The sequence below is a fragment of the Urocitellus parryii genome, chromosome 12 (genome assembly GCF_045843805.1).
Source record: "Urocitellus parryii isolate mUroPar1 chromosome 12, mUroPar1.hap1, whole genome shotgun sequence".
NCBI lineage: Eukaryota > Metazoa > Chordata > Mammalia > Rodentia > Sciuridae > Urocitellus > Urocitellus parryii.
In genome coordinates this window covers 6,669,718-6,790,641 of record NC_135542.1, presented here as the reverse complement: position 1 = coordinate 6,790,641, position 120,924 = coordinate 6,669,718, and the positions used below count along the sequence as shown (strand labels likewise).

General features: G+C 41.3%; 1 protein-coding gene across 3 annotated transcripts; it reads right to left on the bottom strand.

The window, feature by feature from the left end:
* Positions 1 to 3,976: 3,976 nt before the first annotated feature.
* On the bottom strand, positions 3,977 to 89,804 carry Slc9a2 (solute carrier family 9 member A2). Of its 3 annotated transcripts, none has more exons than XM_026408614.2 (13): positions 89,209 to 89,804; positions 58,787 to 59,250; positions 51,386 to 51,636; positions 33,907 to 34,124; positions 33,038 to 33,240; positions 21,605 to 21,694; positions 20,989 to 21,059; positions 14,433 to 14,594; positions 11,136 to 11,232; positions 9,234 to 9,365; positions 7,514 to 7,604; positions 6,934 to 6,975; positions 3,977 to 6,207 (listed from the first exon to the last, which is right to left on the bottom strand). In XM_026408614.2, the coding sequence occupies exons 1-13, from the start codon at positions 89,495 to 89,497 to the stop codon at positions 5,837 to 5,839; spliced, it is 2,481 nt and encodes an 826-aa protein (XP_026264399.1). In that variant the 5' UTR covers positions 89,498 to 89,804; the 3' UTR covers positions 3,977 to 5,836. The 3 variants fall into 3 exon arrangements, with proteins under 3 accessions (XP_026264399.1, XP_077647940.1, XP_026264400.1); XM_077791814.1 differs by having other exon boundaries at positions 6,934 to 6,972; XM_026408615.2 differs by lacking the exon at positions 6,934 to 6,975.
* Between the last annotated feature and the right edge of the window lie 31,120 nt (positions 89,805 to 120,924).

Here is a 120,924-nt window from a genome sequence, read left to right as displayed (position 1 = left end):
ACATGCATCTCAAGACCCCAGAAGATGCCTAAAACCATGGTTAGTACTGAACACTATATGTCCTGTTTTTTTTTTCCTAAACATATGTAAGTTTAATATTATTCCATCTAAACTAAGCACTTATCATGCTTGGTGTCCATGATGGAGCTACATCAGCAAAAGTAGCAGGCATTTCTTCTTCCTTCTTCACCATTTCACAGAAGATTTGTTCTTACTGTAGATCTTAGCAATCTGTTTATGACTTTTTTTGTTTTCCAAGTTGAATACTTTCACCCTTTTACCTCAAGGAGGCACTTTACAGGTTCCCTCTGGTGTCTAAGTTGCTAGCCTCACTACTCTTGGGCTTTGGCACCAGAAGTAAGTAAAATAAGAGTTACTTGAACACAAACACTGCAGTACTGTGGCAGTATATCTGATAATCAAGAAGGCAACTAAGTGACCCACAGTTGGGCAGCAGGTATGGTGTGGATTCACATCCCAGGTGGGATAAACTGAGGTAGTGCAGAATTTCATCACACTACTCAAAATGATATGCATTTAAAACTTATTGTTTATTTCTGGAATTTTCCATGTAATAACACTATTCGGAATGGTATATATCTGAAACTTAGGAGTTGTTTGTTTCTAAAATCCTCCCGGTAATATTTCTAGATCTAGGTTGGCCAAGAGTAACTGATGCTATACAAAGTAACACTTCAAAAGGAAAGAGTGCTGCTATATTCCATTTTGTGTAGTTCAATCTCAAACTCTTATCTAAACTGAGAATAACTTTTTGATGTGATAGATTGACTACCTAAACCTGTCTCAAGTTCATTTAATGAAATTGAAGGCACATGAAGTACCTTAGCCCAGTGTCATCAATGTGCTCTGTGGCCTGGTCCCTGTGGGTATGCATGCATGTCACTGGGTACATGTTTTCCTTCAGTAATTCGTTCCATTCGGCTGAGGCACAGGCCTGGGCATCACAGACTGCATCTTCTGGCCATGTTGGTCTAAGATGTCAGAGACAAGTGTGTTTTCTCTGGGTCACCATCAAAGTGTCTTTACCATGCCATCTGTTTGGAATGAATAAAATTTTGACAGTATACCAAGTGGTAACTGCTGCTCAAAATAACATTGTAGCTAAAGGTAAGAACTTATAGATGTCCAACAGTAATGTAAGAGGCAATATAAATATAGCACATTTATTATTCAGATGCTCAAGTCTGTGTGTTACTGAAAATCTAACTTTGGTGGATACATACCTCTGCATAATATGAAAATCAATTTGTAGGACAATGATTGACATTAGATTTGTTTTTTGGGTTTTTTTTTTTTTAGGTTTAGGTTGTCTTGGGAAGGCAGTGTTCAATATCTCAGAGCATATGTTATCTTTAAATTACAAGGGTCTATTTACATGTTGAAAATTAATGGGTCTATTAAATCTGTACTCCTCTAATCAGATTGTTGTTAGCTTCTTGAGATATATGCATTTTTTTAAAAGAGAGAGAGTGAGAGAGAGAATTTTTTAATATTTATTTTTTAGTGTTCGGCAGACACAACATATCTGTTGGTATGTGGTGCTGAGGATCGAACCCAAGCCACACGCATGACAGGCGAGCGCGCTACCACTTGAGCCACATCCCCAGCCTGATATATGCATTTGGAACTAACAGAATTGAAGTTTTTTAATACTCTAAAATTCTTAACTTCCATGAGTTCCACCCATCATGACCCCATTTATTATGAATGAGAGTGATTTGACACATCAATATAAAAATTGGAATTGATGGGACTGCTCTAGTTTCTTATGATACATTATTTTCTCCATGAGGGATTAATTAAATGTTTACATGTAATTTTATATTTAAACTTATGCAAAAATTTTCACAGAAACTGGGGAAGATTTCCTTTATCAGTGTACTTATACAAAAGTTTGGTTTGGCAAGCAGAGCTAAACTATAATTGGATGTAAAGAATCTCATTTAAATTAGAGATTTAGTTACCAGTCATATTTATGACTCAACAGGAGTCAATGAAGGAGAAAAATTTGAATATTTATTTTGTCCCTAAGTTAAAAAATTAAGAAAAGTCACCGCTCCTGTCTCTTTCGCTCCATCTGCCTGGTGTCTCCTGGAGCAGTGTTTCTAGCGTTCTGCAGTATGAGGATGCAGATTCCCAGGAAGCCTCTGTAACATCCTGCACAGACTTGAAGTAGGTTTTGAGCTGCTCAAAATGATCCACGTGCTATGCAGATTTAAAATGTGATTATCCACTTTCTGGGTAGTTAACTCTAGACCCAGAAGAAAAGTAAGAGAACTGAACCAAAATATATCAACTATGCTTAGAGGTAGGTAGAAAAATTTTTAATTGAAAAATGGCAGACAATTAGAAGAAAAAAAAAGATTTTTAAAAAGATACACCTGTGTAAAATTACAGAAACACACACACACACACACACACACAAACACAAACCCCCCCAAAACAAAAACGAGGTTATGTTCCTTGAGCTGGTTTGAGGGCATCAGCTAGATGTAAAGTGGATGACATCAGGAATTTTGAAAGAAAGTGTCCTTTACCAGGAACAAAGAGTCATGGTGACTGCCACACAGCCAAATGGAATTCCTGCTTTCTTTGGAAAGAAATGGAAAAAAGGGCTTGGTTGAAAAGTGGGATAGAAAGTAGCAATGAGCTATCCACACACTTTGTTCTAAAAATGAAGAAAACATAAAATGAAAATGGGGCTCATCAGCCTGGTTCTGGGTCCTAAGCTTTCAGGGAGAAAAGCAAAGCCTGCCCACTTCATGTCTGCCTGCGTGTGCCACATCCCACAGATTCAACCAACTCTGGGTAGAAAATATTTAAAAAAAAAAATCTGTATTGAACCAGTAGATTTTGTCACTATACCTTAAAAACAATACAGTATAACAACAATTGGTGCAGTATTTACATTGTATGAGGTCTGTAAGTAAGCTGGAGATGGCTTAAAGCATACAGGAGAATGCGTGCAGGTTTGTATGCAAACACTCTGCCATTAATTATAAGGTACTTGAACATCGGCAGATTTTGGAATCCTCAGGGTGTCCTGGAACCCACAATTGAAGAGTGTTCTAGCCCCAGCCTGATAATGCGAGCAGCTACTTCATTTGGACAAAATCATCTTTTCAATCACTCTTTAAAGAATAAATTCCAATGCACTCTCAGAATTACCCAAAATATTAGTTCTCGTCATTGATTATGAAAGCCAGTTTTAACATCAACTTGATTCATGGGCAGGCAGTACAAAATCTGCTCAGTAACTGTGTTTCTCTATCCTCTTTGTGTGCACAAACACCCAACGTCTTGGTAAGATGGCAACCCCTCCCTATTAGCAAAAGTTGAAATTTCATCCATCCACAGACACAAGACACATACTTTACAGATTTTGGTGCTGATTCTAGCTTGGTGGCTGGCATAACTATTCTCAACAGTCACCCCTTAGCTTTATATAGAGAGCATTAAGCCCTGACTTTTCACTATCTATAGATGGTTCAAAAATTTTGTTACAACACACAGAGAAAACCTACCCGAATGCTACAGACATGTTGGAACTTTGGATTAGGCATTGTTTGAACTAAGGGAGTCATTTACAAAGGACTGGGGCTCTTTCTACACTCTAGAAGTTAAGTGGTGTGTATTTACAAGGGCTCATGTCCATATTATCTCCTTTCAGAGGGTAAAATTCAAAAACTACCCACCCTAAAAATAAAAAGTTAGAGAAAAAGCTGAAGTCAAATTTATTTTTATTGCCTTTCCCATTCAATGAATAAAAATAATTAAACAGATAATAATTAAGATAAAATTACTCCAGTACTCTTTTCCAGAAATCTCTACAATATCGTTCAAAACTCTTTATTTGACTTTTACTTTTTTCATGTTTTCTCCTTCATTCCAGAAAATTAAACTCAAGTATAATGTTCATGAACATAGAAACCAGGACATTTATTTTTAAAGGTCAATTTTAAATTTCTACCTTCTTTTGCAGATTTCAAAAATTAAGTATTCTGAAAATTCACCCTTGGCATTCTCAAAAATACACATCACATCTCTTGATGAATTACCTTTCTATAATAAAAATTCTGCATCCTTTCAAATTTCTTTTCAGTAGAAGGAATGTATATTTGATATTAATATTTTCATTTAAAATTCAGATTTTTGGCACAGAGTCCTAGGCTTGTGGCTTTCCGATTGCCTTGTCCGTTGCTTTCCACTGACCAGCCTAGGTTAGCTGGGAAAGACTTGTGCTCTTACAAACTTGACCCTTCTGTACCCTCCTCCCTGTCTCATGTAAGCCACCTGCAGTATTCCCAGATTTTAGAACATAAGAAACAAGGAAAGAAGTTTTCTCCATGTTGATAGGGGGCTGCAGAAGGGCTGCTGAGGACTGTCTCTTTCTGTTTAATTTAGTCATGTTCCTCCCCCTGTCATACTTTGGCCACTTGTACCCTTTGCTGGGTGTGGAAAGTTTCTAATATGAAACCAAGAAAGTATATGAATGGCTTCATTTAATATCTAAGCCCAGAAATGTAGAGTCTTGTCGCAGGTAAATTTTAAAGAGGGATTATTCAGGGGAAAAAAAAAGTGACAATTCAATAAAATCTGCAGTTTTAAGAGACAGAGATTTAAATATTCCTTAATGATTACATTCCACTTCCTTCTGCCCTACTTCTAAAAAGTACTCCAACGAGTAGAATCCAATTGTATATGAAGAATTTGAGTCATTGCATTACTGAAAGTGAAGAGGTAAATTATAGATTAGTGCAAAAAAGGAAAAAAAATAGGATTCTCCAAAGTGCTTCCTGAACAAAAGTCAAAGCCTGGAATCTTACCATTCTATTAGAATACTGTTTTTAATAACATTCATCTTTGTCTCCTTGACCTGGGCTCCAAATTCTAGAATGTTCTATAGAAAAATTCTATTAAAGCAGGTGGCCATAGATGGATGTGAAAGGAATCACCTTCATCCTCCTCCCAGTATGGCACAATGTAAAACTCACCACCTAATGATAAGCAGGTGCTACCCTGTCTCCTTACCATTGGCCACAGGGTGGGGCTTCTAAACAGCTGCCACCAAATCCATCCAATACCACAGGCTGATTTTGTCCCTGGCAGGATTTCTCTTTGCACCATCAAAAATATCAAAAAAGAAGGGGAGATGGAACTTATATGCCACCCCCAAACACATGGTACACAGATGAACAATTAAGAACAGTAACTCTGATTGTTTCACAAGAGTGTGGGGTGTCTAGACCACATGCTGGGAGCCAGGTCACTCCCACCTGATTGTGTTCCCAATTCATTAGTCATGAGATGCCTCGGTTTGGGGCTTTGCTCCTCCTTTAGGAACAGGTCCAACAGCTTCGCTCTCAGCACAGGGAGAGGCCTCTACCTGAGCTTAGGATTCACCCTTTAGAAACTGACCACTAACCCTCAGAAAGATGCTCTAGGAACTTTTAGTGCCATTCACTTAAAAACTGACCCACTACGGACATATATATATATTTTTTTCATAAATAAAATTTGAGGCATACATGTAATATATTAAAATTTCCACCAACAAGGGTGTGTTAAAATTTTCAAGTTCTGTTGTTCAAGTTCGATTTTTAAAGGCACACTTTTTTTCCCCCCCCTCTTCGGTCTTGCATCGAGTACAATTTGCAAGCCGCAAGTCACAGAAGAGATCTTTGTGGGACTCAACTTTCTTTGATGTCCCCCTTCTTGGGATAAACATTCTTCCCATCAATCACTCCTGACTCTACCATCCAGAGACAGCGTTCAGATGGAGGATTTTAAAGGGATTCCGCCCGGGCCATTTCCCTTAGGGCTTTTCACTCCCGAATCGGGCTTTCTGGTTTCCAGGTTCGGAGGCCCTGCGCACCAGCCTCGGAGGAGGCCTGGGAGGCACGTCTTCAGTCAAACTGTCTTCCCTGCCGCGGCCGAAGCCGTCCTTGGAGAGGAGCGGCTGGCGCAGTACGCCTGGCGTCTGGGTGCCCCCCTCTTTGCTGCGGGGTGCTGGGGACGGGCCGGGCTGCCCTCGGCCAGAATCTCCGTCCACCTCGTTCTTCCATTCCATCTTATAGGCCTGGGAGGCTTTCTTGGAGAACTGTTCCGGCAAGAAGCGCCTGGATCGGGGCTGCAAATTCAGCGCGGTGGTCCCGGAGTCGACGTCTGAGTCGCTGCTGTTGCCATCTAGCACAGAGCAAAAGGGCAGCGTGAGCCAGCATTTCAGGGGGGTGGGGGGTGTCACAAGTGACCTCAGTACCTCAGTGGGTCGGGCATCTAATGCTCCCTGGGCCCCTGGGAGAAGGGGGGAAGTCAGAAAGCTCCTTTGACTTCAGCTTAAGGTCCTATCTGTGTCACCTGAGAGCCTTCCTGTCCACTAGGCTCATTTTGCCAGGCATGGCATCATAAGCATTTTAATATGCACCACTCTTTTAATCCTCCTGCGCACCCAGTTTACAAATGGAGTAACAGGGTTAACAGAAAGCACTGGAGCTGGAATTCCAGCTAAGGTCCTCTGCCAGTGGTGATGGTGTGCTCCCAGGCACCCTAGGAATGGCCCCTCTGGGCTCAATCCCCCCCGCCTGGCAGTTAGCAGTCTGATCGCCATCTGCTGGTATGAAGATCTTTCCCTCGTTCTAGGATCTCAGGCCCAGTTTTGCTGGTTTCCTTTCCATTTCCATGAAGGACCCAATCATTGATATGCACTTTCTAAACTAATCCCAGGAGGCAGGATTAGGAGGAGATTCCTGTGCTAGAGTTTGGTGGGTAGGATAGTTGAGAGGATGAGCTGCTGGCTCTCAGCTGATTCTTAGGATCCTAGGACATCTTTGCAGGACACAGGGGTACCATAGCCTATGGACACATACAGTCCTGCGGCCTTGTCTTCCCCTACCCTCCCTTCTCATTTCTCACCTCGCCCTCCATTATCACCAGCAATCCTTAGATTTTCCTCTTCTTGGTTAATTAAACAAACAAGCAGGAAAAAAAAAAAAAAAAGCAAAGGGTTTTTAATTATTGTTACATCCCACACTTGAATAACACGGAATCCTAATCTACTTTTGGGATTCAAAGACAATAGCTTGGGGGTCTACATAAAGATTACCATCAAATAAAGAGATATCAGACCTTGTGAGAAAGCTTTAACAACTGCAGTCAGAAGTAAAATATGCGGTTGCCTCTATGAAAATATATTAGAATTATTGTAAAACTAAACACACATTTTCAGACCTGCAGCTTTCTATTGACCTGCTCAATAACTCCATAGTGACAATATTTGATTTTACTATATCAAGGAATCATTATGGAAGATAAGTAATTGAAATATTTATAACTGATGCAAATCAAAAAGGCTAATAAAAGGTCACTGTTATTATTTTATACTTTAAAATGATGGAACTCATCTTTAACGAAGAAAAACAGCAGGAAAATTTCTCTATTTTATAAGCATTAGTAAATGAATCTAAAGTATTTCTGCTCTGGTTATATTCATTACCTGCATTAGAAATATTCTTTTTCTTTTGTAGCTTTTCTGGAAGCTTTGTATTTTTGGGTAAGGATAAATATCTGGATGTTGAAGTGGAAGCCTGTAAGAAAAATAGAAAACTTTATTTGGATTACATACATGGTATTTATTGTAATACTAGAAGTCGAAACTTTTATCGCAAAACTTGGTTTTAAAATAAAATCTGAATTCTTCATTCCAAAGTTACTTTTGAGGAGCTCTAAGTATTGTACTTTTAAGTAACCAGCTTCCTTCCCAAACCATGCAAATAAAATAGAACTAATGGGACCATTTCTCATAGGATGAGAAAACCACTTATTCTTCTTAAAGAAAATCTACAGGAACACTTATTTATTAGGTATTACCAGAAAGACTTAAAACCTATCCGTATGGGGAAGAAGGTATATAAAATGTGTGGCATTATTTAAGTTTTATTTACTTTAACAAATCTTGAAAATGATAGAACAAAAAATGTTCCAAAATCTCATTTATTGAACTTCTGAATGCTACATCTTCAGATTTGCTACAGGTTGTGTCATTAACCTTTAATTGACATTACATTTTATGTGGGAAAAAAAGATAAATCTCCTTATTCACACATAATCATTTTAATCTCTGGTGACCCAATATTGAATATTTATTATTAAAAATAAGATGTAATGCCTGTCATGTTAATAAATGATCAGAACATTTTAAAATGGCTTTCATATCTATTGGCAATGACCCGAACCAGCTGGACTGCTGCACACTGCGCTGTGACCGCTCATGTCCCCAGCCTCTCCAGGCTTCCTGAAGTTCCCCAGTAAACACATGGGCTTGCCCAGCTTCTGCCCCTTGCTTCTAGGCCACCTCCCCCCAGAAAGCTCAAATACAGTCATGTTCCACATAATAACATTTTGGTCAAGTGTCAATCCCATCGGTGACACTGATCCTTAAGATTATATTGCCTAGTGACATTTTAGCCACCTTAGTTTGTGTAAGTACACTCTATGATGTTCTTCTACCAAAACTGCCGAACTACCAATGTCTCAGAAAAAAATGCCCTTTGTTGTTATATGGCTTCAAATCATACCATTTTCCAGTCACAGAAGCCTGGCTTAGCCATTCTGATTAAGACTGAAAACTGACTGTCCAATCCCTGTATCATCTTATCTCTATGTATCTATCTGTCATCACCTTTGAGCATAACAAATAATCTACTTTGATTCTATTCCTGGTATTCTCCTCTAGGATACTAGAAATCTTACAAGAGTAAGAGTCTTTGTAAATTTTGTTCACTAATATATTCCCTGTGCCTATGCCTATAACAGTGTCTTCATGTAACAGGTGTTCAAGAAACATTGGAAGAGACTTTATGATTGTCATTTTCTCTTTCTTTCTTTTCTCTCTCTGTCTCTCTCTGTCTCTCTCTGTCTCTCTGTCTCTCTCTCTCTCTCTCTCTCTCTCTCTCTCTCTCTCTCTCTCTTGAAAGGTCTCAATATGTTGCTCAGACTGGCCTTGAATCCCTGTGGATTCAAGCCATCCTTCTGAGTAGCTGGGACCGCAGGTGCATGGCACTGAACATGGAGAAATATTTTTATAATTAATTTTGCCCCTGAATTCCTGGGAGTCAATCCTCAGCAGTCATCCAATCAAAAGAGTCAAGGACTCTATGGGCTGATTGGCTCCACCCCTGGAAGCCTTCTGCACACAGAGACACCATATCAATTACCCTGCGCTCTCGATTCAAGCTGTTGTCTTTCCTGATGCTTTCTCGCAAACTGTGCCTGCGGCGGATCAGAATCTCTTTGGCTTGTCTCTCGCTGGTGTCTGCTGTCAAATTGTGTCTGTTGTACGACAAAGTCTGAAATGAAAACACACAAGTGACACTTTACCAAAAGACGGATGATTTCCCTCAGAAAATTTCAAAACGTTACCACACTGGTGGGGATTTTACACCTCGGTAACAACTTCCATGCAGACTGAACAAAACAAGATTAAAGTCCTGGAAGAATTCAGTCTTTCATAAAAGTCAGTGAAGAAAGTTTTTCATTGCAAAGTGTGATCTTTCAAAATTAGAAAAATGACTGAATTTGCCAAGAGCCCCTGTCTGTCTTCAATTGCCTTGCATTAGCTCAGCCATCCCCAAAGCTAGGGGGGAGAAAGATCATTTTCACACATTCTCTATTGGACAGGAATTCCTCCTATAAAAACAAACTACTTTGAGCCACTTGGTGGTGCCATGTCCTTTCTATTAACTTCACAACTGACCCTTTATTCAACTAGGTTGTCACACTGAGAAGTTGTTAACACCACCAGGAATTCTCATGTTCCAGTTTGTGGAAGAGTGAAATTTCTAAACTAGGGATGTCCAAGTCATCTGTTTTTTCGTTTCATAGGCTACACAGAAATATGTTTCCTGAAACAAATCATAATTATTAAGGAAGTTCATTTTCTGGTAGAATTGACATGTACTTCATGAGAACATCCCTGTGTCCAGAATAGGGACAGGCCCCGTGGAGACACGCAAAGGTGACATGGAGTAAGACTAGTCTTGTCTGCTGCCTTGAGGTGCTTGCAAACTAGTTGGGCATCTAAGTGTAGCAAAAAAAGAAAAAAATATATAAAATTAAGTGCCCAAATCACTGACACCTAGTTCTACCTCATTGGAGGGCAGGACTGGAAATAATATGGTGTTTTTTCGGGGGGGGGGACTTAATTTGATTCGAGGCTCTGAATCAGGTGACAGGAAACAGGACAGGTCCACATGGGAAGATCAAGAGTGTGGGAACCACACAGGCCAAGAGGAGGACTGAACCTGTCACTCCACACCCTCTGGGGTGCCTGGTAGAGCTTAAAAATAGAGACCCTACGTTCTGAAAAAATATTGTACCCAAGAAGCCACGACTATTGTTTTGTGTCACTTTCAACAGGATAATGCTGCCGTAAAAGAGGGTTTCAAGGATGCACCTAGAACGAAGGCAGCCTTCAAGGAGGCCCTGACTAAGGAGCTGCAGGCATGGCCCCCAGAGGGATGAGGAAGACCCTTGGCAAGCCTGTGTGGCCCAGGTTCAACTCGCTGTGCCTTGGTTTATTTTTTCATTTGTGAAGTAGAGATGTTAGCAACACCTATCGCTTATCATGGGAATAAAGGGATTGACCAAAGCAAGGTGCTGAAGTGGGACTTGGCAAATTGTACCCGCTCTCTAAACATCAGCAACATCATCAGCCCTCGGGTGGAACTGGGTGTCAGCAATGGAAACTCAGTGAGAGAAGCAACTTGAGAGATACAACAAAGGACGGGAACAAGAGCACTTCATGGGTAACAAGGAGGACCCAATACATTTAGAAATCCAAGGGATAAGGCTGTTTCCTTTAAAAAAAAAATCTATCAACTCATTGCTCCACCACTGTTCAGTGGGTATTTCTTATCTCCAAGACCCCAGTAGCAGAAGGCCTGAAAGCTTTAACTACGTGTCCAAGAGGATGGTGGGACCCGGACCAGATGGGGGTGCAGTGAACAGGGATCTGAGATAAGAGGAGATACCCAGCGTGGGACCCATTGAGGCAGACGTAAGAAATTAAGGGACATTTTTAGTCAAAGACAAGTAAATAAATAAATAAATGATCTCACTCTCTGACGGATTTGATACAGATTCCTGGATAATATTTCTCGAATTTCATCCATTTCACCAGGCGTGAGCTTCCTTATTTTTTCTTCACGGAAATCACTGTGAACATTTGGAAAAAGAATATTCCATCTTTCAACAGATATCAGCATCACCCATTTTCTTCCTTAGAGATATAACACCATACTTCAAAAGAAGGATCTTGAAGAATAACACTTGGGAATATTCAACTTTGAAAATAATCTAAAATTCTAAAAGTTTTTAGTGCCCAGAACATTCATGACAAGTTCAAATGTGTGCAAGTTTTCAGTCTATTCATGCAATTATATTTTAAGAAAGAAAATCTATAATGGTTTGTAATGCTGTCATTTTATGATTTCTATCACTCTATAAAGTAATATAGAATTGGTTTTTCCAACAGAAATCTAATAAACTGTATTTTTCTAAGGCTTCATATTTTAAATAGCTCACTATAAATATTTGTGAACATGCTATTTATAGTATATATGTAAATACAATCAATTCTCATTATTTGAGGATTCCATATTTGTGAATTCTCCTAACTCACTAAAGTTTACCTGTAAACTTAATACCAATATTTTGTAGAGTGGCAGAATTTGAGACCCTCCACACATTTTCAGATGATGTTGAACAAGGTAACATTCTGTTTCTTTACTTCTTCTTCTTGTATTGTAAATAATGCTCCCATTACAGTCTGTTTGGCTACGTTTTGCCACTAAGTAACACTTGTATGCTGCTTAATGGTGATTTCACTAATTAAACTGCCCCCCCCCCAGTGTCATATGAAGTGTTACCTAGTGTTCCTAAACATGAAAAGGCAGTGATTACCTTCGGAAAAAATCTTTAAATGAGATTTATTTACATCTGAATTTTACTGCGGTTTCCAAGAGTTAAGTATTAATGAATTAACAATAGATATTAAACAAGGTATCTTTATACGTAAAGGCACACAAAACAAAGTTTTGTATTAATTTTCTGATAACAGTTGTGACTTTTTCTGGTGATGGGTAAAGGACTCTGGAAGTAACACCCTTGAGTGGGACAAGAACTCCTCCTCCTTGTTAGGTCCTGAATTCCAATCTTACTTTCTAAGGCCAACTACTCTTGCAAACCTGTATTTACCTCTGAGACTTTCAGACACCTTCCCTATAATTAAAAGATAACCTCAGAATGAAAATGCCCCCAAATGCCAGTTCCATCTTTTTGGATTTCTCTTGGTCTCTTGACTGAGAGATTGCTCACCACAGTGGTACTCTCCAGCTTCCAAGCAAATTTTAAAAATACATCTTGTCCTTTTTTTTCTAGTTGCTCTTAGATGATTATTTGATCCATCAATACACCATCCATGATTGCCAAAAATGCAATTTCTTTTTACCTCCCTGATTGAGTCTATTTTCCTTTAGAGAAAATATTTTGGGAGAAGTAGAAGGGTCAGTATGGCACCCATTTATCTGTCCCATTATGCAGCAGGCCATACATTTTTCTACCTATTCTCTAATTTTAATCCTCACCATTACCCTACTGATTACCAATTTCAAAATGAACTATTCTCAGAAAGGAAAACTGAGATGCCCCTCATCTGAGATCACAAAAATCATGGCTCTTTTAAAAAGCTGTTTTACTGAGTTCCTTGCTGTAACTGTAAATGGAATAGTGTTTAAGAAAGATCATAAAAGCCAGGCACAGTGGAGCATTGCTGTAATCCCAGCAGCTCCAGAGGCCGAGGCAGGAGGATAACAAGTTCAACGCCAGTCTCAGCAACCTAGCAAGATGCTAAGCAATTCAATGAGACCCTGTCTCTAAATAAAATACAAAAAAAATAGCTGGGGATATGCCTCAGTGGTTAAGTGCCCCTGAGTTCAATCCTCAGTACAAAATAAATTAATAAATAAAAATACCTAAACATGTAAAGCTAGAAGGGTCCTTAAAGATCCAATCTAAACCCAATTCTATTTTTTTTTTTTTGAAGAATCTCAAGCTCAAGAGACCAGCTCAAGGTCACAAAGCAAAATACTCGCAGAGCTGAAGCTCTAAGTTAGGCATTCTACTGTTTGGCACCGGGCTGTTTCGGATGAAATGTAATGCCATACTTCTGAGACCTCATGTTCACTACTTTTTATTCTGAACCATGTAAACTCCCATAATTTATTTTTTGCTTTTTTGCATTCATGGGGGTTAAATATACTACTGCACAACACCCCCAGCCCTTTCTATTTTGATTTCAATACAGGTCTTGCTAATTTGTTGAAGCTGGCCTTAAACTTGTGATCCTCCTGTCTCAGCCTCCCAAGTTGCTGGGATTACAGGAGTGCATCATTGTGCCAGGTGTAAGCTCCCATAATTTTTAAAGGAGGCTTAGAGACCTGGTAAAAATCATAATTTCTGTGGTTGGATATTATGTGGTCTTCTTCCTCTTTCACTTCAACTTCCTCATAGTTAGCTCTTAATTACATGAAATTTAGTTCAAATGAGTTTCAAGCTCATCTACATCAGAAGAAATCAGTGGGAACCTATAATTTCTATCACCTTTGTGATAGAAAAGGAATGATGTTGATAGGATGAAATAACCTCATTTGCCAAGTGTGACTGTATTCATGGTTCTGCTGGTGATGATTGAAAGGAAAGTCTCTTCTCCATGCTGGGTCTGAATTTCCTTGTTTTTAAAATTAGGGAGACAAACTAGATTAGTGGATCTCAACCCCACCTGAATATTAGAAACATCTGGAGAACTTTTAAATATACCTAGACCTGAGCTCAGCACCAGAGATTCTGATATAATTGGTTGGGAGTGGGGCCCAGCCATCTTTATTATTTAAAGACTCCCAAGGTGTCTCCAATGTGTTCTGAACCTCTGCACCAAATGTCCACTATTATTCTTCCCAAACTTTCAACTATGATTGAATAATCTATAATGAAATAGCTATGTTAGTACACGCATATTTATAGTAGTAAATATAGCACAGATTAAAATAATTTCACTTTACAATTTGGGCTAAGGGGACTTTAATTTCCCAAAGCAAATGTAATAAAGGCATAAACATCCTGAACATGACAGCATTTCCTGGCTCATCAACTCTAAAGTAGGATAGCATAAAATATAGCCTAATGTAACTTAAAACATGACACATTTCTAGCTTTTACATTTTAATCAGAGTCTCCTAGGAGATCTTACAGCATCCCAAAGGAATGCAGGCCAGTTTTTAAAAAATAATGATTGGTTTCAAAAAACTATCAAAGCATATTCAGTACTGGTAACCGTTATTCACAAAAACCATACTTACTTTAGAGATGCAAAAGAGGGGACAGTACTTATCATTCCAGTCTCAGCCATCTCAATAGCATGTTTTATTTCCAGCTTTTTATATAAGGACACAATGCTTGACTTGGGTTGGTTTTCCCGAATCAAAAGCTTCCGAAGGTATTTGTCATCAAATTTCTTAAACCTGTAGATAAAGAAAGTCAAATTTTCAATTAGTGAAAACTGCACTGACTGACAAAACAAACAAATGAAAAAACTCCCAGGTAAAAATTATCAGCTGCATTTAGCTAATCTGATCTTAATGTCTATTTTTATATATGTATGCTGGTATATATGTGTGCATAAACCGCATGTACTATACTTATGTGTATGTATGCACACAAATATCTACATCATACCTAAACTTGTACATGGATAGTTTTGTATATGACCAGAACATACAGACATATACCTACTATTCACTAAAGATTAAATATATGTATATGTATATCTCTATATATTTATCCCTTTAACATTTTCCTACTTCCTCTTTCAGCAGATGTGTTATCCAGACTTGCTATTGCCACTTCCTCTGCTGTGATCATGGAGTAGTCACAAGCCAGGCTTTTTGCCTCCAACACTCCATGGAAGCTGCTGTCACAGAAGTCATCAGTGAACCCCACAGTGAAATCCAGTGGCCAGCTGGCAGTCTCAGTCCTGGCCTCACCTGCTCAACACATGGTTTCCATCTGGCTCCCAGTATACTACACCCCAGGTGCCTCCTACCTCCTTCTTGGCTTCTCCTCTTGGTTCCTTGCCTTCTTTCTGACCTCTCAAGGTAGGAATGTCCCCTAGAGTCCATCCTTGGTCTACTTCCCCTGGGCATCTTGCCCAGTTTCATGCCTTTTCACAAAAACATCTCTATATTCAAGACTCCATAATTCATCTCTCCAGCTCCAACCTCTTTCCCTAAACCCAGACATGAACATTCCCCTGTTTACCAGTTAAGTAAGTGTTCAATTATAAAAAGATGGATAGGAAGGCTCTGTAGAGAAAATCACCATTGAGGAGAGACTTGGAGGAGGTGTATGAATGAGTTCTTCAGGTATCTGGGGACAGATATCACTGGTTAAGGGTCTAACAGGCACCTCATACTTGACATGTTGAAACTGAACCCATCTCCCACAGTCCTCCCAATCTTGGATAAGAGTGACTCCACGGGGTCCAGAACTGGTGTCATCTTTAATTCTTCTATGATATTCCATAGTATGGGCTTCATTGTGCCCAACCAAAAAATCATATGTTGAATTCCTAACTCCTAGTTTATCTGAATGTGATTGAATCTGGGGATAGGGTCTTTCCAAACAATTAAGTTAAGATGAAGTTACTAGGGTGGGCTCTAATCCAATATGACAGGTGTCCTTATAAGAAGAGGACATTTGGACATAGTTGCATGCAGAGGGAAGACAAGGTGAAGAGTCAGGGAGAACAACTTCGTCTGCAAGTCAAGGAGATTCCTGGAGCAACCCTGTCCTCACAAGGAACCACCCCAGAACAGTAAGAAAACTCATTTCTGTTGTTGGAGCCACTTAACTATGTAGCAGGTGCAGGGCAATATTATTCCACATCCACTCTAGCAATAATTTCTGTTGATCTGCATCAAAATACTTAGAGAATCCAACGACCTCTCACCACTTCTAACGCCAGTACCACGGTCCAAGTCCTCTTTCACTGAACGCTCACACTGAATTTACCTAATCGGTGTGATCGCCTCCTGGTCCTAGGGCCTATTCTCCACACAGAAGACCGAGTGCTCCTGTTAGAATGTCAGTCAAACAGTATGACTTCTCACTTGAATGAAAGCACCATGGCCTAGGAGGCCTTCCAAAATCTGGGTGTGCACCTCTGAGCACTGTGTGCCTCTTCCTAGGCAGCAACTTCACTAGGGTCCTTTCTGTCTTAGATTCTTCCCACTGGCACTCTGGGCCCTTATACTTATTATGCCTTCTATTAGGGATGTCTGTCCCCAGATACCTGAAGAACTCATTCTTACACCTCCTCCAAGTCTCTCCTCAATGGTAATTTTCTCTATAGAGCCTTCCTATCCATCTTTTTATAACTGAACACCCCTTCTCCACCCTCTGTGTTTTCTATTTCACTTCCCAGGTGTGTCTTTCTACATAGCGTTTATCACTTTCTAACAAGATAAGTAATTTCTTTATCTTATTTTCTATCTCTTGGCACTAGAATATAAGATCTATATACACGGGGACTTTTGTCTTCTCCTGTATCACCTGTTCTTAGAATAGCGTCTGGCACACTATTGATGAGGTATATTAGGTCCTTTGGTCCCAGTGTTTCCTTGTGTTCACATTCTCTGCCATCTTACCTGAAATGTCATCCTGCCATGGCTAGGTGACATGCCCTGCCTGCTTCCAGGTACTGGACTCAATAATATCATTCCTTTTGATGAATGGGCTATTAGCACATGAGGAAGGAAGAGGAGGGAAGAGGAGCCTTCAGAGGGGGCTTACACACTGAAGCCTGCATCCTGTGCTTCCACAGGCCTCACGGGAACATGTGTGCAGAGTGGCACAAAGGTGCGATCACATGAGTGAGCCAGAGTCAACCCACCCCTGTCACATCAGGCAAGGGTAGCCAGGATCAGCTGACCATCAGCCAAACCCCTGCAGCATGAGCAAGACCAGCCCAGATCAGCACAGCCCAAACCCAGACCAGCTGACTCACAGTCTTGTGACTCATGCACTGTAACAATAAATGAAGGCTGTTTTGAGTAGTTGTATTTTGGCATGGTTTGTTGAGCAACATTATTAGGCCAGCATGTAAGTAAAGCAGCGTGCAATAAATGTTCGTTGAGAAAGAGATACATGTGTTACGGTGACCACCATAAACCCGAGGAGGTTTATAGGCACACCTGTGCCATGAAAGGAACAAATGTTAACCCACGTTCTTGGCACTGGTCCTTTCTTCTAAATACTGGAGGGCTCTCAATAGGGAAAGGGGAGCCATCCTGAATGGGCTTTGGTACTGACTGGCCACCACACTAAAGAGAGCGCCTACTGTTTCCCAGTTCATTTTGAATTTCATGTTAGGCCCATGGAGCCAGGATTCCTGACAGCAGCACCGCATCTTGAACTTCTTTTATTGTTATTATTGTTTTAGCTTTTTCGCTGGAGATAAGCAAAAGGAAGGACAAACATTGAGGACAATGGCATTTGACCTATGCTGTGCAGAGATTGTGTATTTTCTCTCTCTCTTCATTTCTGCTTCTTTCATTTATCTGCCAAGTTATACATAGGTGCTCTCTTTCACCATCATGAGAGCCCTTTTGCTAAGTCTTAGTAATGTGTCCACTGGGTAACCCTTTCATTTCATTCCCAAAGGATCAAAGACCTCATGAACTCTCTGCCAGGACCACTAGAAATCTAAAGCATAAGGTCTTTAAGAAAGAAACCCAACATGCCTGGAACAATCACTTATTTGTGTATGTCCTTTTTAGTCAAATAAATAATTATATATTTTTGAGAGATGAACTCTGAGCACAGTATTAAAAATAACCTGTTTTAGCACCCCCTCTCCCGCACCTACCTACTTCTTTGTTCTGCCTGAGACACACAGGTATATACGACAATCCAGAAAATCATTTGAAATTTACCCGGGAATAATTGTGCAAGGAAATCTATAAATGCTTACAAAATTATTAAATGAAGTCTATTCACTGCTGAGAAAAGTGTTAGAGAAGGAGAAACGTTACTTTCCAGACAGGAGCCAGTTGGCTCAGCTGTCCTTGGCACTCACGGTCCATAGCCTGGCTGCCTGGGGAGGTCTGCCTGGGATGACCTTGTGGACCCAGAGACAGTGTCTCTGCCCAAAAACAGGACAGAGGGACTTCCTCTGGCATTCCTTTGCCTGAGTTCCAGCCCAAGCCCTGACCATCACAGTGTCCATCTTTCCAGTGCCCTGCGGGCTGCTGACCTGAATCGGATGCCTACTCATGTCTATTCCTTCCCCATCTGGTAGGCAGGAGTGGTGGGAATGGAGAGCCCAGTCTTCACTTTGGGTGAGATCCTAACTGTTCTGGGTGACACCTCTCACTCACCTCCTCGGGAGGTTACTGATCGGATTCTAGAGAAAGGGACAAGAATGGTGGGGTAGAAAGGGAGACACTAGGTGGAAAAGAGGCAAGAACAATAGAGGAAGGAGGGAGGAAAGTCAGGTTCTCTGGCTGGGCCCAAGCAAGGACCCATGTACGTGAGGATGGTCCCCCAGATGAGAAGCAGGCTTGGGTAGAGAGACGTGGGGCAGATGGGGCAAGTTTTCTGGTTCACCTCTGGCCTCTGAAGTCATGAATGTTTCCCAGGAGAAATGGCTTTTTTCCTGCCTATTTTTACAATGTAGATGGTAGTTTGCTTTATTTTATTACCCTGTGCTCCCATGTGCCCTCACACATAAACTATCTTTAATTTATGAACTAAGGCAAAGCCCAGGGGACTTTTCTACATTAGTAAACAGAACTGAAAACCTTGTAAAGGTTGTTCTGCAGTCTTTACAGTCCATTGTATTACTTAATGATCTCTGTCTCTGACTCTTCTCTGACTCTTCTCTCTCTCTCTCTCTCTCTACACACACACACACACACACACACACACACACACACACCTGTTTACTAAGCGGCTGTTTTATTGTCTCTATTATGTTGCAAACTTTTAGAGGCCCCAGCCAATATCCTGTCATCACAGGTGAGCAAACAAAGTCTCAAAAATTCTCTGACGTGAAATTGTGTACATGGGCAGGTTGACGAACTTTATGTAAATTAGTAGTGGAGAGAAAGTTTTGTTAGCAAATTCAGAAGGAAAAGGCAAGAGAGATCCTCCAAATATAGTTTAGAATCTTGTTCTTCTGTCTTCAGGGTCCAGATTCCATGATACTTCCTTCAAAAGTCTTATCTAGCCAGCGATACGCTTATAAATGCTCCACAAACTGCTCTATGCAGAAAGGTGCCAACTTATAACATCGTCAGATCCATGCTGTGAGCTCTCCAGGCGTGGCTGCTGGAAGCATCCATCCTGGTGGCACCATATGTGCAGAGGGGAGGCCACACACCTGGTGAGCTCCTGCTCGCTGGTGAGGGCTGGCTCCTGGACCCCACTCTCCCCCGCTTGGCTGTCACGACTCCATGTCTCTGCTTTTCAATTCAAGCTACTGCATCAGTCTAATTCTGCCGGGCTAGTCTACCTTTCCACTACAACTATAAGAACTATGAAGACAGGACTATAAATCCACCACAGAACCATTTACAAAAAAGTCAACTCTGTGTGCATGCATGCATGTGGGTATGTGTGTGACAGACAGAAACATATGCAATCTTTCATCTAATTGAAGCCTTTAAAATATTTTAAATATTTCTGATTTCTACTAGTTTATTTACATCCTAGGTGCTCTAAATCTCTGCATTCAACAAAGTCTCACTGTGTGGATGAATGGCAGTAACAGAAACCCTGTTGTTTGGACAGTAAACTGAGGGGCACATTACCACTGAGCTATGTCACCAGATCATGTCATTTTTTATTTTGCAACAAGATCTTACTAAGGCTGGCCTCAAATTCATGATCCTATTTCCTCAACCTCTCCAGTCACTGTTATTATAGGGGTCCACCATCAGACCTGGCAGTAACTCCTATTGTTAACAAATAGGGAAAGGGAGTGAGAAGGGAAATTGCATGGAAATGGAAGGCGATCCTCAGGGTTATACAAAATGTCATATAAGTGGAAAGGAGGGGTAAGACAAGAGAATACAAATGGAAGAAATGATTTACAGTAGAAGGGGTAGAGAGAGAAAAGGGGAGGGGAGGGGAGGGGAGGGGAGGGGGGATAGTAGACAATAGGACAGACAGCAGAATACATCAGACACTAGAAAGGCAATATGTCAATCAATGGAAGGGTAACTGATGTGATACAGCAATTTGTATACGGGGTAAAAGCGGGAGTTCATAATCCACTTGAATCAAACCGTGTAATATGATGTATTAAGAACTATGTAATGTTATGAACAACCAATAAAAAAAAAAAAAAAAACAAATAGCCTGCAAAACTCAGCCTCCTTTACAGAGGAATGGCCATACACCAGGGTCCTAGCCATTTGAGAAAAAGTATAGAAATTGTGACAGCTTCTGATAGCTCTGTTGAGGAGTCAGATAGCAGATGTGCTCTTTCTTTCTTTATGCAGTCTAGAATAGCTGATACCAAAGTACCAATTCTTGTCCAATAAGCAAATGTGGAAATGGAGGCCACTTTTGGTGTCTCAGCTGGTCAAAAGGATCCCGGGATCCTGAGGAAACGACGGAGCGGAACTCATCTATTAATAGCCCACCTCTGGCAACTGATATAAGAGAATTCAGCATCTACTTTGTTTAAGCTCTTATTACCTATTTTTCCACATCTGTTAGAGTTGAGTTTGAAAGGACACACCATGCACAATATAATAAATATCTGCAACCCTGAAAATTGACACAAGTCAAAATATTCTGCTTCCAGAGTGACCCAGAGCCATTTCATAACACAATGACTCATGACCTTACTTGTCTCTCCAAAAGTTGTGACCCCAATGTCCACAAACGTCTTCAATGCCAGTCTTCACATGATCAAAAAACTAAAACAGAAAAAGCAGGCTCATTAATTAGCTATCACCTGAAGTCAGCAATTTTTAATTTATAATCATGACTAAACTGCAATGACCCTAACAGTTGTTGTTTCTTATTGTCGGTTTATGTTTTCTGAAAGCAAGAAAACCAACAATTTGTCTTCCAATTAGAGGAGACGTTGGTTATATCAATATTCAGCAATTACTATCTCAATTATTTTGACCATCATAAGAGTTTGTTCATAAGTTTGAAAAATATGAAAAATGGGAATAATTGTCAAAATGGTAAAAAGTGTGTAGAAACATTTTTAGATTGAAGGAAGTAAAGAGGGAGTTTCTTGCGCCCTCTGTTGATATAGGAGTTTAGCAAGCTGGCTGGGAGATGCCATCGTGGGATTATGATTATTATGATGCTCCCACGCAGACCTGCTCCAGGCCTGGCACCCTCCGCCATTCCTTTCTTCTGCAAATGAGCAATTGGGTGTCAAGTTGTTTTAATAATTCAAATACTTCTTTCTTTGTTCATGTAAGTGTTACACTTCATCAGCACCTACCCGGCAGTGGATCTCTTCACTGACAGCTTGCTGCTTCTTATTAGATCTCTTAACATCAAGAAACTCCACCAGTGGCCGGATGGTTATCCCCTACAAAGAAAAAAAAATTATGTGAGCCTTCTTATAAAATAAAATTAAAAATTCAATAACAACTCCTCCTAAATTTTGATGACCAATAACAAAATGTATTTTGCTGCCACAATTAAAAAAAAACTAAACGGAACATTTTGTTAATTTTTTCTTCCTTTTTGTCAGCTGGATTATTTTTGGAAGACCATTTCCTCACACAAAAGAATAGATTAAAATGGAAGAAATGACAATAATTCTAAGAATACTAGAATATGATCCAGTTTGGAAGAATCACCTACTTCTTGTATGGTCCACAGAAATACTTCAACAATTCTTTCATTTGCTTATTTATCAAGACAATTTTAACTAAGTTCCTACTGCATCCATGCCAGGGGCTTGGGCATTTGGAACACAGTGATTAACACTTCAGTAGCTCAGCTCTGAGACTTTGGAGTCTAATACAAAGTCAGATCTATCCAACAGCAACTAAAGCAGGGACAAGAGGATGGAGAAAGAGAACACAGGCCAGGGGTCAAGGAAAGCTTTATACGGAGAAGCGCTCAACAGGAGTGTTGGAAGTATCTCCAAGCAGTGACCTCAGGGAGGCCAAGGGCCAGCACTGGTGAGGAGCATGAAGTAAATCTGGGCATGTTCATGAATGAATTTGCGAAATGGAAAGAATTATCAGCTCTTCAGTAAACCAAAACAAGAAAAAGAAATTCTCTAATGTGTCCAGAGTTTTCTACCACAGTGTGACAGCGAATATCTCAATTAGTGATAGAACAGTAAAAGCGTTTCCATGGGAGAGCTCCCTGTCTGCCATTCAGCACAGCTCTGCATGTCCCAGTCCATTCAACAAGAACAGGCGAGGAAGGGGTAGGTGGGAAGATTTTTGTCGCTATCGAGGATGCTCTACTTTTCTGTCCAAAAAATGAAGATAAGATTTAAAAAGTGATGAATATAAAATGAACTTGCAAGATCCATTCCATATACTTATTTAAAGATATAAAAGAATATGTGATAGCAATGAAAAAAAAAGTATATGGTATAACCAGGACATATTAGTATACAATAATATGTTTAATATATTAGTATGTTATATAGATAGTAAACACACACACACATTAGATACACATTAGATACATGTGTCTGTGTGCATGTCTGTGAATACAGATTTGGATACACACGAACCCTATAACAAACACATAAAGTCTTATGAAGGATATTTGAAAGATTTGAGTGTAAAAAAAAAAGACATATACAGTTCCTAGATAGGATCACAATATTCTGATGACAAATTGTTTCTCAATTATCATGTTTATGCAATGTAATTCCAATACTATATTGACAAGGATTTTTAACAGAATTTGAGAAATTGATTTTAAATTAACCTGAAAGAGAAAATGAAATCAGAAAATTGTAGAAAAAGGAGGGTGAGGGGGAATTTACAGATATAGAATGAGTCACTAGCCAATAAACCTAAAAGTATGTGACAAGGCACCAAAGTAGGGCAGTTGGGGAGGCAGTGAGAGAGGGGGTACAAGAAGTCTGCTTAGGCTCTTGCTCCATGGGTAGAGGACAGGAAGAAATGTTGAGTTTTCGGGAGAGGAGTGGAAGATACGATAAGGTCTAATCCATAGCATTTTGATTTCTTTCTTAAAATTCCACGTCTTTAAGAATGCATTTGACAATGTAAACACACATACACACAACTTTCTTTTTCTTTTTTTTTTGCGGGGGCTGAGGGATACCAGGGATTGAATCCAGGGGCACTTAACCACTGAGGCACATCCCCAGCTCGTTTTTTAAATTATTATTTGTTTTATTTAGAGACAGGGTCTCAGTAAGTTGCTCAGGGCCTCACTAAGTTGCTGAGGCTGGCTTTGAACAGGCAATCCTCCACTTCAGCCTCGCTCCCAAGATGTCGGATTATAGGTGGGCACCACCACACCCAGCACACACACACACTGTTAAAAGGAGGTCCTAGGTTTTGTTCCATCCATCCAGCTCTGGGCATTTTTCATCTTACTTTCATTTCAACTTTCTGAAAGGCAAAGTGACCTTGGCCAAATTTGGCAATTTGTGTTCTCCTTGTATTCCAGTCCACCACTTTGCAGTAACAGGAAGTAATAACAGCTTCCAATCAATACATGTTCTGTCATTTTTAATTTATGTAAATTAAAATGGGTCTAAATCTGTGGCTTTCAGAGATGGCTGAGATGGCTGAGTTGCATATTCCAAAAGCCCACTCGCGTGATAATAATTCAAGGAAAAGTCAGGAGAATGCAGGCGACTTTGAAACTTGTACAATATCTTCTACACTAACTGCCGCTTCCCATGTTAGTCTCCCTGTCAGTGTTCAGTTAGTAAAGAACAAGTGAGTGTCCAGTGTTTGGAAATACAGAGAATAAAAAAAAAAAAAAGATAGGGTGTGCATATATAAATAGGGAGCAACAAATCCCACCATATGTGCAACTGTAATGCACCCATAAGAAATATGGAAAAATACCATTGGGCACAGTGGCGCACACCTTTCATCCCAGCAGCTGGGGAGGCTGAGTCAGGAGGATCAAGAGTTCAAAGCCAGCTTCAGCAAAAGCAAAGTGCTAAGCAACTCAGTGAGACTCTGTCTCTAATAAAATACAAAATGCCTGGGGTTACGTGTCCCTGAGTTCAATCCATGGTACCCCCCAAAAATATATATATATATATATATATATATATATATATATAGAAAAAAAGACAGGGCCCATGTCCAGTCCCAGTGCTCACATTGCTTCCTTCCACTAGACAGATAATCTGGAAGTCAATGTGCTAATTGAATAAGTCACAGCTCATCAACTCCAAGAAGCAAGTGTGGCTACCACCCAGATCAACTCAGGTTTCTTAAAGGATGACATAGTTAAGTTTATCATTAATAAGCATACAAATGTGAGCTTGTGTAGAGTTCCTTTTGATATCTGCCCCATCTCCTTGAATAATTTACAGTTGTCACGGTATGTTGCTTTCTCTCCCCTCTTCCTTTCCTTCCTCCTTCAGTGCAATGGAGGCGGAAGACATGGCATTTGTGGATGCCACTTTTAGCTAAGCTGACTGTTATAGTCTAGGAACCAGGATCTCTGGTTGGGAGGAAGAGAGAGAAATACAAACACACACAAACAGAAAACATAGGTAACCTTTGACAAAGCACCTTATTTGATCACCGTGGAACATTTTTAGTTAAGTCAACTGGAGAGCAATTTGATCAGGCTTAGAAAGGTAAGTTAAATTTTCTCCTGCTCATTTGGCTTTGGCACAGTCAACCTCATACCTACAGGCAGAATAAACTGTGAGACTCACTGGGCAGCAGTGCAGGGAGACTAATAGGGAGGTGAGATTTGTTTTTCCTCTGGTTCTGTCTCTGCTTTCCTCCTACTCTACATTCCTCTGCTGACATTAATGTGATGGAGAAAGAAAGAAAGGAAAAAAAAACTGTTGTGTGGTTAAAATGAGCATTCATTTGGTGTGCTCTTTGGCGAGGGGATGAATTATTGTTTTGGAAATCAAACAACTAAGGATGAGGAGAAACTGCCTTCTACCTCCTTGCAGACTTAGCAGTCCATTCCCAGAAAAACTTGAAGAAACTATGTTCATTTATTTTAGAACGCCCCTACCATTGCTAACCTATCTTACATAAGGCTTTTCTCACGTTACAGACTTGATCACGAAGATTTCAAAACCAGTTGCCCAATAGCATTGTTTGAGAATGGCATATGTGGAATAAGAATCACAGAGGGTTGGAGCAGGTGTCCCTGGCCCCTGGCTGTTGGTCTTTGAGCACTCACCACCCTGCACAGTGGTGACCTGTAGGACATCCATCTTCTCCTAAACCACTTCTTTTACTGTACCACTGTATTTAAACAGGGCTTATACTTTGAAAAGAAAAAAAAAAAGCTAAAACAAAGCCATCTTTTGACAGACATGCTCCTCTGCTCACTACCCCTTTCTCTGCCAGACTTCCATGAAACTTCCAGTATCATCTCTCTCCAACGTCTCTCTTGTTCGTCTTGAACCCCATCAGTGGAGTTTCACCCTCACCATCCGACCCCTAAGGGTCCTTGTGAAGGGGCTGCTCCTCCCCACATTGCTGTCTCCCACAGTCCACTCTCCATTCACTCTTTGCTTGAACTCATAGCTGCTTTGGTAGAGTTTCTAGAACCTTCTCCTTCTTGAACACTTCCTTCAGTACTGCTGCATCACCCCCTCCTGCGGCTAGTTCTTTACTATTCCCTTTGTTCAATCTCCTCCTGGCAACCTAGCTCACCAAGGTTCTCAGCATCTTCTCAATTCTCCAATATTGCAGGGTTTCAGGGTTCAGCCCCAATGCCTCTTTTGTATACTCCCTCTCCGTCATTTGCTGAATGATTTCTTCCAGACCCAGGCTTTCAAAGCTGCGTATAGACAGATGGATTCCCACTTTACATTTCCCACTCTGGCTTCTCCCATAAATTCCAGGCTTATGCGTCCTTGCCTACTCAACATCTCTTCCAATGGGTACACATCTAAGATTCAACACTTGATATTCCTTCGAACTCAATAGCGCCCTCAGTATTTTCCACCAAATTAAATGTCACATTCTTTATTTGATTGCTCAGTCAAAAACACTAGAAAACTTACTGTTCTTCTCACTTCCTAAATGATTCACCTACATCTTTCCATTTTAAAAATGCCTAATTATTTTGCTTATCTTATTATTGGAGTAGAATGAATTATTCTGAACTCTGTGGAATTCTACCCAGTAGTGGTACGTTCATTAAATAAAGGGACAGTGTCATCATGAAATAATATACATGACATATGAAAAGCACATTTGAAGGTCCTCACAATGTCTATAAACTAGTGGGCATCATCCTTCCAGTTTGAGAGGCTAAATTTAAAAAAAAAAAGTTTATTTAATTGTCAGGATACCACAAGCCCTGAGTCCCCTATGTTTTTGTAGGGGGCACTGAGAATCACTACTTTTTACCTGGGCCATTCCTCAGGGTTGTAAGCAAGGAGCAACACTGAAAGATAAAGTCAATAGATTCCCATGTTCAGGGTCCACCTCCTGTAATGCAGCCTAGTATGAGCAAACATTCATCCTGAACCCTCTGTCACTTGCATGGGGTCAGAGGCTATGGATGACTGACACAAGCCCACACAAAGATTCTGGCTTTCACCAGGAGTAATAAAGTCTTTTGTCTCTGACCCAGGAGACTTGTAACTTTTACCATCATCTATAAAGCAGTAATAGGATAACTTGTTAGCCTGCATGCTTCATGCACAATTATTTATAGTAAATTACATCACAAATCTGCAATGGTGGCCAAAAGAGACTATAATCTCCTGAATCCTAGTAGATTAACTGTGATTTTTTTATTTAGTATATTAACTTGTAGAAAACCATGGATTTATGGAATTCTGTTGCTCTGACATGTGTCTACAGTGATTCCCTATGTAATACATAATCAGTAATACTAAGTAATACTCTATTTTTCCTTCCAAATAAAAGCATATCAAAAGAAGTTAATTTTCCTTTCTTCCAATACTATTTTACTTAATGTTGCATATTAAAACATAGCAAATCATAGCAAATATTAAAATCCTGTGTCCAGTGTTGCACTTGACATGCATATTCTGTATATCTATACACTACCTGAGAGGGAAGTTCCATTAAAGATCTTTCATAGCAAAGTAAACTGAGAGCCACAGGGACTATTAGGACCAACACCAGATTTCAGATCAGATTGGTCTTATTCCAAAATCTGTGCTTTGTATTCTGCACTCTACCTTCCTTAATTTTTAATATAATTTTAAAATGTGAGAAACAGCTTATATTTTATTAAAAAACATCACCAACATTACCAACCATCTAAGGAATCAGAAGTGTTTACTCATGCAACATTCCATCAGCAAAACTGTATCCTGATAACATGATAATGTGTTATTCAAATGAGCAACATGATCCAAGCAATGCTTAAATTCTCATGACAAATTTATGATATAAAATAATAAACCATATATCACACGAAATTCTATTTTTAAAGACGTGCTAACTCAACGACACGAAGGTCAGAGGAGCTTATCCTTTAAGAAATACAACAACAACAACAAAAGGCAGAAAACACATCTTAAAGATGAGTAATAAGTCCATCGGCATAAATACTGTCATTTGAAAAAAAATACAGAATTCTTACTTGAAAGGCAAAATGTTATGTATGGATTTATAATTAGTTATTCTTACCATATCTGTAATCTATTATTTCCCTCCAGCTTCTTTCACTGAGTTCCTTAATTTCTGATGTGTTCTGGAGGGTAAAATGTGTATCTTTGTGTGTGTGCGCGCACATGTCTAGGGCATGCAGAGTACCACAGGAGCCAGAGGTGGGGAACAGAGTGGGACACGGAGGAAGTGATCAGAGTCAAACAACACACACACGTGGGCCTCCAGTCTGTGCATGTAAAATGGTGACACGGAGCTCAGGAAAGGACAGCTTCCAGAGTATGTGGAACTAAGCCATTTCTCTTTTCCCTGGACATCAAAATGAGTTTGGTTGAGCAATCCTTCCACCCAATCAAAGGAAAGACACATGAGCACATATGTCAGCTCCAAACACTGACCTTCAAATTGTTCCACCTCTGGAGGGTCAACCTGACCTGTTCACAATATCGAATCCAGCCAGGACAGCTCAACCGTCCCTTCTGTTTTTCTGTGAGGGCCACCTTTGTCCTTCTCTTCCTTTCTACCTCCTCCTCTCCTCTCTATACTTGGAGAAGGTTCCCACATCACTGGGAGCAGGTGGATCATCTCCCATGAACTCCCTGGCTTCTCACCTCCCACTGTCCCTCCTCCTACATGCTCTTGGCTTTCTGCATGGTATAAGAGTTACAGATTACGTTTCGGGTTATCCTTGATCCTTCCAAGACAAACAGGAATTCATCTACTTCTTTCCATCTCTCTCACGACTACAGAAGGCCAAATCATCATCATTTCTCACCTGGACTACCACCGTGCAAGCCACCCCAGTTAGTCTCACTGCTTCTATTTTTGTCTCCTATAATTAATTCATTCTCTCATCAAACAGCCAGTGGTATCTTTTTAAAACATGTCACTCTCCTGCTTCCAATCTTTCTCATCACTCCTCAAATAAAACCACAATGCCCACCTCATCCTCCAAAGCTCAGTGATGCATGCCTTCCTCTGTCTTCCAGTTGTACTCGCTCACAACTCGGTTGGTTCCTTCTGTCTATGCCATGAGTCTTCCATGCTGGAGCTGTGTGTCAGCTCTTCCTTCTGCCTGGAATGCTCTTGGCTCAGGTCCTAGTTGACTCCACATCTTTCATATCTCAGATTAATCATCACCTCCACAGGAAGGCATTGGCAAACCTGATCTACATGCCCAATACATTTTGTCCTTGACAGCAGAAATTTTGCATGTTTCCTTTGAGTATCAGCAACCAGTCCAGTGCACAGGACATAAAAGTTCAGACCAATCCTACCTGAAGCACGGTCTGCCAATTGATGCTATCCCATGGAGAGCACTGGTCTGCAAACTCTTTGTTATTAGTTGGTGATGATATCGACAAAGGAACATCACCTCTATTAGGTCAGTTATTTTAAAACTAAGCTTATTTATCACATTAAAACTTAAATATAAATAAATATGGCATTCAAAGTGGGTGTACAGGAATGTAATATGGGCAAGCAGTATTTCACCTATATTTCTGTATTAACACCAAAATCCAAATAGGCAAAAAATCAGGAGTATAACAGTGACACCCTACATTAATCACTGTATACACATTTCATAAATAATATCACACATTTTGCAATACTTTTTTCCTTATGCAATATTTTTTTCTGATTTTAAAAACATGACTTATGTCTAAAAAACCTAACTAAAAAATTTAAGCTCCTATGCTTTATTGTCCTGCCTTGAATTCTATCTTTCTCTGAAGTCACATTTGTCATATTTTACATATGTCGAAGGCCACAATGATGGGGATAGGAGGACTAGTTTTGCACTGCAGGCATATGGAAAGCTCTCGTGTAGATGACCATGGCTTGACCTCCCCTTGACTGAGTTCCAGTCTCACTAGACTGACATGATTCTGTTTTTGCATTTGGCACTGGTATTTGACAGTCTTGGTTTGGGGAGGATGGAGAAGAGACCCGAAGCCCTGAATACCTTGCTGGACTCACTGTGCACAGAGGCAGCAGGTCTAGGAAGAGGAGGTGGTCAGTCCGTCCTGAGGGGTCTTTCCCTTCAGGCATGCTATGAAGGAGGATTAAAATATTCAAAGAAACATGGATTCCTTCACAATCCTGCCTCTGGCAAGATGTGAGAGTAGCAAATTGGATGGCCTGTTACAAAGGTCCTCTGAACTTTGAAGATAAAAGCTGAAGACAAGGAGTGCGTCTCCCTTGGATACCCAGAAGGCTCCACGGTATTTCATGAGTTTAGGGAGGGGATTCCAACCACTCTGGGAGATTTGAACAAAAATAATTACACATAACAATAGATGAAACTACAATCAGTGCCACAGAACATCTTGTCCACAACAGGTCAAATATGTAAGAGTTGCTCTATAAGATTACCATGGAGCTGAACTATTCCTGTTCCAGGGACAACACAGCAGTAGTGACATCATAGCTCAGCCATTACTCATGTGTTTGATGGTGGTGTCAACAAACCTACTACGCTGCCAATCCTAGGTAACAGGGCACCTACACCCATGCTCAGTACCACACATGGTACATGATAATAACAAACAACTGCCACTGGTTTACTTATTTTCTACACTATACCTTTTATCATTATTTTAGAATACACCCCTTCTGCTTTTTTGAAAAAAAGTTAACTATAAAAGAGCCTCAGGCAGGTCCTTCAGGGGGGATTGTAGAAGAAGGCCGGCGGTACCACAGAAGGTCACAGCTCCGTGTGGGGTATTACCCCTGAAGACCTTCCACTGGGACAAGATGCACAGGTGGAAGACAATGATACTGATGATCCTGACCTTGTGTAAGCCCAAGCAGATGGGTGTGTCTGTGTTTTAGTTTAACAAAAATGTTTTGAAAGTTAAACAAATTAAAAATATGTCATACCACATGGCCTCGGTGTGTAAGAGTCAGGACCACCTGGGTTTGTGTGAACATCATGGAACTTCATAGATGAGATATCCTAACATTGCCTTTCTCAGGTGTGTTTCCATCATTCCCCGACACATATACCATTCAGCATCACCTGGTGAGTGCTGTCTTCTCTCGGTAATGACATGGTCTAGGCAGCGAATCCCGGGCTCTACTTGAAGCCTGTAAGTCACTTACAATGTGAGTCCTGGGGTCAGTCTGTTTCTGTCTGTCTGGAAGTCAGCTGGCTTAGCAGGAGGTCACACTCGCCTCCACCTCAGAGAATTTCTGAGGATGAACTGAGATGTGCACACAAGAGAATCTTGTCTGAGAGCCTGCCATCCTGTGCTGCGGCCAGTCACTGAAGGACCATGCACCACAAAGGTGTGAACGTCAGGGACAGTAATAGAAAGTGGTTATCTTCTTAACTCAGGCCAGGGTCTCCCCAGGCGTCCTTCCCCAGGACTCATGGGGCTCACTGTGCTTGATCACGGTGGAGAGGTAGGGGTCAATGGAGTATGGACTTGCTTTCGGAGAACTGACTAATGGGAAGGAGGGGAGCCATGGCGTGTTACCATATTGAGCACGTACTACACACCAGACTCTCCAGCAGGCACTTCCTTTAGGGTTAAAAACCAAACTGCTTTTTCTTCTAGTGACTGCTCTGCCTTCTGCTGACTACGTAAAGTTGGCAAGATAACATGACCTCGGTTTCCACGTCCCACTCTACAAACTAGGGACAATGAACTCCCAGAGTGACACACTCTGGAATTGCTACCAAGGTTAAATGGGTTAATAGGCAAGATGCTGAAGTCTGACATAGGCACCTTGGAGGCAGTCTGTGACTATTGATAAAAGTAAAAAGGAAAGTTAACAAAAAAAGTAAAAAAGAAAAAAAAAATGGGCCTTTCCTCCTTCCTCAGAGATGGCTTGGAGTCCGTCTGCTTATCGGCTTCCCTCTGCTCCCCAGTGTCTAAGGTCGGGTCATCTCAGAGACCAATCCTTAGCCTCCTTTTTTGGTTTCTTCAACATACATTTTCACTCTCTTGATAATCACGTCGAGTCTCGTGGCTTCAAATCCCAACTGCCAATGACTGATCTCTTCCCTGAGCTCTGCCCGTGCAGCATGTCCACTGGCAGGACTCTCAGACACCCCTGACCCAGCATGCCCACACCTGAGCCAGAAACCTCCTGCTACTGTCTCTTCCCCTTCTCCCCTGAGCAAGACCATCCTTCTAATTCCTCAGGCCAAACTCCTGAAGTCACCTGTGCCTCCCCCTTCCCTCACACCCACAATAGTCCACGAGGGCACTTGGCAGTGTCCATGTCCAGAACACGTTCTAGGACATCACCACTTCTCACCAGCTCTCCTGCCACCACCAGGGCCCACCTGATGTCCGACTTGGCCTCCACCACGGATCTCCCACGTCCACCCTTTCCTCTTGGTGGACTACTCTCAACACAGGGCCCAGGATGGTCCCTTTACAAAATTAGTCCAAACACACCAACTTCTGCATAATACCACCCAATGGCTTCCAGAGAAGAGCCACGGAAGTCAGAGTGACCCTAGCAGCCCTGCGTGATCCGGGACTCCAGAATCTTCCTCAGCTTATACCAGGGACAGAAGTTCTTCTGGGACAGGGATCCTCTTACGCCTTGCTCATGGGCAGATCCTAAGCTCCCAGAGCCCTGCAGGACACACAGTCAGAAACTAGTAAATACTGACTGAATCAGTAGCTGCAAACTACAATCTCCTGAGAGCTGGCCTATCGGTGAACTCAGAAGGTCAGGCCCAGGACACAGGTCCAGCACACTGGTTGCTCCCGGCGTGAAACTCACATTCACCCAGTCCTCTGTCTTGGGAGAAGCAGTGAGCAGCAATCAACTCCTGTCCAATAGCTGTTGGAAGGTCACCGTGCACAACCAGCATCTGAGGGGTAATTTACTAGGTCAGAAGTAAAGCAAATGACTGGGATCAGGAAGCGCAGTTCCTACGTTTCCAGTAGTAAGCTGAGCTCACTGAGCTGAGTTTCCTTAAATAACCATTCTTCTGTGAAGGCCAAGTGACCAAATTGGACTCTCGTCACTCCCCTGGACCATCCGGTGAATCTGAACCCAGATGGGAAATATCATTTTCACCTGATCGCCAAAGCCTCGACACACTTTGCAAAGGGAGAGATCTCTTTTCTCTTTTTGGAAGAAAGCACTGGACTCACCAGGATGAAGACGGTGAAGAATATGACCACGATGGCAGCTGTGATGAACAGCTTCTTCCGGGGGAACACGGCGGCCGGGAGGAGAAACACCAGGGCGAAGCAGATGGCGCCTCGGAGCCCTCCGTAGGCGATGATGAACTGATCCTTGAAGGTCAGGGGAATGGTCCGGAACCAGTTAATGACCTGAGTGAGGACAAAGACACCTAGGAAGAAAGACAACCCAGAAGGAAGTGGAGTGAGGTCAGGATGTGCCGGTGTGTGGACTTGGCTCGTTTTCTGTGTCTGTGACAGAACCAAGTATTTAAGAGCCAGCCTCAAGGCCTTCCCCTCTTCCTGTCTGAGGAGCACTCCTCGGTTCTCGGCTCTGCTCTTACCACTCCAGGTGAAGTGGGGAGAATGTGGAACCCCAGAAGCCCAGGGAGGCGAACTTGACTTACAGCAAAGCCATGAAGATACTTGGGGAAGAAAAGAATATACAAGGAAGGAGGAGAGGAGAAAGGAGGAGAGGAAGAAGGAGATGAGGAAGGAGATGAGAAAGAAGAAGAAGAAGAAGAAGAAGAAGAAGAAGAAGAAGAAGAAGAAGAAGAAGAAGAAGAAGAAGAAGAAGAAGAAGAAGAAGAAGAAGAAGAAGAAGAAGGAGGAGGAAAAGAAAGAGGAAGGAGGAGAAAGGAGAAGAAGAGAGAGAAGATAATGGAGATGGGAAGGGAGAAGAGGAGGAGGAGAAGAAAGAGGAGTAGATAGCAGTACATAAGGAAGGAGAGGAAACAAAGAAGATGAAGCCACAGCTGTAGCACACAGGGAGGGACCAGAAGAAAGCCCCATTGTGTCAGCGTCCTTGGATGTTTGTAGAGCAAACAAGTGCTCATTACCCAGCGCTCGCCAGATCAGACAGAAGGCCAGGGTGAAGCAGACAAAGGCCCAGTTCCACTCATGGTTCTTCCCCACCGTGGACACGCCCATGAAGATGAAGATCAAGGTCTCGCTGACGCTGCTCAGCATCTTCATGAAGTACTTGATGGTCGTGTAGGACTTTTGAGACACATTTTCTTCCACGTACTTATTCATCGTCATGGCACACGCTGTGATTCTAAATGAGAGGACACGGCTTCTGTTTAGAAATGACAAGGATCCTCATCCACACACCAGAGTGGACACCAGAGAGCTGAATTAGCATTTGACCCTCTACCCACGACCACAGGATGAACTGATTGATTTTTATAAGTGAATGTGATTTGCATATGAACTTTGTAAATACGATGATCCCCGGAAATGTTCATTAATGCCAAGACTGGAACCATCCTGCTCCGTCCAGTTTGTTCATCACCTCAGACTCCTCACCCAAATACACACTTCCAAAAGTCCTTAAGCATCAGCACATCAGCATCTCTCCTTTTAAGCCTCAAATGAAACAAGTTCAAAATAAATCTGAAACCCATTGTCTTCCTATAATACAATTTCTTCTCTTAAACTCGATTCCTCTATTATCCAAAGTCCTAAACTATTGCATAAGATCCCAAACTTGCAGTTGGAGTCTCATTGGCCTTCTCTCCTGCCCACCTCCTCATATGATTGGGTTCCTGTTGTTTTTGATTCTTCACCCTGAATATCTCTTGGTCTCATACTTTTTTTTTTTTAATCCCAACACCATAGTTTTGGGTCTCATTTCTGTGTTATCTATTATATCTACTACTGTGAGACTCAAAATGTCTAATAGGCTCCGGGAATCCCTAAAGGAAAGAAACTATTTTGCTTCCCCCCCACCCCCAGCATTTGGTTCCAAAACTTAGGGACCTTTATTCCACTCTCATCCTGTCTATTTCAATGTAGAGCCTTTGCACACTCTGGGAAAAGACCCAGTCCCCAGTCCTAAGTTGGATACCCCAGGCTCTTCACACACTGTGCTTGGTGGACAACTGCAGTATCACTAGCCCCAAGCCTGATGCTCATCACATGCCTCAGCTGTCTGGAATTTGCCAAATGTGCCCTTGCTCTTGGTTACCTTCTTGCCTTCTTCGCACCTGGCCTCCTCCCTATCCACTATATCACCCTGACCAACTCAGATGCCATCCGCAGAGGGAAACAACCCACACTAGGGTCCATCTAAGACACCTATGGTAGTTACTATAAAGCATCAAAAGGACTTCATTGTCTGAAGGTGCTGTAAAATGGAAGAGGAAGACGGAAGGAAAGTGAGCCACCCCACCTTCCACACAGTGACGACCAGCTGCCAGTTATGGTATCTGAAGGTTCCCACATTCCCACAACTCAAGAGCCACAGTGACCCCACATGCACCTCCCCTCTCTGCCCCGCCTCTTGGTCCCCCGAATCCCAAGAATATATCTGGTACTTTAAGGAGCTCTGCCTACCTTGAGCATCAGAACAGGCAGAAGGAGGCAGGCCTTAGGGTACTCTGAGTTAGGGCAACCACCTATTTGTTTCACTGCAAAAAACAGACCTGTTTCTTGCATGGAAAGCAGGTGTGTTTATTCTTGTGCCCCCTATTAAAATAAACAGATTATTCTACCAATGCAAAGATCATGACTTTAGCCACAATGTCACTGCCTCCAGAACAAGTAGGTGTTTCTTTTAGCCTTATGTGAGTAGAGAAAGCACCATTTATGTGATTTCCCAACAGAAAGAGTGGCCTTATTAAATGTGCTAATAAATTTCAGCAGACACACACACACACACACTCTCTCTCTCTCTCTCTCTCTCTCACACACACACACACACATACACACACATTCTCTCTCTCTCTCTCTCTCTCTCTCTCTAAAGCCTTTGCATATCTGAGGAGTTATCTAATAATAGTCCATGTTCACAGCACCTTTACTATGTGCCAAGGTTCTGTGCAAACACTTTGTGTGGATTATGTCAGTTAAACCTCATAGCAAGTTTACAAGGCAAGTTCTATTATCATGCTCATTTTTATAAATGGGAGAACAAAGGCAGACAGAGGTTCAGTTACTCAAGATTACACAGCTCATAAATGGTGGTGCCAGGGTGTACAGCAGGCAGTCAGCTTGCAAACAAGTGCCCGTGCAGGATTACTTAACTCCCACCCTGCCCATATTCTTGGTGAGCCCAGTGGTCTATGATGGGAGGGGTCTTCCTTTCCCTGACATGCCCTGAATCGTCCATTCTCGGGCACAAGCCTGTGTTCATTTTCTGACTGCTGGAATCATCAACAACCACCAATGTAAGTTGTTTAGAACACACACTTATCACCTTCTACCTCCAGAAGTCAGAAACCAAAAATCATTTTCCCAAGGCGAGGCTGCGTTCCTTCTCGGGAGTCCCAGAGAAATCTCTTCCTCACTTTTTCTAGTTTCTAGAGGCTGCTTAAATTCTTTGATTTGTGGTTTACATCACCCTGCTCCCCTAACCACATCTCCTCTGACTTCAATTCCCCTCCCTCTCTCTCATGAGAATCCTATGATTACTGAAAGCCCCCTGGATAATTCAGTCCAAACTCCCTATCTCAAGATTCTAATTTCATTGGCAATGTCCCTCTTGCCTTGTGAGGGAAGATCTTAGCACACGTTCCAATAATTAAAATATGGACATCTCTGGGGGCTACTAGCTAAGGTGTATTGCTAAAAATTTTCATCATTAATACTTTGGCCTAATTTTTCTTTAACCAGACTATATGGAAGTAAGATTTCCAAATATAAAATAACAAGGGCAAAAGTTAGAATAAATTAAGAATCTGAATGGGAACTGTTTTGTAAAGAAAAGACATATACACATCTCAAGCCAGTGGGCCTTTCTCAAACACTGAAAGTAGAAAATCAGTAACAGGTATTTTTTATACTGGTTATTTTACTCCTGGAAACTCTTTAATTCTATGCAAAAGGTGCTTCAGATGGGGTGTGCTGTGAAGTTAGAATATAGACAGATATGGAGAATAAAGGACACCAAAACACCCTTTACCCAGTTCTACCCTGAAACTTTCATTTTACATAATTAAGCAATGTTAGTTATAGAGTTGAGGCCCTTCTTCCTTCCTTATTTGTATCAGATTACCTGAAATACACCCTGGACCACAGTGATCAGCTGTGTAATCTTGATTAACTAAACCTCTGGCTGCCTTTGTTCTTCCATTTATAAAAGTGGGAATGATAGCAGAACATGCTCCCTTAAACCTGTTGAGAGGTTTAACTGACATGACCATACAATGTGTTTGCACAGTACCCAACACAGCAAAGGTCCTGTTAATGTGCACTATTATTAGATAAGCCCTTGTTTCTTACATCCCTCTTGGATTTTGATTTTTTTTATCATTTGAAAACTGATATTCACAAGTTTGAGAAATAGTGCTTTTTTTGTGAATGTACTAAACACTTCCCTCTCAAATCATGCACACATCATTTATTGGGCAAGAAGTAAACCATTCGGGCAAAATCTCATCTTTAGTTCACTACATGAGCAATTAACAAACATCCCTAATTAGAAATGATTGAAAGCAAAGCTTTGTTGCAGGAATAATAAATGAATGAATTTTACACGAATGTCCACAGGGTCCCTTTCCATTGCTTTTGTATCATTAACATGACACCAGAAGAGAGGCTCATGCTGGCCAGGCACCCTGCTGTAACCTGACACAGTTTCCTACCAGCATCACTTAGTAGGGAAGAACACCCCAGGGAGGTACCGGAGGCCCTGGCACCCAATAGCGCCCTACTCAGGAAGTGTGTGCATGTGTACAGCACTGAAGCATCTTAGGGGGCAAAAGTTTCACAATTCTCATTCTTGTCTGTCATGTAAATCTGACACACATAACCACTCAAGCAAGGGACCTGGAGGTGTTTTCCTGGCAAGAGATTTTTGTTGTTGCAATCTACTATGACCAGAAGTCAAAGCACCTCGCCTTCACTATGTTGTAATTACACTAACTTCAAATGAGCTAATCTCTCTACAGTAGGGAGGTACAGGCAATACATTCTCCCAGGAACAGAGAAGAATAAAACTTTTGTCTCCTCCAACACAGTAAATCAGATTCCCCATCATTTTTCTAGAAGAATCACAAGACAATTAATTAGAGAGTTGGCAAAAGGTGTGGGCTAGGGTGTGCCACTCCTCAGCTTTACCCAGTTTGGAGGATGTGGCCAGGAGTGTCCTTGGGTACTATCTCATGTCATGGCATAGTACAGTAGCATGACGTGGAGAAGTGAGATTTCTTCATTCCTCATCACATGAAGATTTTATACCTGAAACCCACAACTTGTTACACTCATTCTGTAACATCGATGTCATAACATCCACACCAAAATGAAAGCCTAAACTCATTATGTTTTAGAAAATTCTAGTTGAATTTCTTAACCCTGAAGTGTTCTATAGGCCTTTAATATTCCCAGGATAACCTTGATTTTATTAGCTTGTATCCTTGAATTATCCCCTCCCCCTCCACTGCACATCACTCTTTCCACATGAGTTAACACGATTGTGAATAGCAGTTCAATATCAACCCACATTTTCTGAGCATCTTCTGAGCTGGGATCGGGGAAAAGATGAAAGCAAGTTAGAGAGTACTGAACCATCAGGAGCCCTCACTGTAGGGTGAAAAGAGTCCTAAAGAGCCCTCTGTCACACAGAGCTGCATGGTCTAGGGATGAGCAAGGAGAAGGATGCTTTGGAAGTGCAGGGAAGGAAAGGCCCTTTCTGCCACATAGTGGGGACATCTGTGCAAAATCTCCATCAGCAAACGAGGGCTCAGCAAGCAAGGAAAGGAAGAGGGAAGTCAACCGTCCCTCAGTACCTGCAGGGGTTGGGTTGTAGGAGCCCCCATAGAAGACCTGAGGATTCTCAAGTCCTCCTTACAAAATGGCATAATATTGACATATTTCCTACATGCATCCTAGATGTATTTAGATGACTTACCATACCTCATATCATGTAAATATATGTAAGTGGTTATTATCCTGTATGGATAAGGGGACCATGGCAAGGAAAGAAAAGGTTTGCACCTGTCTAGAACACAACAGTCAGGTACAGAATTCACTGGTGGATTCTGCAGGGTTGTTACCTGGGTTCACTGTAATGTAAATGGATGGTGATTATCATCATTTAGGAGATGGAGAATATTTTTGATCTGCACTCTGCAAATATGGAGGACTGACTGTCATTCAAGGAAAAGACGTGGGCATGGACAAAGGTAGGAAGGAAATGAAGCAGTTGGCATCTTCAGGGACCTGCTGACTGATTCTGCTACCTGGAGGAAAGGGAGATGACAATATTCAGAGGTGATGACGGAAGAAGTTAGGGGTGAGATAATGACATGCTAATACTTAAAGTTTAAAGGCTTAAATTTCATTCAAAAGACTGAAGGAGAATATGAAAAATTATATCTTTGATTATATAATTAATATCAAAATTATAAGATTATCTCTAGTCTATATCTCCATCTCTTCAAAGATAACAACCGGAAACTCCAACAAGAAAAAGAAAATTATTTTCATGGTTAGTGCAGTATTTGGCACAAATGCCTTCTGAGTCAGTAACTGCATGGATGGGTTGTTAATAGAAATGGTAGGGTGATGTGAAAAGATCTATATTTTAGGAAGAGAACTCTGAAGGACATGTGGAGGAGAGATTTGGAGGGGCATGGACCTGGAGGATGGAGATAATTTGTTCCCTACAATGATTCCTCATTTTATCTTCAGGATCCATTGTAGCACCTGGTCCATCTGACATTCCAAAACACGCCCATGTTTTGACAGGTGTCAGGTTGCATTTTGTGGGACCACAAGGAGGTCAGTCATGTATAGAATTCACTGGTGGATTCTGCTTTGTTATTATCTTGACTCCCTTTAACATAAATGTATGGTGATTATCACCAATTTAGAGATGGAGAAGTGAAAGCACTGTAATTAGTGGTTTTTGCACTCACCACCAATTGAAGTTTTCTTCATTCCTGTATCACTCAAAATACAGCACAGGGGAAAATCAGGCCAGCTAATACCACCTCCAAAGCCTTCAGGGCAAAGACAGGCTTTCTATTTAGCTATTCCATTATCTGAGTAGAAAATCCCAACCAATACTTTTCTCTATAGTACTCCTTGGCTCCAATAGAGCTCAGTGAAGCCTGCCTTCTATGGAAATTGGTTTTCCTTCCTCAGAATGTGTGCTTTGGGAGAGAATGGGCCCACATTCACCTCTGCTTGGCATGTTTCTGTGTCTGTGGTGGTACCACGTTCAGGTTCAGTGAGTGTTGGCCACGAGTAGTATCAGGAAGGTCCAGAGTGCTTGGTTTAGGTTCTGATCTTCAGAATCAAAGGGATCAGGTTTCAGTGTGGAAGGGGGAGAGTGAAGGCAGATTTCTGGTTGGGAAGTCAATATATAATTACATGTGTGTATACATACTGTTCACAGCAAATGGTAACGAGACTACACAAGTAATTTCTCTCTAAAATACAATTGCCTTTTCTTTTTTTAAAAGTGTGGTCAATTCTCTACTTTCTGTCCTCAGATCAGAACACTCTTCCTGGAATCTGAACTGCTTAGAGTGAGTTAGACCAATAAATTGTTGCAAAATTCATTTGTTCCTCTTCCATATCTGTACATGATCTTTAAAAGTATGAATAAAAGGAAACTATAGTCCAACTAGTACATCCTCAATTAAAACTCTGCAAAATGTGAAGGCATACTCAATGCCAAGAACTAGCAATGATGAAGACAATTAAAAAACTTTTCATGTATTGATTAAAGTCAGGTCTTGTGGTGTCTCAGTGTACACTGAATGGACTCAGAATAAAGTACTCACTCATGTGAAGTAAATTAATTCTTCCAGGGCATGAATTTACTATACAGTGAATTGCCTCTTCCAGGAAACCTGACAACCAAGAGAAAGTGAACTTGACATATGAGAAAATGCAAAGAAAAAAATTTGTTTTTCAAAGAAGGACCCAAGCATAAATACTGAAGAACAAACTTTCTTAAAATACCAAACATGAAATAAGGAAATTTGAAGTATCATAAATGGTGCATCATTCATGTAGCCTAACTGGTTTTGAGGGTTCTCTGGATCATTTTTTTTCTCCTTTATAAATGTTTCCAGTGCAATTCAACTAATGTTTATGTATCACTTATTGGCACCTTAAGGCGATCCTGGCTTCACGGGGAGAGAACATGCAAAGAATCACAACTCGCTGTCAAAAGTGTCAGGCAACATAGGACCCGTGGAGTTTTTTGGGGGGAACTGTTGAGAAAGGCTTTGAAGGGCAGGAGATTTGGAAAGATCTGGATGATGGGGTTAAAGTTCTCCTGGTGGAGAACTCTAGGTGTGTGCTGGAGGGAGGCTGCAGGTGGGTTCTCCATAGGAGGCCACAGTCCTGAAATGGATGTACACACAGAGTACCTCCAGGGCTCCACATGAGCCCTGGGAACATCAGCACAGGCCACTGCTTTCTGAAAGCTCTCACACGTGTCTGAGACCACAGGACGACTGGAAGTGCTCAGGAAAACACAAATGCCTGGTCCCCATCCAAGACCTCAGAGAATTCTCCTGTTTGAGTAGGACTCTGGCTGAGGCCTGGGGTTCCACTTCTAACGATCTTTCCAGGTGATTCCCGACTATGCCAAAGTGTGGGGAAAGCAATTGCGGTTATAGACACAGGGTAGGGGGAAAGAAGGGGAAGGAGGAAAAGGGCTGAAGCTTGGATCATTTTATTTAAAGTTTGATTGAAGGGTGAACATGACGCTAGCGTGGGGGTTGGAGGACTCCTGCGGATCTAATGACACAGCTATCAATTCTTCCTTCCTGGGACTCCACCTGAGCACCTTCACTCTGCTGTATGGGGTCATTTCCTCCCTGCACAGGTGTCTCTGAGCCTTGGGGCAGCTGACCAGCTTAGGGGTCTGACCTCCAGCTTGTACCTCCATGGTATCGTTAAAATATCATCATTATGCCCAGCACGGGGGCACACGTCTGTGATCTCAGGAACTCGGGAGGCAGAGGCAGGAGGATGGTAAACTCAAAGCCAGCCTCAGCAACTTATCATCAGTGGTATGTGTATGTGTAGTGGTCTAAACAGTTCTAGAAGCAGTCTGATCATGTACTCACCATAAAAGAGAAACACAATTATGTCATTTCTTTGCTCAAAGATCTCCCAACTGACTATACAACAAGAGGCCAGGATGGCCCTTCTCACCACCCTAGAGTTCAGCTTCTTAGAAGCAGAAGAGCATTTTTTCCCTTTGATTTCCCTTCTCCCTCTTCCCACAATGTCCTCCTCTTCATCACCGAGGCTTCAACTCTTGGGGGCCAGCTTTCCTTGATAACTTGCAACACGGTCTGCGATGGCCATTTCAAAGTGAGTTGAAGTTCACTGCCTTCTGCTGGTCACAGACCTACTTCTCCAGCCACAAGGGCTGGTCCTATGATACAGTATGATCCAATCAAGAGTCTCCAAAGCCCTGGACCAATCATAGTCTTTCCTTTGAATTTTTTTTCCCCGTAGGTTCTGGCTAGATCTCACTCTACTCTCAGTGACAAGGATTCTGATATATAAATCCCAATCTGTCTGTAACTCTGGTTTTATGCTTTGGAAATGATTGACCTAAAAGATGCCGTCACACAAAGAAAGACAATATTGACGGAGGTACGGTCCAGTGGACTTGGGAGACCCTAGTCCTGTCATCCTAGAACCAGATCCACACCTGTCCACTTCAGGAATTTATTTATTTACATAACTCAGTAAGTCCCCCTTTTTATAGCTTCATCTGGTTCCATTCAGGTTCCCCTCCTTGACGCAGGGCTTCCTTCTCCTGCTGGAGTTGGACTCTGGGCTGCAAGGACACCAGATGACTCAAGTCACCTCAAATAGCTGGGGATAAACTGAGAGGACACGTCACTTGGCCTGGTCTCCCTGGAACACTGAAAGAAGTCAGACCCCATGTGTGACTGAGGTAAGGAGAAAGTGGCCGCAGAAAGAAAGACCACAAGAAACCCCAAGGCATCCAGAGTTTGCTCCCAGCCTCTCCTCTCCAAGGAGACCAACAGAGGAAGTCTCCTGCATCCCACCAGGTCAGCTTCCCCGCTGCGTAGAGGGCGGCTGAGAAGTAAACAGAGGTGGATTAAGACAAGGGGAAGGAGTATCCGTGTCCTCAGAGACCTACTGTGTCGATGGAAGAGCAGTCCTTGACCCTCTGTGTGAGTCAGATTGCTGTCATTGAAATACCCAGAACAAACAACCTAAAAGAAGGAAATGTTGATTTTGGCTCATGGTTTCAGAGGTTTCAGACCATGGTCACTTGGCTCTGTCACTTTAGGCCTGTGTCAGGGGAGCACACGAGAGCCTGTGTGCATGGCAGAGCTGCTGCTCACCTCACAGTGGCCAGGAGCAAAGAGAGAGAGAGAGAAAGGGGCAGAGGGACCAATATCCCCTGCAAGGACACTCACTGCCCCACCTCCCAACTAACAAGGGCACCACAGGCCAGCAACCAACCCTCAACCCAGGGACCCTGAGGGACAACCAAGATGGAAGCCTCATCAGCTGTTGTTCAATTCTCTCCCTTGTTGTTTTTTTTCCCCTTTCCCCTCACCATCTCTTATGTGTAACAATGAGGATGGGGTAGAGAGGGAAGATGGGAGGGGAGGGGAGGGGGGATAGTAGGGGATAGGAAAGGTAGCAGAATACAACAGTCACTAATAGGGCATTATGGAAAAGTGTGGATGTGTAACCGACATGATTCTGCAATCTGCATTTGGGGTAAAAATGGGAGTTCATAACCCAATTGAGTCAAATGTATGAAAGATGATATATCATGAGCTTTGTAATGTTTTGAACAACCAATAAAAAAATTTTTAAAAAAGAAAGTATTTTTAAGCAATACTGCAAAACTTTTCACCTCTCATTTATTATCTAGTTTTACATTATGGCCTACCTAAGGAGAGAAAGTAATATTATTTTGTACGATATTCTTGAAACATAACGCAGCAGTGAAATGATTTTTTTTTTAGGTGACCATAAAGAACAGTCAAGAAAACTGTCTCAGAAGCAACGTGGTGACAGCATTATCCTTTCATGAAAATGCCTCCATTCTTCAAATAGATCTTGGAGAATCAATTCTTAATCCAGCAGCAAATTTTGGAATTTTGGTGTCCCTTAAATTTAACACGAAAACGACTTTTTTCCCCTTACCTGAAGAATTCCCTACTATCCCTGTAATCTACACTAAAGGAGAAAAGTCCTAACAACCTGAAAAACAATATCCAGATGCTACAAGTGTCACCACAGGAATGTGATGCATTGATTTTCACAAGCCAATCATATTCGGAATTTATTGGACTTATGAATTCTATCAATGTATTCTTGAAAATTAACTCTTCTGCTGGTGTGTCACAAAGAGAATCAGAAACACATCAGGAGATAGGGAAAGACTGACCTGCCTTAAAGGCCATCCCTAATAATCTTTAACTGTGGAGTATGCTTCGACTTTTCTTCCCTCCCTCCTTTCTTTCTCTCTCTCCTCTTTCTTTTATTCTTTCTTTCTTTTTTGTTTTTTTTTTTTTTGCTTCCACCAAAAATCAAGGATCTCTTGAGAATAAAAACCTAGTGCCCTTCCTTTACAGCTTCTACTCTTCCTCAATTAAGTGAAAACAAAGATGTAAATATTGTCTTTATGTTGCTGTACCTCTTAGAAGATGAGGCAAGAACATCCATTATTTTGAATGTTGAATACTGAATAAGTTTGCAAAATAAGTTCACACACACACACACACACACACACACACACACACACACCAGCCCAGGGAACCTGTTTTAAAAGTATTTTTCTCACTCCCTTGAGAGTCACAACTTTCCCCCAAACAGAGTTCCACCCCTCAGCCAACTTTGGAAGATGTTTCAATCAAAACCCCTGAGGGCTGCGGGGTGGCTCAGCACCGGGGGGTTGCAGCAGGAGCAAGGCCCTGGGCGTGGGCCTGGGATAACCTCTGCCTCTTCTCAAGGCGGCTTCGATTTGGGGTCTTAAGTACCGCCAGCCACCTGAGGAGACCGCTCCACTTTCCTCTCCTTCTCTCCTTGCCCCTTCCTTCCCAATCTTCCCCCTTCTCAAGATATGTTCCTTACCAAGACCTTCATGACCCCTGATGGAGGGAAAACATTTCTCGGCTATTTTCCTATGTTTTCGAGCTCTACTTTTTTTTCTTTTGCTTTATCACCGGGAATAAAAGTTCCTCCAAGTCTTCAGAAATCCAAATAGCAAAAACTAATGGTGAGTTCTACCATATCCCATCCCACAGAAATAGAATCGGAGCTGTGTGTGTGTGTGTGTGTGTGTGTGTGTGTGTGTGTGTGATTTTCAATTTTCTAGTCACTCTTGTTCAAACATAAGAAAAAGATGAAGTGAATTTTTAAACGGTCTGCATTTAACCCACGATAATGACAGATCACCATGTCATCACCCAATCAATCTCAAAATCACCAATAGTCTACCATCAGTTTTCCTTCTAAGTTTCATAAATCTGTCATCTGTCTTAACCTGAGAGCATTGTTCACTTTGGACTAATCACATTTCATGTGCTGCAAAGCCACTGCTGACTGGTGGCCAATCCTTTGGGCCTGTGGAAATGGAGAAGCGACAGAATTTTTTTGTTTTGTTTTTGTTTGTTTGCTTATCCTTTAAGAAACCAAGAAAACGCTAGGGTTTGTCAAGTGAATCTATTCCATTAAATAGGTCAAGCCATAAAAATAAACACAAATAATTTCACGAGTTATTTACAACCCAGGGCTAAGCTTTAGCTTTTCAGATTTCCTTCCTTCCTTTTCTACTTGTACCTGGCAGTTTAGACATTGATGCAAAAGAAAGTCAAAGGCAATAATATGCTTTCTGATCATTCTTTGTCTTTACTCTCTTCTTAAGTTATATAGAAAATTAAGGGATATATGCAGTTATAGTTTGGATCTTAAATGTCCCTCGGATGCCCACGTCTTAAAGGGTTGGTCCCCAGTCTTTAATGCTATTGGGAGGTAGTGGACCCTTTAGGAGCCAAGGCCTGTGGGTCATTGAGGATGTGCCCTTGAAGGGGGCATTGGGACCCTGGTTGTCTCCTATCTCACTTTCTCTTCCCAGCCACCATGAGGCAAGCAACTTTGCTCCATCACATGCTCTATCATGAAGTTCTCCACCACCAAAGGCCCTAAAGCAAGAGTCAATCAGCGGTACATGGAAATCTCCAAAACTGTGAGCCAAAATAAAACTTTCTTCCTTTTAAGTTGATTATCTCAAGCATTATGTCACAGGAATTGAAAGCTGACTGACACATATATTTTGTTTTTCTATTATGTATCTATTTCCGGCCTTATTTTATTATCCTACCACTTGTTCAGTGTTTATGTTTAGGTGGGCATACCTGATTTTAAAATGGCTTAGTTTTGAAAGGTCTCTGATAAAAGTGAAGATATACATCATAATTAAAAGTAAAGGTATTATTTTTCAGGATAATTGAAGATACAGTGACCCAGTGAAGTATAGGGACCATGGAGGCACAGATCTCAGACTACAGCCTTGACCCCTCCAGCCCTTCCATCCAACTCTCAGCCTGCCGGTCCTTCACACTTCAAAAGATCGATCTAGTGGCTCCTTGGGTTCAAAAGTGTGTCATAAATATGACGTTCTGTGTCATGTTTTATGAATGTTCTGAAATGTTTTTATTTTTATTTTTTTAGATCTTTGAGAACCCCACTAAACATGACCTAGTCATTCTGGAACCTTCTCACACATAGGGTAATGATTTCATATCCTTGAATCTTGAAGAGGCGGTCTCCTAATGCCACACAGCATGGTTCAGAGGAACTAGGAGAGAAGCTGTGGTTGCACCTTGGCTGGAAAGAGCTTCTGTCTCCCTGAGGACACAGCCCTCATTAATCCCTGAACCTAACAGCATGAGGTTCATTTACCTGAAAATTCCCTAATCTCTCTCCTCCCCCTGCAAGAAGGATGCAAATCCACAGATTACCAGCTGCCAGGTGTCAACAATCATTTCCTCCTAAAGCTAAAAGGAGCTTAAACCTGTGTCGAATTCAGATGGTCTTTCAGGAGCTCTTCCACCATCTTCCCTGTCTTGCAGACTCGCTGAATAAATCTTTTTCTTTGCCCCCAACAACTTGTGCTCAAGTCATTGGGCCCTTTTCAAGCGGGGAGTAAATTAGGTTCAGTAACAATGCTACAAGAGAGACGGCAATTGTCCTCTTTATAAAGCAAAACAGGTAGCAGAGGGAATAAGATTGTCACCCTTCAGGAGTGACTATCTCAGTTCAGACAGTTGGACCTGTTCCTAGATCCCATCCCCGAACCTCTCATTCTGGAAATTCCTATTAAATTCTCTTTTTAAAATGTTTTTAAATGTGATTTTTTCCCCCTTTTAATGGACTGGGTTGCTGCTATCATTGGAGAACCAGGGTGCTGGTATCACTATACTCAGTCACCCTCTGGCCATGTTCTGCCACTCTGCAGGACAGTGTGCCTTCAATGTCCCATTAATCAGAGCCCAGGTGACTGTGTGTGGTACAAGGTAAGGACCAGAGCCAGATGTCCAAAAAGGAGAATGAATCGTACTTACAGTTTGATCTGCAGAGATCTGATTTTTAGCCATCACTTGAGGCAGCTGTTAAGGCCCTCGGGTAAACAAAGTAAAATGACCTAAAGTCCCCCATTGTCTGTGGTGGACTGTCAGTGCTTTATCTGAGTATTTTTCTGAATGTCAAGTCTGAAATGCACGGGCAAAGACAAGAATTTCTGGAAGCCTTAACAGGAATCCCTTCCACGTCTCTGGAGAAAGTGCTTCAATCCTGGAAGGTGTCTGTTGCTGTTGATGTGCAAAATTTCTTGTTTGGGGGACGACAGAATCTACCCCTGAACTTTAGGTCTCACGCTAGGGAACCAAACTCTCAAACACACACACACACACACACACACACACACACACACACACTTTACACACTTTTCCCTACTGCAATAATCAATTCCAGTGAATAAACAGGCAGAATAATATTTTTAAAATAAGGATTTTCATCTTCTCTCTTCATGCTTGAATTGAAAACCCTCCTGAGCAGAAACAATTCCTTAACATTAAATTCAGTTCTGAAGTGCTTATTAGGAAAGACCACAAAGAGGAGACCAAACCTTAAGCATGCCCAGAACTCATCTCCCCAAAGCCAGACGTGACCCCATCAGTGTAGTGGCTGTTGGTGGAACACATGTAAGACCAAGGTCTGAGAACAACCGACAGCAGCAACAGCAACCTGCTTCCCATATTTTGCCACCGAAATCAAGACACAAATCCTGCCCGAGCCTTCTCCTACCTAAGTGACTGGCTGCATTTTACATCCAAAGCTAAGTCTCCTGTCACACCGAAGGAAGTTTGTTTTTAACCCCACTACCTTCTCATTAAACCACCTCACTCTGGACAAGGGTCTACCCAAGGTGAGGCTCCTGTGTGCAGAGAACTGGACTGAAGCTGGGGAGCAGCTCAGCAGACAGCCAAAGGCCTTGGGTTCGATTGGATCCCCAGCACCGAGGAGAAGAAAACGGGAAGGAGAAGGAAAGGTAGGTAGAAGAAGACAGGGAGGCCAAGGAGGAGGACAGCAGGCAAGACTCAAGTGGACCAAGTTTTACAGGCCTTATACAAATCCTTGGTGGGCTTTTTAGAGGCTCACCCACCTCCTGTCTCTGCCAGATTTTCCTTTCCAATCTCTCAAGTTTGTCACCACAAGCATCTTCACCTTAAAATTTGTCTTTAAATGGCAAGAAGTGCAATTTGCATGAAATGCAATAGGAATTTCTTAAATTTGGTACGATTTTAGCCTCCCCACAATCATTCATGCTCTAAGAGGTGTGTATATACGTGCACTTTTAATAGCATCAATAAACTGGATTCCTTGGGCCACATGTCCCAAGGTAAATACAGTCATTACCACGTGGAAGGGCCACAACTTACTTCAAGGTGGCGGGGGTGGTGTCACGTGCCACTGTGATCTACACCACATGGAAGCACCACACACTACCAGGCTTTGAATGGTGCATGAATTCCCTGACATTAGAAAATGGCATCACTTCTGAGGACCAAGGGCAGCCAGTGTGACTCTGTCCCTTCATTTGCTGTCATAGGACAGTGAGTGCAAATGGTAACTCTAGACACAAAAATGTTTACGTCTCCTCAATATCTTATATAAGGCTTCGTTCATTGTTTTGGTGCACTAGGTACAACGACAAAATAATTCAAATATACTAAAGGAATTTTCTCCACACTATGTTATAAAATACAAGTTCTCTTTAAAGTCGGAAGGAAAGGCAGTGTTTAGCATCCACCCACAAACCACAGCCAAGAGTTACCTGCGCTGGCAAAAGCATATGGCTCTATTTCTCTCTGATTTCTGAATTTCCAGTACAAATGAACCCAGCACCCTGCCTTCCTGAGTGGTTCAGGATCTGATGCTCATGAGCTTTCTGACCCCAGCCAACCTTGGGCCTCCTGACATATCTCAGGCACCAGGATTCCAATCTCATCCAACTCTTCAACTATCTCTGCATACTATGGATCTCTGGAGAGCCCAGTTCCTGACCTTAACAGCAGGTAAGAGGACTTCTTCACATCATTACTCTTTTAGTGTTCTCTTAGAACATTGACATAGGCACAAATCCAGGAACATATACTAGGCTCTGCACTTCAAGGTCCCCACCCCCACAGACTGTTTCTAGAACAACACTGCTGCAAAACTAGACACGGAGACCCACCCCCACACTCTTCTTATAGACCTGTGACTAGCTGATCCCATATTGCCAATGACACTCTGCAAAGAACAGAGGAAACTGGAAGTCGCACAAACGATATGAATAGTCACCAGGAAGACATTTCATTACTGGGTCAAACTGGATTAATATGTTGCTTTATTTAGGTTCTCTGTGAAACAGGACACCACCCCACCTTCCACCCATGGCTTTCACAACAATGACTCCCACTCTCCTTTCGCAGGGGCCTAGATTTCCTCCACCACAGACCTCATCCGCTGCTGATGCAAAAGCATAAGGTGGAAAACAAGATCATCTTTCGTCAAAGCATCACATAAATCAGGTTAGGAGAGAAATTTCCAGGAAGAACGAGGACTTTGTTTAGAGCAGCAAAATTCTAACTTCATTTAGCAGTCCTAGCTTGCAGCCTAGTGCAATGTGGGGCTGCAAATACATATTTGTTCACCTTTTTTGAAATTGAAAGCTGTCCATTGTTCATTACTAAGGTGTTTCTCACTATCCCTAAGGAGAGTGTGACCATAATATTTTAGGCTTGTTTTGAGAAGTCACATAGATATCCACATCCAAGGAGTAGCTTGCTTTGAAGCAACACACTGAAGGCCTCCGGGGGATCCAAAATGCTACCACTCCTCAGTTCATTTTTGTTTGTTTGTTTGGTTGGTTCCAAGGATGGAACCCAGGGGTGTCTAACCACTAAGCTGCATAGGGCCATGCTAAATTGCTGAGGCTGGCTTTGATCTTGTGATCCTCCTGCCTCAGCCTCACAAGTCACTGAGATTAAAGGTGTGCAACACCAGGCATGGCTCTTCAGGCCATTTTTAGAAGTCAGTTCACCAGGGACAGTCAGTTAAAATGAATGATACATTAACTGATTTTTTTTTTTTTTTTTTGAGACAGGGTCTCACGGAGTTGCTAAGGGCCTCACTAAGTTGCTGAGGCTGGCTTTGAACTTGTGATCCTCCTGCCTCAGCCTCATGAATCACTGGGATTACAGGCATATGCCACTGCAACCATCGATTAACATAATTTTTAACAATAATGTCCTGCTCTATAATTGGATCTTAATATCCTAACAACTAAACGGAAATCACAGGACCACAACCCTTCTTCACTGAATTCTGCTTTCAATGCTTTTAGCTCTTGCCTCTATTAAAATCTATTACAGAACATATTCCTACCACTAAGATCATTCAAATGGATATACAGAAGCAATTCCAGAATGTGTGGAACAGTTTATGTTATGTAACCTTGTTAAGAATATTTTACAGCCTGTCACAAGGACCCCGGGGAATGGTGATCAACCTCACAAAATTCTGGTGTCTAATCAAGATCAACGCCAAGCTCCTTGTCACATCTCATGTGAAACTCAAGAGATAACTTTTAGGTAGCTTTCCAGCGTAGCCTAGATTAGATGAGCATAAATTTGATGTTTTCATTTCTTTATAACAAAGGGTAAGAAAAATCTATTTTCGATTTTTCTTACAATAAGACCACCTAGTCTTTGATATAACCTATTCAATGTTACTATCTTCTCTTTGCATGCATAAATTCAATGGAATATACTAATCAAGGGCTTTTAGCAAAGAAATACTTACGCCATGATGCCTGAGAGATGAAACATTTCAGCTGTTATGTAGGACAAATAGCTGTACAGGAAGACAAAGAGTGGCTCAATCACACGGATATTGTGTGTGAAACGAGTAGTAAATGCTGCTATAAATCCCAGGAAGATGCCAATCAGCACTCCGCCAATTCCCACCACAAAGAAGTTGGCAATTCCTGCAAACACGTCGATGGTCTCAATGGTTTTCATCTGGCAAAAGGATTTGAACAAGTTGTAGAGGACCTGGGGGGAGAAAGACAGCACATTGTCAAGACGCCCTGGGATCCCCTCTGTCTCCCTGGACACGGACAACCTACCTGGCCTTCTAAGAGGGACGCTTCTTCTGGGAACCCAAGAGGAGGACTCAGGGCACGCATTGTGTAGCTACTTGTCGCAAATATTCATATTGTGGTTTTAAACAAACACACACAAATCTTTGATAAAAGTGTGCTGTCAGGAAAACTACTTTTAAAAGAAAAGGCCAGGAGATTCCAGGGTTATTACTTACTCCGAAATCATCCCGTTTTCCAGTATCACCTGAATGAGTATCTGAAAATAGCCCTTCACCAGCCTCCCTCATGACACTATTGTCTAGGAGTCACATGGCACCGAGAATCTTACCAGCACTCCTGTGGATATACTTGCAAGGTCCTATCATGGAGTCACTCCATGGAAGGTGGAAGGGACCCACCCCTCAGAAGAAACACTCAAGTAAAGTAGTCCTCCTCCCAGGTCACCATAGTCCCCACCCCATATCCCATCTCCTCCTTCCTGCAGAGGAGCTAGAAGAGTTCCTTAAATCAAAGAGGGTGTGTGTGTGTGTGTGTGTGTGTGTGTGTGTGTGTGTGTGTGTGCAGGGGGAGGGAGAGAGGGCATGCACAATCTGGACACTCATACATATTTTCTACCTCTGAAATAATGAGTCAACACTGTTGTTTGGTTTCTTGGTTTCTCTTCGTGGCTTTGGGATAGGGAAGACTTCAAGAATGCTAGGCACTTCTTTCATACTGGGTAATGTGCTTTTGACCCTTGGAGGGGGAGGGATGCTGAGTTCAACAGAATAGGAAAGGATGGTTTGAGTCCTGCCATTTTTTTTCCCACAAAACCAGAAAGTCAAATACAAGTTCAGTTTCCCTACAGCTTTTCACCATGATATTTACAACTCTGGGAGCACCTAGGAAGTTGGGGTGAGCCAACTAAAGAAGAGACAAAGGCTGTGCTATACCTTCATTTCAATTCTGAGAAACTCAAAATTGATCCAAGCTGTCCATGGTCAAATGAAAACATAATGTCAGGGGCAATATCAGAATGCAGGTCTCCTGACCTGGTTAAGGTGCTCCAGGTTCAACGTGGACAAGTGAGTCAGAGTCCTCCTGCTAACCAGCCTGTGTGCTGGCAAAAGCCACCTACTTTCTGCTTCACCTGAGACAATTTACATAGCATACCACATTACGGGTTTGGGTATACTTTGTTTTCTCTTTTCTCCTGGATTATAAGTTCCTCGGGATCCAACAATACCTTATGGTTTACATCCTCCATGTTACCTAGTAGTTTCAATAAATGCTTGAAAAAAGTGGGTAATTCCTGAGAAAGCAGTGGGCATTTTCTTTCTCCTGATTATTGATATGATACCCAAGAACATTTAGTATCTTACCATCAAGAAACGACTTGAGAGGAGAATGAAAGAGAATTCCACCCTTGAGGAATTCGATATTTTGAAGATATCATCATTTTCCGAACACAGAAGAAACTGGTTCCAAGCAGCATCTGCTGTTACTTTCAGCCAGAGGCTGGCTGCAGGATGGGAGACCAACAGCAGTGGCTTACAACAAGGGCTTCCTGAAAGGGGGGCAGAGATGGGCTACATACACCCCAAGCCTCCAACTGCCAAAGCCAAAGGTGACAGTCAGAAGCATATTGGAAGAAAGAGAGGAGAGATGGGTTTCCCCGCCATTCTGTGATACATTGTTTCCACCCTGATAGTGTCCCTCTAATCCATTTGGACATGAAAGTTCTCTCCCCACACTCCCTGGCTCCAGGGCTCCGTGCCTTTAGTTTGCACCAGGAGTCTTACTGCTTCCTTTCAATAATGCCCCCTACAGTCACCCCAGGAAACCTCCTCTAAATGCTGCCCTTGCACTTTCCACTCCCAAGATTAAAATCTTTGGTTGCCTGACCCCGGAAGGCCTGATATTCTCCATACACTTGACACACCTTTAAAAGGTTTTTTTTTTTTTTTTACATTTTTATTTCTCTTCAACCCCTGGGTGCATCCTCACCAAGTCTGGGTGAGGATTTCACTACTGCCTCCCAAACCACATTATATTTATTGATTTCTGCCCAGGTTTTCTTTCCTGATGCTTCCCTTGAAAGAAACTTGGTCACTAAACCTGGGGAAATTTTATTGATGTTTTAAGGCACAGCTAACGCTACTGTCTCTCCCAAGAGCCCTCCTGGATGACCACAACCCTTGTGAATCCTCCCTTCACCGTGACCTCTGACAATGCACAAATGGATGCATCCCAGACTGCTCTCTGCTTTGCAATGCACCATCTTGTGTTGATGGTACTGCCTCTTGAACGAAGGCCTCATTTCCTCAACAAAATCAGAAATTTCTTTCCCACACAGAGCCCAGGGTTTAAGTGAGTGTCTTCCTCCCCCTCTCCCTGCCCCCACCCCATCTGGCACTCTGATAAGACCTACAAGGGAGATAAGTGCTCAGGGTCACAGAAGAACTGGCACCAGCAGGTGGTCATACTTTCATCATCCTCCAAAACTGTTTTCTTGGGCAACTCAATCCATCATTCTATCAAAGGTACAATCTACTCTAAATATCCCTTTAGATGTCATTAAGAGTCGTAGGCACTTGACTTTCAGCACACTGGGCAGAAGCTCCAGTTTGATCAATCGCCTGAGATGTCAGCACCACGTTTGAAGAAATGGCTTAGGCAGAAACGTTATCTTGACAACCAGAATGCCTTCCATGACCTCCAACTTGGTTGACACTGAACCTGACATCCGTGGATCAGCTCAAGATAAAATTATTTTAGTTACAACTGGCTATATCTCCATACTTAATTCATTCAACCTAAATCCTTTAATTTTATCCAAGGGAATTGATACAGAAAAGTCCTTTGAAGTTTTAATACATATGTATATATGCATGATATGTACATATATATATGATGTAAGAGGGCTGCTAACATTTCTCCACCAATTCTATACAAAGATGGGCTTGTATTTTTAGGAGATTAAAATTTCAGTGATGACTTTGCTAAATTCCATAGTGAGCTAATTTGATAGCTGAATGCTTTTAAACTGAAATCAAAGTTCTGTTTGTTATGATATATATAAAATTGGGAATTAGTTATTTTTATTTATTTATTTATTTATTTTTTGGTACTGGGAATTGAACTCAGGGGCACTCAACCACCGAGCCACATCCCCAGCCCTATTTTGTATTTTCTTTAAAGACAGGGGCTCACTGAGTTGCTAAGCACCTCACTGTTGCTGAGGCTGGCTTTGAACTCACCATCCTCCTGACTCAACCTCCCGAGCTGTTGGAATTACAGGCGTACACCACTAGCTTGGCTTTATTTTGACTTTTGATTTACAATGTGTACTGATTCCATAGAACCATGTAAGGTAAGGATGTAAACTGCAAATTTTATTAAAGTAGCTCTAGTCCAGGAAAAAAAAAAAAAGGTGTTCAGCACTTTCTTTTATATAAAACATAAATGATAATCACTTTTGCATAATGAATTTCAGATCTATTTTGCTATTTTCAAAGTCAAAATTAAATCATAAGTGGTCATTGCTTACCAATCTTCCTCAAAAATTCCACTTCAGAGTCCCCACTCACTGGCCCCTGGGGTATATCTCAGGGTCTGCCTCAGTGCAAGCTTTCCTGAACTAAGCCTAGTTAAGGGTAGAAAACTAGGAAATGCTTGAGGAAGCTCTTTAAGACTTCTTGGAAAATTTGTGAAACTTCTCAATAGCTGCATTAATGGGTTCTGAGAATGACATTGACAATAACCATGTGAACATGTCACTTGTCTATGGACTACTATGGAAGCAGCAGGATATCTCAGACAGCTGAGAACCGAAAGAATCTTCAGATTTTGAAAAAATTTTCATAAAATATGAACTATAAGAGACAACACAAAAATTCTATTTAGAAATCACCCATTTATTGTTCAATTAGTTGGCCTTTTTTCGGTTAATTTTAATTCATGATACTCTTGGACAATACCATGAAGTTTGATCTACCATGCATATATACAATTTCTCTTGCTTTGAGACATTTCTGTACTAGAATTTCTTCCTTTCACCTTTCCGGGTCAGTATTAGATTCATCATGACCTGGGAAGAGGTTAAGAGCTCTAAAGCTACAATTTTAACATTAATTCTTTTTGATTTACCTAAATCACTCCACCTGCAACTCCTTTACTGTAGGCATCACGATCCACATTTTCAATACCCTTTTCTAGTCTATGAGTTTCTCTCCTAGAGATAAGTCCCTCTTCTGGAGATAAGACTGGAAGAATGAATCAAAGAATCTCCAATAAAACATCTCCACCCCTATTCTTTGAGGACATCTGAGTAGGAGAAAAAGTAATAATTTTGACACCATTGTTCTCATTGTTCCTGACATGTTCCAATAAGTACAGTCTTCTGCCAATTCAGTTGGAGAAACATCAGGTAGTTCATTCTTTGGCATGAGGTCGGGAAACCCTTGGGCACAGCCTGACGTCCTGTGGCCTGGGTTCTGAGAGCATGCGTGCCTGCCAGCCAGTGTCTTGGTATCAAGGAAGGCCCTTTCCTACAGAGCCCTTGGAGTTGTTCTGATATTCTGGCTCTGGCCGTGGACCATGGCTTTCACCTCTAAGCCAGCTGTGTCCTTTCTCTGTCCTTGTCCCCCTTCCTTATTGGAAGGGCAAGCTGTCAGTCTGGCCCACTGCCCTCCCTGGGCCAGGCCCCACTCTCCATCCATAAATCCACAGTGGATGGCTTCGTGCCTCTGAGAGGAAGCTCAGGCCTTGCCTGCTGCCTTAGCACACTCTCAACACTGACTTATCCTGATCCCTTCCTGAAATATGATTCCGGAAAACCTTACAGAATGGATGGAGACTCAGGCGCTTGAGAAATTTTCTGAGAAGCAGGGCCGCAGTATAAATGGGAAGCGTTATGGAACTGGCCTGACTCTGCTGAGCACCCCCAAGAAGGAGTGCAGCAAGGGTTCTCCGTTCTCTGTCAAGTCCCCTTTTCATTAATAGATTCACTCCCAGCACTCCACATTCAAATGTCCACAGTCTCCTTCAACAAGGGTAAAATTTACATACTGAAGTCACTGTGGAAAACTTGATGCCTGGGGAAGTGACAGTGAGTTATAAAATGTCTTCGATATTGGGGCAGTTTCAAGTTAAAATTTAATACTGGTAAGTTAATGACTGTTAATAAATAATAGAATATATGAATTTGGTTTGGTTCTGGGAGTGAGCTAACAGCAATCTTAAACAACCATCTTAGCAGACACTCTAAAAGTTATGGTCAATAAACTTTTAATGAATTGTCTACATAACAATATCCATATAGAATTAATAGACAGCCTTAGAGATGATATTTTAGTTCCAGAGATCCACGTTTGCCGTAGAGTATGATTATCAGAGGACAATGGTTTCTATGCAGGCTGTTGAGTTAGGAGTAACATTTTAAGGGTAGGAGTTAATAGAAAGGGTATTTAAAATTGTTATTTAAATCATGCTTTATTTAACATTTCCCCTGCCTCAATTTTCTTATCTGCAAAATGGGAACAATACCTACTTCATAGGTTCTCACAGAACTGAGCACAAGGGAAGCATTCACTAAAGGTTAATGGTTATCATGTCTGTCACCCCTACTACAACATCGCCAGGGCTAGCTAATTGATTCATTAATCCAGGATCACTTGGGAATCTCTAAATATTACAGGAAGAGCTGTCTGCAGATCTGTGGGCAAGGGGAGATGTTTCCTCATCCTTCCTCTCCACCCTGGCCTGAGTTTGGAATTGTGCTAAACCTTAAGATCATAACAGCCTCTGAATCTAATTATGTAGCAATTAAAAGAGAATTAAAAATAAGTTGTTGTTCAAATAAGTACCCACTTAGGAGAAAATGATGAGAACTAGGGATGCCCTGGTTGGATAGTAACAGAAAATGAACATGTGGCAAAATTTTTTGTTAAGATTGTTAACATAATACCTAAGTTACCACCAGGCAGAGAATGGGCACTTAGTGGGTATTGTGGTTCCGCAGATGTTATACATATCGCATATCGGTGGCATTACTTCTCACAAAGATTTCTTGGGATCTGAAGTGTAACATTGCGGTGAAAGACCATCACATTTAAAAATGCCAAAATGATAAATCATCAGAGGCACAAAGACCACAGTCACATTCATGCTCCTCTGAGGACCAGGGCCTTGTATGAAGGGACTAGCTACATATTTTGTGAAACCTGGTGCAAAATGAAAATGAGGAGCCATTGTACCATAATAAATAAAAAGTAAGCAAATACATTTAGAAAAGTATAAAGAATTTCAAGGCAGTGACACTGGAGCATTAATCTAAGTGAGGGGCTGTGATACTGTGATCTATATATTTGGTCTTTGCCCACTTTCTTGGCATGTAACTTATAAAATGCTTGGAATCTCTGAAGTGTATGCTAATGATTGATGGCTGGTGGCCCCAGGGTAGCTTCAGGATTGGAGCTGGTCACTGGAGAGACCAAGGTGGGATTAAAAGGCTGGGACTTTTACTCCGACCTCCAAAGAGGACAAAGGGGCTGAAGGTTCATTTTATCACTGGTATCCAGTGATTTAACCTTCAGCCACGCCTAGGTGATGAAGCACCCATAAAACTCCAAAAGGGCAGGGTTCAGAGAACACCTGGAGAGCTGAGCCTGTGGAGGTTCTTGAAGGGCGGTGCACCCACAGAGCTCACGGAAGCTTCTACTCCCTCTCTCCATCTGTATCCTTTGCAATATCCTTAGCAAACCAGCAAACGTGTTTCCCTGAGTGCGGTGAGCTTCTCTGGCAAGGAAGAGGTCTTAAGAACCTCCAACTTGGAGCCTCTCTATCAGATGCACAGGTAAAACACCTGGGGCTGGCGATGGGCCTGCCACCTGGGGGATCTGAGGCTATCTCCAGGTGGGCTGTCAGAACTGAACTGAACTCCAGGACACCTAGCTGGTGGCTGGGTGGAGAAACACCCACTCACAGCAGCAGTCGGAGGCACCTTGTTGGGAGAAAGTGCGTTTGGTTTGGTTCCTCTGCGTCCTCAGAGGAAACCTGCTAAGATGCAGGTGAGCACTGGGCTCCGGGTGCCACGGTAACGCTCATGACGTGTCACTCACCACTGTGACAGCATCGTTCAGCAGGGACTCCCCAAAGACCAGGATGTAGAGCTGCTCGTTGACGTGGATGTTCTCAAAGACGGCGAGCACGGCCACGGGGTCCACGGCTGAGATCAAACTGCCAAAGAGCAGGTTCTGGAGCAGAGTGATGTCACTGAGGCCAAAGGCTTCGATCTGGCAAATGCCAAACAGAGACACCCCGATGCCGATGGAATTCCACAGCGTTCCTACCACGGCATACCAGAAAATCGTGCCTATGTTCTCAAAGAAGGGGCGAGTGGGCATGAAATAGCCGGCGTCCAGCACGATGGGCGGCAGGAGGTACAAGAAGAACACATCGGTCTTCATGGCAGGGGGCGACTTCTCATCCACACCAAAGATAATGCCACCAAGTAGAAGTCCCACCATTATGAGAAGGCAGCTCTCGGGCACGATGGTGGGCAACTTGTGATAGAGATGGAAGCCTGATAATGAAAACACGAAGGCACAAAATCTGAGTTATGCAGGAATTATGGGGAAGGGACATTTGTTTTTTTCTAACCAATGGGTGTAATTCCAAAATCTGCCAAGTCTCCCAGTGTAATTCACTAGAGACTGGCTTTGCAGATTACAAGGTAAATCAGATGATTCCCTCAACACCGTTCACATTTATTTATTTATGTCCACGCCATTAATCACTATGAAGGTACAAACTGGACTATAAATCAAAATGACAATGCTACAGATACACATCATCTACATAGTACATTTTTTTAAAAAATTTTTTTGTAAACCCCTATTAAATTTTTCTTAAATGCTGGGACTGGGGAAATGAAATAAAACAACAAAATTTTGTATGTAAAACAATTTAGTGATTTCTCAACGTTTTCAGATGTAACTTTGCATCCTTATGAAAACCCTAACATATAAGCAAGGCAGTCATCTTCATGATTTTTTTAAAATTTAAGGGCCACCAAGGCTCCAAGATATCTAGGGTGTTACCCAGGTGGCTGGTCACAAACCCATCTGGGGATTAGTGTTGCCATCTCTGGCACTCATAAAAATTAATAATATTTATCTTTCATTTCAGACTCTTTCACTGGGGATGCTGAATCTATTTAATTTTTGAGATATGTGATCCTTCAGAAACAACAAATCAGTTCATCAAGATGCATCAACGTCGACTTGATGAAAGATACAAGTTTACCATGATGTCCAATTTCAAAGAGCTGCCAGTCAAGCGATGATAGGATATATTATTTGTGACTTACTCCAACGTACAAGGCTAAGTGGAATTGAGCCCAGCTAAGAGCTGGGAAAATACAGAGGAGAAATCAATGAGCTAGAGAAGACACCAAGGAGGAGCCAGGATCCATGCACACTGCAAGGATAGACAGGAGGGAAACATCCACTTCCCAAACCAAGACAGAGTCCAATGTAGCTTTAACACATAGAATACATGAGAGGAGTCCTGTGGCAGAAAGGGGCAGAGAAATGCCAACACCTACGGGCAACTATGGTTTGGATCTGAAATGTCTCCCACAGGCTCGGGTGTTGGAGACTTGGTTCCCACTGCAGCCATTTTCAGAGGTGGAGTTTGGGGAACTGAAAGGGTCATGAGGGTCTGACCTCATCAATGGACTGACCCATTGATAGATTCATAATTTGAATGGACTACTGGGTGGTACCTGTCGCCAGGTGGGGCATGACTGTATGTCACTGAGGTCATTCCCTGAGGGACTATGTCTTGTCCCTGGTCCCTTCCCCTCTCTCACTTTCTCTCTGCTTTCCAGCTGACGTGAACCGATGAGCAGCTTTTCTCCACCAAGCTCTTCTACCATGAAGTTCTGCCTTGCCTCAGGTCCAGGGCAATGAAGTAGGCTGGCCGTAGACTAAACTCTGTGAAACTGTGAGCCTCCTAAGTCCTTTCTCCTTTAAGTTATTTCTTTAGATATTTTGTTACAGCAATGCAAAGTTGAGGAACAGAAACCTAATTCAGGAAGATCACTTGAAAGGGCTTAACTGAGAACAGAGTTTATTTGCAAGACAGTAGCAAGTCCTACAGAAGGCATTTAGTATATTTTAGAATTAAAGCAGAATATGTTCATTTTCTGGTTTCAATAGATCCCCTCCAAAATTCCAGTGAGATAGTATTAAGAGGGGGGACCTCTGAGAAAAACAAAGGCCTTTAAGAAAGAGACTTCTTGCTGGGTTTGGTGAGTGCACTATTCCACTCTGATTTGCCTTTCTGCCTTCCACCATGTGAGGACACAACAGGCCCTCAATAGACACCAAATGCTGGCACCCTGATCATGGACTTTTAGCCTCCAGAACTGTGAGAAAATAAATATCTGTCTTTATAAATGATCCCAGTCTGTTCTAACAGCATAAATGGACTAAGACAGAAATGTATCCAATTATAGGACAATAACACTAAAATAACAGTAAATCCTAAGAAACTAACAATTGTACAAGTTTTAATTCGTAAATCCTTTTAACAGGACTAAAAACACAGTGTGAGATACTTTGTGAGCTAAAGAAACAGTCATCACAATACTTGGAAGGGATTTGCAGAACTCATTTCTAAAGGATAAAGTGGACATCTGCATGTGGAGCATCTGAACTGCTCTTCAGTGTTGATTGTTTTATAATTCGTCCTATAATAGGCAGTAAAACTCAGCTGTTCTTTACTCATGACCCCTGGCCAGTTCACTGACCTAGCCAATAAACAGAGCAGTGAAGAAATCCTCTGACAACCATCTTTGCAATCTCCCCACACGCTGGGTCCTTTTATAATTAACATTTCCTGTAGGATAAGAAACTTGCCAAGAGCATCTCCCCGGCCTCCCAGGATCCTAGTGCCATCACCCCCTTTGTGGAACACAGCCCCAACCTGAAGTCTTCCTGCATTCAAAGCTGCCATCTGGTAACAGCCCCCGGCTTGAGGGGCAGGGTCCTGCTTGCTCTCTGCCTCTGACGGGGGACAGGTGGACAGGTGGACAGGTGACCGGCATGGCCAGCCCCCACTGACTCATTTGAATAATAGAGACAAACGCTCCTCCCAGGTAAAGATCTGTAAGGATAACTGGGTGGGTGACTTTCTGATTTCTCACTGCACCTGTAATGTCACAAATGCCCCCAAACTTGAGTCACCTCTCCTTGTTCTACAGGAAAAAGCAAAAGAAAAAAAGTTTTAAAGAATGCCCAGGAAAAAAAAAAATTTAAAAAGGAGCCCTTGGACATGAATCAGAAGATAGGCAAGGCCTGTCTTTGGAAGCTCCCACTTGCTTTTTGTGTCTTTTTCTTTCCTTTTACCTACTTGACCTTGGAGACCCAGTGCTCTCACATGGAGGCTCCCCAGCTAAGAATCGAGATCAGGTGGTTGGGAGAGCAGAGATCAGAGCCTCTACATGCATCTCAGAAGCCAAAGCTCAAATGACCTAACTGATCCTGACCGACCAGGAGAACAAGCCAGCCTGAAACAATCAAGGAGAAGCAAATAAAATATAGCAACTGATATGCAGGGTGCAATTAGGAAGAAGGGCCACGGGGACAGAAGGCCAAAGGGGTGTGGAGGAAGCAAGAAACAGAGAAACTAGGTCGTACTACAATCAGGAAAAAAAACGCAACAAACGCAGGAACATCGGTTGAGGAAATCAGGCATTCTCATTTCTAAAAAATCTGCTGGTCCCTTCTCATAGGAATTTCAATTTTGTTATTCAAAAATCGATCTGATTGACTCTTCTGAAGAGAGCTGCTGCTGAATCTGCCCAGTTGACCCAGGGTCAAGAAGGGGTGATATGAAAGGCGGTGGCCATGGATCTTAGTTCCTTGCTATTTGGTGAACATAAGCAGAAATGTTGAATTGCAAAGTATAATACTCTGCTGCTGACAAAAAAGGCTTTGTGTGTGTAAGTGTCTGTGCTTTTGTGAGCCACCAGGATAAAAAAGGCATCAGCAAAATAAACAGTGCAAACAAATTAGAAAGGCTTCTTAAATTCCAATACTCACAGAATAAAGCAAATAAGTCACCTATCACAAATGTACAATGCATTCATGCCTCCCCTCTAAGTATTTCTTCCAGGGAAAAATAAAGTTAGTAGAATGGGCTTTTCTCAGCATTATCATTCCACCTAATATGACCAAGAAATATACCAGACCTTTTTGATGAACCATGGGCTATAATCTGTATAGTCCAGAGACTGATCACTTTTTCTCTGTAAAGGTTTACATGGTAACTATGTTCGACTTGAGGTCTATATTTACTAGTCTTTGCAGTGCAAAAGTAGCCACAGATCATAGCAAAACAAGTGGGTTTCAGTCAAAGTTTATTCCTATTCGAATTACATATTCATGCATATGGAAACTAGAATCCTGTACAATTTTATAAGTCACAAAATATTTTTCTTTACATTCGATCTTTTTTTATGGGGCAGGGGCAGAGACCAGGGATTAGACTCAGGGACACTCAACCACTGAGGCACATCTCTAGCCCTATATTGTATTTAATTCAGAGACAGGGTTTCACTGAGTTGCTTAGAGCCTCGCTGAGTTTGCTGAGGTTGGCTTTGAATTCCTGATCCTCCTGCCTCAGCCTCCAGAGCCACTGGGATTACTGGCTAGATTTGATTAGAATCACTTAAGAATGTAAAACTTACCTTACAGGCCATATAAAGCCAGGCCACATTAGGGCCCCAGGCAATAACATTACCAATTCCTGGCTTAGTGTATTTCCTGCTAATTTCTGTTTAGGGTATTTGGGACATATCTTGAGTCACTCAACTTTTGTTACTAGTACATAAAAGTCAATGAGGGTTGGTGCCTTAAAAATCATTGTTTTATTTGAATTGCAGTAATGTGGTGTGAAAGCAAACAAGATTAGAGGTCGCTTACACAAAACATACAGGGAAGAGATTGCTCTATTCGAGTGAATCTATTTTAGTTTTTCTCTGTCTACAAGTGCTGAAATTAATTGAGCTTAAAAACTAAAGATCTGTGAATATGTGCAATGTGATGAATTCACCGTGTTTTCTCATTACATCTAAAATAACTTATCTGTCAAATTCTGGAAGGAACAAAGTGTGAGACAACACAGGAAGCTTCCAGATAGCAGGATCCACAGAGAGCAACAATGTAAAAGTTAAAATCAGAAAGCCCCCTCCAACAAAAACAGCCAAAATAAGTCTAAACAACAACAACAAAATCCCCAAACAAACCAACCACACTGTTCTAATGAGCATGAGAAGAAGGTGACATAGTGGTGGAGAGTAGAGATAGAATCTCAGGACAGCAAGCATTAGCTTTAGGCAAAGACAAATACAAACATTCTATGAAATGTTCTAGATTTCATTTATTTTTTTGTTGTTGTTCTATATTTTAAAAGAGCTTGAAGAGAAAATAATGGCATCAATTGGATCAGCAAATATTTGTCAAGCTCAGGTTAAATACAGAGCAAGTCCTTGTGGGTACCAACAGGCACCATGCACTGATGGTGGCTGCTGGTCCAGGCACAGGGTCTCAGGGCTGGTGATCCTCAAAGAACACTCTGGGAAGCCCTGGACTGCAAGTCAAGAATGACCCAAGGTCCTGCCTATACGGCTGGGAAAGAGAAGGCTCCCATTTATGGACATATTAAACTTGTTTTAACAAGTAGTAAGAGGTATAAGCAAATTCTTCCATGCCTAAAAATTCTGATTTATAAGTATCTCAGTGCACATAGTATATATCTTAAAACAGAACTGCAATAAGCAAGAGACATACAGAAACAGAAAATAGTGAAAAGCACCATTTCAATCAGATCAACAAACCTGCTATGCGATAACTCAAGAGGACAAAGACTGCATAATAGAATTGGTTTCTGAAAATTAAATTCTATTGAGAAAATAAATAATGCAAAAGAATCAGAAATGAGCAAATAATACATAAAATAAACAGAATTTAATAAATAGAATTCAATAAATAGAGCAGAATTAACGGATCTATATAAAAACATAAAAGTGAGGATATATTTATCATAACATTCAGTCATATGCTAGATAAAAAGATACATTTACGAACCACTCCACCAAAAATAATAGGGCTATAAATAGAGAGGTTTTTTTTTTTTAAATGTTCCACTTGTTACATTTACAGAGGACTTATGATGCTAAACTTATTGAAAATATACATAAAAAGTTAAAAAGTTATTTAGGTTATTCCAAGGCAGAATTTGAATAGTATTTAATTTTTCAAAATGATGTGGCCACATACAAAGGAAAAAAAAAAAGAACCATCGTGATGGACTTTGGAAGGGAAAAAAAAAAGAAAAAGAAAAAACACGGAGTTAAACCTTTAGTCAGATGGTATACTGAGTGCCTTCTGTGTACAAGAGTCTGAGGGCCCTGGAGTTGAATCAGAATGAACTCTGTCTTCAAGGAGCCTATATTTAGCGCAAAAGATAAGACAAGCCCATAATCGATTATGATATAGGATAGAAAGTGATAAATGCTATAAAAGAGGAGATGTAATGAATGCTGGAGGAGAGGGGGTGAGCAATGAATTTGGGTGAGGAGACTCAAGGAGAGGAGGTGGCACTGAGGTTGCTGGATACAGCTTTTCTATTCCAAGGGGGAATAGAAAATAGAATTGCTGTTTGTCCCCCATGACAAAGGCTTGAGGAAAGTCTGAGGACCATGGGGAAGGGGTGGTGTACCTGGCCTGGTGCTCAGTGTGAAGAGGAGACAGGAGACAAACAGCAAAAAGCCACACTGCACAAGGTCTGAAGACCAACTGTGGACGATGCATCCCTAAGTGGCAGCTAGAGCAGAAATCTCAGAGCACCTTGACTTCCACACTCGGGAGTGACAGGAAGAAGCCCTCGCAAAGGACAAGGGACCAGAGAACAGAATTAAGCCAAATGGATATGATTAACCATCAGCAGAAATATAAACAAGAAGTTGTCTGTAAACATGAGAGGATAAAGCGTAAGAACAGCCCAGGCCCCAAAGGGACTTGTACACAATCCCATAAGAAACAGGAAAACGAGGCAGTCAGAAGAATGTGGCTACTTCCCAGGGTAAAAGAACACCTACATCTAAGAAAACAAGGAACTGTATCTTTTGCAGATGGCATGTTTATGTAAGTGAAAAATTCAAGAACAGCTTCGTGTAGCAAGATTATTTATCAAGGCATTATGAAAAATGGGGGCAATAAAAGTGATCAACCTCATTTAATCATTTTTACTTCCTCCCATCTATATTTACTGAAATCTTATCAGGTACATGTGATATCTTATCACAGCAGATATGCTAAGGGATACAGTGGGGACTTACACAAAGTCCCTGCACCATCAGGACAGGATTTAGTGGTGGGAAACATTAACCTATCAGGCAATACATCAATAGGAGCAGGTATGAAAACCCTGAATGAATGTTTCTTCAGGGAAGAAACGAGGTAGAAGAACTTTTCAGAATAAGGAAGCAAAGAACAAAGAGGCAGGCCCTGAATCAACAGCATCCTGAGCGAGGGGCCTGCTTAGGCTGTAGCTTAAGGAGTGAAGGAGAATCTGGTAGGAAATGAGGACAGAAGGACAGGAAAGTGCTGGAGTATGCAGAGCCCATGACGATCAGATGAAGGCTACGTCCTGAGAAAAGTGAGAAGCCATGGAGGCTTTGGGGAAGTCGAAGGTCATGATGAGATTCACAGCTATGAAGGGTCATTCTGGCTGCCGCTGAAGAATGAATGCGGGCATACCAGCCAGGAAGCTTTCTCAGCATTCCAGGAGAGGGCTGGTGGGTGTCCTCATTAAGGTGTGGGGTCAGTAGGACAAGAGGTTGCAGGACGGGTATATTCTGACACCTGCTCCGATGGAATATGTTGCTGGATGAGGATGTTTGACAGGTGGCCAAGGATGGATCCACAGTTGGGGGTTCCAGTAACTGAGTGTACAGTAGGGTCATTTACAGAGGTGGAGAAGACAAAAAAAGAAAAAAAATTCAGGGGAGAAAAAATCTAGATGGAAAATATCAATTAGAATCTCCTTGAAAATAGCACAGAGGTTAATGAATTGATAGAAGATTTATCTAGAAGGAGTGGCAAAAATTTTCCTTAGAACATGAGAGGAGAGCTACAGCTTCCTAAAGGGTAATGCTGTCATTAAAAGTATTTGACAAAACTCAATACACGCCCAACACCACTGACCAGGCATCGCCCCACGTGTTCATTACACCCACAATGAATCACAGGGATAAAATTGTACCTCTAGATAATGGTGTGCAGAGGCACCCAAAGTTCACACAAAGTTAGAAACCATACGCCAATACGGAAAGACAGCATAACTGCACCAGGTTATTGGAGCAGGTAGATAAAGAGACACAACCAACAAACCCTGACAAGTTTCTCTTTTATTTCTACAACTGTGGAAAATTCCATGAAGGTCCAGAGTTTAACATGGCGGGGCAGGGGCAGGGAGATCTACAAAACCAACAGATGATCCCCACTCACTAAGAGGGGATAGATTATCATCAGTGGCCAAAGTAAAGAGTTTTAAAATAGATGACAGGTAGTCTTGAAATCACTTAAAATCTGTGCAAAAACATAAAAGCTAAGAAAATCGAAGATTGAAAAAAAAAGAACAGATTCTACTTATAGAACACAGATGCAGGTCCTGAGCCAGGGGCATCTGGAGCCAGGAGGCTGCTCTGGCTGGAGCCTGGGCAGTGAAGGAACATGGTAGGAAATGAGGACAGAAGGACAGGAAAGTGCTGGAGCACGCAGAGCCCGTGATGAGGGGAAAGACGGGCTATGTCTCCATTCTTCCCACTCAGCCCATCTGAAGAGCCCAGGTATTGCAGACATGATAAATAAAACAAAAAGAGGACAATTCTAGAAGGTGAGAGAAGAAGGAAGACTGGTAGGACCTCTGGACCAGGAGCATGATAATGCCGTGAGCTGAGTTCTCTTGATCCTCGTTTTGCTTCCAACAAGTCCCAGACTTGGAGCTGAAGAAACTGGCAACCAGGAAATGCCAATGGACACAGACCACAAACTCCCAAACATACCCTGCTCCATCTGGATAAGGGACTTCAGAAAGAGTCTAAGGAAAGAAAAGTGCTAGCCAATGGTTGCTCTACTCCAGCCAGACATCACCCCTGAAACCCTGGCCTGACTCCAGCACAGTGTAGTGGGTCCTATAGCTCCCACCTTTGCCAGAAGGTAGGGAACTCCCCAGCTTCCCCACTGGGAGAAAACAAGAAGAGGGAGACTGGATTTTCTTCTAAATTGGGTGCTAATGAATCCTCCCTCCTCTCTTGGGAAACCTAGACTCCTACCACCCTACAATAATCAGGCAACTCACTCCCAACCTATGACCGGAAAAAAGGAGAGGAGATACAAATCTACTGATTTACAGGGCTATCCCTACAGACCCTGCCATCAAAGGCTTATAAAAGGAATGTCCTGATCAACCCTAAGCTCTTCCTATCTTAACTGAAATGGACCAATTCCTCATAAACTGTCAACAGCCACCATTCACCCAATAAGGAGGAAATCATTTGACTACCCCTATCATTAGCAAAAAAAAAAAAAAAAAAAAAAAAAAAAAAGTTTGAAAATTGAGATTATAAATTTAAAATGCCCCCCAAAAAAGAAATATGTCAGGCCCAGGTAATTTCACTAGTGAATTCCACAAAGTAACACCAACTGCATACAACCTTTTCCAGAAAATATAAGAGAACAATACCCACTTCATTTCATTGTTAGTATTGCCCTCATCCCAAAATGAGACAAAGAAAACAGACTAATGACCTTCATGAGTAGATGCAAAAATCTTCATCAGAATGTTAGCAAATAACTCTGCAGCAGTACATAAAATGAGGTATTCACCATGATCAAATGAAGTTTAGTCCAGGGATGCAAGGATAGCTCAATATCCAAAAATGTATCAATGAAATCCATCATATCAACAGAATAAAGAATTATAGGATTATATCAATGGATACACTAAAAGTATTTGACAAAACTCAATACACATTTGTGATTAAAAACTCTCACAAACTAGGAGTAAGAAAGAACTTCAACTTGGTAAAGAACACCTACAAAACAAGTCAACTGATCCCAAATTCCAGCTTTCAACCACCACATAGAAAGGTAGCCCATTTATCTTTAAAATCCAAGGAGGACAGTTCTCAGATCCATCTGAGGATCTAATGCACCCCTCAGAACAAATGTTCACAGCTTGCCCTTATACATTTTCTGGCTTCCAATGTCTCATACAATATGTAGCAGGTTGTGACATAATACATACACATTTGGTCTCTGCTCTAGTTCCTGCCACAAAGCTCCTAAAACCTTGTGATCTCCTGAATGATAAGGGTAGCAGGAGCCTCTTTGGTTATCATATTTGTCCCTGGTTCCTGACACAGAGGAAGGAGCCAAGCCCCTTGGAATTTCTGAAGTCCTAAGAGTTTCTTGTATATGCCAAAGAGATGACAGGTAGCTAGGGACCCCTGGGCAGCTTCAGGATAGAGCTAGTGGTGACAAAGACCAAAACATGATTGGAACCTTAACACCCCCACCTCACCCCCCCACCTGAAATCTAGGGAGAACTGGAGGTTCAGTTAATCACCAATAGCCAGTGACCTAAGTGGTAGTTGCCTCTCTAAATGGAGCATCCATGAAAACCCTGAACAGTGAGGTTAAGGGAGCTCCAGGACATGTTGAGACAGCAGGGAACAGGGAAGTTCTGCACCAGACCCTGCCCTACGGTTCATCCAGCTGTTCATTTTATCTTTTATGGTGATCAGAAAACTCAAGTGTTTCCTTTAAATTCTGTGAGCTACTGTAGCAAATTATCAAATCTGTGGAGGACATCATGGAACCCCAGTTTATACCCAGTTGTTCGGATGTATGGCATCCAAAGTGGGACTGAGCTCCTAAACTTGGGTTTTGCACTAATGCCAGGTAATTAATGTCAGAACTAAATTTTAGGTCACCCAGTTGGCCTCCACGGAGAAGCAGAGAATTGGTTGTGGTGTGAAAAAAATATCCATACATTTGGCGTCAGAAGGGTTAGAGAGTGTAGAGAAGTAAGAGTGTTTTCTAGTGTAGGCAGACAAAAATGGCAATGAAGAAAAAAGTTATTAACATGCCTTTTGTCTCTTTAGTCTCCATGAGCGACTATACACAGAGCCTAAAAAGGTGCACATCAGATGTGCATGTTCTGATTGGGGATTCCCGAAGCTGAAAGCTAGGACCTTGAACCTCACCTTCTATCACAAGCCTCACATTCTCAGTTCTAACACTTACTATTTTCTTTAATCTTTAATTTTGTTCTTTTATTTCCCAATAGAATATACAACCAACTGGTTTATACCTGATTACACAGAAGGTTTATGCTTTTATGACCGCTGGTGATTTCCACCTTTGCCTCAATTTCATTAAGGTTGAAAGAACAATACTGTTCTTCCTTATAATCTTCACTGTCACCAAATACACACACACACACACACACACACACACACACAATACTGTGTGAATCCACTTACGTGAGTGATTGGATAGAAATAGAATCGACCCATTCATAATTGAGACAGAAAGTAGAATAGAACTCAGAGGGAGGATCAAGAAACGAGTGTGGAGTCGGTCCAGAGTTTCATTAGGGAAGATGAGAAACGTCCTGGTGATGGCTGCTGGTGGTAGTGGCACAACAACGTGAATAGGCTAACTGCACTAACTTGTGTACTTCAGATGGTTAATATGGTAGATTTTGTGTTATGTGCATTTTATCATAACAGAGATAATCGCCAGTCATTCTTTTTTTCTTTCTTTCTCATTGTTATAAAATACTGATGGCAAAGCAAAATGAAATATTGACATAACTGCATAAACACTGCTAAACAAACAGGCAGAAGAGGGGGTGCTGGTAAATGGATCTCTGCTGGTGGGCACAGCCGCTATGTGGTATGACCCAAAGTACTAACCGATCTGCTGAAAGAGACTATGAACTGGGCTTCTGGGTAGCAAGTCTAGGAGTGCCAAGTTAAAATGCGCAATGTGTAGGCTGTTCAAAAATAAGAAGCAAGATGTGAGAATATTTGGCATTTGAAAGGGAAAAATAAGTAACATGAAAAAAGCAGTCTTAGTAAAATGTCAGAGAAGAGGGAAATGGATGTGAGCAGATTACCGCACATTAACATGGTAGCTCAGTCTTCCATGAAATGCATGTTTATTCTATTGGTTTATGTGAAGTAATACTCAGCGAAAAAGAGCACAAGGACTGTTACGATATTTAAACTGTTTAGATTGATTTTCTGAAGGAAAGGACCTCTCTTCAATGAGAGGAAGTGACATTTTGATTTAAGTAATTCGTAGTTGCCAGGATGATGTCTAACTTACCCACAGAGTTTACTTGTCAGATGATGAAACCACTTCCTACCTTATCCCATGACCTCCTAAGCTCTATCCCAGTGGGACTCCCTTTTACCTATGCTATTTATTCAAGGAGAAAACATGAATACCGTTCGCTTAAATATTACAAAACAGCCTTCCCATTTCAACGATCAGAGTATGATAGCCATCTCTATACATTTATTTCTCTTTTAGTAACAATCGCTGAGAACTGTACTAATTTGGGTGAGCACTAACTTGTCTATCAAGTACATCAGTGTCACACCCATTAGGTTTAGCTTCCTTAAATATAACCAGGTTTAAATATAACCAGGTTTAAATACAGACAATGCCTAGGGCTGGGGATGTAGCCAGGAGGTAGAGCATCTGCCTAGTAAGTGTGAGGCCCTGAGTTCAATCCTCAATACTGCAAAAGGAAAACAAAAATACTTACAGGCCTAATTTATGAGTGCCCCATATGATTTTTTGGACTTTGCAATGATGTAAAAGTAGTATGCTCTCAGTAGAAACCAGACTTGCAAGTTTGACTTTTGATCTTTTCCTGTGCTACATGGTACAATCCTCTCTTGTGATTGGGGCTGATGCTCCTAGTCAGCCACAGGATCTCAAGAGGAAACAACCGAGACTCAGGAGTGAGCTATGCTGCTAAGCATGTTGTCACACAGGTTGGGTTGATTATATGCATTCCTGACTTCTGGTATTTTCAATTTCAGATGGTCTTATTGGGACATGATCCTATCATAAGTCAAGAAGCGTCAGTAGTAGAAAGAAAATTTAGTGTAGCCCAAAGAATTCTGGAACAGAGGTGAAAAATGATGTGCCAAATTTCCATGACTTGCAAGCCCCTTCTGTTCAGTCTATCTACTGTTTTCAAATATTGAAAGATGAGCCTTTAGAAATTAAGAAGAACACGTCTAAATCCTCCTGTCTGGCTTATTTTGAAAAATCAGCAGAACTGGGCCCTCCCTCAGTCACCCTCTACAAACACATTTCTATAATCTGGCCAAAGTTGGGCAGGAGTTTCCTTTGGTCAGGACAAGAACTGGTTCTGCAGATTGCCTGTTCCCATTTCCCCACCCCTCCCATCTTGCAGGGCTTGCAGAGGTACCTGCAAGGCCCACAATGGCTGCTATGTGTCTAGACCCTGAGTCCAAAAGCCAAGCATCAAAGCTACTAAGACTGAGAGTAGATTGGAAGAGCACAAACCCTTCCATTCCTCACTTCCTCTCTGTTCTTTTTAGACTCCTGACTTCAAATCTCAACTCAAGCAATGGGAACAGATGCAGGCATTGAGCTTCCGTGAACCATAGGCCTTTAAGCACTTAGGAGAAGGTTCAGCAGCGGGCCAAGGGGGCTCCCATCCCAGTTGGGGCCCCACCGCTGATAGCTGATTTCTCTCAATGAAAGAGAGCTCTGCAGGTCCAGGCAGCACACAGGGCTGGTACAGTTCACACCCACAGGCTGAGGGAACGAATGTGAACTGTCCCCTGGCTGTCCCCTCTCCATCAAAGGCAGCTGAATCCTGATCTGATCCAGGAGCTGGGGCTGGGAACAGGATTTGACTCATGCCCTGGCCTTCTTACTGCCTGTGTTAAATCCTTGCTTCAACCTAGATTCATTATTTACAGACTGGGCCATGAGCAAGATAAGATCGATTCTTAGTAGTATATTTTGCATCTCCACAAGATATTGTGTCTAACCAATTAGCCTCTATCCAATGAACTGGAAAAGTATTTTGTTGAGTAGACTCTGCCGATATTCATAACTAGAAACTTCAGATATAGTTTTTAAACAGTAATATCATAATTAATTGCTCTTCACAGACTTGAAAGTCATCAAATGTGTATGGAAGTGTGTATGGAAATGTGGCAAGCACCACACACACACACACACACACACACACACACACACAGAGTCACCCATAAGCCCTTTTGGGTAATACTACCCCATCCTGGAGTTAACATTAATAGAGAGTTTCCTGTCACACACAAGGGCAAATCCACTGTTGCTAAAGAGAGATAGCTGAAGATGTTGCGGTTTCAGCAATTTGATTTAGGGGAAAAAAAATCTTTCTAATTTCAAGGAAAATCACAAATAGGAAAAATAGTAAGCCATCCCTTCAAATGACAGAGAATTCTTTTGTCCCTCACATCAAAGTGTTTTTGTAAAAGCTGCTTTGAGCACCAATAGGGGGCTCTGGGTAGATCTCTCAGAACTAAATCCCCCAGCTCACAGGGACTTTGAAGAGGAGCAACTAGGGCCAGGGTCTCTCCAGGATTCTGCTGCCCAAATCAGTTCTGCACAAGCCAGTCACTGAAGGAGTTCTTTGGGCTGTTCAGGAGGCTAAGCCATAGCAACAGGCACGAGAAACACACTGTGATCAACTACTCCATCACTACCGTTCCCAGCTGGTGACCTTCCACAGTTCTACAGCGGTCCAATGTCTCTAAAATCTATTCCTGTGATGGGATAATCACAGTCCCCAAATGCTAGGCAGGAAACTCGCTCCTTCCACAGAACAAAGTTGTCTTTCCGGAAATATTAAAGGACTGACGTGCGCGAGAAGGGCTAATCTGTATCTTGGAAAAGTGTAGGTATTGAATTCTTTTGCATATCGATCCTGTAACAAGTAAACCATTTCTTCCCTTCCAAGAAAGAAAACTGAGCTTGTAGCTTTAAGAAAGATGACGAAGAAATAGCAAAAAATAAATAAATAAATACTGTACCTTTCTGTGAATAATATGACTCACTTTTGATATAGGGTTACTCATGGTTTTTTAATTTTATATTTGATTGTTTGCTGCTAACTGGCTTTCAAAAGAAACAAAACCAATTATACACTTGAGCACCTTGGCTGCTTCCTGCTGAAGGTCAGCATCTGAAATTAGTCTATTGATGAGTTCAGTTTTCCTTTTTGAAGCTGGAAGTGGGATAGACTGGGGTAGAAGGATGCAGGTAAGCACCACTGTCTGCTTTGGAAGATTCCAGCTTTTGCCACCAGTCTGCTCAGATTCCCAGCCTTCAAGAGAAGAACAATACCAGGATTGTGTCACATGAACTTGGCAAAATGCTCCAAAGCACAGTGAATGAACATGAAATCCACCCGGGACACCTTCGGACAGTCCAGAAAGTAAAATGGCCTTAGTTGTACCCACACTATGATTCTGCACCAGGAAATTACAGTAATGACCCTGGAGGGTTTTCAGTTTTTCTGCATATGTTCTGTCTGGCTGTGAAATGTGTATCTCCTCAAGCTGAGAAAAGCAATCCACAGACGCCAGGGGAGTTTCTAATACAGCCAGGTGGGAAACAAGATCCCTGCTGTTGAAACACTGGGCACCACCCTTGGACACACAGAGTATTCTTATTTAGAAAAGTCCCGGTCTAGAGTGTCACAGGAGGCACAGCACCCAGGAGAGTTCACACAACTTGTTCCGAATACTCTGGGACTTCATGCTTACAGACACCCGTGATACCAAACATCCTCATCTCTGCTGAACTTCATCCCCATATGGCTCAAAGCTCTCTGCTTTTTATTTTGACCACCACCTTCCTGCCCCCCATTTTTAGAAATAACATCTGAAGCAGGGGTTTGACCAAGAAAGGATTTAAACCGAAGAGATCATTATACAGGTAAAACTTTCCAGTGCTAAGGTATTATTTAGGGAGAAGTACAAAGTCCAAGGGTGATTAAGTTCTGGTGATTATTTCTGAGTGGAGCCTTGGCATAAGTAGCCAGGGCTAAGGACTCTGGTATACTGTGACCTAGACTCCAAACTTTCCCTGCAGGTCCACAGTTGAAAGGAATTTTTATTCCATAGTCTTGGGTTAGATGCTGAATCCTAAGACCTGTTATTCTTTCAACCCCTCAGTCAGTAAATGATCTCTGCCCATTTTGGTTTTGTGGCTTGCCCACTTTTATCATTAAGTTGTTCAAGGTTTTTCTACCCCACCCACCCAACTACCTTGTGTGGGAGCTTTATTTTCTGTATGGTTTTTATTCCTCTAGGAGCCTGATTGCTAAACAAATCTACCACTGGCTTAAAATAAGTTGACAAAAATATAGTAAATGAACCCACAATTGCCAGTAATTGCTACCTGATTTCTTTTCAATTAAGTGGTTGCTAACAGTTGACTGCAGCCATCGGTTATTTACATGGCAGGGGATATATTTGCACACTGGTGGCCCGGGCTAAACTAAGAAACTACCCTATTTGGTAAACGACACTCTTTTCTAAACTATCTAGAATCATATCCTTTGATTCACTTTGCCTCCTCCCTGACTTGTGATTGCTAACTCAGCAAATTTTCACATGCATGTGCTGTCCGACTGGCCTGTGATTGCAGACTAAAGGCTTTTCAATGAGCATGGGGAGGTATGTAGGTACCTCAGGGCCTGATGGGGATTTTTAGATCACACCGCCTTCATAAGTACCATTCTTCATAAAACAGTAGTCAGACCTATGAAAGCGTTTGGTGGAGAAATGGAGAGTCAGGGTCTTGCCAGTTACACGCATTTATTCAGAGACTCAGGCACAGTCATGACTCCGTTGGTTTCAGTGGCCTCAAAACACAAAACTGAAACGTCAAGATCAAACAGAAAGACAAAAAATAATGATAATAATTGAAGTCATTAAATACATAAATCAGCTCTCTCATCAGCCAACCAAATCACTTTTGCCAAATCCTAGCACTCTCAAGGGGCCTTAGGGTGTGAGCATATGAATGAATGAATGTTGGCAGTAACACAGAACTCCAATACTTTCAGGTGGACCAAAGCAGGTGATCGATGCCAAAGGACTGAAAACAGAATTGTTTTGGGGAACGCAGACATCCCTAGCTTTAACTAGGCTTATTGTAAGCAGAACAAAAATAGAAGGCCCAGAACTTGTGTGCAGAGCCTCTCCCAAGGAGGGAAGCACAGCAAGTGAGCACTACTAATAAATAAGTAATCACATCAGGTGGTGACTAACGCTCACAGGAAAGTAAGCCTGGGCAACAGGATCCGGAGAGCCTGGCCAGAACTGTTTCACACGGCTGCATGTGGTTCCCAACTGCCCTTAAAACCATGAGTTTTAACTTCTTCCACAACCTTCCAGAAACTTCTCAAGAGAGCTGACAAAGAATTATGCCATTCTAAGTAAGCAGCCCAAGATTGTGGACACTAACAATGTGTCCACCACCTTGACCCCTGAAGACCAGGAGTTTCCATCTGATAGAGAAGAAGGGGAACACTTCTCTTTGGCATTTTTCTCCACTTTTCCAGTTTTCATGGAGAAAATATAGTCAGTGGATATATAATTTGGCCTTTGGAAATTGAAGAAAAAGCAAAAATTACTTAAGGAGTCATTTTGCTTTAAAATCATTTCCTATCTAGAGTTGCCTCTAAAAAAGTTATAAAGAAAACTTGGAGAGTACAACCTTGTGCATGAGTTGAAATGGCTTCAGACTATGGTGACAAGGAGATCCAGCAGGTCTGAACATCCCAGGAAGTGTCAGGAGCAGGGTCCAGGAGAGAGCCTGTTCCTGCAGAGAGGGCTCACCTAACTGTACCTGAGGACCCCTGCCCAGCCTCTCTTCAGCCCGCCACCTACTGCGGCTGGCTGCTCACCCATCAGTTTCCAAGGAGGAACCTGGGATAAAACATTGGGTGTCTGCTTCTTTGCTTTTCCATTGCAAACTAACTTAATAAAAGCAGAAAGACGATTCTTTCTTTCTCTCTTTTTTTTTTTTTTTTGTCCTTATGAAACACTGGAAACTGAATTATGTATGATTTGGAAAGAAACCTACCCATAATACCAACAGCAGGAGAGCAGAACATCTAAACAGTCTAACAATCTGTCATGGAACAAATGGACAAAATAGGACTTCCATGGTGTAATGCTATTGTGCTTTGGAGAAGGAAGCAAGGAATCTGTCCTGGTCCAAGGCTATCCAATCTCTAAGTCTCTAAGAAAGTTTTTTAAGTGCATGAACTCTAGCATCCCATCAGCTGAACAAAGAAGCTACCATTATCATTTTCCCATTTTACAGATGAAAAAACAGATGTTTGAGAGTTAATTCACCCAAATCCATCCTTAGTACGTGGCAGGGCTGAGACTGTGGGTATCAGAGTTTAAGTTACCACTGAAGGTATGTCCAATCATAGTAAGCACATTAAAAATAAATAAACTATCATCTCAACTAAGGTATTTGAGAGTGAAAGGCCACATTGATAAACATTTGCAAGGACAAGTATACACCATGGATACTGTGCGTAAACCAGAGTGTGTGGTTACCTTAAAAACCACACAATGAAAGGGGTGAAACAAAGTGTGTTTACATGTAATCTGTAATTGACTCCGCAATTATTTAGCGAGTACTGAGTGTGTTCCAGGCATTTTTTCGGAATGTGAGCCAAACAGACAAGGCTCTTACCTCGTACAGGTTATATACTAATGAATATCACCTATGTATGTATACCTGTCTGTATGTGCATCGCTGGGTGTGCCGCAACAAAACATATTTAAGGTTTTTTTCTCCTATAATTCTTTAGGGTTGAACTTTGGCTTATGAAAAGCTACACTGTAGCACAGTTATACAGGTTGAATTTTTTTCTGTAACTATGAATCCCTAACATGTTAAACATCAGTGGTATCCCCTTATCTGTGGGGGGATATGTTTTGAAACTCCTAAGTTTGGATGCCTAAGTTCATGGATAATACTGAACTCCATGTATGATGTGTTTTTCACCTACTCCTACCTTTAATAAAGTTTAACTTAAAAGTCAGGCACAGAAAAAGATCAACAATAAGTTACTGATAATAAAACAGAATAATATACTTGGCATATGAAACTTAGGTGAATGTGGTCTTTCTTGAAAAAGTCAAGATGAATATTAATATCTTCAGAACATGGTGTCTGCTGATATATGAACAATGGAAAGCAAAACCACAGTTGAGGAGGATGATTGCATTTCAAAACCATTAAATTTCTATACTCCCCAAGGCATGGAAGAGACTGGACCAAGATTCAGAAGTTCTAGAGTTGCATCATTCTAGCTCTCTACGAAGAAGGAGTTCCACCATCTTGCCTTTTTGTTATCTTTTTCTGTTCTACTCACTTTATAGATCTGTTGTGAGGTCCTATGAAAATCTTAATTGGGTGTTACAGTTTGCTTTCATATGTTCAGTTGGCCCTCACAGTGATCCACGAAGGAAGTGGGTGGAATTATCATCATGGTTAGATTTTACAATGACTCCCTGACAGGGTGAAAATGAGGTAACAAGAATCAAGCATGAGAGTCAAATGCACGGCTCTGGCTCCAGGTTCAGAGCAGGAAAGAGCACATCAAGGTTCTGTGGAGACCACAGATGGAAGTATGGTACAGTTGTCCTTCAGTATCCTCAGGCATTGGTTCCAAGATCCCTGACAATCCCTGTTGGATACCAAATCCATGCCAGCAGCTCAAGTTCTTGCATAAAATGGTATAGTATTCGCATACATCCTACACACATCCTCTTGTATACTTCAAATTATCTCTAAATGACATTCACAGAGTGTACATAATATGTAAATAGATATTATACATCATTGTTTAAGGAATGATGATAAAAACAAAAAGCCTGTGCAGGTTCAGACATTCAGGACACATACAATTTTTCTAATATTTTCTGTCTACTCTTGGTTGAATCCACACATGCAGAACCCACAGATAGAAAGGGCTGCCTGTATTTATTTGTTCTTTTCCGTGAGAGGCAGGATGGCACCAGACACAGAGAATGAAGAGGAACCGGCCATGGACCCATCTCAACTCCTTAATGCTATAAACTGGGGATAATAATGGTGCCTACCTTGCAAAGTGACTGTGAGGATTAAATAAGATAATGAATGCAAAGCAGTTGGCTTCAATACTTGGCAGGGAATACTGTTTGTCCTTGCTAATTATTATTATTTTATTAAAGAATCTGTGATAGATAGAGTCTCACCCATCTCCACCCTCCAAGGCCACAAGAAAAGATGATACTGGTTGCAATACAATACTCAAGTTTCCCAGCCAGTGGATCCCTAGGAAATAAGCCTAGGAATTGGGAATGGAAGAATTACCAAAAGAAGTCACAGAAACATGGTCAGGGAGTTAATTCTTGCCCTGTGGCTCCCCAGGAACTTTTTTTTAATTGGTTGTTCACAACATTACAAAGCTCTTGACATATCATATTTCATACATTAGATTGAAGTGGATTATGAACTCCCAATTTTACCCCAAATGCAGATTGCAGAATCACGTCAGTTACACATCCACAATTTTACATAATGCCCTATTAATAATTGTTGTATTCTGCTACCATTCCTATTCCCTACTATCCCCCCCTCCCCTCCCCTCCCATCTTCTCTCTCTACCCCATCTACTGTAATTCATTTCTCTCCTTGTTTATTTTCCCATTCCCCTCACAACCTCTTATATGTAATTTTGTATAGCAATGAGGGTCTCCCTCCATTTCCATGCAATTTCCCTTTTCTCTCCCTTTCCCTCCCATCTCATGTCTCTGTTTAATGTTAATTCCCCAGGAACTTTTTAATAAAACTTTTGAACATGTGTAGAATGCTTTCCTGTGTACAACAGGCCTAGGTAATTTGGACATTTTCAGTGTAAATTTCTAAATGTAATTGTAGGATGGCTTTTTTCCCTTTTCTGTCTTTCCCTAGTAAGCCTCTGTATGCCCACATGAAGAAATAACATGAAATTCACCTGTAAAGAATAATTCTGTCAGGGCTGGGTTCATAGCTCAGTGGTAAAGCGCTCGTCTTGCACATGTGAGGCATTGGAAATATATTATGGAAATATATTAAATATATATGGAAAGTAATGATTCTGTCAGAGCCACATAGAGTGCTTTCTGAAGAATTACCCTGTCTTCCCCTTGTAATTTTTGGAGATGGAGAGGAATATAAGACAATTTCATACAAAGTATGAACTTGACAAATCAAGATTAGAAAGCCCATGAACAGTGCAGAACAATGTACAGGACTATTCTAGGAAGTAACTCAAATATGACTCATTATCTTTAAAAGATGTAATTGCAAGAGAGTAACCTGTAATTGGGCAGGTATCATTTAGAATGACAATACACCCACGTCTATACTGCACTTCAATATAATAAGCACATGCTTCTCTTGGCTTAAACTTATTTTCCTACAAAAGTAAAAAGCTTTGCTATAAATGATTTCCTCCCTTGCAGATAATTTCATATTACCCTTATAAAATACTAAACAAATGGTACAGATAATCTATCCCAATTTTGACCAGTTTTATGGCAGGACCAAGTAGGTGAAGCCTGGCGAGGGTCACAAAACCAGGTTAATGGAAGAACTGGAATTACCACAAGGCCTTCCTGCTTCTAATCTGGGAGGATCTTTTCCAAACTTTAGGTTCGATACTTCCTCACCTGCTGAGCTATTCCTTTTCTATCCCAAGCATGAAAACATAGAAGATGCAACAAAGGCAGTTAATACTTCTACAGGCTTCAGATAGAAGGAATAAGGAAAATGCACTTACTCTCATCTTACATGAAAGAGAAGTCCTTGTGATATTCTGTGAACAAAGGACAGCCATGAACTGTAAGCACTGTATAGAAGAAAGCTTTCCTTTCAAAGGTATCAGGCAAAATATGGATGAGATACAGTCTTCTCTTGTTGCAAATATACAATATTAATATCTACCCAAGTTCAAAATAAAGGAAAATGTATAGGAGGCCAAAAAAAGGATAGAAATCAAAGTGATAGAGGTTGATCAGTAGGATTTCAAGCCTCTGTGACCAGGGGAGTTCCAGATATGGACACAAGTCCTATGTGCTAAGGACCTGGCACCTTTAACACCTGCATGAAGAGAAGATGTCTGACTTCAGACCACTCAGGGAAGGTCTCTTGCATAAATTCCCAAGTCTCAAAGAGCTACTTTGTCCTAAATAAATAAATAGGGGGGAAAGTGATGCCTGTAGCCAGGAAAAAAGAAACATGCCAGATCTTTATGGCTTTGGGCCAGGGAGAAGTGCACCTGTGGAGTCTGAAACCCCAGGTTTATAGCACATACAGGTCTAAGGTCTGTATTACAATACTTGAGTCATATAGGAAGGCCAAGCTCAGGAACGTACTAAAAACAGATCACGCTTGAAACCATAAAGCTAAGCTCACAATAAAAACTACAATCCATACAAGAAGAAAAGATTGCAAAGGAAAAATCAGTAGATGTGCTGAACATAAACGTTTGCACCCCCAAGAACTAGAAAATTGAAAGAAAAAACAGAACACAGTGAAAGTGGTTATAAAATGACTATAGCTTAAATGAATCAAGAAATGAAAGATGAATTAAAATTAAATAATTAGTGGTAATGAAGTAAGTATATTTATGGAGAACACTATGAATGAAATGCAAATTGACTTGGAAAAAGATCACAAAAGCTTACATGAAAATATAATTAAAATGAAAATCCAAGGAGGAGGATAACTAAAGCTCAGGAACACACTGAGAGTAAGAAAGTAAACTTACAGATAATTTCATATTATCTGTAATATCAAATTACCAATAAATGGCACACAAATAAAAAGCAAAGAAAAAACATGAAACCAGTTAAAAAAATATGGTAGTATAACAAGTTCCAAGGCAGAAAAACTAGGTAAATCCATTCATACACACTGAGAAAAACAGCAGAGAATTAGAAATAACTGAACAAATCATCTTTTTAAGAATCAGAGAAAAAAACCAGATAAATTCCAAAGGGCAACAAGAATAAAAATACAACTCTTCTTAGCAAAAAAGCAGGATGAAAAGTAATGAAATCATATCTTCCACATGGTAAAAACTCCAAACCTCCAAGCTGGGGTTATAGTTTAGCAGTAGAGCGCTTGCCTAGTACATGCGAGCCACTGTGTTTGATCCTCAGCACCACATAAAAATAAATAAAGTAAAGGTATTGTGCCCATCTTAAAAAAAACTCCAAATCTCATAATCAGTTATATTTTCATGCAAAGTATAATCAAAATAAAGACAAGTTCAGACAAGACTAAAGACTAAGATCTCCTGAAGCATCCACTAAAGAATATACTCCAATACAAAGGAAAGGAAGGAAGAAAGAGGTAGAAGAACCAATTTTTAAAAATTAGTAAACATGTCTTCAAATCTATATAACATTTGCTCATAAAAAGTTAAAACTGAAGGGCTGGAATTGAGGCTCAGCTGTAGAGCGCGTGCCTAGCATGGGCGGGACCCGGGTTCGATCCTCAGCACCACATAAAAATAAAGGCATTGTGTTGTGTCCATCTACACCAAAAAAAATAAATATTAAAAAAAAAAGTTAAAACTGAGCCAGGCACGGTGGAGCACACCTGTAATCCCAGGGATTCAGGAGGCCAAGGCAGGAGAATCTCAAGTTCAAAGCCAGAATCAGCAAAAGTGAGGCACTAAACAAGTCAGTGAGACCCTACCTCTAAATATAATATAAACTAGGGCCGAGGATGTGGCTCAGAGGTCAAGTGCCCCTGAGTTCAATCCCCAGTATGCAAAAAAATAAATAAATAAATAATAACACTGCCAGGCACAATGGCATACTCCTGTAACCCCAGCAACTCGGGAGTCTGAAGCAGGAAGATCACAAGTTTGGAGCCAGCCTCAGCAATTTAACAAGACCCTGTTTCAAAATGGAAAATAAAAAGGGCTGGCATGGGCTGGGGTTTGGCTCAGTGGTAGAGCCTTGCATGCATGGGCACTGGATTTGATCCTCAGCATCACATAAATAAATAAAATAAAGGTGTTGTGCCCATCTACAACTAAAAAAGAAAGTCTTTAAAGAAAAGGGCTGGGCATATATCTCAATGGTAAAGCACCCTTGTGTTCAATCCCCAATACCAAACACACACACACACAATTAATTTGAAAAAAAATACAGGTCTAAATTACAAGGCAAAATAATGTGATTTTTGAAATAAGCATTTAAAACTATAAATGTCAAGTATTTTTCAGGATGAGGATAATAATAAAACAGCAGACATTATATTTGTTATGATACAGAAGATTATTTTAACTCTACATTTTATAACATAAGTTATTTTAACACTCTACTAACTAATTTAATTCTCACAACAGCCTGATATTGGTGCTTTTATTATTTCTATGTTAGCACTAGAGCCATTGAGTCCAGAAAGATCAAGTTATGCACTCCAAAGCACACAACTGCAAAATATGTAGAAAAAATCTGCCTAAGATGTGAATCAAAACACTCTGACTTGGCTCCTATCAAATCAGAATGTCATATTAAAATGCAAGAGTAATCACAGAAAGAATAGAATAGGTCACAATGCATAAAAATACATAATAAAAAAGAGACCAAGTGAAAATATGGCAAGAAAGGAAAATAAAGACAGCATCTAAAAGACATAGTGAACTGACAAAATAAGTTCAAATATATCAGTGCTCACAATGAATGTCATTATATTCCTCTCTGCAAACCATGGGGATTTGAATTTTGAAAGATATACATAATATTGGCCCATTTTAATAAGAGTAATGTCACGTTAGCATTAGCACATGTCCATGTAGGAGCTCAGGGATTCATAAAACTATAGAATTCCATACCAATAGGACTATTGTAAACAAGAGCGGTCATGTTTTCAACCTTTTGCATTTTCTTTCAGGGATTAACTACACTCATAAGGTGAGGTTGACATATTAGAAAATAAGTAAATTTAATAATTCATGAGATGAGCTTTCAATTAAAGAATTAAATAAATAAATAAACCCCAAGAAAGCAGCACCCAGTGAATCATGAAGGCAGGAAGAGAGACTAATAAATTAGAAGCCAGCTAAAAGTTAATTCTTTGTCAGAAGAATGAGATAGATAAACGTCTGAGAATTTTGATCAAGATAAGGAAAGAGAAGAAACATCTTAGGAATAAAAAGGAGAACACAAATGTGGATAGAGTGGAGATCTTTAAAATCACTTTTAAAACTTCTGATAAATGTAAAAAATTCAGTGAAATAATAATTTTTAGAAAAACATAAATCACCAAAATTGACCCATGAAGCCATTGCTAAACCAAACAGAGCTCTAAACGTTAAAGCAATGAAATCATTGGTCAAAAATCTACCTATATATAAAAAACATTAAATTCACACAGTTTTATGTAGGTTAGTTTATCCAACCATATAAGAAAACAATTTTATACAAAGTTCTGTATAAAGCCTTATGTATTTCTTAGGGTTTCAAGGTAACTCAAATTCTGTAAGAAATCCCAGTCTCAAAAACCCAAATGCTTAATGTTTTCTCTGATATAAGGCTAATTCATAGTGGGATAGGGAGAGGGAGCATGGGAGGAATAGACGAACTCTAGATAGGGCAGAGGGGTTGGAGGGGAAGGGAGGGGGCATGGGGTTAGAAATGATGGTGGAATGTGAGGATCATCATTATCCAAAGTACATGTATGAAGACATGAATTGGTGTGAATATACTTTGTATACAACCAGAGATATGAAAATTTGTGCTCTGTATGTGTAATAAGGAAAAATAAAAATAAAAATAAAATCAGAGTTGCCATAAAAAAAAGAAATCAAACATCCTAACAATGATAAATATGACTCTCCTTGTTCAAGTTGATACAGAGTACCATTTTCAACTGGCAAACAGTTATCTGTTATTATTTTAAAAGGCGCAAAAACACCTGGGTAGTAGAGCATAGTGACAATATTCTAGAACACACCTGCTTTGGTCTTCAGAAAAAAAACATGAGAGAGCTTCTCAAGTCTTCACACAGGGCACACAAAACGTATGTCCCATTCCCATGAGAGTAGATGGAAGTTTCCAGAAAGAAGGGAATCAAAACTCTTAGTTTGACTGAGACCCAGCAAATGCCACAAGGAATACCTAACATTAAAAGTGTGTTCAACACCAGATGTCACTGAAATAATAGGTGAAGATCAGGAGATTCATGGCCAGCCACACACTTCAGGTAAACCAACAGCACAAAGAAACAGACCAATTGCAAGGATGGGTAATCACAGAGATAAAAATCTCTGTAATTTAGGCAGACACGTAACTCTCAAGTTTTATATTTCAGATTCAGGACAGCCTGGAGCCCAGAGGACACATCTTCTTTGGGTCAAATTGCTTTCTGCCATTCCCTTAAAATGATAAGAATTCAAGTTATTCAACTCTAAGACAACGGAATGGGAGGCAGTGGAAGATTCTGCAGTCTTACCTCAAGAATAGGGGCAAAGGAAACGAAAAGGCCCCGGGAGACCCTCAGGACTTAGGAAAGAGTTCATGAAGAAGCTGGGGGGCAGGGAAGAAGGGAGCTTTGTTCCTTTAAAGAGTAGGGGACCCAGAGTTTTCGTTCGCTCAGGTGAGCACAAGCCCCACTGACCCAATTCATGAGCCAAGAAATCAGAGCCCATGATCCTGAACCACACCAGGAACTTTTCCTTTTATTCATTCCTTGGCCACCTATCATTCCAAGCTGTAGAACTCCATCCCTGCATCGAGGGTTGACCAGGCAAAGTGTATTTATAACTACAAAAAAAAAAAAAAAATCAAGGGTTGCTCAAAACATAAATATTCAAAGCGAAAGAATAATAAAAGTTCACGTGTGTGAGGACTTAAGGGGAAAAAAAAACAAACTAGGAAATGTTTCTTGCCAAAACGTTTAAAGCTTCTCCAAAGTGTACTAAATTTACTATGTTCTTTTGTTTTTTTAGACTTCTTCACATACACATGCATACCATCATCATTATCATCACCATCAGACTTTTAGGAAATTTTATAATTATAAAACTACTATTTTTTATCCAAATAATTAGGAGGCTGATTTTTCTCTGATAATTAGGTAAAACAATGAGCAGCTAAATGGAATCATTCAATGCTCCTCCAAATTAGAGTTTTCTCAGTCCTAACCATAATATTTCTAACATTATAATGTGCTGCAATTTAGAAAATTCACCATTGGGGATTATTTAAGCCTCCTACTAATGCTAAGAGGAGTTTCCACTAGAATAATCACTAGTAATGTCTCTCCACATTCTCTGGGGCAGGTAAGCTCAGGTACTCTGGGTAAATGGCATGAAGTGTCCCAAATAAAATCATAGCACTCTGCAAGAGTGTTACCTTTGTAGAGTCACGTTCCCTACCTAGCCCAATTCACCCTCCTTCCCAAATAGGAACAATTTAGGATACATAAGTTACCCACCCCCAAATAATAGCTTTTCCAACACATAAGTGAGAACAGAATTTCAATGACTTGGTGACTATTCAATGGGTCATAAAAGTACTGGGACAGTGTTGCCCAAAGTCAAAGTTCAGGGCTCAGGGGCAGGAGCAAGGGTTGGAACTTTTGGAGCATTCATTCCTCTAGGTACACAGTTGAAGAAGCAGGAGAGGGCTGAGCTGCGGAAAGCAAAAACAGCACAAGATTCAGTACCAGTTTTTTGTATTCCAAAACTCTGTTTGCTCATCCCCAGAACCATACCCTTCACCTCACCCATCACATACTGCACTTGGCAGCTCAGACTCCTCTCTGGACAGAAGATGTGAATATTCTTGTTGTATCTCTTCATTGCTCCAGGTGCAAAGATAAAATAGTGCAGAACTGGGTGAATGACAGGTGGATCTGGAGGATGCAAGTGGGATATGTAATGATTTCCACAGTGAAATGCAATATAGGATGGAGGAACTGTGCCAGGTAGAAAAGAATTGGGCCAGGAAAGAGAAACACATGCAGGCTAAGAAACTGCCCATGGGCAGATAGATACACCTGCAGACTTTTAACATAAGCAAGCAGGAATGACTTTTAACAGAATACCACACAATGAAAGTGATGAGGTCAAATAAGATGAACAGAACACCACGAAAAGACATCAAGTGCATCACTCCCAGAGTAAGGACACTTGAAAAAGGCTGAAACTAAGTCAGATGGAGAGAAATACTGGAGGCAGCCCAGGACAGTGGAAAAGGAACTAAAGTGCCAGAAACAGCACAATTAATACTGCTGCTCTCACGGGTCTACCATCACACTTGCCACTAAGGGTGAGGGCACTGATGCAGGGCTACTACATGCCCCAGCACTGTTCTGACAGTGCTCTGCATATCCATTCTCAATCCTCACAACGTAACAAGTCTCCAGGGCACACACAAAGATGAGGCATCAGACTGACCTGGCTGAAATTCTGGCTCCCCCCAACCCCCCACCACACAAACCTCAAATAAACCTCCCCACGTCTCAGATTCCTACTCTACAAAACAGGCTCATCATACCAACCCAGCATAGAGGCCGTGAAAATTAGAGATAATGAACTTAAGTACCTACTAGCTGCTGTTATTAGTGTAATTAATCCGATTAAAATAATCAGGAGTGAAGAACAGAGGAAGGAGGTTGGAGTAGAAAAGGCAACAGAAAAAGCAGTAATGGACAGGGACCACAAAGAACCTGCCAGGGATGGAGCTGCTAGACTCAGGCTGAAGGTGAAGAGAACTCTGCACCCAGCTCCTGACTTGGCATGCCCCTGGGTGTAAAGTCTCTGAGCCTCAGTTTGCACCTGTATAAAGTGAGAGCGTCAGTACCAGGATTCCCTACAGGGCAGGGATGTTATAAGACTCATATGAAGAGATGGCATCTGATTTTACTATTAGAGGCCATGAGTTTATGCATCTGATGGATAGATGGGGAAGTCCATTTCCTTTACATTGTTGCTCAGGAGGAATGAAAACACTCAACAAGCAGAATCATGCCAAAGCCAAGCAATTAGAGACTGCAAAGTCATTAACTATTATGTGGCTTCTTTGGTCACCATGAATCTAATTAATTTAATCTGACATGGAAGATGTGCTTTATCTTTACCTCCCACAACTTCCAGCCTCTTACAAATCATCCCTTCCGCCTGCCTTGAGGTCCTCTTCAATTTATGCCTTTGTTCATTCTGGTCTGGAATGTTGTTCCCCGTCATCTCCAATTGACCAGTCCCTGGTCATCCTTGAAAACCCAGTTTGCATGCTTCCTTTCCCAAGAAAGTGACCCCAGACACTCTATATTGCCCTATTATATTTTATGAATTTCTCACCCTACTAGCACTTCCCTGTGTGATATAACCACTGGCGTATATGCCTCTCTCCGCTAATTAATAAATTTCCTGGGGGTGACAGGTAATGTGTTCTTTCATCCTTTATGGAAAACTGCCTCACCCCACAAGGAGAACAGATAATGTACAAAATCTTTTGACCTTGTATCTTTTTCAAATCATTACAATAGTAGTTAATATACTTTAAGGGCTTTACAAGAGCCTTTAAAATGTAGAGGGAAAATGAAAGAGAGCACCACGAATATAATGTAAAAGATTACCGGTGGGAAGGGTGAAGATGAGAAAACACATCCTAGGTGTTCTCTTTTCCGAATAGGAGTTAAAGATGACGTGCAAAGTTAGTTATTTTTAAATATGTGCCTCTCACCTCATTGGCCTCAGTCATTCTAAAGGAAATGTTTCCTAGAGAGTGACAGTCTCAGCTCAAAAAAAAAAAAAAAAAAAAAAAAGGAAGGAGCCAGGGCACTCATGTCCATGCTGCAGGTCCCCTTCCCTGTTCTTCATTAGTCAGGGCCACGGCAGGGTCTGTGTCACTGCCAAGGGTCTGTGTCACTGCCAATGCCCTCTCTCCTCCAGCATCCAGGGCTTTAATGATTTTAGCCTTGGTGCTCACTTGCACCTGTCTCCTGTAGGTATGACTGATATGCTTCAGCCTACCCACTTCCTCCCTCAACAAACAGGTCTCACTTTGGCAAAGAGCTGTCAAACTTGACGTTCAAAACAGGATCAAACAGCAAATCGCTAAATTTGTATGGGCCATTTCAAGGCCAATGGCCACTTAGGAACCAAAGCATGAAACTATTCTTCTCAAAGACTTTTTCAATGGGCAGAAGTTGCTCTATGAGTCGCCTCTGTTCAAGAGCAGATGGCCAGGACTAGGAGGTCAACTCACCTATTAGGTCACCCACCAGGCGTCTGCGTCGCAGTCGTCCCCGCCCCCACCCTGCAGGTCCAGCTCGCTTACCGATCTTGGCCAGGGAGGCCAGCAGGATCCACAGGGTGATCTCGAAGGGGATTTGCACGTGGGGGTAATCCAGAGTGAACACCGGCAGACGACTTTCCTCAAATGGCGTGGTTCCCGGAGCCACCACGCTCGCCGGGCTAGGCGGGCTGGAACTGGTGCCCCTGGCCTTCGGAGAGTCTAGGAGGGTCTCTGCCAGGGTGCCCGCGGGCCCCGCCACCTGCAGGAGCAGCAGCAGCAGAAGCCCAGGCGGCGGCGCCAGCAGGCTCCGCCTGGTGCCTGCTGGTTCCATGGGGTCGGCTCTGGGTGCAGCGGGGGAGCCGGGCGCTCAGTCCTCTGCGCGCTCAGCGCATCGCGCCAGGACAGCGCCGACAGCTCAGTCCCGCGTAGAGCGGGACAGCTAGAGCTTTCCACCGCCGCCGCGGGGCCGGGTCTCTGCAGCCAGCGGGCTTGGTCCCCGTGGCGAACAGGCTCACTGAAAGGGAGCGCACGGCGAAGGAGGTCACCGCGCGGACCCTTGGCCGCACTCAGCCGCCCTCCGCCGACAGCCGCCCGCCCATGCCCGGTCCGCGGCTCACGGGCCCCAGCTGCAGGCCCTGCCCCGGGCGGCCCGCGGGCGGGGACGAGGGCGGGGCGGGCGCTGCGCCCAGGCCGCGGGGCGGGAGGACTCGAGGACACAGCCGGTGCACTGCGCACCTGCTGGAGCCTGCGGGCGACACGAGGCCCTGGTGGCCGCGGGGGCGACGACTGTGCTCCTTTCTTGTCGGTCCCGTATGCCAAGACCTGCCACCCCCGGGGCCGGTGAGCTGTGGGTGGAATCGCCCCGCTGCGCGCAGGGTGGCCGGAGCTGTCCCCGCCCCGGAGGCCGCCTCTGGCGTCTAGCCAGTGAAGGGACCGACGCTACCCACGCGACGCACTCTTGTTCCCAGTCCTGCAAGGAGACACCCGGGTGCGCTGGGCACGGGAGAAGAGTCCTCAGGCTTAGGGTAGGGAAGAGAAACCCAGCTCTGGAGGAACAGGGGGTGCTGTCACCCCGGCCCGGGTGCTGCGGAGGCCGAGACCAGCAAGGAGCTCAATTTCGCTGTATAGAAAGTTTAGAAAAGCCTCACTTTATTCCCCTTTGGAGAGTTTGCAAATCGAATACAAGGCATTCTCTCTGTGCACTGAAACTCCCTGTGCAGAACGCAGTGTTCCCACGCTCCCACAGAATCCTTTTCTTTCCTACCTTGTACTGGTTTCGCTCATGGTAACACTGTGGATTCCACTACTCTTCTCCCTCCCCCAGCTCATGAAAAAGAAAAAAAGAAAAACCATCTTTCTCTGTTTTTAGGCTTAGAGGTGAACATGTCTGAGAGCATCAGAAATATAATTATTTCATGGAAAACCAGTGATTTGCCTAGCTCAGATTGACTGGCTCCGCTAATTACAGGACCGGCTGTGGTTTGGAAAGGGAAGGAAAAGGGAGCGCGATTCTCCCAGATCTAAAAGAGCTTTATCTTCCAGCCAACCTTTCTCCTCCTCCTTCGGGTGTTTTATGCTTCGCTGGTTGCAATCTTACTCTTCAGGCATCTTTATCACCAGAAATTGAAACAAACAAGAAAAAGGAGAGCAGCGGCCACTCACATTCACTGAAACAATTTCCCCTTGGATATTTGTGATATAAAAATCCTTCTCCTTTCTCATCTTTTTTTTTAAATGTAGAAACATGTGGCTCTGACTATTAAACAAACACCAGGCAGCTCAACATTCAAAGCAGATTTTTTCCCCCTAGCTCTAACCATTTGTGAGATGTCAGCAAAAGGTACAAGAAATAAATCCACCAGCTGAACAGAAGCAGGTAAGCAACAGTCACCTTTGAGCCCTAAAAGGAAGGTGCCGAGAAGTCCAGGGTAAGAAGGGAGAATGATTCTCAGAGATGATGTGGAATAGTTTAGTTAATATATTACAAAGTATCTATTTTTCAAATGGGAAACAAATTTGAATCCAAAGATATTTCTATTTTCCTAAAAAGAATCACTGAGTCATTGAAAACTCAGTTTCCCCTTCTATTTTCATTGAGTTTTCTTAAAAGTCTGTGCCTAACATACCCTTGTGAGAAAGATGCTTGCAAATAAGAACTTGTTTTGATTGTTATTTCTGATTGGAAAGCTCTGAGCCAAGTTTTATATACGGTAAGTATAAATATGCTTATGTGTATATACATGTATATATTCATCATAAAAAGCTAAAGAAACAGTATCCATATAAGTAGAGAAATATAGAAGCATAAATGTTTCAAAACAAACAACCAAGTTTGCAGATTAAATAAGGTTCTGGAAGGAATTCACACCCAGGCCTGCCCTTGTAAAGCTGGATTTCTATGCCCCTTCACCTCATTACTAGATGCCCATAAACCTCCGGTTATTTTTTAAATAGAAAAAAAAAAAAAGAAAAGTAGTTTAGGGATTGTTCAAAAATGTCATAGCAGAATATGGTTTTACTTCTGGTAATCAAATCAGGCCAGTTTTACAAGCATAGTGAAATAATAATCCTTTAAACATTAATTTCTAGGAGTCACAGAATGCTTTTAAGAATGATTGTGCATCATAAACAAGATGAGTGACAAATCAACCTTTCTGGAAGCTTAGTGTCCATCGTCACTTTAGAGATTACAGACTTGGAATCACTTTATAGATCTAGGCTACTACAGGTAAAGGTTATCTACTTTTTAAAAAAAAAATTTGGAAAAATTACTCCTCTATTTGTTTTTGTGAATGGATGACAAAGGATTGAGTTTAATAAATAACCTTTTCATTTTTCTTCTAGATTAAAGCAAATAAGACTTAAATCATGCCCCAGTTATGGCTGGACCTTTAATGTCCATTGGGAGGTGGTGGAAACAGGGGTGGGGGAGATGTCTAATGGAAGGAAGTTAGGTCATGGGGGTATGCCTTGAAAGGGACACTGGGACTCCCCCCACACCCCCGCCCCTTTCTCTCTCACTTCCCAGCTGCCATGAAATAGTAGTTTCCTCTGCCATATGTTCCCTTCATTGATGTTCTGCCTCACCATATTCTCAAAAGCAATAGGGTCAAATGACCAACCATGGACTAAAACTGTGGACCAAAATAGATCTTTCCTCCTTCTTAGAGGTTGATCTCAAGTATTTTGTCACAGTGATGGTAAGCTCACAAGTAGCCCCTCTGCTAACGTTGACTAGATCAGGCCATTTCTTAAATGGCTCTATGAGTAAGAGTTTAGCCCCTGAAATGATAACACACCCCATTACTGTACACAGGGAATGACCCAAGGCGAGGATCAAATAACATCTCTATCAACTTATAATCCTTTAGTGCCATCTGGAAAGACCTGAAACCCTATAACGATTTACCTGATTTGACCTCTCTCTTTCCCTCTTATCTCTTTCCCTCCCTTCCCTACTCCCATCCTTTATGAACCCTGGGCAATGTTCCAGGTTTCCTCTTACCTCAGGGCCTTTATACATCCTGTCCCCTGTGCAGGGGAACCTTTTCTCATTATTGCTCTTTACTTTGGTCACTCCCCTTGGAGTTTCAGCTCAAAGGAGGTCCAGGAAGTCTTATGGCATCTGACTTTCTGAACTAGAGACGACTTCAATGCTGTAGATATCTCTTGTAATTTCTTCTTCTTCTTTTTTCTCTCTGTGCTTAATCATTTTACTTTTCTCCCATGAAAATCCCCATGAAAGTGATAACAGACCATTGGTCTACTTGATTCACGTTTTTATTCTTAAATTCTAGCGGAGTGGCTGGAACATGACAAATACCCACCAGATATGTGTTGGATGGATAAAATATGACTTGACCAGAACTCAGCAGCTCACATGCCTTAGGCATCTGGACTCCTGGCCTTTTATTTGGTTGGGTCAGTTGCAGGATAGACATGAACCCTCTCTAATTTCACATTAAATGTTTCTGTCCAGTGATCCCTGGTTCCTATTTCAAGGATTCACATCTCTATCTTTTCATCCCCTACCACCTAAATGATGTGAGAATCCAACTGAATATTTCTAAATATTTACAGAAAAAAAATAGTTACCTGATTTGAGGTTGACTGTTAATTAGCATAGAAGGATTTACTAGGAACTTATGAATCTTGATGGAAGCTTGTGAATGTTTTGTGTGCTTTTGATCTACAATAGTATATTCAAATATTAGTGTGTTTGGTGGCATTCCTTAATGGGAATAGCTCCTGAATCTTATAAATCATCACACAGGACAGTATCCCCGGCATCGTGAAGAATCACAAAAGATTTTGGAATTATTTCTGAAGGCCAGGGAAAGAAACTAAGAAAATAAAGCTGAGTTAGTATAAGAGGACATACACCTTAAAAGTGAAAATGTGAGCTATGCAGAGAAAATTAGAACCACCACCTAACACAAGACTGGTCTTAAATTCCCTCCTTCTGCACTGGAAACTCCCAGAGAACTCCATGTTTAACTGGGTCTGTTGCTGCACAGAACCTGGAGCTTGGGGAATAACTGCATGGAGACACCCCATGCAGGCAGAGGACTCTGCACCCTAGCAAACAGATTCTTTTGCAACAATTCCAGAAGATTGGATGTGTTATCCCTGTTTCTCAGGTGAAGAGTGGAGGCTGACAGAACTTGAAAGGCTAGTGAATGGCAGTGGCTCCTCTAAGCCACACTGGGGCGCCAGCACTCTCTCCAGGAGGTAGCACCTCCCTGGCTCCTGGTGCAGGAGGAGCGCAGGAGTGCTTGATTGGTAGACAGGGACACCGAGCACGGCTCCATTCTTAAAGACGACAGTTTCCACGTCCATTGTCCAAAATACTTGGAACCAGAAGTGTTTTGGATTTGGAGTTTGATGTCAGATTTGGTGATATTTGCACGAACATAATGAGGTATCTTCAGGATGGGGGCCTCAGGCAAAACACAAGTTTCATTGATGTTTTCTATACTCCTTAGACATGTAACCTATGGTTTTATAAATTCTTTTTAGTGTGCCTGAGTTTTAACTGTGACCCATCACATGAGGTTGGGTATGCAGGTTTCTACTTACAATATCATATCAGGACTGAAAACGTGGCAGAGTTTGTAGCGTTTTTTGTATTTTCAACTTTCAGATTAGGGGTGTTCATCCTGTATACTGCTCTTGATAGTATCTAATAATAGATGACAATAGGTCATATTGTTCTTTCCACATTGGTGTAATATTCATATTTTAAATTCTCCCTTGTTTGACATCATCTTGCCCAATCGCTAACCTTTAGTTGTGTATTCAGTTCAAAATCTTTCCCTATAAAAAGTCAGTTGTTGAATTGTTGTCGACTTGATGATTTTGTGACTATATATGAAACTTCTTAAAGTCTAAACCAGCTTAATTTTTTAAAGAGACAGTCTGTAGCACTAACCAGCAGCCCTCTTCTTAGAAAGCAGCCCTATCTAGGATCATGGTGTGGAGTGAATGTTTTATTTACATGCATAAAATTAAGTGCTTTTCTATTTATTTGTCCAGAGATAGCTGTTTCATTTTAGCAGAGAAATGTTTTGTTTTATAAAAAAAGGCACTTTCTGTAAATTTGCAGTTGTAAACACACATTTCATTGATGTTTTATATACCCCTTAGACATGTAGCCTATAGTTTAATAAAATAGGCCCCATCCTTAACTAGTGATAAATTTAATATTGAATGCTCCTAGTATTGTATATTTAAACTAAGATTCTTTTTTCAGAGATCCAACCACTCATTTTTAATTGCTTCAGTTTTCCTCCATAAAATGAGGGACTTGGAATCAGACACTTTATGTTTCTTTATAAAAGGCTTTAAAACCTAGGGTTCAAATCTATCTGTGCAAAAGGGACCCACACCTAAATCCTGGCTCATCTGGCTCCAGGTACTGTGATGTCACATATGGAAGGAGAGACCATCTTTCCTTAAAATTCTACCATGTTTGGTCTCAATTCTGACCTAAAATGCAGTCAAAAAGCAAAAAGACAATCCATAGAAACTTCTGAATAGTATTCTAATTATTTCATGTACGGCACACTCATTCATCAACTCACAGATGTTTATAGAGTCTCTATAGTTGCTAGACACCTTCAAATCAAAGTCTTTTTTCAACATTCAAGGAGCAATAAACAAGAATGCTTCAAGGTCTCATGATAAAGATGTTTCTAGAAACAGGAGTCGGGGGAAAAAAAGAGTATCTTTACTAATGCATTCTTCATTTAGTCTAGAATTAAACCAAATGCGACCATACTGGAAATAGACAGAAGTCTGATTGCTGTGGGTTGAATGTGTCCCTCCAAAGTTCCTGTTTCAGAAATTTAGTCCTCACTGCAGTAGTCCTGAGATTGGGGAACTCTGGGAGATGAATGGATCACCACTCACTTCTGCTCTTTTGATTGGACTAATCCAGGTATGGATTAATGGATTCCTGGGTTATCCCAGGAGCGGCTGGTGAAAGTGAGCTCTCTCTGGCACACTGGCTCTGTTCGCCATGTGATGCCTTCTACAACATTGTTATGCAGCAAGAACATCCTCAAGTTATCAATGCCATGGTCTTAGACTTCTCAGCCTCAAGAACGCAAGCGACAGAAACCCCTGCTCCGTGTACATTTCCCAGTCTGTTGCTATTGTTATAGGAACAGAAAACAGACAAAGACTCTGATGAAACCCAATCCTGGAAACAGAGGGTGCAGCGTTAAAAATGCCAGTCTTTAAGCACTTTATACACTTCCCACTGCTCTTTGATCTTAAGTAATTCCGCGAAGCTTTTTAAGAGTTTCCTTTTCTCTCTCTGGAGGTCACTCTAAAATGCACACTTGTGCAGATCACCTTTGAGAAAATCTCTTCAGTGTTTCTTTGTGAATGAGACCCATACTACTCCCAGAGGAAGGTTTCTTGGGAGTTCTCCAAGGACAAACTAGTGAATCTCCATGCTTCCCACAGTCTTTGAGCTCCCACTGTTCTTATCAGCCTTGAAAAGAGACATCAGTTTAAAATTTAGTGCATACTACATTATGCTTGGCCTATATTTTACCTGTTTTTCAACCACCTATCCACCTATTATTTAGTCATATAAACAAGACTTAGTATTTTGAGAACCTACTGTGTGCTAAGCATTGATTCCTATAGGAGATACAGAGATGGATTGCGTAAAGCTTGCCCTCAGGAGCTATAGAGAATGACAGAAAAGAGAATAATACCAATAGCTAACATTTACAGAAAGCACACACTGAAATAGGCTTTTTTTCCCCCCTCCAAACACAATATCTACTATTATAGTTTGGGGATGACGTATCCCCACAAGTCTTCTGTGTTAATGCAGGAATATTCAGAGGTAAAGTGATTGGATTGCGAGAGCTATAACCTAGTCAGTCCATCCTAGTTTGAACGGCCTGACTGAGTGGTAACTGAAGCAGGTGGGACATGCTCAAGGAGATGGGTCACTGGGGGCATGTCCTGGAAGGGTGAATCTTCCTTGCAGCCTCTGCCTCTCTCTCCCTGCTTCATGGCCACCCAGAGCAGAGCAGAACAGCTTCCCTCCACCCTGCTGTCCTGCCTCACCTTGGGCCCTAGCAATGGAGTCAGCTGACCATAAACCAAATCTCTGAAACTATGAATCAAAATAAACTGTTCCGTCTTCAAATTGCTCTTGTCAAGTATTTGGTCCAAGTAACATAAAGCTGACTATAGCATCTACGCTCTCATTAAATATCTATAAGGCTTTAAAATTGTAGTCATTATTAGCACAAATGAAGAAGCTAAAAATAGAAAAGTTGCTCAAAATCACACAGCTAGCCAAGATTTGAAACAAGTGCTTCCACCTCAGAAGTTGTACTCTTTAATGGTATACCACAGAACAATGATGATGATGATGATGACCATGAGGATGAAGAAGGTGAGTGATTGTGAGGTGATGGTGAAGATGAGGATAGTGGTGGCGATAAGGATGGTCATGATCATTACAATGTTGCCATAACTCTGATCTTCTGCTGTTTTTCTTTCTTTCTTTCTTACTAGTAACCAACTGCATTAGCTTTTCACCACTGTGACAAAATACCTGAGATAATCCATTTAAAAGGAGGAAAGATTTATTTTGGTTCATGGTTTGAAATGTTTCAGATGTTTCATTCCATGACCAGAGGGTTCCATTGATTTTGAGCCTGTGGTGCATTAGAAAGAGTGAGATGGCAAGAAAGAATTCAGGAATGGAATGTTGGACATTTAAATTGATTTCTTTATGAATCTGTTTATCTTAATGTATACTTTATGAAAACAAGCCTACAAAAGTTAATATCACCAATTTGAGTAACTTGTGAAATTCATTCATCCATTGATTTCTTCATTCCATAAATGATTATTCAACTGGCTTTTTTTTTTTTTTAGGCTTTTTTGGATAGTGATAGACACTTGTGATTGGACATCGTGAAGCATTTAAACAAATGGATCTCATCTCATTTTCCCATGGATTCTGTTCTCAATGGAAGCTGGAATGTTCCACAGATGTTCATGAAAGTCTGGTCCTCAGTGCAGCAAGTTTCAGAGGTGGGGCTTTCAAGCCATGGCTCATGAGAGCACAGAGCTCATCAGTGGGTTAATTTGATAGATTAACCCATTGGTAACTGAATGAACTACTGGGAGGTGGGACCTAGTTGGAGGAACTAGATCATTGGGGGCACACCCTGCAAGGGTTTATCTTCCCTGCAGGTTTTTCTTCTTCTCTTAGACTTTCGCTCCCTCCTTCCAGTCTGCCCCAGGGTAAGCAGATTTCCTCCTGCCCTGCCTTCTACATGATTACCATTCTGCAATACGTCAGGCCCCCCAAAATGGAGCTGACTGGTCATGGATGGAGACCTCTGAAGCAAAATAGACTTTTCCTCCTTTAAGTTGTTCTTGTTAGGTATTTTGGTCATAGCAACACAAAACTGATGAGCACAGATTGCCGTAAATCTTATGTGGTATCTCAAGACCCCAAATAGTTCTGATTCTAGAGGCAAATGAATTGCCTGTAAATACTGGCCTTGAAAACTCAAATTTATATCAACCTAAGATCACAAACGATTTTGTATAAGGCCTTGACTTGGGATTTCTTCAGAATTCTGTACTTGAGTAAAATGTGCTATTTATATTGTCAACCTAGAATAAAGTCAACCGAGTCAAGAACAAAGAAAATTATGTTTATTTGAGGCTAAATAGGATGGCAGTCCAAGGAAACATTTATTTAAACAGGCATGAAAATGTGCTCTGAGATTTTACAAAATGGTGGCTGTATTAATAACTTTAAACAGCAAGGAGGTTGGAAATGATATCACTTATAGGTCAGGAATTATGACTGGTGAGGGCAAAAGTTAAACTGTCCTGAACAAAAGGTATTGAATGTAGCTTCAGCCTCTGGGGGAGGAATCTCTTGTATCAGAAAGTCACCTGAGGTCAACCATGTTTCTAAGGTCAACCAACATCTTGGGCTGGGTGCTTTTACTGGCCCATTCAAAGATTCAGCTGCCAATTTGTCTGAGATCTGATTTCATTTTAAGTGCCCTGAACCAATATTATTCCATTTTGATATCTTTTTCTTTTAGTAAAATCCCTACTCTAAGGACATAAAAAAACTACACAATATAGAGCAAGATTTAAATACCACAAAATACCATAAAATGCTAAGTTTAGTAAAGTACTTCCAAGTAATTTCCAATGTGCAGTCCGAACTAGAATTCATGTTTTGTTTTGTTTTTAAGTTGCCTTGACCTTGATTTATAATCTGTTTCCTTCTGGGTCACAAATATTGCTTAGTGATACTTTAGTCAATTCTGGGACTCTGAGCAATATTACAAAGAGAGAAATCCTTGCAGATGGCTCTATTTAGCCCTTGTTTTCTTATTTTTAAGATAACCGTGGAGAATCCTCCCTCTGTTCATGTATGACACCAACATTGTTGTGAACAGCTGTCATAAAGTAACTTCCCGTTCCTTTATGTGTGCCATCCCCTCATCATTCCAAACTCCCAAGAAATGCGCCCACTGAGTTGTGAGCTCCATAGAATGGTAGTGAATCAAGGTCACAGAATGGTAGTGAATCAAGGTCATAGAATGGTAGTGAATCAAGGTCATAGAATGGTAGTGAATCAAGGTCATAGAATGGCAGTGAATCAAGGTCATAGAATGGTAGTGAATCAAGGTCATAGAATGGTAGTGGATCAAGGTCATAGGATGGTAGTGAATCAAGGTCATAGAATGGCAGTGGATCAAGGTCATAGAATGGTAGTGAATCAAGGTCATAGAATGGCAGTGGATCAAGGTCATAGAATGGTAGTGAATCAAGGTCATAGAATGGTAGTGAATCAAGGTCATAGAATGGTAGTGGATCAAGGTCATAGGATGGTAGTGAATCAAGGTCATAGAATGGTAGTGGATCAAGGTCATAGAATGGTAGTGAATCAAGGTCATAGAATGGCAGTGGATCAAGGTCATAGAATGGTAGTGAATCAAGGTCATTCAGCCAGTGTTTGAATGACTGAAAAACAAATCAGCAAATGGTACTGGTTTGCTGTCTAGTCCTTTGTTACTTAGTTCTTAGAGTGTACTTTTTCATTCTGTTAAACTCTCCTTCTGTCTTTCTTCAAATTTTTGTCATCCTTGATAAGAATTGGAGAAGACGGGGGTAGAGAATGAGCTCTCTGATATTCATGTCCAAGTTTAAAACTGGTTTTTCTACTCAGGAGCTCTGGGAACTGTCTCACTAATGTTTAGTTCTGTCCCCCTCTGACTTTCCTTCCTCTGGAAACTTTCATTTCCTGAAGTTATGGAACCAGTCTTCTTCAGCCATGCTTGATCTTTCCAGCACACCCCTCTTTCCTGTTGCCATACAATAAGCACAATAAGAGCTGTTTTCTATATCCTATAGAGTGGGTCCTCGAAAGAACCACCTCTTGGTGTGTCAGAAATGAGCAAAATCTTCTCCATTTAGTAAGGTGGAAGGTGAGCATGGATTCAGCCAGCATTTCCCCAGTCCTGATTCTCTAGATAGGTTCCTTTTGGCCTCAGAATCAGTGTGGCTTGACAGAATACTGCTCTACCTGCACCCTAAGTGGAAAGGTTCTGTCCTTTCTTCCTGTCCACAGGAGAGGCAACATGAAAGCTTAGGTTTAAGATGTCAATGGACTAACTTAAAAGGAAATGAAAAGATCGATTTATGTGAGAATCTCAATGTCAGGTATAAAATCAGTTGCACATAACCATTCAAGTGAGAGTCGATGCTTTACTCTTCCTCATGGGCCATCCTTTTCAATGAAGCTGTTGCAAAGCTCCCATCAGTTGATGAAACCTTTCCACTGGACCACTTCCATCCTTTTCCAACACAACCTTATCTGCAGTCAATGCAGCCTTGGCCCTCTGAGTTCGGAGATTATGCATTGCTGGCCTCAGTGACCAGAACGTGCCTATAGCATGACTGGTCCCCACCAAATGTTTCCACATGAGTTAAGCCCTAGCATTGGAAGCCACAAAATTTAAAATTAGAGCTCAAGTGCATTCTGACCATGGAAAGTACAAAACATATGAATCTGATAGATAGAACATCAAAATCACAGGAAATCAGGACAAAGACATTTTCTGCCTCATGCACAGGTACCACGTATTCTCTTTTGAAAAATAGATTGGAGGGCTGGGGTTGTGACTCAGCAGTACAGCACTCGTCTAGCATGTGCGAGGCCCTGGGTTTGATCCTCAGCACCACAAAAAAATAATAATAATAATAATAAAAATAAATAAATAAAAAAATAAAGGCATTTTAAAAAAGATAAATTAGAAGTTGGTGAAGAACCATATATTAAGTTACCTTCAATTTGATAAATTCCTCTATGTGTGCCATCCCATTTTTAATTTTTAGGTTTCTAGAAAACAGTATACATTTTCTGTTTGTTTCATGGTCCTGGGGAAAGAAAGTGAACATTTGGCTCATTATCCAGTTCAGAGAATCAAGATAATTTTGACACATTTTTTTTGCAAAGATAATTAATATGACTCCTGCACAAATTATGTTGCAAATGTCAGGAATGTTTTACTCCCTATGACTGATTTTAAATACATGTTTTATGATATGCTTTCAATATCTTCAGTGCTCTTCAGGGATACAGGTTTAATTTTATGAAATAATGGTTTTGAAGAGATAACCATGATTTAGGTCAACTAACAGTTATAGTTTCTATGCATTAAAATGATGATAATGATAATAATAATGATTTTTCTCCTATTGTTTCAGTTTGGATCTTACATGTCACCTAAAGGCCCATATGTCAAAGACTTGGTCCCTAGCCTGTGGTGCTATTGGGAGGTGGTAGAACTTTGAAGCAGTAAAGGCTAGGAGGTCTTCAGTTCATTCAGGATGTGTCCTTGAAGGGTCTCGTGGGAACCCAATCTCTTCTTCTTTCTCTTTCTTTCACTTTCCTGCCATGAGATTAAGTGCTTTGTGCTGCTGTGCTCTCTCACAATGACATATCATCACAGGCCCAAGGCCATATGGTCAACTGGTTATGAACTGAAACCTTCTAAACTTGTGAGTCAAAACGATCCTTTCCCTTTTTAAGCTGAGTATCTTAGGAATTTGTTACAGTATCAGAAAGCAGACTAACATAAATGTTTCAGTGATACAGATGAACTATCAACATCCAAGGACAGATGGATTTATCAAGGAAGATGTTGTCAAAATAAATGATTCAATTATGCAACATCACTGGCAATTGAAATGAAATTTTACATTTCAATGAGGCTTGCTTAGAATTCTACCAAGGAAGCAAAATCACCTTTCTATAAATATTCTTTTTTTCTGGAATAATTGATAAAAGATTAGACCTAATTGTCTATCAGGCCTTATTATTGTTACTATTCTTTGACCATTCAATATACTTCCCATACTTACATTTATCATGCTTTTCTCTTGATTTATTTTTTAGCATTATATGTTTAAAGTTGTTTTCCCCTAGAATTGAGAAAAAATTACACATATAAAAGTGAATAAATGGTAAACAAAATACAGTAGTCATTATGAATGTATATGATATGGGATCATCACAAGAACTTGCAACATGGACACCTTTCTATAGCTTCTCAGATTTCTATTTCTCCACTTTTTCCTTTATGAAATCAGAGTAGTAAAGCCTACTTTAAACAGCTGTGGTCAAGATTGATTTTGGAAATGCATATTTAAGCACCTAGCCTAGGTCTGCACAGAGTAAACACTAAATAAATATTAACTGCCTTCTCTGTAAGGTCCTGGGAGATTCCTGCCAGGCACAAGATTCTCTGTACCACATGCCTAAGTGCCTAGACCCATAATAGGGGCCAAGAATACTCCGGGTCCTAGGCAAATCTGAGGGAATCATATTAACATACACTTAAACTGAGCCTCAGTCTCTTATACAGGTCGTGATGGTCTGAGCTGGTAGAAATACATCTCCTTCATCAGTGTGACTGATTCTTTGTCTTTAAGGATGCAAAGGACTTAAATTGTCAATCATTCAAGGGTAACTTGTTCTCTCGATTTTACAGTCCTAATTTCTTATAGAAGCTGACCAAAACCATAAGAAAAATAGAAAATTAGAAGGGAAGGGTAATTGTCCAGAACAACAATCTACACCATGTAATCAATCTAGTATTTTCCTATGAATCTGTAGGTGCATGGACAAGAACAAGGGTGAAATCCTATCGGGTCTGTAAGCAAGCAATTAATTTCAGTTCTATTAGACTTTATTTCAGGAGTGCACAGGGCTTAAATTCAGGCCTTTTGGGGGTTTATGTTCTAGATAAAATTTCACACCTACGCAGATTTTTCCATCAACTCCAGAATGGCGACACAGTTATTAAGCTGAGGAGTTAATGGCTGGATTTGCCAGGCATTCTGTGCAGTCCTTGAAATTAAAGGTCAGCAGAAAGGACTTCCAACAGCACTTGATTATGAACATACCACTATCACCATCAAAGAGGCCGCCTGTGAGAAGTCACACCCTGCCTGGGACACTGTTTTCCCAGATGTTTGTGTTTAGTAGTTCTATCACGGGTGCGAACCAGGTGATCCAGGCTGAGGGACTGCAGCCAAGCCAATCTCTGAAGTGGAAAGAACTCGGAAGCCTTTTTAGTAGTTCTCATGATGGGGGTGGGACAGCCTCCACAGTCTTGAGACCAGAATGAAGCCAGGAAGTACAGCATCCAGATCCCAGTTCTAACAAACAGCATCTCCAATTACTGCCCTTTTATAAACTGGACTCTGGGGATCTGGCTGGAAAAGAAAAAAAAAATGACTGAAGAAGAAAGAGCTGGGTATTCCTCTTCTGGGGAAAATTTAGACACATGTATACACTCACACCCACCTGGGGAAAAAGCTGTACACACATACATACATACGCATACACTCCCAGTCGTTTCTAGTTAACACTCGCCTTTACAGTTAAAGACAGGATCCTACAAAATGCACTGACTGACTCCAACATCAGTTCCGAATCCAAATAAAGAACCTGGGTCCTGAATTCCAGCTGGGCCTCTTCTCACTTGGTTTAATAACACTGGTACCTTGACGGTTTGGTCGGGTACCTTAAATATTCCCAGGTATCTGTCTGACATTGTCTGGGAAGCTCCCATAGGAATGTGGGGCCTAAATATAAATAGTACCTGAAAAAAAAAAAAAACATAATCACAGATGCTGTTCAGAAGGTGACTGTCATGAAGTGACCATTGGCCCTCCACATCCAGGGGTTCTCCATTTGTGGATTCAACCAACTGTGGATGGAAAATATTCCTTTAAAACACGGCATCTCTCCTGAGCTTGTATTTTTCTTGCCATTATTTCCCAAAGCATAGAGCACAGCCACTGTTTACATAGTGTTTACATTGTATCTGGTATTGTAAGTAACTCAGATGATTTAAAGTACACAAGGAGGCCAGGTGTGGAGGCACACACCTATAATCCTAGCTGCTCCAGAGGCTGAGGCAGTAGGATCTCAAGTTCAAAGCCAACTTCAGCAATTTAGCAAGACGCTAAGCAACTCAGAGAGACCCTGTCTCAGAATAAAAAAAACAAAAAGGGCTGGGGATATATCTCAGTGGTTAAGTACCTCTGGATTCAATCCCTAGTACAAAAAAAAATAAAATAAAATAAAATAAGAGTACCTGGGAGAGTGTGCATAGGTTCTATGCAAAAACTACAATTTAACATTGGGGACCTGAGCATCCAAGGATTTTGGTATCCACAGGAGTGAGGGTGGGGGGTATTGGAACGAAACCATGGACATCAAGGGACCACTGTATTATATTTTTATCATGGAAAATGATGCATAGGAGGAGTTATCAAAGGAAAGAAGAGAAACCCAAATGATTCTTCTGATTCCAAAGCATACAGGAACATCTTGTTCTGTTCTCACGACTCGCAGAAGACAGAATTGTGGAAGGTTCTTGTCCATTTTCCATGAAAACACCAGCTCACTCAGAAGCTGAAATAAATCCAGCTAATCCCAAGGAACTGATTTTTGCCACACACACACACACACACACACACACACACACACACACACACAGGGCCTGGATTCTCAGCAGGGAAGCCAGGCAGGGCCTTTACTGACACCAGCACCTGCTGTCTTCTGTGCCCTATTTTCTGGACACCCATAACCCTGCCTGCCTCTCTTAGGCAGAACAGCTGCAGTCAAGAGGTTATAGTGACTAAGCTGAAAGCAGACAAAGCACAGCCCCAAGGGCAAAGCCCAGCCACGGAGCACGGAGGTCAGCTGTGATAAGAACCTTCATGGTGCTTGACCGAGGAAGCAAAATTAGAAAAAAAAAAAAAAAAAAAAAAAAAACCCTGCACGGTTTTTAAATTTTTTTCCTTTTTTTTTTAAGTTAAATAAGTATTGTTAAGGGAAATCTCATTTAATGATGCTCTATTTTTTAAACTTCAGGTACCTATCTACTGACAAGTGAAAAAAAAATTTTTTTTTCACATCTAAGTGAAGTCAAAGGAACAAAATGATTTGTGTTCATTATGCTTGTCTTGTCCTGAATTACCTATAAATTCACGGACTTTTCCATTTGTTTCCTGTGATGGAGATCTGACCTCCTGTGCCATACATGGAAGGCAGTGACTCTCCCATTTCTGCGTTCCTCAGGTTGAGTGCAAGACACATGCTATGTGCTTATTCTTCATCAATTCTTATGTTTGTGTGTTTTCTTCCTGTTTGTATACACTTTTCAGTGCGAGAGATTGAACCCATGGCCTGACATGTGTTAAGCATGCTCTACACAACCTACCTATAACCCCAGTCCTCCTTATTTATGTTTTTGCAAAAGAGGGTTAGGAAATAAAATTATCCCTTAAGGTGGGCAGGGACTGTGCCATGTGCATAAGTTTTTCTTATTGTGTATCTATTCCTTTATTCCTTCTCCTCCTTCTACCTGTGTCCTCCTCCTCCTTTCTCGCTCTGTCCCTCTTTCCTTTCTTCTCTCTCTCTCTCTCTCTCTCTCTCTCTCTCTCTCTCTCTCTCTCTCTCACACACACACACACACACACACACACACACATAACATTTAGTTTGAAGTCATATATAAAGAATTAAATGATTCCACCCAGTGTTCATATCCATCTGGCTCTATCTATCCATCTTAGATACTGACATAAATATTTGCATTCCCATAACTTTGCCCCATCAAAACCAGGAGGCACACTTTATTTTGTTTATAATGGAATTCCAATCTAGGGTTTTACTGTATTTTCTCTGGATCTGAAGAATTTCCTGTTACTCTCAACTTCACCATAGCTCTAACATCATTTGCCATGGTTCTAGATAGGAGATATATTAGATTTAGGCTCATAACAAGAAGTTATAAGTGACATGACTTTATCCTGGAAGGGAAAAAAGGGAAGTGTCTATTTTCCTAAAAATAGTAGATGAACTATGTTTTTTATTAATTATATTTAAACTGTTTTTTTTTTAACAATGATGTGGCTCATTGGCTGACAAAATTATAGTTAGAAACAGCCAAAGTATGTGAAATATTTTGGTCCATGATCTTTTTCTACATCCAACTCAAAGTAAGAGCTTACTTTTGAAAAACATGCCTATATACAATCCAGTTCTTACTACTTACGAACCAGTTTTTTAGACCTTTTGCTTAATTCACTGACATCAAACAGAGTTGTAAAACCAGTTCCTCTATTAGGCTGACGCAAGCAAACAAGAATCCTCTCCTATATTTTTTTATGAGATTATGTAATTGTCTCCATAAGCAGACGTACATTCTTCTACTAGCACCTGGGATCCACCTCATCTTCCTCAACTGTTCTCATTTAAAACTCCTGTGACTTGCTCCCGAGCTGCTCTGTGGTGGTTTGCCAATCTCCCAGCATCCTCCTGTACTCCACCCACACCTCAGCGTGGGACCATCCCGAGGAGAGCCTAGTCTCTGGGACACGGGAGACAGCTTCCTGATGGCATGGTTGCATCTTGATCCAAAAGGCTATGCTCAACTCACTGCCATTTCCATGTGTGTTTTCTGGACAGATGCAAGAATGTACAAAATGTTGATCAACACAAATTTTTCACAATTTTGAAAACTATCAGGATAAATCAGCATATCATGGTATATAGGCTTGATCCTAGGTATTTGGACATAGGGAATAAGACAAGCTGGTATAATCAATGCCTCCACTGAAGTCACCTGAAGTGGGGAGGGGGAGGCAGGATAAAAATGTTGACGGGACTCTGACACTGTCCACTTAAGTCAGTATCATTAAGGGAAATCCCATTCTTATTTCTCTACCATTGACCAAAGAGGCAATTAGTTTTGTAAAGCACCCAAAATAAACAAATTTCAAATGTTTAAACTACAAAATAAGGGATTGATTTTGAGCAAAATGAATTCAAAGTCTTCAAATCCCTTGCCCATCGTTCCTGCAGCATCCCACCTGGCAAAATGCCTGTATCCAGCTGAATGTCCACTTTCTCTGCAAGTGGACTCAGGGGCTGTGGACCCAGCATGGCCCCTGAGACAGGAGGAAGTTGCAATGTCCTGTCACTCCTGGGCCCTCTGTGCTGACAAGAAAAAAGCAGGCCTTCTTAGTTTCTTCTCCCAATTTTTGTTGGGGGTTTTCCAAACATTCTCTAGTTTCCTTAAACATGATACTTCACCTCCTCACCCATACAACCCGACCCTCCTTTTTCAAAGGGAAGAGAATCTGTCAACAAAAACTCTCTCCCCTAAGCCACATTAACCGTGGACTTGTTTGCATGCCTGTCTTGTTCTCCTTGGCTACGGGCACAACTGACAGGGTGCCGCCATTCCTACAGCATAGGGATTTTGTTCCCCCATCTGCGCTTCAAATCCCACCCTGTGGGGACATAAAGAGAACTTCACCATGCTGATTGTTCCCTTCATCTTTGCTTTTCAGGCTCTCCTTTCCCTCCACCCTTCCTTCTGACGTTCCTACTCTGGCTCTGACGGCACTTCCTAAAGACTCAAAGAAACATTAACCTAAAGAAATTGTACAAGCAGCCCACAGGTGTATGCTCCAGGTTACTCATCACTAAGGAAAGGCAAATCCAAATCGCTGGTTGGAATGGTTATTCGAAAACCAAGCAAAATGAAAGGCAAGTGCTGGTGACGACGTGGAGAAATGGGAATCGTGGCACACTGTAGGTGGGAATAGGAAATCGTGCGACCACTGTGCAAAACGTGGGGAGACTCTTGAAAAAGTTGAAGATAGAACCATCATGTGATCCATCAATACTATTTCTGGCTGCTTCTCAGAAAGAAATCAGGAGCCCAAAGAGGTGTTAGTATTCGCATGATTATTCTAGTAGTATTCACAAAAGCCAAGATGTACAAACACCAGGAAGCTCATCGGCAGATGAACAGATTTTTTAAAAAAAAAATATGATATATTCTCTGCCTCTGTGGTCCATTTCCCATTCTCTGGCCATTGTAATCTCTCCACACACACACACTCTCTGTGCTCCAGCTAACTACTCCAACTGCTAAGTCATGGTGCTCTCTGCAAGCTAACACACCTGTTTTCTGCTTTTGCCCTTTCAACTCATGTTTATTCGCCTTGGTAGTTCATAGCTCATTTTCTTAGTAAAATATTCCTTTGTACGGCGAGTCCAGGTAAACTGCCTTTCCAAGGGGTTTCTAGAGCATTCCACTGAATTCAAATTTCCTACTTAAGTCATCTGTATCTACTTATGAATCGAAGAGTCTCTGTCTCTTTCGGACGCTGTTCTAGAAACCAGCACAGTTTGGATTTACTTTGCTTCACACTTTACGTCAGTCAATTATCAAATCGCTTCATGCCCTGGAAGGACCCATTATCTAAAGGTTTCACTATTTACAGGAATATCATACTAAACCTTCCTCTAATTGTGGTGGCATACATGGTTGTAAAAGCAGAAGGTTTGCATTGATTTTCTCCAAAAGGACTTAATGCATTAGAAGCTAACTGGGACTCAGAGCATTAACAGTTTATGTTCCAAACCAGACTGGCCAAAGAGCTTTGCAGCAATGGGCACAAGAACCACAGCCAAAATCACACACGTACTGCAGCTGCCCCTGTCACAGTGGTGAGCCTGACCCGTGTCCTTGCCTTTGGCCCACTTTCCAGTGTTGGTGTTCACTTGAGAGCCCCATTGCCAGAGGGTAAGCCACAGTGGGTCCTGTGCTTTGCTGCAGTAGGAACAGAGGATTGGAACCCCACAGTTTCTTTAGAGAGGTTTGGCACACCCAGAGCCATGCTTAGAAAGGCCACCTGGAGCTGAAACTGGGCAGGTTCAGAAGGAACAGAGCAGCCGGGAGGGATGCTGGGCAGCTAAAATAACAAAGGTCAAACTCCAGCTTCTTCCTAAGTATGAATTTCAAAGTGATATAAGACGGAGATGGAGATGGTGATTTTCTTTTTAAACTATAAACCTGGCAAAGATCAAAACATCCCTAGTATGCAATGTCATCAGGACGCTGGAAAGCAGTCTCCTGGTCTTTACTTTGGGCATGTAAATGATTTAATTTATTCAGGGGCAATTAGGCAAATTTTTTCTTTCCTTTTTTTTTTTTTGTTTTTGTGGTTATTACCAGGGATTTAATCCAAGGAAGTGTTACCGCTGGTTTACGTCCCCAGCCCTTTTTATTTATTTTTTATTTTGAGACAGTGTCTTGAGAAGTTGCTGAGTCTGACTTTGAACCTGGGATCCTCCTGCCTCAGCCTCCCAAGATACCCGGATTACAGGCATGTTCCACCATGCCTGGCCCATTTGCAATTTCTGTGGAACCTTCTAGAATTCTACTGATAGTTAAATCAACACATGTGCAAAATAGATTTGGAAAGATGATCTGACCAGCATTGTTCATAAAAGCAATGGTGAGAAACAAAGAAGTGTTCACTGTCAAGAAAATTATGGTCTAGATTTGTTCTGCTAGGAATATTTTTTGTTCAATTATTTTTGTGAATTTTACAAGAAACTCCTTTGTCAAATCAGGGATTAATTCTAAATTCTTTTGTATTAGGAATAGATTTTAGTATTATAGATACAAAATTTGAAAAGTCAGATTTTAAAAGTGATCTTCAAGAATATTTACTGAGGGCTGGGAATGCAGCTGGGTGGTAGTCTGTGATTATCATGCAAAAGGCCCTGGGTTCAATCCCCAGCACACACACAAATATATATACACTATGCATATGCATACATATATATATACAGACACACATGTATGTGTGTATATATGTACACAGAGAGAAATAGAGAGAGATGAACGTAAGGAAGAACATTTAGTCCCCCATTCTGATTGCATTTAAGTAGCTACACTGAGAAAATGCAAAGTTCAATCATTCATACTAAAATTAATAGAACAGATTATTGAGTGGGATAGCTGGGTTAAATGGTGGTTCCATTCCCAGTTTTCCAGGAATCTCCATACTGCTTTCCAGAGTGGCTGCACCAATTTGCAGTCCCACCAGCAATGTATGAGTGTACCTTTTCCCCCCACATCCTCGCCAACATTTATTGTTGCTTGTATTCTTAGTAATTGTCATTCTGACTGGAGTGAGATGAAATCTTAAAGCCTGTAATTTTGATTTGCATTTCTCCAATTGCCAGAGGAATTGAACATTTTTTTATATATATTTGTCCATCAATTGTATCACTTCTTCTGTGTAGTCTCTGTTCAGCATCCACATCAATGTTTATAGCAGCTCAATTCATAAAAGCCAAATTATGGAGTCAACCTAGATGCCCTTCAACAGAGGAATGGATAAATAAAATGTGGTATATACATACAATGGAATATTACCCAGCCTTAAAAAAGAAAGACATTATAGCATTTGCAGGTAAATGGATGGAGCTAGAGAATATCATGCTAAGTGAAATAAGTCAATCTCAAAAAAACAGAGATGCTCATTCACAATAAAGGGTGTGGGGTGTGAGGAATAGAGGTACTTTGGATTAGGCAGAAGGGAGTGAAGGGAGGGGAGGGGGTATGGGAATAGGAAGGATAGGGGATGAATCGGACATTACTACCCTTGTACATACATAACTATATGACCAGTGTGATTCTACATTGTGTACAACCAGAAGAATGAGAAGCTATATTCCGTTGATGTATGATATGTCAAAATGCATTTTACTATCATATATAACTAACTAGAACAATTAAAAAATAGAATAGGTTATTGAAACTTTATTTTTTTCTTTCCATTATCAATAATTGATCATGTTAGGAACAATTTATCTAGAATTAAAAAGGGGGAATCAAACGACTTTAATGAGACTTTTGTTTCCTAGACATCTAAATTCACTACAGGCCTCTATACCCAGGGGCTCCATACCCACAGGTTCAATGAGTCTTTGATGGAAAATATTCAAGGAAAATATGCCATTTGTAAATACATGTACAGATTTTTTTTTCATTTTTCCCTCATACAGGATAACAACTATCTGATTAACTTTCACATTGTTTTAGGTATTATAATAATCAAGAGATGAACTAAACTATTCAGGAGGATCCTTGTGGGTTAGATGCAAATACTGTGATTTTAAAATGAGCCTCTGGGGATTTTGATATCTGTGGGAGAGCCCTGGAACCAATCCCTGGTCAGTGCAAAAGGGCAACTACAGTTTTTAAACGTGGTCTATGTGCTAAATAATTTAATAATGCTTAGAAATATTTGTGAGCTTTATTTTAAAACATTGACTCTTATTGAACCAAATCTAAAGGATTCAACGTAAGATCATTTTAAAAGATCATGCGATGTCATTTTTGGAAAGCGTTTCTTTGATCAATAATTGATGCTTTAAAATTCATTTGGAATATCTTACTCAGTTCTCTCACAATCCATGATATTGATTAGGAGCTCTGTTTTAAAATATTAAGCTATGTCAATGCTGAGGTATTTATTCAGCCTTAAGAACAGAAATGGTAAATAAGCGAAAGCACTGTTTCCCAAGTTGTTTGAGGGGAGCAGTAACAATCTGCCTATCATGATGAACTTACATGCATTTTTCAATAAAATACCCTCCAGTCCTCAACGTCCCCAAAGGGATTTTCCATTAAATGTTTTGATTTTTTTAGTGCGGGTGAATATTTTAATTTTTTAGTGCAGCTACTTAATATCACTAAGATATTGCCCTAATTCTCACCTGGCCACACATTCTTGATCAGTGCAAGCCGCAGGCACAGATGTAGTGATTTCCATCTGGATCTAAGCTCATCTTGGGTTACCAGATTGAGCAAATCAAAATACGGGTGCCCAGTTAACTTTGAATCACGTTTAGTGTGTGTTTCCTATGTTTATCTGAAATTCAGATTTAAGTGGGCACCCCATCAGGTGGCATAATTTAAGGAAAGCCCTGGGAAACTTTGCATTAAGATAAAATTAAGGATGCTTTTTTTATGCTTTCATGCAGTTTCTTTTTCAATGAACCCAAGTATTAGGTTGTTTTTGGTTTTGTTTTTTCTGGTCTTAATGCCAGAGAAGCTGGTTGCCTTCTGTGAACTTCATTTGTTTTTCTCTCATAGGGTCTGTGAGTACTTGGCGGGTTTCTCTTCACACCTACCCTACTAGAGACCTAATGCCACATACTAGACCACACATGCATGTGTGCATAGGCACTATGGATGTGCATATTCTCAGCCATTTTCCTGGCTGTTTTATAGCCCCAACTTTGGTTTCTTTCCTTCTGTTTCTTCTGGGCTTTGTTATTGTTATCTTCTTGGGTTTTTGTATCACTTTTAGCACTCTTCAAAAGTTTTGGGGACAGGGTGTGTAAAGAAAAATAAATAGACTAAACCTGCAGTCCTATAAAAATAGTTTGATAATTTGATATGGAAGTCTTTGTTTTGCATTCCATCTAAAATGGTTTTGCAGCTGAAGGTACTTCTTGCTGTTTGGAGGTCTACGGTGGAGGCCTATGGGGAAAGAGGTCCCAGGGATGAAGCCCCAACATGCCGACGGATTGAGAACTCAGTGTGTTTTCACTCATTGAGAGAAAAATCATGTTTTAGTTCTCCAACTGGCATTTTGTATACATGGCCCTTTGTTACATAATATGTTGCCACCTCTAAGATCATCCTTGTCTTGTTCAGATAACATTTGTATTAACATGACAGCAGTATTCAAGTAAATACCTCATTTCCTGGTTTCTTTTTTCCCTTTCTTTCTTTAAACTCTAAGTTTATCAGTCTGCAGATAAGCAGTTTTATACTTCCTTGTTCGATGGGGGAAATAGGAACATAGTCCATATGGGGTATTTTACCTCTAGTCTCATCTGAAAGTCAAGTTAATTAGGCAGAAAGCTAACTGATTCAATCAGTGCAAAGGTTAAAACTAGATTGCTTGGTTTGGAGCTGGATTCCCCAGGTTAACTCTTAGCAAGCTGATGCTCTGCAGCGTCAGTGTTCATGAATTGGTGACAATTTTCCCATTTTTTTTTACTTCTTTTGTTGGTTTAAGTATTCTTGACCTCACTTTCTTAAATAAATAGTTATTACCTTAAATGTTATCAAGCCAGACTCTTTTATTTCTTCTTCCCCCTAAGCTTTACATCAAGCTATAGGAGAATGAGGGAAGTCATAAAGAGTTGGAGGAGTGGGTCTCAGATCAATGGCTTCATGCATCAGTACACAAACAATAAGAATAAACCAAAAACAAAAAGTAAGAACAGTTTTAAAAATCTACTTTCAATCACTGTTAACTTTATCTGCTAAAATGTGCAGAATTTTAAGCGGTCATAATTAGAAAATGCCTTGGGTGGTTCATCATAAATCAATGCAGAGTATTAAATATTTCATTCCTGGAATGATGACAAATGAGTAAAAAATCATTTAAAAGAGTGAATTGAAGCTTGGGCCACTGGAACATGTTCATAGAAAGAATCAGACTCTCTGTGAAGACAAACGCTGGGCTGGGCTCTCACAGAGACAACCAATGGTGCTTTTCCCGTTTCTGTATGCTCTAAACGCATTCACATTTTGTATAATTCTTGAATTCCGAGACTGAGCACAGCTCCTATTTCAATCTCAACTTGACTGTCAGAAGTTACTCCTGCCTGCGGTTTCTCACTGCACTTCCTGGGTTCATCAACAGAGGTCACTGTGGCACCGTTGCTACTAACAGTCTATCCAGCCAGCAAAGCAACTGAAAAATGCATTCAGTCAGTCAACAACCCCGCTGGATAAGGTCACTGGATAGGTCACAGGCAGGAGGATAAAAGAGGTGTACAAAGGAGGGGTTCTGGATGTCATTGGAAAGTGTACAACTAAAACAATAAACGATAAATAGGGGGCAAAAGTAGCAATGTCCTATTTAGATTTGATCCTCTGATAGAAACAAATGTATTTAAGAGCATTTATGTAAAGTCTCAAACCAGAACTTTTTGAACAAGTCTGATTAACATGCATCAGTAGAATACCTTGCAGGCATTTCTTTAAACAAGCAAATAAACAGGCAAAAAAAAAACAAAAAAACAAAAACTTCATGAATCTTTTCTTTTTTTTTTGAGAAAGTAATATGTGTTATTTTTTATGAATAAAAAAACACATCAGGTAAGAGTCAAATCCTATCCATGATGTTTCATAAAATAGTAAGTCCCAACCATGTTTGGGGAACTTTCAAAAATTCCCATTCCTAGGCCTCATCAGGACCTTGTGGGGCTGGTCCTAGGAGTGGGCAGACATCAGTTTCACCTAAGGCTCCCAGAAGAGTTCAATAGCGAGCCAAGAAATTGGAAGCCACGGCCCTAGAGTGTTCTTAGCTGTGGTCATCAACTTGGGTTCCCAACACAGAAAACAATTATTTTTGAATTATATACGTGTGTGTGTGTGTGTGTGTGTTTTATATGTGTATATCCACGTATTTGTAGAATTTATGATATTTTATGGAAACTGCCTGACAGATGAAGCATCATTTGGTTATAAAATCCAAGATGCATGGGTTGGATGTAGACTGCTGCTGCTAGTTTTGAGGAAAAGTAGTTGGAAGCTTGTTCCCTTTTGAAGGCTGCCAACAAATTATCATTGGGCCTGTGAAATGAGTTCTATGTCCATATAGTTGAAACTATTTTTTTCTGAGTGGTTAACTACTTTTGCCTGGTTAAATGAGCAAACACAGGTGGAATAGGGAAAAAGCAGCTTGATTAGCCTTGTGGTCACCTAAGATAAGTGGCCTCTCTCTTAGATTTGGTCTGGCCTCCCCGCCCTTTTCACAATTGATAACAGATTCTGATTGTTACAAGGAAGTCAGCCTCTGGCAGATCCACTGGTTCTCAGCACAAGAACAGGGGCATGAAATGAATAATTTTTACAACTTCCTTCTCAAGCAAACTGGCTACCCTTTGCATTGACATGATCTTTACTCCATAGGATACTAGATGCTTGATGAGAATCGGCATTATCACTGTTATAGTATTATTGATGGTTTGAACATTTGAAGTCATCCAAACCTAGAGTGATTATTTTTAATGCATGGAACTGGCTAAAATATTCTTCACTATATTGTTGACAAAGTATGTAAAAAGATACAAATGAAAAGACAGTAGCATAAGTGAAAAACAAAAAGTAAGAACAGAGGTGTAGGCCTCTAATCCCAGCAGCTTGGGAGGCTGAGACAGGAGAATTGCAACTTCAAGGCCAGTCTGAGCAACATAGTGAGGCCGTAAGCAACTTAGTGAGACTCTGTCTCAAAATAAAATACAATAAGGGCTGAGGAGATAGCTCAGTGGTACTCTCCAGTACTAAAAAAAAAAAAAAAAAAAAAAATTAAAATGTGTAAACAATGGAAAATTGTTCAACTTCATTTTAGTCAAAAATGAATTTTGTTTCCCTGAAAAAAATTTTTTTAATATGGTTCCTAGGAATTGTGAAGCAGCATGGAATCTTTGTTAAAGGGAAAATTATCATGGGATTTAAGATATGAAGACCAAATGGAGGGATCTCATAACCTTAGAATGTAGTAGGAAGAATTTAATAAAATCCAAGAAGACAAGGTCCGCAGGCAATTCTATGTGTTAAACTTGATCAGCTGGCCAAAGGCACTGGTGCCTACCTGAAATCCTATTGGCTTAAGAGGCTGAGGCAGGAGGATGGATATTTCAAGGCCAGCCTCTGCAACTTGAGGAGACTCTAAGCAACATAGCGAAACCCAGTCTCAAAATAAAAAAATAAAAAGGTCTGGGGATGTGGCTTAGTGGTTAAGTGCCCCTGAGTTCAATACCTGGAACAATAACAAAAAAATTAATCAGCTGTCGGATGCCGATTAATCAAAGAGGAAATACATGTAAGACACAGAAGTCATGTTGGGAGGTGAAAAAAAAAATCATTTTTCAAAAGTTAAACCCCTATCTTCTCACCCAGCCAATCATTCATGCACTCAGCCTCTGTCCACTGACCAGCTACTTTGACCTTGACCACGAACTTCCAGGTGTTCACTTTTAGTGGGGCATAATACATAGCCTCTGTGTTTGTGGGGTTCACATGCAAAAGCACGGGACAGAAAAGAAGTCAATGTCAGACTGATGTAGTTGCCATGCAGAGATTAATGTGAGGTCACGATGCTCCCCAATATTTAATGATAATAAATAACCATATGAAATGAAAGTTCTGTGTCAGGCCCTTTTAAACTGCTTTGGTGAAGGAGTGACAGTTGTGACATCCATATCCAAAGGGGTGCTTCCTGGGAGAAGATCGAGGACCATGTGGGAGGACCCAACTACACCCTCATGAAGGATGCCTAGAAGTCAGAGATTTTCAGCCATCAGGTTGAATTCCCCTTCCATTCCAGGCCTTGAGAATTCCCCTTCCATTCCAGACCTTGAGAATTCTACTTGGACTTGAAGATTTGATATAAAATACTGCTTTCTCTATTCAAGATAAGCCATTTCATTTAGTGAAGAAATATTGGCTTGGTACCAATTCTGTGTTGAGCTGACTGTTAGGGACGGAGACTGAAGTCTTGCCCTCTACCTTTGAAGACATGGAGTCCAGCTGAGGAGAACACGGACTGGACTGTGTGCTCTATGCTGACGGCAATGACCTTCAAATCCCAACGGGGAAATCAATGCCCGCTTCCTGAGTGTTGTGGTGGAATTTGGAGGAATAGAATTCAAAAGTTAAAAAAAGGAAGAGTGGATTGGTGGGAAAACATTCAAAAGGAAGGATTCGTGATCACGTACCCATTCGTCACGTCTTGACAGGACCCGATGAGGGACATCCTCGTCATCTGTCATCTCTATTCGATGGTTGAAGAATCTAGGCTCCTATTGTTGAATATGGCTATAGAGCCTGGTCTCTGTCACTAGAATCTAGCTAGGTCCTCTCAAGAGTTGGGCCCTTCTCCCCGACGAGAGCCCATTCTGTTGACTGTACCAGATGCAGGTATTTTCTCTTTGTGGATATTTTCTGTTCATGGAGGCTCTTTGCCCCTAAGCCCACTGGAAGCTCCCAGACTTAAGTTCTCCACTGTGCTCCTTGGCATGTTGTGCATGTGGTTAGAGACACACTGCGGTTTCATGTGACCTGCTTATTCAAGAGGGCATGCTCTTTTTAGCCAACTACTAATGAAACCACAACAGCAACAGCAGCAAAAAAGGTAAAGAAATCTCTTGAGAGAGATGCCCTGTTCTTCTTCAAATGTTAGAGATTAGTTTGAATATACTTAATTTTTCTGAATTATTTCTTCACGGATCCAGCCTGCACTAATAACTCAAGAATATTCTTTGATCTTGTAGAAGCTCAGAGAATGGTGGTTACCAGAGGAGAGGGGTGATGGGGAAGATGGATCATGAGTGCTGATTACATCACAGTGAGATAGAAGCAAGAAGTGCTGTTGTGTTGCCGTGACCATAGATAGCAATAACGTACTGTATTTTTCAAAAATCTAGAATGAAGGAGTTTAGAAGTTTTTACAATACAGGAATGACAAACATTTGTAGAGACAGAGAGATTCAACCAGATTTAAACATTACACAATGTTTACATACATCAAAACATCACTTTGTACCCTGTTAATGTGTGTGATTTTTGTTTCTAATTATCAGCTAAAAATAAATTTAATCTTTAATAAAGAATGTTGTTAACTATTTTACATGATTTGTTTGTGAACAATGTCACCTAGATTTAACCTATAATTTATTGGGTAATACATTTCTTTTATCCTCCTAAAAATATCTTCTCCAAACTGATAGGTTTGTTTTTCCTTTTTTAGAAGGTCAGTTGGTCCTGTCCTTACCCACATGTCCCCTGTGTCTCTGAAGTGAGAGGCCAGCACTTTGTCTCCACGAGGTGCCACCCAGTTTTGCCAGTCTGCATCTCTGGTCTTATCTCTGGGAATACTTTTACTTTTTCCAAATGTTCAGATTTTAACCTCCTTATTCTGCCTCATATGAAAACATCTGTACGATTTTAATCATATAGTTTCTTTGAGACAACCAAAGCCACATTACAGACTTCTAGATGGGTCATTTCTAAAGTATAAATCTTATCCCAGGAGTTGTGACAAGGGAGAACTGTTTCCCACGTGACCAGCCCCTGCCTAAAGACACACATCACAAGCAGGTGTTCAATGAGGCACCAAGGAGACATGATGCCACGGAGCACAGGGCCCCGGGGCAGGACTGGGGCAGCAGAGGGGGAAAGGAAGGCTGGGGGCTCACAGAACAGGTCAGACCAAGGAAGAGGTGAACCCTCAAACCACAACTGGCTAAAGAGGCCAGCAGATTACACAAGGCCAAACGCCCTAGATGACCCAACTCTGCACACTTCATGCACATCTCAAAATGCTCATGTCTAGGCCTCAGCATCCACCTGTTGGATCCTTTGGGAAGAGAAAGGAAGAAGTGGTGCAGAAATCTGAGCTTTCAACAAATTCCCCAGCTGATACGTAGACACAAAGAGGTTTAACAGTCCCTAAGATGTTAGTCTAACAAGCAGGTACTTTTTATTTTGCATGGGATTTCCCTTGCTCCTAAGAAAATATTTAGTGTGTCCAAATGTCCAGGAAAAACACCTTTCAATCCTTTCTACTTATCTACTTGCTTCAATGGTATGAACCCCCAAGAAAAAAAAAAAACAAAACAAAACAAAAGGAAAGACAAAAGTGCTTTCTAGTTTTTGTTTCAATAGGTTAGGCTCAAAATAATTGTTCTGAGTTAGTTCAACTTCAGTTAAAATACCATTTCAGACCACATTTGTGTGTGCGCACTGATCTCTGCACACACATCTCGTTTCCTTTGAGGAACCAGAATGAGAGGGAGGGCCCTCTTTCACTCAAAAATCCTTTCAACCACTGCTGTCTAGAATTTATTTTTCAGAGAGAGAGAGAGAGAGAGAGAGAGAGAGAGAGAGAGAGAGAGAGAGAGAAAAGAAAGGGGAAAAAATCTCAATTGCTAGCACATAAGGAAAACTATCACACCAAAGTAGAAGGTGCTTATTCTGAGCCTTCCTGAGAAGAAATTTTGATAAAGTAGAGGGGACAGAGGAGGAGGGGAGGAGGGGAGGGGTAGACAGAGGAACAAGGATCACAATCACTGCAGCCATGGGTGGCTTTGCTTCCCAGGACCATGTCTTCTGTTTGGCCAATTTTTTCCCCCAGAGGAAGGAAAAAGCCAAATGAGGATGATGATGGAAGATTCCCAGAAGCACAGCTCCTGGTGCTAAAGTTATCACTGGCTCAAAACCAGTCCTTTGTCTAAAAGGAGCAGAGGAAAGATGGTCTCAATGGACTCAGACAATGGATCAGACCAGGGAAAACTGATTCGTTCATAAAAGCCTTTTGGCCCAGACTATATTTGCTATACAGAAGAGAAAGTCTTTCTATTTTAGCCCTTCTGTACCTCCTCCCCCTGCCCCCCATGCTGAGTTAATTAAGGGTCACTCCGGGATTTTCAGAGTTTTCTTTGGTGGCTTCAGAGAGGAACGATAGGAGGTGGCTTTGAACAAACAGGAACCTCACCCATAAAGCCAGTCTCCTATTTCAACCTCAGTTCTTTTGCCAGCTAACGCACCCGCACAGAGCTGGGAGTGTCCCGTCGTGCCAGGGAATTCACCCCGAGGGAAAGACAAAACCCCAAGGAGCAAGAACTAACAAAGATAATCTCAGAAACACGAGTCACGCTGGCTTTCAGAGAGAAACACGCTCTGAGTCCTAATGCCTTATCATGGATGATAACAAGACCAAACAGGGGCGCTGGATCCCCAAGGTACCAGGGTACAGCATGTGCTCGGACCCACACTTGATGTTCTCCAGATTGTAGCTAGGGGTCACTTGTCTCTGGAAAACTTTGTGATGCCTCCCAAGGCTCCTCCAGTTGAGTGCTGTCGGTATACACCCATCTGGAACTCTGGTCTAGTGTCACCTAGTCTTTGGTCTAGTGTCACCTAGTGATTTCTCCCCAGGTCCCACACTGCCATGCCCAAGCATTTAAAGCGTTTTTTAGGAGGATCTGGAAAGGAGCCAAGAGGAAAGTCAAACAGGCAGAAAGCTTAGCACGAGATTCGTTCACATTAAGTATGTGTGCTTGGCAGGGCTGCGCTGCGCCTGCAGAAGGCCTGCAGAGTTTCACTTTGGCTTCAAATAGTTAAAAATGCATTTACTAAAGTTACAAATACCCAATTCAAACCCTCAGTTCTTCCTACAAAGTGTGAAGTTCAGCTTAAATGCATAAAAGTCTAGGTGATTTTTATGGTTTTTACTGGTGCCTGATAGCTCCACATACTAGTGGGATTCCTGTGACATTCACACATGCCTGTAACATACGTCCATCAGTCTCATTCCCAGTACCTCCCCTTTCCTTCCCTCCCTTCCTGTTCTGATCCTCTCTACTCTATTGGTCTATTTTCTGTGTTTTTTTTTTAAATTTATGCATTATAATTATATATAAAAATGGGATTCCCAGTAGTATATTTGTACATGGATGTAATATAATTTGGTCATTTCATTCCTCAGGATCTCTCCTTGCCCTCCCCTCCTCCCCCTCTTTCTTTTCCTTCCTCTACTCTATTGGTCTCTCTTCCACTTTCACAAGATCCCTTTTTTATTCTATTTTTTCTCTTAGCTTCCACTTCTCTAGCGTATGCCCTTTTTATTCTAAGATTTCGCTCAAGGGAAAACATTTGATCCTTGACTTTCTGAGTCTGGCTTATTTCACCGGCAAATGACATGATTTCATTCGTCTCGATGGATGAGCAGAACTCCATTGTGTGTACACACCACATTTTCTTT

What these genes read in the sequence shown, in the direction of transcription:
- Slc9a2 (XM_026408614.2), bottom strand. Translation starts at nt 89,497, where the DNA reads ATGGAACCAGCAGGCACCAGGCGGAGCCTGCTGGCGCCGCCGCCTGGG. An exon ending in GGCCTCCCTGGCCAAGATCG is followed by an intron (nt 59,251 to 89,208) that starts GTAAGCGAGCTG and finishes TTTCATTATCAG; the next exon opens with GCTTCCATCTCTATCACAAG. An exon ending in CATCTCTCAGGCATCATGGC is followed by an intron (nt 34,125 to 51,385) that starts GTAAGTATTTCT and finishes CCTCTCATTTAG; the next exon opens with AATCACAGCGTGTGCCATGA.